This window comes from Alligator mississippiensis, chromosome 9, assembly GCF_030867095.1.
Source record: "Alligator mississippiensis isolate rAllMis1 chromosome 9, rAllMis1, whole genome shotgun sequence".
Taxonomy (NCBI): domain Eukaryota; kingdom Metazoa; phylum Chordata; order Crocodylia; family Alligatoridae; genus Alligator; species Alligator mississippiensis.
In genome coordinates, this window is record NC_081832.1 from 19,324 (window position 1) to 162,787 (window position 143,464).

At 54.2% G+C, this 143,464-nt stretch overlaps 7 long non-coding RNA genes across 50 annotated transcripts in view; 3 read left to right on the plus strand and 4 right to left on the minus strand.

The window, feature by feature from the left end:
• Positions 1–5,694: 5,694 nt before the first annotated feature.
• LOC132243405 (uncharacterized) lies at positions 5,695–64,190 on the minus strand. 43 transcript variants are annotated; one of them, XR_009454945.1, is made up of 21 exons: positions 63,246–64,190; positions 53,639–53,783; positions 48,813–53,244; positions 44,846–44,912; positions 42,304–42,450; positions 38,193–39,212; positions 32,320–33,166; positions 32,076–32,165; positions 31,823–31,894; positions 30,864–31,205; positions 29,678–30,617; positions 29,471–29,573; positions 29,179–29,310; positions 28,993–29,073; positions 19,565–25,079; positions 17,804–18,165; positions 16,869–17,169; positions 16,523–16,586; positions 15,703–16,394; positions 14,717–14,796; positions 5,695–14,511 (listed from the first exon to the last, which is right to left on the minus strand). It is a non-coding gene; the product is annotated as an uncharacterized LOC132243405 (long non-coding RNA). The 43 variants fall into 43 exon arrangements; XR_009454951.1 differs by lacking the exon at positions 38,193–39,212 and having other exon boundaries at positions 42,304–42,363; positions 52,589–53,244; XR_009454944.1 differs by lacking the exon at positions 38,193–39,212 and having other exon boundaries at positions 42,304–42,363.
• Positions 36,826–40,947, plus strand: LOC132243406 (uncharacterized). Its single transcript, XR_009454978.1, has 2 exons — positions 36,826–36,916; positions 37,515–40,947. It is a non-coding gene; the product is annotated as an uncharacterized LOC132243406 (long non-coding RNA).
• Positions 63,411–64,858, plus strand: LOC132243407 (uncharacterized). Its single transcript, XR_009454979.1, has 2 exons — positions 63,411–63,496; positions 64,289–64,858. It is a non-coding gene; the product is annotated as an uncharacterized LOC132243407 (long non-coding RNA).
• Positions 64,859–93,949: 29,091 nt separating this feature from the next.
• Positions 93,950–95,413, plus strand: LOC132243409 (uncharacterized). Its single transcript, XR_009454982.1, has 2 exons — positions 93,950–94,546; positions 95,324–95,413. It is a non-coding gene; the product is annotated as an uncharacterized LOC132243409 (long non-coding RNA).
• Positions 95,414–105,400: 9,987 nt separating this feature from the next.
• On the minus strand, positions 105,401–113,932 carry LOC132243408 (uncharacterized). 2 transcript variants are annotated; one of them, XR_009454981.1, is made up of 4 exons: positions 113,693–113,932; positions 108,997–112,801; positions 107,818–107,989; positions 105,401–107,068 (listed from the first exon to the last, which is right to left on the minus strand). It is a non-coding gene; the product is annotated as an uncharacterized LOC132243408 (long non-coding RNA). The 2 variants fall into 2 exon arrangements; XR_009454980.1 differs by having other exon boundaries at positions 107,818–108,077.
• A 3,295-nt stretch (positions 113,933–117,227) lies between these two features.
• Positions 117,228–126,972, minus strand: LOC132243410 (uncharacterized). Its single transcript, XR_009454983.1, has 3 exons — positions 126,651–126,972; positions 123,561–125,932; positions 117,228–117,711 (listed from the first exon to the last, which is right to left on the minus strand). It is a non-coding gene; the product is annotated as an uncharacterized LOC132243410 (long non-coding RNA).
• Positions 126,973–137,805: 10,833 nt separating this feature from the next.
• The window catches only part of LOC132243411 (uncharacterized), a 14,611-nt gene continuing 8,952 nt past the window's right edge, over positions 137,806–143,464 (minus strand). Inside the window, exon 4 of the long non-coding RNA XR_009454984.1 lies at positions 137,806–142,464. This is a non-coding gene — a long non-coding RNA (uncharacterized LOC132243411). The remainder of the gene's footprint in view (positions 142,465–143,464) is intronic.

A 143,464-nucleotide genomic window follows, 5' to 3' on the forward strand; every position in this document is an offset into this window, starting at 1 on the left:
GAGGAAAAGAAAGAAGAAAAAAAGAAAAAGAAAAGAGAAAAAGAAAGAAATAAAAGAAAAATACAAATAAAATAAAAGAGAAAAGAAATAAAACACAAGAAAAAAAGAAAAAAAGAAAGAAACAAAAGAAAAAAGGAAAGGAAAGAAAAGAAAAGAAAAACAAAGAAAATAAAAAAGATGACAAAGAAAGAAAAGAAAAAAAGAAAGAAAACAGAAAATAACAGATTAGAAAGAAAAGAAAACAAAAGAAAACAAAAGAAAGAAAAAGAAATAAAGGCAAGAAAAGAAAAACAAAAGAAAAAAGAAAAAGAAAAAAGGAAAGAAAAAAGAGAAAGAAAGAAAAAAGAAAGAAAAAAGAAAAAGAAAGTAAAGAAAAAAGAAAAAGAAAGAAAAAGAAAGAAAAGTAAAGAAAAAGAAAAAAAAGAACAGAAAAGAAAGAAAAGAAAGTAAAAAGAAATGAGTAAAAAAGGGAAAAAAAGAGGAAAAAGAAAAGAAAAGAGAACAAATAAAATACAAGAAAAAGGAAAAAAGAAAAAAAAGAAAAGAAAAAAGAAAAAAAAAAGAAAAAGAAAAGAAAAGAAAAAAGAAAACAAAAGAAAAGGTAAAGTAAAAGAAGAGAAAGAAAAAGAAAAGAAAAAAAGAAATAAAACAAAAAAGAAAAGAAAAAACGAAAACAAAGCAGAAAAGAATAAAAGAAAAATAAAACAGAAAAGAGAAAAAAAGAAAAGAGAAACAAAAGAAAAGAAAAAAGAAAAGAGAATAGAAACAAAAGAAAAGAAACAGAAAGAAAAAAGAAAGAAAAGAAAAGAAAAGAAAAGAAAAGAAAAGAAGAAATGCAGGGAGCTTGGAGAGAGAAACAGAAGAAGATGCAGGGACCTTGAGGGGGCCAGAGGCACGTTAAGGCACCACACTGCTTCAGGGGACATGCAGGAGGCTGAGGGAGCCAAGGGGGGAAGTGCACACTGGGCTTCACAGCACATGAGAGGAGATGCCAGCACCTTCAACGGGGAAGAGGGGGGATACAGGGACCTTCAGGGGGGAATAGCGCAGGTGCAGGGACCTTCAAGGGGTCACAGGGAACATCCAGGAGCCTTCAAGGGCAAGGACGGGGGATGCAGGGGGCTTCAGCACCAAAGACAATGAAAAGAAAAGAAAAGAAAAGAAAAAGAAAGAAAAGAAAAGAGAAAAAAATAAAGGAAAGAAAAGAAAAGAAAAACAAAACAAAGAAAAAAAAAGAAAAGATAAAACAAAATAAAAAAAGAGAAAAGAGAATAGAAAGAAAAGAAAAGAAAAAAGAAAAGAAAAAGAAATGCAGGGAGCTTGGAGAGAGAAACAGAAGAGCATGCAGGGACCCTGAGGGGGCCAGAGGCACGTTAAGGCACCACACTACTTCAGGGGACATGCAGGAGGCTGAGGGAGCAAAGTGGGGAAGTGCACAGGGGGCTTAACAGGACATGGGAGGAGATGCCGGCACCTTCAGGGGGAAACAGGGAACATGCAGGAGCCTTCAAGAGCAAGGACGGGGGATGCAGGGGGCTTCACCACCAAAGACAATGAGATACACGGAGCTTGAGGAGACCAGAGAGGGGTTAACACACCAGGACACTTGAGGGGTGATGAAGGAGGAATACAAGCAGGTTGAGAGGGAAAGGTAAAGAGGGGGGGGGGGGGGGGATGCAGGCAACTTCAGGCAGAAACACAGGGGAATGCTTCAGGGGACCTTGAGAGGCCCGGAGAGGAGGACATTAAGGCAGTGGGGGTTGAGTGAACATGCAGGGGCCTAAACAGGAAAGAGGGACAGATGCAGGGGGCTTGAGGGGCAAACAGCAGGATTTAGGAACCTTGAGAGGGCCAGAGGGTGTTAAACCAGCAGGGGGCTTCAGGGGACATGCAAGCAGCTTGAAGGGCAAAGAGCGGAGATCCACAGGCCTTCAGGGGGAAACGGGAGGATGCAGGAACCCTAAGAGGACCGGAAGCTTGTTAAGACAGCACAGGGCTTGGCGAGACATGCACAGGGCTGGAGGAGCAAAGAGGAACAACGCACAGGGCAGTTAAGGCAGCACGACGCTTCAGGGGACATGCAGGGGGCTGGGGGAGCAAAAAGGGAATGCACAAACCTTGAGGGCGCACAAATGTGGATGCATGGTGCTTCACAAACCCAGAGGGGGAATCCAGGGCACTTGCCAGAGCCAGAGGGGAATTAAGGCAGAAGGACGCGTGAGGGGACAAACAGCACACTTGACAAGCAAACAGGGGGGATGCAGGGAGCTTGAGGGGACGCAAGGGGCGATGCACAGAGTGTAATGCAGAAACAGGGAATGTGCAGGGAGTTTGACAGGCCTACAGGGGGATCAAGCCAGCAGCGAGCTTGAGGGGACATGCAAGAGGATGGAAGAGCAAAGAGGAGAGGTGAAGCAAGGTTAACAGGACACAAGGAGGGATGCAGGGAGCTTCAGGCAGAAACCGGGGGGGGGGGGGAATCCAGGGACCCTGAGGGGGCCAGACAGGGGTTAAGGCAGCACAGTGCTTGACACGGCATGCACGAGGCTTGACGGGAAAACACAGGCAATCCAGGGAGCTTGAGGGGGCCAGAGGGCACTTAAGCCTCGGGGGGGCTCGAGGGCACATGCAGGAGGCTGGAGGAGCAAAGGCAACGCTCCAGGCAGCTTGAGGGGCCACAAGGGGGAATGCAAGGAGCTTGAGGCAGAAAACCTGGGAGATGCAGGGACCTTGAGAGGGGCCACACACACGTTAAGGCACCAGGGCCTTGACAGGGGATGCAGGGGCCTGCCGGAGGCTTCAGGAACACAGAGCAGGGATACATGTCGCTTGAGGGGGCCAGACAGAGCTTAAGGCAGCAGGAAGCTTCAGGGGCAAAAAGACAGGATACATGGAGCTTGAGCCAGAAACACTGGGAGATGCAGAGGGCTGGAAGAGCAAAGACAAGGGATGTAGGGAGCTCAAGGGGTAAATACAGGGGATGCATAGAGCTTCACAAGGAAACAGGGGGGACACAAGGACCTTGAGGGCACAAGAGGAGGGTTGCAGCAGCAGGGGTCTTGACAGCACATGTAGGGCACTTCAGAGGCAAAAAGAGGGGATGCAGCGGGCTTGAGGGGGAAAGGCAGAGAAATGTAGGAACCTTGAGGGACCCAGAGCACAATTTAACAGAACAGGGGGCTTGACAGGGCATGCACAAGGCTTCAAGAGGAAAGACAGGGGATGCAGCGGACGTGACAGGCAAACAGGAGGAATGCAGGGAGCTTGAGGGGGCCAGAGCAGAGTTAAGGCAGCAGCAAACTTGAGGGGACTTCAGGAGGCTGGAAGAGCAAAGAGGGGGGGTGCAGGGGGCTAGAGGGTACACAAGGGGGGATGCAGCAACCTTGAGGCAAAAAAAGTGAGGGATGCAGGGACGTTCAGGGGGCCCAGACACAGCTTAAGGCAGCAGGGGCTTGAGAGGAGATGCAGGAGCCTGCAGCAGGCTTGAGGGACAAAGATGGGGGCTTGCGGGGGCAAGAGGCAGGTTAAGGCAGCAGGGGGCTTGACAACAGATACAGGTAGCTTGAGGCAGAACAAGTGCGGGCTGCAGGGACCTTGCAGTTAAACAGCAGGGAAGCTAAAGGCCTTGGTGGTTAAACAGCTCTTCCACTTTATAGAGCCAAGGGACACTGCCAGTAAGGAACAAGGAGTGAAAGGGACAAGGGGCAGGGTGTTAAAGGGCATTGCAGAGGGTTACAGGGATAAAATAAACGGGCCTTAAAAGGCACACATGTTATGGACGGGCCACACGCTGGCTGGCTTAGTGCAAAAAATGAAGCAGCCAAAACCGGCCAAGTTCACAGGTCAAGGCAAGCAGCAGAACAAAGGGGGCAACTGGTGGGGGGCAGCAGCGACAGGTTGGGTAACAGAACAGAAGCGGGGCAAGCAAGTGCAAATAGATGACCTTCGCCGTCGGTCTCTGTGGTGTCCGGTGCTCAGTCCAGTGTCAAACGAGCCAAAGAAATCAGACCTGTCTTTTATTAAACTGCAATATGCCAGGACCCAGGTTTTCAGCTCCCTGCACGTTCCTTCCTTTTCCAACAGGAAGGCAATTAGGCAGTGGGCAGCCCTGAGGAGCACCCCTCAACTTTCACTATGCATTTTCTACTTCGGGAACAGCTTTGTATCTTTTGAAAAAGTATCCTATCTAACCAAGGGCATAGAGTAGGTTGTTTAGGCAGGGGGAGATCGCTTGTTGCTTAGTTGCTAATTGCTGGCCTCGCTAGTAGGAAAAGCTGTATCAACAAAGTCCGGGGAAAGTTGGAAGGGGGGTTGCTTGCTAGGCTGGCTGAATACCAGGTGCTACATGAGCAAATTACCTATTAGGAAGCCCAGTTCAGCTGGCTAGGGGTAGTCTGTACCTAGGGGGCGAAGTGCACGTGGACCGAAAGAGGCAACCTCTAGTGACTGTACAGTGTGTAAGGCTAGAAGAGGCTATATAAGACTGATACCCACTTGGGTGGGTGTGCTTGCTTTGCAAACGATTGCCAAGCACTGCTTTCTGTGCAGAAATAAAGATTAAGTTCGATCCTTCACCCCTCTGTCTTTACTGGCACAAGCGCACCAGGCATGAACTCACTGTCCTTTGGGGACAACAGCCCATGCATGTGCATACACGCACACAAGCACGCACACGCGCGCACACACAGGGCACACCAGCATTCAGGCCCCACCAGAGGGAGTGTCACACAAGGCTGCAGGCAGGCATGCATGGGATCCGAAGCAAAAATGTGCAGCCAAAGGGCGGGGACAGGGAGCAGAACAGAGCCCCAGGCAGCTAGATGGGCGGGGGGGGGAGTCCCAAGCACAGCACGGGGCACAAGACCCCCGCATGTATATGCCAGGCAGGCACAGATGCAGGCTGGCAGCTGCAAGTGCACTGCTCCCCACCCTGCACCACACCCGGGACAGGAGATCCGAAACAGCCCGGGGGCGCCAGTCAGCTCGGGGCTCCGCGGCCCGCTGCACGCCCCCCACCCACGGCCGGGACCCGCCGAGAGAGCGAAGCAAGTGGAGCCGGATGCTCCGGCCGCCGGGAGCGCCCCCACCAGCCTGCAGGACCGGCACCTGGGCAGCACGGCAGACGCGCGGGGCCACCGGCGACCCCGGGTCTCCACCCACTGCACAGCGAGTGGCCACGAGCCGGGGCGGGACACGCGCGGAGCCGCGATCTGCTCCCGCCCCGGCCCCGGGGCTCTCCCCACGCGCCCCGCGCAGCTTCCGGCCCCGCCGCCGCACCCACCACGGGGGGGGGCCTCACTTCCCCCCCACCCAAACTTACCGCACGGAGCCGCTCCCCACCGCCGCCCGCTTGCACGTGGCCGAGTCATGTGACCCCCCCCCCCCCCCAGCCCCATGCAGCCATGCGCAGGAATCCGCGCTCTTCTCGCAGCGCCCGGAAAACCCGGACCGGGGGGGGGAGCAGCCGGGATGGACCGGGGCGAGCACCGGGAACACAGCCTCCGCCCTCGGCCACAGGGCCCGCTTCGGCCCACGACCCCTCCCCACCTCGGGGACCCAGGGCCCAGCCACGGGGAGCGCCCCTGCCCCGACCCGTGCGACCCCCCCTGGCAGCGCACAGGACAGGCGCACCCAGCCCTGCCCCCCACGAGAAAAGTAATAAATACAACAAGTAAATAAACTCAATGCAGCAGGTGCCAAAACCATTTCTCCTTTTATTTTATTTTTCCAGGTTGGCCCACAAGTTCCTCTACATGTTACATACAAAAAACTCAGCAGACAGGAGGTGAGCAAACAGCCATGTACAAAACAAACCACCAGGAAGAAAATATTGCCAGCCTCACAACAAACAGGCAAAACACAAACAACACAAGGACACACACAAACATCACCAAACAAAGCAAACAAGCAAGGGAGCACAGCACCATCCCACCACACCCAGGCAGCTTCGCACCTCTCTCACCCCACCAAGCACACACCAGGGCACAAGCCACACCCCACACATCCTCCTGGCACCTCTTCCACCTCACACTCAAAGTGATGGCTTTCTCTTTATTGTTAACAGTATACTACAGAAAACTATTTTATTTCAGGGTAATTTAGATTATTAAATAGTATTAGCTTCGTAGCTAAACATAAGGCATGACCTGTGGCCTAGCAATCTTACTGACCACAAGACAGAATGATCTCTAAGCCAGTCATTTTCTTATGTCAAGTGCCTTAATTTCTGCTTTTTTCTAACAAAATGGTTAAGTCTGTGTACCGGGTACCAGCTGCAGCTAGGAGTCGGATTAGATAAGGCGGGGGGGGGGGGGGGGGGGGCCAGAGGGAAGAAGATGGTACAGCAGAGCACAGGAAAACAGATTGGAATGTGTAAGATAACACTAACTTTTTTCCTCTGCAAAAGTACTGAGATTTGTAATGCACCATGTAAGGAGATGATTACCATAAGTATTGCACATTCAATAACCTTGTAGTTTCTTTGTTAGAAAATGTATATAAGACAGCCTCACCCTTAAGTCAAGGCCATTTTACCTTTTTGCTGTTTTATGGTCTTTACTCGAGTAAATAAACTGCAGTTACCCCTTCACCCCTGTTGTCTGGTCTCTAAGCCAGCTAGACAATGAACACCAGGGAGTTTTCTCCCACGACATCAGCCCAGCACCCAGACTCTTCGTAACTACTTCTGCTTCTACTCCCCTTCTCCACAGGAGCCATCACCTTGGCTGCACACCCCTCACACCCCCCCCCCAAAAAACACAACGACCAGCAACACCACACAGGCCCAAGAGACACTACAAGGCAGGGGCCTTGGACGGACGAGACGGTGGTTAAGCTGACAGGGGCAGGGGGGTGCTTCCCAGTTGTGCCTCTGTTGCACAACCAGCTAGATTCGTGTTTCTGGAGGCTTTTTCCATATACCTCAAGAGAGAGTTATACACACTTAGGCTGGATCCATTTCAAGTATGTTTGTTTGCAAACAGATCGACAACGGAGCTCAAAGCTCAAAGTCATGTTGACCCCTAGCCATGCCCGAAGATACATTTTTATACCTCTCCTGAACAAGATTCCATTGTGGCAATCTGTGATTTGCTACAGTTTTCTGCAAAGTTTATGTGCAAAGCAGGCAGTAACTAATCTCTGTTCCCACAGGAGTCAGCCTTATCATGAAGCAGCATTGTTCTCTCCCCCTAACACGACCCCCCCCGCGCTCCTGGCCCCGCAGTGATGGGGGAGAGAGAAGAAGAAACAATTTGCAGTTTACAGTTTTCAGCTGAGAAGCCTTTTGTGTAGTGAGATGATACATTTTTGCAATACCTCCACTAGGGACAACAACAAAACAAAGCTGAGTAACAGACGGCTCTGCTTTCCCCATGAGAGAAATTGTCTGGCCAGGCTCCCAATCTGGTAAGGGAACACCTGCAGACTCTCTTAACCCTAACGGGGCTCATATCCCAGCTGAGACTCCAATAAGCAGGAGACGAGGGTGTGGTCTTTTCAGTTTATTTGGCTGAAGGTCCCCTGTCCTCATAAGGGCAGAGAGACCCCAACTGCAACTCAACGCATATTTATGAATTTTGGTTACATAAGCCTTTCCCATAACACATGCGCAAAACCCAGCAGAAAATTGCTAAAATGGCATGACTTTGCTCACCCCGCATGGTTGGGCCCAATCACCTTGCTTGTCTGCCAAGATTGACATATCAGCAGCAATCTTAGTGCAAGGTTGCATCAGCCAGCATTGATCCAAGGTCATACAGAGGTCACATTAATTTTCTAACAATATTTTCTAACACCCCTTCCAAAAAGAGGGCTCGAGCTTATGGCTCAGAAACCTTCAACATCCTCCTTCCTGCTGTGGTGGGAGAAAACTCCCAGAAGTTTGTTCTCTAGCTGCAATAGAAACCAAGCAACGCAGGTAAAGATTTACTGCCGTTTATTTCCCCGCTTACAGCCACAGGCCTAAGGCCTGCTGGCCATTTCCCAGGTTTGCATAATATTGAGATTAATTACTTTTTGCTTAACTCAAACTACACAGGCTATAATTACAGCAATTATTACAATAATAACCAAGAAGATTCCTAATCCCCATAAAATGTATTCTAAGATATACCTTCCCCACATTCCTAAAGTTGAGGCAATCCGTTCTATTACTGACCAACTTCGCAAAGAGTTTACCTGTCGTGCTATGTCTCGAATTGTTTTTACTGCAGCAGTTATGTTGTCAGAGTGGTCAGGAATATAGGTGCAGCAGGGTCCTCCTGTGATTAAAGCACATACCCCTCCTTCTCTAGCTAACAAATAGTCTAAAGCGAAGCGATTTTAGCATGGTTGCAAGAAGCCTGGTCTTGCACTAATTCAATGCCCTCTGCTGTGCTATTGGCAATAAGTTCTAATGCATGTGCTAGTTGATTGATGCGGTAGTATGAGGATCTCTGGGGCAAGGTACTGAACCGTCTCTGTAAATGGTATAGTTAACATACGAACAACTTGGCTTTGCAAAGGAGCTGTATATGCAAGACGTGAAACAGCCGTGACTCCAAGCCCAAGTTTTATTAGGGGCGGAGCATCGGATGGAACCTTCCATACATTGCCATACATAAGGACGCTGCAAGGAACTGCAGGGAGCAGACACATTCCAGGGGATGTAACCTTTCTTTTCAGCTTCTTTAGCCCCCACTGCAGTATTGTTAGGCCAAATTAAGTGTGTGGCATTAATGGTTAGTTTACAACCTGGTTGCCATCCTAAAAATCTCTTTTCCTGTTCCACGAGGATTTTCCCAACACCTGGGCAGATAACATGATGTCTGAAAGTACTCTCTCTTTAAAATAAGGATTGTCCTGCCAGGTACTTATTCCAGCTCTATCCGTATCAACCCACTCTGGATTAGAAAAAATCCCTTCCCAAGAGATTAAAGGATAGGGTGGAAAGTTAGTAGAAGGAGGCTGTGTACCACATATCCAACCATTAGACAAATTTTAGGGCCTGTGCTATAGCTATAGTGGAAATCAGGTAAGTATTATCTTTCCACTGGTCTTCCTGTTCTGTATTGCTTTCCCATACATAGCCGTGGTGTTTTATGCATCAAGAGCAATAATCCTGTTAGGATAGCCCGGTGAAATGCCATTATTAACTTATAACCTTCCCTGCGTCCACAGTGAAATACAAACACAAAGTATAACAAGAAAGATAATACAAAGCAAGCTTAATACACGTATCATTTCTATTAAGGAGTCTGAACGGTCCACGATTCTCCGATTCTTTCTAGCCATAAAGGCGGAACAGCAGCTGACCGGTCATTACTTGCCGATACCAGGTTTGAGGCGACTGCGATGAAACCGGCCCTCTTTCTCGGCGATTTTCACAGCAGTGTGTATAGTAAGAAGAACTTGGTACGGACCTGCCCAGACTTGGGCCGAGGCGGTTTTTCGTCGATGTTGTTTTACCCAAACTCAGCGTCCTGATTGATAGGGGTGAAGGTTACAGTCCAGGGGTACCGGCTGAACCAAAGCAGCTGACCTGTGTAAACACTAGAGAGACTCCCGTAAGGATAAAACATAACTAATTAAAGCTTCATCTCCGCCGAGTAAGCTAACATGCAGATTTTCCCATCTCTTATATAACAGGAGTGTGACCAAACAACAACTCGTAGGGGGACAAGGTTGAGAGGCCATTTCGGTTTTGTTCTTATAGCGAACAGCACCCTTGGTAAAGCATCTGACCATTTCAATTTGGTTTAGGAGCAGATCTTTCCTAAAAGGGATTTTATACTCCGATTCATACTCTCTACCTGACCCGAGGACTGAGGGCGATAGGGTGCGTGGAAGTATGTTATTATTCCAAAAACTCTGTAAACTTCTTTTAAAACAGTTTCTGTAAAGTGAGTTCCTCGGTCAGAGTTTATTCCTCCTGCAATGCCGAAATGTGGGATGATTTCTTTTAATACGGGTTTGGCTACTGCTACTGAATCCGCTTCTCGAGTGGGGAAAGCTTCTGGCCATCCTGTTACTTGATCTACCACTACTAGGCAGTGCTTGAAATTTCCAGCTTTGAGCAAATCCATGTCGTTTTTCAAAGGGTAAATAGGCCCACGGTCGGACCCCTTGTAATTTTGTGTCTCCTCTGTATTTGTTGAAGGCTCTGCACTCTGAACATTGCAGAGTTATTCGGGCAGCTTCTAGATGTATACCTGGAGCAAACCAGGTGGAGAGGACCTGTTCTGCTATTTCTCCTTTTCCCCACTGGCTGCATCTGTGGACATCCTGAGCCAGACTTCGGAGCAAGGTGCGAGGAGCAATTGGTCTACCGTCTGGCACACGTCACACTGCATCCTTTCCTTGCGCAGCTTCCCACTTCTGGACCCATATAGATACTTCATCCACTGCGACTTTGTCATAAATCACAGACAAGGGTGGAAGAACAACTTGAGATGCAAGGAGACTTCCTTTAGTTTGTAGTGCAGCGGCTCTAGCTGCAGCATCTGCAAGATGCTTTCCTTTAGCAATGTCAGTATCTTCTCTGGAATGTCTGGGACAATGCATTACCGCTATTTCAGCTGGTAACACGACAGCCTCTAGCAGTTCTTGGACTTCGGTGGCATTGCTGATTACAGGATCAGAGGACGTGATAAAACCTCTTTGTCGCCAGAACTGTCCTAGCGCATGACAGATACCAAAAGCATATTTAGAGTCAGTATAGATAGTAACCCTGGAGGCTGTGGCCAATTTGCGTGCTCGTCGGAACGCCGCTAGCTCAGCGGCCTGGGCGTTGGTCCCTGCTGGCAGAGGTTGTGCTGTAGTAGGAGAGCTTCCACTGAATGAGATATTTCAACCACAAGAGAGTGTCCTAACACTAAATCTTGAGCCTTTTGAACTAGCACAGCGGCAGCAGCGACTGCTCTAAGACAAAGAATTGCTGCCCTTGCTACAGGATCTAACTGAGCAGAATAGTATGCTATGGGACGATTAGAAACTCCCCATGGCTGAGTTAAGACACCTGAAGCAACGCCTTGATTCTCATGAGTAAGTAGGGTGAAGGGTTTCTGGTCTGTAGTTTATAGAGTAGATTTCTTCCAAGGAGGTGCACTGCAGTTCCTTCAGCTAATAGGAAAGCATGAATAGTGGTCAAGGGTCCTATCTGCACTTGTGTTTCAGTGCCACGGGGCACTTGCATAGATTTTCCAATGACTCTCATAATCTTTTCAGATCCTGAGACTGCAATTCCCGCCCTTTCTGGAGATTCTCCCAGTGAGGACAGATCTGCTCCTCTATCTATAAGACATTTATAAAATTTTCCTGCTATTTGAAGTGGTACATAAGGGGGATGAAGGGGCGCAGATATACTCAAAAGAGGAAGATTCCCCTAAATACATCGTGTGGAAGAGCCGCCCCCTTATTTCACTGGGAGTCATCTATATCTTGTTGCAAACTCTGGACCCAGAGATCTGTAGCATCGGTGCTGGCAGCCCGGTTCTTTCCCTGGGTTCCCCCCTTTCTTCCTCCATAAGGGGGAAGTCCCTTAGGGCAGTTTGGGCATTCTCGTCTCCAATGCCCCAATTGTTTACAATAATTGCACACATCATTGGGGGCAGGTTGATTCATATCTACCCATGTGGGGTTGTGTGTGTGTGAATGTGAATATGTCAGGGTACTTGCCTGTGTGCCACAGACACTTGGGTTCTGTACATGTGTGCTAGACTGTGTCTGCGAGAGCACATATGCATGTGTGTCAGACACCTGAGTTCCATGTGAGTGAGCATGCACATGTGTCACAGGCACCTGGGCTCTGGGTGCGTGTGTGAGACTGTGCACATGCGTGTGTGCGAGGATGCACATTTGTGTGCAAGTGTGTCACGGACACCTGTTGGGGCACATGTATGTCGCAGCGTGTTTTGGGGTTCTGTGCAGGCGCATGTCTGTAAGGGACTCTGAGCAGGCGTGACTGCATGTGTGATGGGGGTGTGCAGATGTCATTACATGTGTACAACAGCAGGTGTATGACCTGATTCAAACGCTACCTAGTATGTCCTGCTACGGGACTGAAAGTAGGCTCCGAGGAGGCAGGTACAGACCCTGACACTCCTGTTACGGGAGGAGAGGAGCCTGATGGAGGGGTAAAAGGTGCCGGAAGGGCCACGGCCTAAGCGGCCAGGTTTATTATGGCTGGTCCCCTAGTCACCAGTGGTGGCATAGTGGGAGAATAAGGGGGAGAAGACACCACAGACGTTGTTGAGCGGCCAGAAGTAATCAGTTTTTTTTTTCCTCTGCAGAATTAAATCCATCAAATCACACCAGAGATACCAATAATCCATTAGTCGGGGATGGGGTTCCTCTAGAAACCCCCTGAGGTACCTTAATTTATCTACACTGAGGGATCCCAAAACTGGCCACTGAAGTTCAGGGTTTTTATAAGCGTAGCCGGGCCAGACACTAGTACATAAGGCTATAGCGCACTTCTTACTCAATTGGCCATGTCCAGATAACTTATTCCAGTTGCTTAACAATTCTCCAAGAGGACTACTAGCCAGAATTGACTATTTCTGTCCCATCATCACTCTTGGCGGACATCCCTTTCCCAGATGACCTGATATACTATAAAGCTCCCCAAAAACCCTGCTTTCTTCGCTGCCCTAGACCTAACCAACCTGGAAAGGCAGGCTTCTAGGATCCCTCAAACAGGTTGGAGGACTTATCCAGTTAAAAGGTCAGAAACAGAGACGGTTCCTCAGTGCGCGAATGGAGACATAAAATGCGCCACACAGATTTATCGGCTCAAAAGAGTCGAACGGGCAATTAACTAAAATTGCCTGTGTGCCCAGGTTTGAGGATCCGGAGAACAGACTGGCCTATAACACGTTAGACAAGACATACACAACATATAAAAGACCACACCATGCCAGTAAAATTGAAGGAGTCACCTTATCGTCCCGCCGTGTCTGCAGCCTTAACCCAAGACTCCCGTGGTGAACTCACCTCTGTTACGGCCGGCCGGAGGTTGGGTTTAGGCGGCAGCGGCGACGCGACGAGCTGGGTGCTCCTGGCTGGCTCGCCAAATTGTGAGAGAAATTGTCTGACCAGGCTCCCAATCTGGTAAGGGAATACCTGCAGACTCTCTTAACCCGAACAGGGCTCGTTTCCCACCTGAGACTCCAATAAGCAGGAGACGAGGGTGTGGTCTTTTCAGTTTATTCGACCAAAGGTCCCCTGTCCTCGTAAGGGCAGAGAGACCCCCGACTGCAACTCAACACATAGATTTATAAACTCTGGTTACATAAGCTCCTTCATAACGCATGCACAAAACTCAGAGGAAATCACCAAGATGGCTTGGCTTTGCTCACCCCGCACGGTTGGGCCCAATCACCTTGTTTGCCCGCCTATATTGACAGATCATGGCAATCTTACTGCAAGGTTGCATCAGCCAGCATTGACCAAAGGTCATACAAAGGTCACATTGATTTTCCAACAATATTTTCTAACATAAATAACAGTAACATGATGATATGTTAGCAAAAACTTGCACAATACTAGATACTTCTTAAGGACACGATCACTGTACTTAGAACAATGCCTTCTTCCTCTTACCTTGTTCCTTGCTGTATCTGGTTTACAGCACACAGACACAGATTCACTTGCTGCATTTTACTCAGAAAATAGTCAACACAGTTAAAATGATTACTTAACATAAGCAAAGGCTTAGCTATCATTCTGCCTTGTGGTCAGCGGCATTGCTAGGCCACAGGTCATGCCTTGTATTCAGCTGCAAAGCTAATACTTCTTAATAATCTAAATTATTGTTAGCCTAACAGTAGGCTATCAGAAAACTATTTTATTTCAGGGTAATAACAAACATGCTCACCACACTGCTCAGGGACCAAACCAGACAACCACCCCGCCCCAGCCAAACACACGCTGCTACGACAGGCTCCCAGCCCTGCAGGACACTGTAAACATGGCAGCCAGGCAGAATAAAACCCATTGCTCTGACCCGGCAGAACCAGCACCCCAACACCAAGAAGAACCCTGCACAAGCAGGTCCAAAACCTCCAACCCCCCAGCACTGCAATTCTCAACCTCACTAGCACAGAAGCCACAGAGGCAGCCCGGGCCCCGCGCCCGGCCGGCCCTTCTGCTTCCATGCTAGCTGGCTCCAGCATTGCCGTGCTCAACAGTTGAAAGCTCTGGGCCTGCTTGGCCAGCGGTTCCTGCAAGTGTCTGGGTGCTGGTCCAACTACAGGGTCACAGGAATGGATTTCACCTCTGGTCACCCTAGGTCCACCCACAGCACAGACAAACTGACCCAAACATACTACTTGCAAACCCCTGGCTCCAGGATCATAAAGCTGAGGACACTCCCAAACCCACCCCACACCCCCACGCAGAATCCCAATACAGAAGGGACATTCCAACGTAGCGGGCAACATCCAGCCGGTCCGCGTCTGTCATCCAACACTGTCCCACGGCTCTTCCACGATGCAGTCCTCTCACCTACTTCCCTCCGTGCAGGCCAGGACCCTGGCAAGAACACAGAACACACTTTCAGCACAAGGGAAGCAAGGCAAGCACTACACACACCGCGCATCCCAACACCACCAGCCACTGGGCTCTGGCAATTTGTTCCACTTGCACCCAGGAAGCCGCCTCGACAAGGCAACTGCAGGCTCCGCCACGCAGCCGCTACCGAGAGGCTCCAGCCCCAAGAGTCAAATGCACGCCGTACCTGGCCACACGGCTCCTTTTCCAGGCCTCCAGTCATTGCAGCCCATCCTTCTCACCACACAGGGAGCAGCAATCCAACATCTACAGACACAGAGGGGAAAAAAAAGAAAACCCCTCAAATACAAATGCAAAGCTAGACGCATCAAAACAGAAGAAAACCCCGCCCCCCAACACCAACAAAAATGCCCATGGAAAAAGCTCCCCGCCAAACAGGAACAATGCCCCACACGGCTCACACCACAAGTCTCCCAGCTCTGACTGGCACAGCCACAGGACTGCATGCAAGGCGACTCCAAGTAACCTCCCGATTCCTCCAACATGGCCATGGCACCAGGTCTGGGGCTCTTCACCGTGAACCCAACACCTCATCCCATACCACAGGAGCCAGCAAGGCAACACACAGCTCCACCCTCCCATCCCCAAAACAATAATACAGCTATTAACACTTGCAGAGCACTGAGACTACAGCACCCCCCCACCCCCTACGTAGGGCGCACACAGCAACCCACATGCCCACCAAGGAGACACGAAGCATTAAGACCCCTCTGAACTTCCCCCCCAATTAAGAGGGCAGAACTTCAGCACTACAGAAAAGTCCCCTCCTTTCAGTCCGGCAAAGAGCAAAGACAGGCAGCAGTGAATTCAGGCACAGTGAACAAAGATGAGACAGGCAGAAACCAGACAAACCATTCCCAGCACTGCGAAGGCCCTCTCGCAACAGCAACAGGCACGCCAACACAAACCCAATCGTCTGGCCCAAAACAACCTAGAAGTGCAAGACCAACACCCAAGTCCCACAGGCAAGCACAGTCTGACAACCCTAAATACACCCTGTGACCAACAGCAGGAGCCCACAACCCTTCCCTCTTCAGGACTGTCAACAGCACCACCGAGGGAGGCCAAGAGATGCTCCCCCCAAGCCCGCTCAAATCCACCTCCCAACTTCCACGGACCAAATGTCTCACACCGCTCCGATTCAGATCTCACCTATCGCAGGCTCCACGCAGCAAGGCTTCCAGCCCAGGGCCACCACACGGGCAGAAGTCTCACACCGGGCAACCGCAAAGCGAATGCACCGACATCCATTTCTTTCACCAGCTTCCTCAGGTCACAGGTGCTGGGGTCTCCACCTCTTCTTCCCGATGCCCACTTAGGAGCCTCGAGCCTCAGCCAGATGACTCCCATACATGTCACCAAAACAAAAATAAATTAGGAAAAGTCACGCGGCGCACGGGACTCACAGCCCTGAGGACAAAAGCAACCCCTGAGAATCCAAAGGCAATACCCAGAACACAGCCTTCCCTCCAGTCCTGACAAGAGCAGAAAAAGAACAAGTGCTGCAGACATTTTACAAAGAGGTAGAAAGAGAGAGACACCAGTGACACCCCCCAGGCACACAGGACATAGCGCTGTTCCCAAGACTGAAGGGAGGCCTGTAGCAACAGCAAGTCAGGGGCATGAATGCAAACCCAGAGCTCACCCTCAACACACCCCAGAGAGGGGCCAGGCCTGCACCCCAAGTGCCAGGGATGAGCCCAGATCAAACGCCCCACAAGCTCCTTAGACATCCGTCGTTTCTCCTATACGTGGAGTCCGACAGACTTGGACCGGCCGGCCCAGCCCTACACCAGATTTCACAGCAGCCCTGGCCAAAAAAGCCCCCCGCTCGACTTGTTGCCCTGGAAGCAAAAAGCTCAGGAGACTGTTGCAAACCAGGGCCGTCCTACCCCACCCACACCGTCCCCAAACAAAATACAGCCACCACCCAACCCCCTCCCCACAAACCACTCCCCCATCCCTTTTCTACCTCCATCCTGCGTGTGTGCTGTACGACTCTCCTGGCTCACATACTTCACGCCTGACCAAGGCCTCTGGGACAGGGGAAAAACCACACGTGCCTTGTCAGCCCAAAACACGGATGACAAATAGGTGCAAAGCAAAACGTAGGCGGAAGGTCCTCCCCAAGCCCCAGGCAGATGCAGCCAACCCACCTCACCCGCAGACTCAGAGTTCACAAAGGCTTCCCTTGGGCCTGCCTGGGCAGGGTGTTCAACATCCAACCCGAGGAAACATCGACTTCACAGCAACCAGACCGTTTGCAGGACACGGCCACCACAGAGAACACCTCATCATCACCAACATCTACTCCTCACCACAGCCATCTTTGTGGTGCTCCTTCTCCAGCCCTCAGCATGTCACTGCCCAAGCCCCGCTCCTCACGACAGAGCTACAGCACAAGCACCTGGGAACATGCACAAGTAAAACCTCGCCAAAATGTGCCAAGGCAAAACCAGGCAGCAACAGCTTCCCCCAAAGCAAGCTCTCACACATCACATGCTCCACGCACCAATGACAGGCAGCTCCATGGTTCATGACTTCAAGATGTCTTCTCTTCTTCTGCCCAATCTCCACTTCTCCTCCCTGCCCCAAAAGTCTTGGTAAAAAGACCCCCCGCTGCAGATAAAGCAGCAATTACCACAAAACAGCACAACTCACAGGCCTCACAGCACTGACGGCAGGGGCCCCTTCCACCCAAAACCACCCTACTTAGCTCCCACAAAGCTGACAGGATGCAGCAAGACCTGTCTCACAGCTCTCCCCTCCCAACTAAGGGAGGCCATTTACATGTGCTCACACACGCCTCCCCCTTCACTTCTGGGAAGAGCAAAGAAAAGGACAAAAGAGACAGAGACAGAAACAGTGCGGTGATGTTGACTCCAAGCCATCAGTGACACCCCCAGACAATTCCCAGAACTGAAGCAGGAAGCTGTGGTAATGGCATCAGCAAGGCAGACACCCAATCCTCTGCCCTGCTAGAGCCTAGACAGTCAAGATCTGCACCCATGCCAGAAGCAAACCCTGCTCAAAGGACCAGAAATCCCCCACAATGGAGGGGAACGATTCCCATTCTTTACACCGAGGCAATTGCGAGACTCCCAGGGACAACAGCACAGCCTTGCACCGGTACAGAGAGGGGCCACCCCTGGTGCTACAACCTCCTGCCGGAGCATCGCTGGCCCAGGAGCGTAAAGCTCAGTACACCAGGGACTCTTCACCCCACCCCACCCCCCTTCCAAAACAAATACACCTTGCACCATCCTCTCTGCCTCCATCTTCCACCCTTCTCTGCTCAAACTTCTCTGCAAGGACCAGGACCCTGCAAACAGAAATACATTCAACAGCCAGGGACTCCAACAACGGAAGCAAAGGCACAAAGCCACACAATGCAATCCCATCCCCTGGTCCACACCTCTGAGCTCTCCAAGGCTTGCCTCTGTTGGGACCACAGCACAGCAGCCACAGCATATGCTGGAGACACCACCACAAGAAGGACCTTTTCTCTGACATCCAGTACTCACCACAGTCAGAAACATCCTGATCCATCTCCAGTCGTCTACCCTACCTAGTCAATGCCCAACACCCAGGACTGGGCTGGAGAAAAACAGAAACCTGCAAGATACAGAAAATCTTCACCAAAACACAAGAACAAAAACATGGAGGCAACTGGCAGATTAGAGAGAAGTCCCATGCTGCTCCAAGTAAGCACTCGCCCACCTACCACAGGGACCACAGATGCATAGGGATCCAGCCAAGAGACACCACAAAGCCAGAGGCCTCAAACCAGGCAACCAGGGACTGACCGCACCTCCTGCAGCACCTCTGGGACGCTTCACCCTCTTCCCACAGTCTGGTGCACATCATCGACCTCAGAAACCTCAGGACAAACACCAAACAAACCTTCCGCCCGCAACAGAGAAGCCGTTACTGCCATCGGCGCAACGCACGCACCTCACTACTAGCACCCGCGGCCCTCCCGCCCAGGGCTCCGACACCAGCCTGCTTTGCCCCGCAGCACAGACGGGGCGCAGACAGACCCTTCTCCGGGATTCCCCCTTCCTAGCAGGGGATTCTGTTTGCACCTGCCAACGCAGCCCTCCCGCCTTCGCTTCTGGGAAGGACCAAACAAAACACCCCGGTGATTTCAGTAACAAACGTAACAGGACAGACACACACATGCAGACACGCAAGCAGCAAACATTGTTCCCAGCACCGAAGGGGAGCCTGTGGCAATAGCAACGTCCAGGCAGAGACGGACCCGATCCTCTACCTTAGCACAATCTAGGTAGGGGCAAAAAAATGGACAGCCCCATGTCAAAAGTAAATCCACTACAAGTCCAAAAACTCCCTACACAAAGACAGAGGCTTTCCTCAAGCACAGCAAGACAACACCCCAGCTGGACCCACCAGCACCAGAATCACAAATCAGACCCCCAAGGTGCCCGCCCCGCATACTAGACAAACTGACCGGCAAGCACGAAGCTTCAGACACCATCCCACACAGGGGCCTCACACACAACTCACCAGCACAGGCCTCCCACACAAACTGCCAACACACCTCTGCCTGCTTCAACCTCCACGGGCATAGCTTGGCTCCACTCCCTGAACCAGCATTCGCTTGCATCCACGCAAGCCGCAACCCTACAAGGCACAGAACGGACCGTAACCCCAAGAGACGCAACCAAACACAAGACAGGACCCATTGGAGAGCTTTGAGGTGGGGGCTGGGTGCGTGCAGTGGGGATTCTCCCAAGGCAAGGCCTGGCCAGGGTGCTCCCCATCCAACCGTAGCAAAGGGCTCAGCCCCAACAGCCACACCGGCACTCACCACACCTGGCATCACACTAGTCCTTCTCCACCCCTCCCTCATCCTGCTCACCATCCTCTGCACACAGGGGACACGGGCACCGCCTGAAGGCACACAGGAAACTTCACTACCAAACAGAAGGGCAGACCGCAACCGACTGCCTGACCGGAAGACAATCCCACGCCGCTACGAGTAACGTCTTACCTGCTGCGGGCTCTGTCCACGCACACAGCTCCACCCGACAGGCAAAGGCCTTGCTCAAGGAGAACCAGAAGTGACAACAGGGACACAGCCACCAACTTCTTCCTCCTCCTTCTGCATGGTCGTGGCACTAGGTCACTTCACCTCTACCTGATCTCTTCCCCGCTCAGCATCCAGATATTTGCATCACCCCCCAAACAACAAGCAAGTACTACACGAAACAGTATTCACATCTCAGTACTAAGGAGAGAGATGCACCGGCCCCGGTCTCCAAAAGCAGCACACAGCCGCCACCCCCACACAAGGCACAGAGCGTACAAGCAAACCCCTCCCAAAGGAGGGGACCAATTTACATGCAAACACTCCCATCCTTCCAGCTCTGGGAAGAGCAAAGAAAGAACAAAAAGCGCTGCTGTGATTTTCAACATCAAAGCAGAAAGAAACACCAGTGACACACCCAGAGAGACAACACAGAGTACAGCTCCCAGAACTGAAGGGAGGCCAGTGGCAGCAGCAACACACAGGCAGAGACTGGCACCCCCCCACCCCCGAGCCAAACATCACCAGAGCAAACCAGCCACTCCACCCCGCTACTCTAAACCAAACCAATTTTCAGCACCCTGTTCCCCCATCTTCCATCACTACAGCACAACATGCCCTCACATCCTTCTCCCCCACAAGATCAAAGCCACTAGAAATCAAACAAAACCCTCATCACCCCAAACAGGGGATACAAGGCAACCTAGTCAGAACCAAGGTAAGCTCCTCTCCAAACCTCCAGCACCACAACCCACTACCTGAGGTCTCAAACGCTTGCTTCTGGCCAGCCTGAGCTGGATATTCACAGGCAATCAAAAACCCACCTAGCTTACACAGGGCACACCCACCACAGAAGAGCCCTCATCTCCAACAGGCACTGCTCACCACAGCCACAACCACGCTGCTCCTTATCCAGGCATCCTCACAGCCAGAAGACAGAGTGGGGACACACCACCTGCACAGGTACACGCACAAAACCTCCTGGAAACATGAAAGAACAAGCGTGGAAAACGTGACAAAGCAGGAAGACAAATACATCGCGCTGCTCCAAGGGAGCTCAGACCCACCACACACTCCAGCCAGGTGACACCGTAGAGGTAGAGGCCTCGCACCGTGCCAAATCGGGAAATCATAACAGGGCTGCCCACTGTGGGTCTCTTCACCGGGTGAGCGTGATCCCCTGCCCTCCATTGATGCTGACTTCATGAAGGAACATCTTGAGAAGCTGGATACCTTCAAGTCAGCCGGCCCTGACAATCTTCACCCCGGGGTACTCGAGGAGCTGGCGAGCATCATAGCCCAGCCTCTAGCATGGATCTTTGACAACTCTTGGCGCTCTGGTGTCATGCCCGAAGACTGGAAGAAGGTCAATGTGGTGCCTATCTTCAAGAAAGGGAGGAAAGTGGATCCGGCTAACTATAGGCCCATCAGCCTGACTTCTATCCCGGGGAAGATCTTAGAAAAGTTAATTAAAGAGGCCATCCTTAACGGACTGGCCGACGCCAACGTCTTAAGGGATAGCCAGCACGGGTTTGTTGCGGGTAGGTCTTGCTTGACCAATCTCATTTCCTTCTACGACCGGGTGACCTATCACCTGGACAAGGGAGAAGAGATTGACGTCATATATCTTGACTTCAAAAAAGCCTTTGATCTGGTTTCCCATGATCGCCTCTGGCCAATTGTCACCTTGGGTCCTCCAGGATCCACTGGATGGAAAATTGGCTCCGTGGTCGGACCCAGAGGGTAGTAATTGATGGAAGTCACTCATCGTGGTGTCCTGTGACCAGTGGGGTCCCTCAAGGCTCTGTCCTTGGATCCATACTGTTCAACATCTTCATTAACGGTGCGGACACTGGAGTCAGAAGCGGGCCGGCCAAGTTCGCCGACGACACCAAACTTTGGGGCAAAGCATCCACACCAGAAGACAGGCGGGCGATCCAGGCTGACCTGGACAGGCTCAGCAAGCGGGCGGACGATAATCTGATGGTGTTCAACGCCGATAAATGCAAGGTTCTCCACCTTGGGAAGAAAAACCTGCAGCATCCTTATAGGCTCAACAGTGCTACGTTGGCTAGCACTATGGAAGAAAGAGACTTGGGGGTCATCATTGACCACAAGATGAACATGAGCCTGCAGTGCGATGCTGCAGCTGGTAAAGCGACCAAAACGCTGGCTTGCATCCACAGATGCTTCTCAAGCAAATCCCGGGACGTCATTCTCCCCTTATACTTGGCCCTGGCGAGGCCACAGCTGGAGTACTGCGTCCAGTTTTGGGCTCCACAATTCAAAAAGGATTTGGAGAAGCTTGAGAGAGTCCAGAGAAGAGCCACGCGCATGATCAGAGCTCAGGGAAGCAGACCCTACGACGACAGGCTGAGAGCCCTGGGGCTCTTTAGCCTGGAAAAGCACAGGCTCAGGGGTGATCTGGTGGCCACCTATAAGTTTATCGGGGGTGACCACCAGTATCTGGGGGAACGTTTGTTCACCAGAGCGCCCCAAGGGATGACGACTAGGTCGAATGGTCATAAACTACGACAAGACCGTTTCGGGCTGCACATAAGGAAGAATTTCTCTACTGTCCGAGCCCCCAAGGTCTGGAATAGCCTGCCGCCGGAGGCGGTTCAAGTGCCTACACTGAACACCTTTAAGAGCAAACTGGATGCTCATCTTGCTGGGATCCTATGACCCCAGCTGACTTCCTGCCCTTTGGGCAGGGGCTGGACTCGATCATCTTCCGAGGTCCCTTCCAGCCCGAATGTCTATGAAATCTATGAAATCTTCCCAGTGGCTGCTTCATAGGCCTGCAACCTTCACAAGATGGCTCCTCCACACACGTAAGGAAAAGGCAATTGGCACTATCGACAACTCCAAGGCTTCGCAGCACTAGGGACAACGGCCGCTCCCTGCCGAGACGCCGCACACGACTTATCCCCTACGCCCCAACCCCCAGCCGACAGCTGTCACAGGACAGCCAGACCCCTCAGGCCTTTCCCTTCAATAGCAAGGGAAGCAATTTAGGTGTGCAAACACAGGTCTCCTACCAGATCTGGGAACAACAGAAAAAGGCTGCAACAACTTTCAAGACAACAAGACAAACAAAGGCACATGGACAGAGGACAAGCCAGTCCCAGCACCGGTGGGAGAGCCTGTACCAAGACAGCCAGGTAGGCAAAGACGCACCAAACTTCTGCCCCACCAAAATCTGGAGAGGGCCAGACACCGGCACCCAAGTGTTGTAGCAAACCCAGCTCAAGGAGCCAAAAAACCTGCTGGCAGGGACAGGTACGCATTTTCAAGCCTCGTGAAGAGCCGCACGAGGGGCCCCTGGACACAGCAGGCCACCGCAAGAGATGAGAGGAAGCTCAAATGCCGCAACACCCTGCTCCAGCATCTCTAACTGGGATCACCTAACACAGACACCATGCCAGACCAGGGCCTTCCCACCACACCCAGACACCGCCCGCCCCAACCCACCCCACCTCCCAGCATCCTGCTTCTCTTCCTCCATTACCACTGTTCTGCTCCGCTCCTTAGCCCTCTTCCTTTTCCTCCACACATACCAGGACCGTACAGAGAACAGACAACAAGTGATCAGCCCAACAAGCAGAACTCAACACAGGATGAGCAAACCACTGAGCAAGTCCCACAACACACAGCAAGCCAAGAGAGCACCTCATCACACTGCAAAGGGCACACAGAGGGCACGCAGACACCAGGGCGAAGGCCTCAGCCCAGAGAACCGGCACGCGCCACACGTGGCATCGCAGTGCTCCGTCACCCCTTGCACAGCCTCGCTTGCCATCCCTTCCCCACAGGAGGCAAGCGCCTGCTGAGGACGCAAAGGAAAACCTCGGCGCAACGAGCACAGAAAACAACAAAGGGCAAAGCACAAAAACCTGCCAGACCTGGGCAACCCCACACTGCTTCAAGCAATCATTTACCAACTGCAGGATGTGCCTATTCAATGCCAACACACCATGCAACAGCCAACTCCTACTGCTTCATCCCCCATGGGCACTAGTCCACTCCACCCCCTGAGCCATCATACATTTCCCTGCACACGGGCCAGGACCCTAGAAGGAAGAGAACAGGTAGTCACTCCAGGACCACAACCAAGGAGAAGGAACCCACAGTACAACTCCCACACCGCACACCCGCTCCCCGGCTCAAAGGTCTCCGAGGGGTGCCCGGCTACGACGCCTCCCATTCAGCCGCAGAAAAGGCTTTAGCCTCGGGACAGCCCTCACCCTGCCTGGCATTATGCCGCTCCTTCTGCAGCCCTCACTTGTCCCTGCTTCGCTTCGTCTCCTCTCACAGGATGCAGGAACCTCCTGACAGCACATGGGGAAACTTCACTACCAAACAAAAGGACAAAGCACAAGCAACTGCCCCAAACAAGCAACATAGGGTGCATTCAGACCCCTCCCAAAGGAGGGGACCAATTTAATTGCCAACACAGCCCTCCTTCCAGCTCTGGGAATAGGAAAGCAAGAACAACAAGTGCTGCACTGATGTTCAAAATCCAAGTACACAGAAACACCAGTGACAAACCCAGACAGACAGAACGAAGTGCCCTTCCCAGAACGGAAGGGAGGCCAGCAGCAGCAACAGGCAGGCAGAGGCAGAGACAGGCACCCGCTCCTCTGCCCCACCACACCCAGGGACAAGATCTGCATCCAGATGCCAGGGGCAAACACTGAAACCACCTATATACTCAAAGGTTATTGTCAGCCTGTACAAAGAGAGCCAGGACACACACACAGGCTAAACCCAACCCAGGCTTACACCACCCAGCTCTGGGGCACCCCAGGAGGCCAGAACCCTGCTGGAAACAAGAAGCGCCAGACACTATCAGACACTAGGCATTTGCTCCCTCACCCAAAAAACTACAGGGAAGAAACCACTCACCACCACCCCTCCCTAACCAAGCCCACTTTTAAGTATTCTATTCCTTCATCTTCCAACACTGTGGCACAGTACTCCCTGTATCCTTCACCCCATCAAGATAGACTATGCTGGAAAAAGAACAGAAACCTAGCCAGCCCAGAGAGCAGAAGAAACGGCACAAAGCTAGAGACAGGGAAAGCTCCTCTGCAAACACCCAGCAGACACATCCAGACCCACTACTTGCTAGCTGAGCTCTTAAAGGGTTGCCTGTGGCCGCCCAGAGCCAGATAGTCACAGGGCTTCAAAAAGCAATGCACCACAGCAACCACCATACACACAGTACATCCTGCAAACATGATAGAACAACTGTGAAAGAAACGGTCAGACAGGGAAACGAAGACATCACACCGCTCCGAGGAAGCTCAGAGGAAGCAGGTTCCAACCGCATGATGCCGCAGGGCCAGGGGCCTGACACCACACAAATTGGGAAGTCAGGAGACAGCTGTGCGTTTTCTCCTCCGCCATCTCTGGGGCTCTTCACCTCTTCTTCCAGTCTCTGCTTCACAGTCCTGAAGCCTTGGCAAGAGGACTCCTCCACAGACAGACAAAAGAGACACACTTGCCACTGTTAACAACTCAGAGGCCTCACGGCACTGGAGGTAGCAGCCCCTCCTGCCAGGATTCCATGGGCAACTTTTGTTATTTTTTTGTTTTTTTAAACCACCTCATCCCGTAGCTGTGAGGGTGCAGGCAGAGCCCTCTCAGGGCTTTCCCATAGCAAGCAAGGGAAGCACTCGAGACGTCCAAACACAGGTCTCCTGCCAGTTCTGGGAAGAGCAGAGAAAGACTGCACTGACTTGGAAGACAACACGACAAACAGAAAGGCACACGGACACAGGACAAGCCATGCCTGGCACTGCTGGGACAGCCTGTGGCAAGACAACCAGCTAGGCAGAGACGCACACCAAACTTCTGCCCCCGCAAAATCTAGAGAGGGTCAGACACCAGCACCCAAATGTTGGACCAAACCCAGCTCAGGCACCCACAACACTTAATGCCAGCGGCAGGCAGGGATACTCAAGCCTCATGGACAGCCAGATGAGGGACTCCTGGCCAGAGCAAGCCACTACTAGAGATGAGGCAAACCTCAAACCCGACAACACTCTGCCTGAGCCTTCCCACCACACCCAGACAGCCCCGCTATCCCAAACGCAAAACATCTTTTAGCATCCTGATCCTCAGGGGCCCTTACCCTTTCCCCTCACCATTCCCTCCATGTACACCAGGAACCTAGAGAATAGAGAGAACAGGTATTCACCCCAAGTGGAAGAACAAAACACAGGAGAAGGGAACCACCGGGGGAATTCACACCCCACACATGCAGCCAAGGGAACACCTCAACACACTGCACAGAGTAGGCAGACAGCAGGGGGAAGGCCTCAGCCCTGAGAGCCAGCAGCTACCACAGCCGGCATCACACTGCCACACCAGCCATCGTGCATCCTAACCCTAACTCTCCCCATCCCAGAGGCACGCACCTGCTGTGGGCACAAAGGAAAAACCTCACCACAAAGACCCATAAAGGGCAAAGCAGAAATACCTGCCAGACTTCACAACCCCAGACTACTCCAAGCAAGCTCCTTACCTACTACTGGATCTACCCATCTAATGCCAACACACCTCACAGCACCCAGTTCCTCCCCAACTGCTCAGCTCCACTCCCTGAACCAGCATTCACTTCCCTCCACACTAGACAAGATCCTACAAAGGGACAGAACAGGCAGTCACCCCTAGGGGCACAAGTGAACAGACAGAGGGACCAACAGGTACAATTCCCACCCCACGCACCCAGCCCTGAGCTCAAAGCTCCCCAAGGCATGCCTGGCCAGGGTGCACCCATCCAGCCAGGACAAAAGGCTCACCCCCAGACGCAGCACTCGCCCAACCTGGCATAACGCTGCTCCTTCTCCAGCCCAGTCTCATCCCTGCTTGCCTTCCTCTCCACACAGGGGTACACAGGCACCTCCTGAAGCCACACACAAGTGCAAAGCACAAGCAACTGGCCTACTGGAACACAATCCCATGCCGCTCAAAGTAACATCTTACTCGCTACAGGCTCTGCCCCCAAGTCCACCCGGAAGTCACCACGGGTGCGCAGCCGCCCGCTTCCTCCACTTCCTAAATGGTCGCGGCTCTACGTCGCTTCTCCTCTAGCTCAAGCTCTCTTTTGCTCACGGTCCAAACATTGGCATTACCCCAAAACAACAAGCAATTACTACATGGGACAGTATTCATATCTCATAGTACTGAGGGAAGACACCTTCCCCTCCAAACCACTCCCAAAACAAAGTAGGCAGGGTGCAGTCAAGCCACTCCCCAAAGGGGGAACCAATTTAGGTGCCAACATGGCCTTCTTTCCAGGTCTAGGAAGAGCAAAGGAAGAACAAAGGAAGTGCTAGAGTGATTAAAACAAAAAACCAAAACGAAGAAAAGCCACAAACAAACAAGGAAGGAACACCAGTGACAAACCCAGAGAGACAGAACAAAGTGCAGTTCCCAGAACGGAAGGGAGGCCAGTGGCAGCGGCAACAGGCAGGCAGAGGCAGTGACGCACACATGCGCTCCTCTACCCCCGCACATCCAAGGGCAAGATCTGCACCCAGATGCCAGGGATAAACCCTATATAGCCAAGGGCAATTCTGAGACTTCACACAAACACAACAACTCACAACCAGGGTAAAATCTAATCCAGGGTTATACCACCCAGCTCTAGAGCACACTTGGTGCCCACAATCCCCTCCGTCACCATCACTGCCCAGGAAGCATGGAGCTCCAGACACTATCCCACACTAGGTATTACCTCCCCCACCTGAAAATCACCAGGGCAAATCCCACCCCTGCAACTCTAACCCAGCCCACCTTTCACCATCCTGTTCCTCCACCTTCCATCATCACGCCACAACATGCCCTTGTATCCTCCTCCCCCGAGATCAACGCAGCTGAAAAAACAACAACAACCTCATCAGCTCTAAGAGGGGACACAAGGGCACAAACTCAGAGGAAGAAAGCTCCTCTCCAAACCCCCACCACACACATTCAGCCCCACTACCCACCAACTGAGCTCTCAAAGGCTTGCCTGTGGTCACCCGGAGCCACATATTCACAGCAATCAAGGAGTCACCAATCACAGCAACCACCACACATACGGCGCAACCACCACAGGAGACCCCTCGTCTCCTGCAGGCACTACTCGCCACAGCCACAACCGTGCGGCTCATGCTCCACTCAACCTCACAGCTGGAACGGGGAGGGGGCACACCACCTGCAAAAGGTACACGCACAAAACCACCTGGAAACATGAAAGAGCAAGTGCAAAGAAGCGGTCCGACAAGAAGACAAATACGTCGCGGTGGTCCGAGGAAGCTCCAACCCGCCGCGGGTTCCAAACAGGTGATGCCACAGAGGCAGAGGCCTCACACGAGACAAAATGGGAAGGCGTGAAAGGGCTGCCCATTTCCTCCGCTGCCACCTGTGGGTCTCTTCACCTATTCTGCCAAGTGTCCGCTTCACAAGCCTGAAGCCCTGGCAAGATGGCTCCTCCACACGCACAAAAAGAGGCAATGGCCACTATCAACAACTCAGAGGCCTCACAGCGCTGGGGACAGTGCACCCTCCCTGCCAACACTCCCAAGCAAATTTATTTTACCACCGCCCCCCATAGCTGTGAATATCCAGCCAGAGACCGCTCAGGAGTTTCCCTCAGCAAGAAAAGGAAGCAATTTTAATGTGCAAACGCAGGTCTCCTGCCAGTTCTGGGAAGAGGAGAGAAATGCTGCAACAACTCTCAACGCAACAAGACAAACAAAAAAGCACACAGACACAGGACAAGCCATTCCCGGCACTAGTAGGAGAGCCTGTGGGAAGACAAACAGCTAGACAGAGACGCACGCCCAACTCCTGCCCCAACAAAACCTGGGAAAGCCAGACACCGGCACCCAGATGTTGGACCAAACCCAGCCCAGGGAGCCAAAAAAGCTAGCGGCAGGGGCAGGCGGGGATGCTCAAGCCTCACGCAGAGCCAGATGAGGGACCCCTGGCCACAGCGAGCCACCGCAAGAAACGAGGGAAACCTCAGTTTCCGCGAAACCCTGGCTGACCGTAACTGCTTGCACTAATTGAACTCATGACAACGTCCCACACCAGGGCCTTCCCACCACACACAGACACCCCCACCATCCCACAGCACCTTCTAGCATCCTGCTCGTCTTGCTCCCTTACCACTGCTCTGCTCCAGTCCCTAGCCCTCTCCCTTCTCCTCAGTGGCTTCCTTCTCCTGTGTTTACTTCTGCTCCTTGGGCTGAACTCCAGTCCAGGGTCCTGATCTTTGCGGAGGCATTCCCACCCTACACGTCCAGCCAAGGGACCACCTCTCCCCACCACTAAGGGCACACACAGGGTACACAGGCACAAGGGGAAAGGCCTCACCCCTGACCGCCAGCACTTACCACACCTGGCATCACTCTTCTCCTGCAGCCCTCAAGCATCCTTGCTTGCCATCCCCTCCCCATACGGGAGACAGGCACCTGCTGAGGCAGCCAAGGAAAAACCTCAGCACAACTAGCAACAAAGAGCAAAACAAAAACTAACTGCCAGACTCCAAAAACCCTAGACCGCCCCACGCCGTTTCATACCAATTGCCAGACCTGCCCATCCGGCACCGGCACGCCGTGTGGCATCGAGTTCCTCCTGCTTCACCCTCCGTGGGCGCTGCTCAGCTTCACTCCTTCAACCGGCAGTCATTTCCCTCTGCACAGGTCAGGACCCTGCAAGGGACAGAACACGCAGTCACCCCAAAGGGGACAAGTGAACAGAAGAAGAAACCCACAGGTACAATTCACACCACACACACCCAGGCCCCAGCTCACAGCTCTCCAAGACGTGCCTGCCCAGGGTGCACCCATCCATCTGTGAGAAGGGCCTCACCCCAAGAGACAGCACTCATGGGACCTGGCATCGCGCTCCTCTTCCTCTGGCGCACTCTCCTCCCTCCTTGCCATCCTCTCCACACAGGGGAGGCAGGGACCTCCTGAGGGCACACAAGAAACGTCACTGCAAAACAAAACGGCCAAGCACAAGCAACCGCCCCGTGGGAAGACCACGCCACACCGCTCCAAGTAACATCTTACTCACTGCAGGCTCTGCTCGTGCACACAGGTCCACCGAACAGGCAAAGGCCTCCCTCCAGGTGACCCAGAAGCGAGCATGGCTGCACGACCACCTGCTTCCTCCACCCGCTTCTACCTAGCGCTGGCTCTAGGTCTCTTCGCCTCAGCTCTTCTCCACTCACGCTCGACATATTAACATCACACCCAAAACAACAAGCAATTACTACACGCAACAGTATTCACGTCTCATAGTACTGACAGCAGAGACAACGCCCCCCACCCCCAGCAGCCTAGGACACCCAAAGCATAACACCCCCACTCGCACGCGAGACACACAGGGTGCAGTCAAAGCCCACCCAAATGAGGGGATCAATTCAGTTGCAAACACACCTATCCTTCCAGCTCTGGGAAGAGCAAAGAAAGAAAGAAGAAGTGCTGCTGTGATTTTAGATATCAAAGTAGAAAGAAACACCAGTGACACACCCAGAGACATAGGACAGAGTGCAATTCCCAGAACTGAAGGGAGACCAGTGGCAGCAGCAACAGCCAGGCAGAGGCGGACACTCACGCACCCGCTCCTCTGTCCCAGCACATCCAATGCTGTCACCTGCACCCAGAAGCCAGGGGCAAACACTGAAACCCCTAATATACTCAAGGACAATTTCCAGCCTTTACAAGGAGTCAGGTCTCACCACCAAACTAAACCCAATACAGGCTTACACCCCCTGCTCTGCAGCATCCCTAAGGGCCACAAGTCCCTGCTTCAGCATCACTTCCCAGACAGCACGGAGCTCCAGACCCCATCACGCACAAGGCGTTTCCTTCCCCACCCAAACACGACCAGGGAAAACGCAACCCAGCCTCCCACTTTAACCCAGCCCACCTTTCGGGATCCAGTTCCTCCATCTTCTACCACCACCGCAGAAGCCTCGCTTCTATTCCTCTCCCCCACAACATTGAGGCCACTGGAAAAAAAACAAAAACCTCATCAGCCCACCGAGGGAATGCAAGGGCACCGACTCAGAGATAAGGGACGTTCCCCTCTCCAAACCCCCAGCATACATCCAGCCCCCCTATCCACTAACTCCGCTCACAAAGGCATGCCTGTGGCCAGCCTGAGGTGCATATTTACAAGCAATCAAGGACTCAGCTAACCGACACAGGGGACAGCCACCGCAGGAGAGCCCTCACCTCCAACAGGCACTACTCACCCCAGCCACAATCATGCTGCTGCTTATCCAGGCATCCTCACAGCAAGAAGTGGGAGCGGAGACGCACCGCCTGCAAAGCTACACACACAAAACCTCCTAGAAACATGAAATAAGTGTGGAAGAAGTGGTCAGGCAGGAAGACAAACGCATCACACTGTTGCAAGACAGTTCAGACCCACCGCAGACTCCAGCCAGGTGATGCCACAGGGGAAGAGGCCTCACACCACGCAAATCAGGAAGTCACAACAGGGCTGCCCGTTTCCTCCTGCACCATTTCTGGGACTCTTCACTTCATCTTCACAGAGTCTGCTCCACAGCCCTCAAGCCTTCAGAAGATGGCTCCTCCACACACATACAGAGACAAAGAAAAGGAAATTGCCACTATCAGCAACTCAGGGCTGGGGACAGTGGCCCCACCCTGCCAAGACCCCATGGGCACCCTTTCTTTTCCTTTTTTTTTTTAAACCCGCCCCCCCCATAGCTGCAAGGGTGCAGGCAGAGTCCTCCTAGGGCTTTCCTACAGCAAGCACAGGAAGCAATTTAGACATGCAATCACAGGTCTCCTGCTAGTTCTGGGAAAAGCAGAGAAACGCTGCAGCGACTTGGAAGACAATACAAATAGAAAGGCACATGGACACAAAACAAGCCATTCCCGGCACCAGTGGGAGAGCCTGTGGCAAGACAAACAGCTAGGCAGAGACGTGCACCATCTTCTACAGCAGCAAACCCTGGGCAAGGCCAGACACCAGCACCCAAATGTCAGACCAAACCCAGCTCCTGGAGCCAAAACAGCTAGTAGCAGGAACAGGCACAGGTGCTCAAGCCTCATGTAGAGCCAGATGAGGGACCCCTGGCCAGAGCATGCCACCACAAGACAGGAGGGGGACTTCAATCCCCACAACACCCTGCCTGAGCCTTCCCACCAGACCCAGATACCCGCCATCCCAAACACAAAACACCTTCTAGCATCCTGATCCTCTGGCTCCGGTCCCCATGCCCCCTCACCCTTTCCTTCCACGCACACCAGGACCCTGGAATACAGAGAACAGGTATTCACCCCAAGTGGAAGAACAAAACACAGTCAAAGGGAACCACTGGGGGAACTCCCACCCCACACATCCAGCCAAGGGAGCACCTCAACACACTGCTATGGGCACGCACAGGGTAGGCAGACAGCAGGGGAAAGCCTCAGCCCCGAGAGCCAGCACTCACCACACCTGGCATCACGCTGCGCCTTCAGTCCTTGTGCGCCATCAGTCCTCATGCTTGCTATCCCTTTCCCAGATACGATGCAGGCACCTGCTGAGGACGCAAAAGAAAAGCCTCAGCATGAAAAACATCAAAGGGCAAAGCACGAATGTCTGAGTCTAGCAGTTAGCCCCACACTGCTCCAAGCAACCCCTTACCAACTGCAGTATCTCTCCATCCAGAGCTGCAACCCACAAGAAGCAAATACCTCGCTCCAGGTGATCACGTGAGCATGGCTTCAGGCCGTCTCCAACTCCTTCCACGCCATACCAGCTCCAGGGCTCTTCACCTCTTCCTCAGCTCTTCTCCACTCAGGACCAGACTTTGGTCATCTTGCCAAACATGTCCACACCACCAAAAATGAACAATAGCAATTAACACTTGCAGCGCTATGCGCAGGTCTCACAGCACCAACGGGACAGCACCCCCTCCCTCCCAACCAGGGGTACAACAGCAGCTTGGACTAGCCCCACTAACAAACCGCAGGGGGCTGCAGCTACACCCCTCCCAAGTGAGAGGATCAATTTACATGCAAACACAACCCTCCTTTCAGTCCTGGGAAGAACAAAGTAACAAGTGCTGCAGTGATTTTTCAAAACAGAAGTACAAAGACAGAGACCAGTGACACACCCAGAGAGATGAGACATAAATGCAATTCCCAGCACTGAAAGGAGGCATGTGGCAACAGGTACAGCCAGGCAGAGACCCAATCCTCTGTCCCACCGCAACCTGGAGACTCCCCATCTTTGCACAGACTCAGAGCAACTCTGGGCCAAGCCAGCCCAGCCCGTACACCACTCATCTCAGAGGCACTCCTGGGTGCCATGGCCCTCCGCTTGAGTAGCCCTGCCCTGGGAGCGTGCAGCTCAGGACACCAACCCAGAGCAGGGACTTCCCAGCCCACCCAGACACCCCCACTCAAAACACCACCCCCGCTTGAGGTAAGTCCACCTTCCATCACACTACTCCTCCTGCTCTATCCTCCATCACCATGGCACGCCTCCACTTCTTTGCATCCATCTCCAACCCAAAGTCTCTCCACAACAGCCAGGATCCTGAAAGACAAAACAAGCCACAGAGCCCACAGGGTCAATCAAGAGCAGACTGAAAGGCAGGGGAAATCCCTCCCAAGCAGCATACACACGCATCCAGGCCCCACCACCCAGTGTCTCCAAGCTCCCAGAAGCCATCCCTGTGCCTTGCAACAAACTGACAAATCAAAGACAACCCCACACCGATCCAAGGAAGCTTGCACCTCCCCCAGGCTGTGACCATGTCCCACTCCAAGGCAGCTAAGGGCACAGGCCTCACCACAGGGAATCCAGAAGCGCAAACCCAGCCTCTTGCTCCCTCCTCTACCCTCCACGACTCATCAGCTCTAGGTCTCTTCATTACACTTGCTTCTCAGACCCTAGAAACTTTGGCAGAAAGGCCAACCAACCCCACCACAACCAAAAAAACCTTACAAGCAACTCCACTTACAGTCCTCACAGCACCAAGGGCAGAACAACTCCCACCCAAAGAGTTACAGAAGCAGCTCTATTCCACCCCGCACCCTCTCCATAGGAACCAGTCATCCCCTCTATAAGCTTTCCCCTTTCAGAGGCTTATTCTCTCTCTCCAGAGCGCTCCGATGGGTTATCTCGGCAGCTAATCCCAATGCTTAACGAAACAACCAGAGGGCTCTGGAGCCTGCACTCAGGATGGGGGAGGGGGAAGAAGAGAGATCAGGCCCCTCACTGCCCCCCCACCCCTCAGCAGAGCCTGCCAATACGAGCTGCTGGGCATTGCACAGCCCCCGAGTTGCAGGGGGCGGGTGCTTCCCTCCGCAGCAGCTGTTTCCCTCAAGGCTGCCCAGGCAGGGTGCTAGCTGCACGGCTGCAGCCCCAGCTCACAGGCTGCACCTGCTGGATCCAATGGTGCACCGGTTTCTGGAAGCCTGGCTGTGCTCAGAGAAGCTCAGGCTGGATGGGTTTCCAGCGCCCCGGGGAGCACAAGAGTGACTCTTGAAATCAGATTACTGCTTTTTTTTTTTTTAATAAAATTAGTCGTCGTTGCAGATGTTCTCTTTTTAGAATATAACTCGGTATTTTTCTGCTTCTGAGATGACAAAACCCTTTCCTGAAAGGAGTGTTTCCAGGGAGCAAAGAGAGGGACTTCCAGTGGCAAAGGTCAGGGTTACGGGATAGGACTCGCAGCCACAGGAGAGCAACCAAGGGGCAGGGCACCGAGCCAGGGGCAGGACTGCAACACGTGCCACCACTTGGTGAGTGGCCCTGCACCTGAAATAAGTGCTGACGCTGTGTTAAAGTACGCACTCAAAGGGTACCTAAAAATCCTGGACTTCAATAAATACTTTTGGAATAAAAATGTAATTCCTAGCGTTTTGGGGGCTGCAGCTAGTAAACTAGCATTAAACACAGCAGTTAACCCAGCACAGCACAAAGGAGTTTAGGAGCGGCTGACACACAAGGGCAGACGCTCTCGGGGGCCACAGGCAGAAGCAGCCCCGGGCACCGCAGGCCCCTGCTGCAAAACGGCGGCCTGCGAGCGCAGAGCTCAGGACGCCGCCCCACAGCGGGACTGCTCACCCCCACCCCGCGCGAGACGCATTTCTGCCAGGCCCCGACACCAGCCGGCCGCAGCTGGCTCCCGGCACCCGCAGTGTCAAGCCTCCCGCGCCCGACCCCCGGGGCCCCAGGCAGGACAGGCCAGGTGCGCCTGGGGCACCTCGGGCCACGGCCCAGGACACGCAGGGGCCGGGGCCCAGGGGAAGGCCCAGCCGGCACAGGGGACACTCCTCGCACCCAGACCCCGCGGCCCCCTTCTCCTCGGAGACCAGGCACCGCGGCGGAAAGACCCGCCCCGACTCGAGGCAATTAACGCGGGCAATTAACAGCACTCCCAGGCCAGGACTCGGACCGAGGGCAGGTCTCAGCCAACGGCTCCCAAAACACCCCCGGCCCCAGCAAAGCAGGGCCCCAAGCCCCCGAGGGAGAGCACCCCGCCAAGCAGCGCGCCCGCCGGCTGGGAGCAGAGCAGAGAAAGCGGCGGTTTAACAACACGAAAACGGGGACGAACAAAGCGCGGGGACACGGGGCAGCGCCGCCCCGGCGCGGGGGACCGGGCACGCCCAGCCCGCACAGGCGGCCCCGCGCCAGGAGCCCGGCGCTCCCCGCAGCGCGGCTCCTTCCCCGGCCCCGGCGCAGCGCAGCCCACACTACTCCCGCCTCCAGAGCCCCTTCCGGTCACGTGCCGCGCCGGCCCGCGCTCGGCTTTTCACGGGACGAGAGCCCCGGGCGCGCAGGGAGGCGGCCCCGCATGGGCCGCCGGGCCCCGCCGCACAAACCGGGCCCAGTGGCCGCGACCGCCCAGCGCTGCCCCGGCGGCATCAGCCGCACCTCGGCTTCCCGCTGCCGCGCCGGGACCCGAGGGCGGCCCGGTGGATCCCGCCCAGGCCCCCAGGGAGAGCCCCCCCGGCCCGGCCCGGCCGCAGGGCAGTGCGCGCTGGGTCTGGCTCAGCTCCCGGGGCGGGCGGAGAGACCGGGACTACAGACTCTGCCAGCGCCGTCCTCAGCGCCAGGCAGGGGCCGCTGCGGCTCTCGGCGCACCCCAGCCGCAGGCAGGTACGCGGTCCCGCAGCTGACGGCTGCGCAGGCCCCAGGCAGGTCCTACCTGTGAGGAAGCGCTAGCGGGCATCAGGCATCACCGCAGCAGGTGCCACCTTGTCACGCAGAGCTGCGCACAGTCTTGTTCCGTGGCCGTGTGCGACAAGCACTCGTTTCCAGCACCCGTCCTGACCCCAGCTTGGCGCTAATGCCATAGCCCCCAAAACCTCTGCGGGTGAGGCACCTAACCCACTCAACCAAGAAGGAGCACCTGGCCCAGGCCCCACTACCCGGCACACAGCTTTAAACCCAACCCCCAGGTGTTGCCACCTGGCTCCTACCACAAACCTTTGCTTCGGGTGTCTGCAAGACGGGGCGAGCTGGAAGGCAAAGGCAAGAGAAACTGCACCAATTCCAGACCTGCTGCCAGTCAGACCCACCACCTCCCACCCCGCGGGGGAGAACGTGTGTGGTGCTGCACTACTGCTTGGGGGACCTTTGAGGTATGATAGGCAAGCTCAGGCTGCAGCTTGGTCTCCTGCCTCTTAGCTGCCTGGGTGGCCACTGTAGTGGGACCTGCCTTTTGCATTTCAAGGGTAATCATCAAGGGAGCCGTAGCTGCGTCATTTCTGTGCCCGTGTCAGCCTGCGAGGTTCTGAGCGCAGACTGGCCGCAGTCTCCTCGGCCGAGGCCCGGCGGCAGCGAGCTGTTTGTAAGAACACGAAATGGGGGAACTCAGAAACCAAAACGGTACTGTGACACTAAGGAACCAAGCAGCAGTATGGGGAGCCCTTGCTGAGCCTCAACTTTGCCAAAGTGCTTTCAGCAGTGCCATGCCGGAGGAGCCTGTCCTCGACCCAACTGCCTGCAGGACAACCCACCCGCTCCGCCCACAGAAAAAGCGTGGAGAACAGGCCGAGGTGTCCACCGGACCCTTCACAGCAGGCACGACCTTCCCCATTTGCCCAGTCAACAAGAACTGTGCTCAGCTCAATCCTCGTCCTCAGGTCCAGTGCTGAAGCAGCCTCCGCTTGCTGTACAGGGCCCACGTCCATCTTTATACCCTAGCTCTGCTCACTGTGCCTCCAAGACAGGGGAGGACAGGAAGAGGCTCCCCACTTTCCTCCCTGTTGTCTACACCACCAGCCAAAGGGAGCAGAGAGGTTCCTCTGCAAGAGTTTAAAGGGTCACAGCAAGGTAGAGAGAAACGCTGCAAGGCTGCCTGGGGGCAGGGTAAAGGAACAGGAAGGAGGGAGAGAGGGACTCTCTGAGTCAGCGACCAGGATGGTGGGGGTTCTAGAGTGAAAAAGGGCAAGAACCACTGCTTTAAAAGTTGGCCAGGTAGCAGTGAGAGGGGCTTAAGAAAGGCTGTACCTGTGCTCGTGGAGGGAGGGAGGGAGGGAGGGAGAGGGCAGCAGGAGCCAAGGTAAGCAACATATAGGACTCGGGCACAGCATTCACCTGGCAAAGCTGTGCAACTCCTGCCACTCCTGGTTTAGGAAAGAGCCCCACGTTCCCCAGCCTGGTTGCGTGGCCTTGTGCTATCGCTGCCCACAAACTTTCTCCTGCCGTCCGCTTCTGAAAATGATGGGGAGCATGCATGAACCCAAGTGTGCTTAGTGCTCCCCTCTCATCTTAGAGCGATCTAGGGAAAAAGCTAAGAAATTATTCCAGCGCCTCCCTACTTGGGCACTCCTAGCAACGGCAAGGCCAGACTACCCTACAGATGAGCATCTCACTCTGTGTCGATGCTCTGCTCTGCTCACTTGGAGTTAAGTGCAATCTTTCCTTGCAGGGAAGGGCCGTTCTTTTGCCATTGTGCACCGTTGCTGACGTGACAGGTTGCTCCCCAGCAATCTCCACAGGCTGTGAAAGGACTCAAAAGAAAAAGGCAGGGGCCGAGACCCTGGGGAGGCTGCTTCTGCTGCAGCACAAAGAACAAACAACGCAGTGGCAACAGGCCGCTGGGGATGTCCCTGCTGCTGTCACGATTGGAGTGTGCTGCTCCTTGGTTGAACTGCTACAGGTTAGAACCAGTTTTCTTCACAGGCTGGATCCAGACCACAGGCCATAGGTTTTTTGACCCCTGTTTTACCAGACCAACTGTAAGATGGGCATAGACACAGGCAACCTTTGGGGTATGACAGTACCTTTCCTCAGGATGCTGGGAAGGAACCAGGACTGAAAAAGGGGACTAGGATGCCTAAAACCTTGCTTCTGTCCGTCCAAACCATGCTGTTAGTGCCACACAAGACATCACAAAAAATCTTGCCTCCCCCATGGTTCCTGGACCTTCACAACAACAACATCACCTGCGTACTTAAATCATTTGGTTTCTTTCTTCTGTCACCTGTTTGGAAACTTCCTTTCCTTACTGGGACCTGCCAGATTCTTTGTTGGCAAAGTACATGGGAAAACAAATAATAGTAAGTATCAGAACAGGCATAATGTTAGTAGTACTAACATTACTTACTGAAATTTGCTGAATGAAAGATGCAGGTCTCATCCATGCCTCTTCCTTCCATTCCCTCCCCCCTCCCTCAAACTATCCTGCATGGACATACAAGAAATAAGCTCCTGGGGGGGGGGGGGGGGTTGTCTCAAAAACAGGGTGCAGTCCCACAATTGAAGCCTGTACTACAAGGCTGTTTGCTTTCTTACCACAGTCCAAAAAACCAAGGTGTCACAGCCCACATTTCCCAAGCAGTGCAGGCTGCTTACAAGGGCCTGCCAACTGCTCCAGGCAGGGTCACTGCCAGCAGCGGCTAGCCCAGCCCTGGGGGAGGCAGGGGGAGACCTGGGCAGTCTGGGGTTGCTGAACCCTCACCCAACTTTGACCTCTGACCCCCTGAACCTTCCTTCCCCCAGGCACTTGGCCAAGAAGCCAAGAATGCCCCTGCCCCCAACCCTGGCCCTTTAACAATGACAGTCAACAGACAAGCAGTGAAGGAAGGACATGTAGCCTCCTCACCCCCAATCACTGACCAATGCAGTAAGACTCTACCATGGGCCCTGCTTTTCTTTTTCGTGTCCTTGTGATAAGCTACATGCGATTCTTGACAGATTTTGTTGGAATCTGACAGGCCACACTCTGAGCGCTTCCATTGCAGCCTTCAACTCGCACTCTGGGCTGTCACCCAGGTATCTTGGCCCCTCTGCCATGCCACTTCCCCTGCTCAGATGGCTCAGGTTTGGACAGGGGATGTGATGTCTCACAGGTATCACCCTGTAAAGCTCAGTGGGGGGAGCAGAACAATTTTGCTTCCCTTCATGAGCGACATTCCTCCAAAGCATTCCTCTGACAGCTGCAGCTCACACATGGCACACCCCAGCAACACACAGCTGCAAGTCTTCATTGTAAACCCATGACCACACAGGACTTCTGTGGGCGCCTCTGTGCATCTCCTTAAACCAGTCCTCCAGCACATATAGGAGACAGGGTGGGTACCCAGGGGAAGCACCAGGGAACAGAAGCACTGGGACACAACAGCTCCTGAAATGAGGAACAAGTAAAGAGGCAGGGAGGTTAAGAAGGTGGTGATGGGAAAGGGGAAGGAAGGCTGCAGACAGATTCCCCCCTGTGTAGGCTGAGGATATGGTCAGGGCCTGACAGACCACACTGACTATTGCAGACGACGGACCTACCAGAAGCCTAACTTACAAATGACACGTACTTAAGCTGGCATACAATGAATAAGCCATGAGCCTACACTTACATCCCAAGGAATGGCCAAAGAGAGTGGAATAAGAATCTGTTTCTCAAGACTTTAATACCAGACAAGACCAAGAGCGAGTAGCTGCTTTCTGGAACGGTGGGAAACAGCGGCTATGAGCAGCAACTGGCGTTTGGTTTTGTGACCCTGTTACAAGTTAAAATAGGTCTAAATGGCAGAGTTTAACAAACACAAGGCAAGGAGCATTCCCAGGCAGGCAAGGAAAGAGAGGAGCAGTGTTCCTCCCTTCCAGAGTTGGAATTTTCCCAGGGACACAGGCCCCAGCCATCGACATGTCCCAAGTGCACAGAAAAATGGGTTCAGTCTCATTCCCAAAGTTTCAGCAAAACAAGTCTGCGTGACACCCATCGGACTATCGGTTTGAAAAGCCCACGTAAAAATTAGGTTTAAACAAAGGGAAACTACAAAGACCTTTGCAAAGTGGAGACAACCTGCTGTTAGCCTCTTCCTCCCTCCTGCATCTCCCCAGCTGGTAGACTTGACAATCTGTATTGTGGTGTGACAAGTCACTAGGTGGGCATAGCACAAAGGGTTTATTCTTATGCCTCGAGGTGTGATCTATAAAAGTGCATATTATAGCCCTGTCTCCAGCCGCTTTATCCAGTTTGGAGGGTTGTAATCCTTTACCGGCTCAGAGGGACTGGAGCGTCACTGGGAAATGTCATTGTGTCTTCACTTTACATACAAAAAGGGTAATTGGCAGGGACCCAGGGTTTCCATTTGCCAAGGAAAAATGCAGTAAAACCCAGTTTGTCACCTTAAGGACCCCCCCCAAATGACTCTGAAAACCATGCTAAGCTTGGCCCTACTCACAAAAGTTAAAATACAGAATAATAATGCTAACTGCATAATGCAAGACGATGCGATTTCATGGCTAGGCCATCTAAGAAGGAATTATGAAGCATTTCTTCCACCTTATCTGGCTATATTCAGGATGATTTCACGCAGACTCTTAGTTGTCTGGTGTGTAACCGTATGAAATGTCTATCCTTGATTAATTAGTATGATAAATATTTCTTTTGCAACTAACTCATGTTTATGTGCCGAAAGACGTTCTCCATATGTAATAGATGTCTCCTCCTGATTTAGTACGTTTTTCCTAGCGGTTAATCAGTTTTTCAGTATGTTCCAAACTGAATAACCTCTTGTTACTGAAGAAGGTAACTCGTTCAAATTAGAAATTTCTGATCACCAGTAATCAGCAGGTTTTTCCTGTCAATTACTGTTTGGGACTCTGTCTTGATTTACACATGCTAAACTAAGGGTATAAAAAAAAGCAGTAAAGCAGCACACGCGCGTTTCAGGAGTGAAAAACCTCTCTGACACGGCTTGCTGATGCGCCCAACTTACTCAAGAAGTTGAAGAGAAACAGACCGCCTGTTTGGCAAGAAATCATCACCTTATAGCTAATTACTGGACTTTGATTTGGTTTGGAATCACTTGACTTGATCTTAAATACTTGTAGTAAATAAAGCCTTTCTGTCACTCATCGAACGAGGTGTCGTGTCAATCCCTGGGCTAGTCCGGAATCCTAGGTTTTTATTTGCCGACACCCAGCCCCCCCAGATTTTCTCTTTTAGATGAGAGAAATCCAGATTTTCTCCTTTAAAGGGGAACAGTATGACCACCGGTGGGTTTCTCCTTGCAGGCTGCCAGAGTTTCATCCTGCAAGGCTCTCGGGGGAATAGAAGGAGGGGTCACAAAGGGTTGCTATGCGCGTGTGAGCATGTACACACCTGCCCACAGCCTGGAGATTGGGTCCCCACAGGGAAGTCAGGTGCAGCGGGAGGTAGTGAATTGAGGCCCCCATAAATAGGGAGTGAGGGACTTGGGCAGGGCTGGGGCTGCTGCCCAGCTGTGCCCGTGCATGGGGCCTGGGGCTGCAAGACACAGCTACAGGGCTTAGGTGAGGAGTGGGCAGAGGGCTTGACTGCCTGCCACTGCACACACTCCTGGGGGGATGGGGTGCACATGCCTCCGATTTGTGCACACTGGGGGCAGGCTGCCCATTGCAGGCTTGGTCTTCCAACCCTGCAAAGCCTCTGTGGCCCAGCGGGTGAGAGCTGGCACAGGAGGGCAATATAGGGCACAGAAGCTCAGTGCCACCACCGTGACCCCTACACTACCACAGCAAGTTGCCCCCTGCCCGCCAGACAGCACCGGGGGTGGCAGCACAGAGTTCTTCCCCTTGCTGCTGCTGGGTAGGCACAGGGTGCCTCATCATGATAGCGTGGGACTTGCAGGGGCAGCACCAATCTTCCCTGCCCATCCCTGCTCTCTACTTCCACGCTGGGTCCTGCCCACTGGGCTCCAGAAACCCCAGGGGAAGGGCAACAGAGTGAAGTGCCCAAGCCCATAGCAGATAGCACGCACGCACCCCCCACAGGCTCTACTCAGGCTGTGCCATCAATGAAAGCGGGAGCTGTGCTCCGCTCCCCCCTCAGGCCACAGCAGCGGCCGCCTGACACATCCAGGACCCCGATCCAGTAACCTTGGCGACTGGGGTGCAGCATGTGGCTGTGGGTGCGAACTCAGGGGCACTGCCAGGGCCCAAGGGACCGTGCTTGGCAACTGAGGGGCGCTGGCAGGCTAAGGGGCCATGGGTGGGGAGTGACGAGTACAGGAATGGCCACGAGGTTGTGCACTGGTAAGATTCCAAGTGGCTTTAACATTGGAAACATATCAATAAAACAGTGTTCAACCAATCCCTATATATATATATATATAGTGGCATTTCCTTTTGATCATGAAAAAAGGTGGATTTGGGGGGCTAATCAGAGATTTTGTGATTTGTTTTTTCTTCTGAGAAAAGCAGGATCCCTGGTAATAAGTAAAGGAATGGCTACTTACCTAGAATGTTGTCTCTTAACCTTCAAAACTGTCCTCACCATAACAGAACTGTAGGCTTGTCTGTCAAAAGATTAAACAGTACCTGGTTCTCCATAACGTACACGACTGATTACAAACACTCTCTACGTCCATCACACACAGCTGAAACTGTATAAAGAAAAGTCATCTCAAACTCCAAGCGATTTCAGGGCTGAGCAACAAGAGCCACAAATGGGACACTGGATATGCTGAGATCAGCCAAGGAAATCCAGGCTGAAATGCTACTGGCTAAAAGGTAAAAAAACAAAACAAAACAAAAAAAACTATTCCACCCCAACTCATACTCTCAGAAAAACTATCTGGCAATTTTTATCTGGAATGATTATACTTAGTGGACAAACGAGGCCCCTCGATGCAGAACCATATTCCGTCATTGCTAAAGTACCGAGTGTCTGCTCGAGTCTAAGGTGAGGATTCTTAGGGAGTCCTGAACACTCCTCACCCTTCTTCTGCTACGTTACATTACTCCTCCCTCCCAATACTCTGATCCCAGAAGCTGTTCAGTCTGAAACACCATGAGTAGTATGTGAGAGAAGTCTTGAGGGAGTTGAGATGTATAGGTCAGTAATCACGTGCAATGCTAATGAGGTGACCTCCGGAAAGACGAACAGTCCCAGGCCTCGCCTCAGTTTCCCTGCTCTCCGCTCTATTGGCCAAGCGCTCCTTACCTCAGACAAACAGGGTGGAATACAGAAATTTCAACCTGAACTCTATAAAACCCCCACACAAAGGTAGAGATGCGGGATTCTGGAACTGCCCTCAAACCTGGAGGATGGACTGCAAGGGGCTGTGGCACCTTCCCACCCGGTACCGTGTATGCCTATGTATTCTTTGCTTTACGTAGCTGCTGTCAGCAAAAGTGCCTGACTACTAATATCCCAATAGACTGGTGTACATTTTTTGAAGGAACTTGCTCCAGCTTATCTTCTACTTCTCCAGAGCCATCCTGGGTGTAACATGTGCATCTGCACGCACAAAATACTGCCCACAGGCCAGATCCAGCATGGGGAGAGACATTGTCTGTTCCTCGGTCCCGCCTGGCTCGGGCACCGTCCAGCCCGTGGCACATCGTGCCATCCCTGCGAATGCGGCAGGGCTGTGGCTAGACTGCCCTTCTAGGCAGCCTGGACAGCAGTGGCTCCTTCCAGCTGTCACTGCCACTGGTCCCAGCACCGTGCTACTGGCAGTTCCCCCACGCACAGCCCCGATCCCGCCCCACCCCGCCCCAGCTCTGGACTTAGCCCAGTGGAGGAGACCAGCCAGACCCGCATGCACAGCCCCGACCCTGCTCTGGACTCACCCACCCACGCTGACCAATGGCACCAGCAGCAGCAGTCGAGCAGAAGCTGCTGCTCGATGAAAAAGAAAAACTGTTCCTCCCCTGCTGCTGGGTCCTTTTTTGCTGCAGCCGCTCATAGCTTGCACCCGTGCTGCCCTGCATCTCCTCTGCACTGCTGCTGCTGCCCCAGCAGTGATGGTGGCAGAGGCTCAGCAGGGCAACCTGGGTGCAGGCTCCAGGTAGCTGTAGCAAGAACAGCCTAGTCACTGTAAGAGGGAGGGGCCATTTTTCTCTCATGCCAAGCAGCAGCTTCTGCCCGACCGCTGCCAGTACTCAATGTGGGTGGGCGGTCTGGAGCAGGAGCAATGTGGGCGAGGGTTGGAGGTGTGCACGCAGGTTGTGACTGGTCTACTATGGCTGAGGTGAGTCCAGAGCAGGCGTGGGGCAGGCTGGGATTGGAACTGGGATTGTCCACTGTTGGTAGTGGCAGGGATGAGCCGTAGAGCCCACAAGCTTGGCACATTTGGGGCTCGGGTGGAGGGGGGTGTTGACTGCCCTGCTGCAATTCCCCAAAACTGCCTGTGTGGGCCACAAGTCCAAATACTTGCCTGCCCCTGGCTGACACCAATGTCCACCATATACAGGAGACAATGCTACCACTGCACAGCCAGAGAAGGAGGGACAAGGAAACAAACAGAAAAACACCTTAAAGCTGAGAGAAGCAAAGAGCGGGGGGCAAAGGAGTATTCTCCCCACTTCCCCTACAACGCTCGAAAGGAAGTTGAAAAATGTGGTGCAGGCCTGCTGCAGACTGGGACAGGACAAGGGATTTCATGGGAAGCCTTCCAAGGAAGGATGAGACTAGGAGAGGCTGACAGAGGCTGTCAGGTAGGACAAGGTCACAGGGCCTGGATATTGGGCACATAAGGTTCAGTGGCTAACAAGTGCTGAAGCCTGCAGACATCAAAGTGCTCAACACCTCATCCTGGCACAGGAAGGGAGAATACAAAGGCTGTGGGGTCTGGGCCACTGGGATCCTGTGAGCCAAGGGGCAGGTCATTGCTTTTGAAGGGTGCTACCAGCAGTTAGAGGCAAGAGCTGCAGTCACTGGAGGTGTTATCGTAGGAGCACGACACACAGATGATGTGCCTCCAGGCAGAAGCCTAAGCAGCTGCGGGTGCATTTTGCCCCATGAGAGTGTTTAAGGCAGAAACTCGTACTCACCTGTTACCCGTGGTGCCTTGGATATTTCCAAGTCCCACTTCTTTCACGCTGCAGCTCCTCGCTGACACTGCTTCCATGAACAGGTGCACAAGGAGCAGTTGCAAAGAAAGGAAAGACCCACGTTAGACCGTTTCATTAGAGTGAGAAGACACACACCATTAAACGCACCGCAGTAGATGAAATGACCCCCATGGGCCAGCCCGGCACATTCCCATTCAGACTTATCAAATGACCACACACACACACACACACACACAAAATCACACTTTTCTACACACACTACTACAAAAAAGGTTTCCAAATCACCATGCATTTTCCCTCATACAACATAACCATATTTCCATATGCTTACCCCATTGCCACACAATTTTCCACAGGTTGCACAAAACAGTTCCCAAATCACCCTAAAGTTACCACTCCATTTTCTAAAAATTAAATTACCATATTTCCATGCAAAACCCCTATAGTTCCAAATGTCCTATATACCACAAGGTCCTAAATGCCACAACAAAAATCGCATGTCCAAACATTTCCAGGAAAAAGTTCACAAAGCACCACTGAACTCTCCCAATACCACCATATTTCCCCAAAACGTTTCTACAAAAAAACTTCCATATCACCACACAAAATGACCAACCTCCCACCTAAAAAAACCCACAAAAAAACCACCACACTGCCAGAAAAAAAGGTTTTCAAATCAGCACCAGTTTTCAACATGGAAACCACCACGTGTCCAAACACAGGCGCACACATGCCCACAAAAATTTTTCCAGCCCTTGCCCACCATTTCCCTCACACAACACAAGCATATTTCCACACTTACCCAGTCACCACAAACTATTCCACAAGTCCCACAACACACAAGTTCCACAAAAACAGTTCCTAAATCACCCTAATATTACCAGACCATTTTCCACACACAAAAAATCACCAGATATATCCACTCACATTTTCACATACACCTGCCAAATCACCAGTTTTCCACGCAAAAAAATCACACTTCCAAAACAAATCCTTTCACCAGACACCATCACATCTTCCACAAAAAAGCACATTTCCACAGACACGCTCCCCAGTCCCCACAGAATTCTCCCAATACCACGTTTCCCCACACCTTTCCACCAACGCATCACCAAATTACCACAAAATGACTAACCTTCCACCAAACAAATCAGCACTTCCAGATAAAAAGGGGGTTCTCAAATCACCACACAGAACAAACTGTTTTCCACACAAAAGTCGCCACATGCCCTCAAAAAAGGTTTCCAAATCCCCACACCATTTCCCCCACACAACACAACCATATTCCCATGCACACAAATTTCCAGTTCCCACAAACACCAGTTGCACAAACAGCTCCCAAATTACCCTAAAACTACCACACCATTTTCCACTGGCATAATCACCACATTTCCACAGAGTTGCTAAATCACCAGTTTTCCACACAAAAATCACATTTTCTAACAAACAAGGTCCTTTCGTACCACACATCACCAGTTTTTCACAAAATTTTAACATTTCCACACACTCCCAAATAAACGTCCCAAATCCCCACAGACTTCTCCCAACGTCACAAAATATCTCCAAATATTTCCACAAAAACGCCTCCAACTCACCACAAAAGATGGCTGGTTTTCCACACGCAAACCACCACAAGCCCACACACGAGCCCACAAAAAAGGTTTCCAAATCCCCAGACCATTTCCCTCACACAACACAGCCGTATTTCCACACAGTGAACCAATCCCCATACAATTGTCCACAGGTCCCACAACACACCAGTCACACAAACAGTTCCCAAATCACCCTAAAATTACCACACCACTTCCACACAAAATCAACAGATTTCCACACACATTTCTACAAGGTTCCCAAACCATCACGTTTCCACACAAAATAGCAGTATTTCCAAAAAAGGCACTATATCACCGCACACAATGACCAAATTCCCCCCAAACAATCACATTTCCACAATTTCCAAATACAGGTCCCAACTCCTCACACAATTCTGCGAATACCACCATATTTCACACATTTCCACAAAACACCTCCAAATCGCCACACTACATGACCAACTTCCCACCAAAAAGATCATCACACTGCCACAAAAAATGTTTCCCAAGTCCCCACACAAAACGGGCAGCATGAAAACCCCCCGGCGCTCACACAGCTCCACGCCACTGCTCACGGGCACATTTCCACCCCCGCCCGCCCAACACGACCGAGACACCCCGTCCCCCGGGTCCGTCCGGCGCCGGGGCCTGCCCGCCCGCCCCGCGCTGCCCCGCCGCGCAACGAGGCCGCACCAGGAGCCCCAGGAGAGCGGCGGCTCCGACCCCGTGCGGGGGGCGCGGGGCGAGCAGCGCGCCCAGGGCCAGGCGGAGCGGAGCGGAGCAGCGTCCCGCCAGCACCAGCTCGAGAAGGAAGGGGCCGAGCTGCGGCACCGCGCACAAAACACCCGCCCGCCCCCCCGTGCCCTGCCCCGCCCCGCCCCGCACGTGGCCATGGGGGATCCCGCCTGCAGCGCTGATGCCTCCGCTGGGCAAGCGGCTGCCTGACAGCCCCGAGGGCCGCGCACAGCACCCCGGTCTGCTCTGCCCCGAGCCAGCCTTGCAGACGGCCCCACACGTGCCGGCTCAGAGCTGCCCCTCGTGTCCAGAGCGCACGGCAGCGCCGGAGCCCGGGTGCTGCTGCGGAGCGTGCCCGCCGCCCACCGGGCTCTGACTGACACCGGGAACCGCGTGTCCACCCCACGCCTGATAACGCTGCAGGCCCTGGTTCCCACGTGCTGCTCTAATGACGAGGCATCCTGCTTTTCCCAGATTTAAAAAAAAAAAAAAAAGCAAAATCTCTGATAAATAACCCCACTAATTCTCAAATAAAAACACCAAAATGCCTGATTAAAATGAAAGGCCCCTCAACTCCCCACTCCGCCCAACCTCCTGGCCCCCAGCTCTACCAGAGGGGGCCCCCAGCTGCCAGCACTATGGGGCCAGGGACCCGTGTCCACGGCGCCCTGCCCGGCAGGAGACAGCGGCTGCTGCAGCAGACCAAAGGCCAGCTCCCCCCACCCACTGCCTGCCTGCTGCGGGCTCAGGCTGGGTGGGGGGTTCCTCACAGCTGTGCGCATTCCCGAGGGGCAGCGGGAACCCGTGCCCACAATCCTGTGTGCAGGGCAGGGGCAGGCTGCCCACTGCAGACTCAGGCTCCCTCCCTGCTGCCCTCGCCCCGGGGCCTCTGCAGCCCAGCAGGTGCAACCCATTGCTTTCGGGAACAGTGGGACCACAGCCCCAGCCCACACAGCACCAGTGAGGGACACAACCCCATGCCACCGTGCACTTAGGGGATGCATTGCCCCCGCTCCCCCACCAAACCCAGCCCTGGAGCACCTGTTCACCCACCTGAGTCGCATTTGGGACTGATCTTTTCCGTGGGGACAAGGCTGCGGGTCAGGAGTGAGGGCAACACAAGACAAGCAGAAGCTGTGGGCTGGGAGTCAGGGGCACCAAAGCATCCCACAAGCACGGGCTGGTGGGCAGCAGCGCAGAGCACCCCCAGCACCAGGCTCCTCCCCCACTAGCCAGAAGCACAGGGACCCCCCCCCCCCAGTGCCCTGCCCTGCCCTAGGACACTGCCACAGACATGCATGCACCCCTCACCTAGTCTGGAACACATCTCTGACACCCGTGCATCCTGGTCCCTGCTCCTTTGTAGTTCAAACCCAACAATACCATAAAGTCCCCCCCTGGCTCTACGCTCAGGTGACTGGGCCTGCACAGGCAGTGTCATGTCACCCAGGGGGAAACCTGCACAGGACCCCTCGGCACGAGAGGTATGCTGCCTCCCTGGAGCAAAGATTCGGGATGTGACGGAGGTAATCCAGGCCAGGATCAAGCCCACCGATTACTACCCCATGGTCCTAGTCCATGTGGGTACTAATGACGCGGCCAGGAGAACCCCCGATCACCTGATGGCAGACTACAGTGCTCTGGGTGGCGTGCTGAAGGAGTTCGGTGCACAGGTGGTTTTCTCTTCCATCCTACCAGTGACCGGACGAGGAAGACGGCAGGAGAACTGCATCCGAGAAACCAACTGGCGGCTTCGGCAGTGGTGTCTCGAGGCAGGCTTCGGCTTCCTGGACAATGACCCGCACATCACGACGAGGGACATGCTCAGCTGGGAAGGGCTTCACCTGTCCCCCAAAGGTAAGCGTGTGTTTTCTACTAGGTTGGCGGATCTCCTCCGGCGGGCTTTAAACTAGGCTCATCGGGGGGAGGGGACTACGAGGGCAGGGGAAGCTGTGGACCACCAAACCATGTGGCACCCACAAGGACAGCCCAGCCTGAAGAAGGTGAACATTGGAGACCTGAAAGCCATGGGGAGACCAGCACTACAGAACAGGTAAGAAACAAGAAGGTCAGAAACAATGGGCCCCTTGGGACTCGGAGTGGGGCGGCAGCAAAGGCGCCAGTCGCAGGGCTCAAGTGCCTATATACTAATGCTAGGAGCATGGGGAACAAGCAGGATGAACTAGCGCTCCTGCTTGCACTAAACACCTATGACTTAGTGGGGCTAACAGAGACCTGGTGGGATTCATCCCATGACTGGGCGGTACATATTGAGGGCTATAGATTGTACAGAAAGGAAAGGTTGGGGAAGAAAGGGGGGGGGGGGGTTGCACTTTATGTCAGTGAGCAATATACATCAACCCTCATCAAGACAGAATCCAAGGTTGAGGAAGTAGAAGGATTGTGGGTTAGGCTACATGGGGGGCAAGGAGAAAGGGATTTGGTGGTAGGGGTCTGCTACAGACCCCCACACCAAGGGGAAGAAATAGATGCGGGGCTCCTGAGGCAACTCTCGGAGACCATAAAAGCTAAAGAGGCGGTAGTCATGGGGGACCTAAACTACCCGGACATCTGCTGGGAGACGCAGACAGCAAGGTCCCATCGCTCACGCAGGTTTCTAACCTGTGTACAGGACCTCCACCTGACACAGGAGGTGCATGGTCCCACTAGGGGGAATGCCATACTGGATCTGGTATTGGCAACGGGAGATGACATGATAGGGGACCTCCAGATCGGTGGCCATTTGGGAGACAGCGATTACCTTATAATAGAATTCAACATAAGACGTCGAGTGGGTAAGGTAACTAGTAGGGTGAAAGTGCTAGACTTTAGGAAAGCTGATCTCAATGCACTCAGGCGATTAGTCAAGGACGCACTGCACAGTAGGAGTTTTGAAGGGATGGGAGCCCAAGAAGGGTGGCTGTGCCTTAAGGAAACGATCCTTTGGGCACAAAGCAAGACGATCCCCGAGCGAGGCAAAAGAGGGAAAGGGGCCAGGAGGCTTCCATGGCTGACCAGAGAAGTCCAGGGCAGCCTAAGGGCCAAAAGGGGAGCACATAAAAAGTGGAAACAGGGTGAGATCACTAAAGATGAATATACCTCCTCTGCTCGTGCTTGTAGGGAGGCAGTTAGGCGGGCCAAAGCTACCATGGAGCTGAGGATGGCAACCCAAGTAAAAGACAACAAGAAATTGTTTTTTAGATATATTGGGAGTAAAAGGAAGGCCCAGGGAGGAATAGGACCCCTGCTAAATGGGCAGAAACAATTGGTGACGGACAGGGGGGACAAGGCTGAACTCCTCAACGAGTTCTTTGCCTCAGTGTTCCTAAGCGAGGGGCACAAGTCTCTCACTGGGGTTGTAGAGAGGCAGCAGCAAGGCGCCAGACTGCCATGTGTAGATCCTGAGGTGGTGCAGAGTCACTTGGAAGAACTGGATGCCTTTAAGTCGGCAGGCCCGGATGAGCTCCATCCGAGGGTGCTGAAGGCACTGGCCGACATCATTGCAGAGCCACTGGCGGGAATATTCGAACGCTCGTGGCGCACGGGCCAAGTCCCGGAGGACTGGAAAAAGGCTAACGTGGTCCCCATTTTCAAAAAGGGGAGGAAGGAGGACCCGGGCAACTAGAGGCCAGTCAGTCTCACCTCCATCCTTGGTAAAGTCTTTGAAAAAATTATCAAGGCTCACATTTGTGAGAGCCCGGCAGGGCAGATTATGCTGAGAGGAAACCAGCACGGGTTTGTGGCGGGCAGATCGTGCCTGACCAATCTAGTCTCTTTCTATGACCAGGTTACGAAATGCCTGGACACAGGAGGAGGGGTGGATGTCGTATACTTAGACTTCAGGAAGGCCTTCGATACGGTATCCCACCCCATACTGGTGAACAAGTTAAGAGGCTGTGACGTGGATGACGACACAGTCCGGTGGGTGGCGAATTGGCTAGAGGGCCGCACCCAAAGAGTCGTGGTGGATGGGTCGGTCTCGACCTGGAAGGGTGTGGGCAGTGGGGTCCCACAGGGCTTGGTCCTTGGACCGATACTCTTTAATGTCTTCATCGGCGACTTGGACGAGGGAGTGAAATGTACTCTGTCCAAGTTTGCAGATGACACAAAGCTATGGGGAGAAGTGGACACGCCGGAGGGCAGGGAACAGCTGCAGGCAGACCTGGATAGATTGGACAAGTGGTCAGAAAACAACAGGATGCAGTTCAACAAGGAGAAATGCAAAGTGCTGCACCTAGGGAGGAAAAATGTCCAGCACACCTACTGCCTAGGGAATGACCTGCTGGGTGGCACAGAGGTGGAAAGGGATCTTGGAGTCCTAGTGGACTCCAAGATGAACATGAGCCGGCAGCGTGACGAAGCCATCAGAAAAGCCAATGGCACTTTATCGTGCATCAGCAGATGCATGACGAATAGGTCCAGGGAGGTGATACTTCCCCTCTATCGGGCGCTGGTCAGACCGCAGTTGGAGTACTGCGTGCAATTCTGGGCGCCACACTTCAAGAAGGATGTGGATAACCTGGAGAGGGTCCAGAGAAGGGCAACTCGTATGCTCAAGGGCCTGCAGACAAAGCCCTACGAGGAGAGACTAGAGAAACTGGATCTTTTCAGCCTCCGCAAGAGAAGGTTGACAGGCGACCTTGTGGCTGCCTTTAAGTTCATCACGGGAGCACAGAAGGGAATTGGTGAGTATTTATTCACCAAGGCGCCCCCGGGGGTTACAAGAAACAATGGCCACAAGCTAGCAGAGAGCAGATTTAGATTGGACATTAGGAAGAACTTCTTCACAGTTTGAGTGGCCAAGGTCTGGAACGGGCTCCCAAGGGAGGTGGTGCTCTCCCCTACCCTGGGGGTCTTCAAGAGGAGGTTAGATGAGTATCTAGCTGGGGTCATCTAGACCCAGCACTCTTTCCTGCTTATGCAGGGGGTCGGACTCGATGATCTACTGAGGTCCCTTCCGACCCTAACATCTATGAATCTATGCACCCACACCCCATGAGCATGGAAGAAAAATGGTTGCACTGCCCAGCCACACCTACATGAACTGCACTCCCCCCCCCCCCCCCAAAGTGTTTCCCGGGAAGCTCACAGAGGGCAACACAGTGCGATTCCCTCATCTCTGTGCCTTACCCCATACACCTTCTACTGCTGCAGACCTGGAGGCATTTTGCAAGGTGCTCTGTACAGCAGTTTCAGCTTAACTCCATAGAAAAATTGCTCCTTCTTAAGGGCAACTGTGCACTCCCTTACATCACCTTCCCACATACACAGGAGGCAGTGGCTACACAGCAGAAGCACAGACAGAGGAGGAGAGAGGGGAAAAAAAGGCCCTGAGACAAACAGCTTCAGGCTGAAACAAGCAAAGAGTATGCAGGCATAAAACTCTCTTCCCCACCTCCCTTGCAACTCTCCACGTGCAGCTGGGAAATACTGGTGGAGCCAACCTGCAGACTGGGATGGGACAAGGGATTTCATGGGAGGCCTTCAGGGGAAGGGTGAGACAGAGGCTGACAGAAACATTAGGGTAATGGGCTCTGTGGTGTTGGCCACAGGAGGACAAGAGGTTAATATGTGCTGAAGCTGCCAGAGTTCCAAGTGCTCGACACCTAATCCAGACACCGGGAGGTACAACAGCAAGTCTCTGGGTCTGAGCCACTGGTATCAGCCTGGCCCAGGGGCAGGCCATTGCTTTTGCAAGGCTCTCCTAGTACTTGGGAAGCAACAGCTGCAGCCGCTGGAGGTGCTAGCTTTGGATGCTTGCAAGCAAACGACGTGCGTGCGGTCAGAAGCCGAGGCAACTGCTGGCGCGTTGCGTTCCCTGACCGTGTCCGAGGCAGGAACGCACAGGCACCTGCTGCCAGGCTTGGCTTGGATGTTTCTGAGAGACCGGTGCGGGCCCCAAACGCTCGTTTCTCAGTAGCTCACGCAGGGACCCGTTGCAGATGCGACAGATGTTGGGGGCCCTTCTACTCCGGGCCTTTTGGTGTCGAATGTCACGCTGCGCCTCCTCACCGATAAGCTGGTTCCAAGGACAGGAGCGCAAGGACTAGCCTGTGAGAAAGGGCAGACACACATCAGACACTTTCACACAAGGTAAAATGCTCACACTGTTAACCCCAGCACAGATAGCGATAAGATGACCCTGATGCCAGACTCGGCCATTCTCAAGGTGCCTAGGCTGAGCCGCACTTATGCTGTTAAGCACAAGGGCCAAGGCTTTGTTCTGAGTAACCGCAGCGTGAACCTTTGCAGTTGTGACAACTAACTTAGGCAGCAAGTAAAGGAAACCATCAAACACAATTAAACAAAGCACAAGGCCTAAAAGGAGCTAACGGACCATACATAAATGATCCCTATATGGTATATCATAGGTTTATCTTTAGCTAGCAGTGTGGCAATTGATGTAACTAAATATACTGCATGTTATTTTCTATAATAGATATACTTTTGCCCTCCTCTGAACCCTCACAAGGTTGTCCACATCCCTCTTGAAGTGTGGCATCCAAAACCGGGCAGAGTACTCCGACTGCAGCTTGACCAATGTCGCATAGAGGGTAAGTATCACCTCCCTGGACCTGTTTGTCCTGCACCTGCAAACACACAATAAAGCGCGGTTAGCTTTACCAATCGCTTTGTCACGTTGACAACTCACGCTCATCTCGGTGTCGATGCTGGCTCCGAGATCCCTTTCCGCTGCTCTGATGCTGAGAAAGCCCTCCCGCAGCCTGTAAGCGTGCCGGTGATTCCTTCTCCCTAGGTGCAGCACTTTGCACTTGTCTTTGTTCAACTGCATCCTATTCTGGTCTGCCCATTTTCCAACCTGTCCAGGTCCCCACAGATTTGGTCCCAACCCTCTAGTGCACTGGCTCTCAAACTTGGTTTTGCGTGGACCGCTTGAAAATTGCCGAGGGTCTCAGCGGACCGCTTAACCTCCGTCACCAGAAAAAAAAGTAATCAACTGCAGGGCCAAATGCAGAGATTCTCAATTGTTCTGCAACCTTTCTGAGGACCACCTACATGGAGCTTGTGGACCAGTGCTGGTCCAGAGACCACAGTTTGAGGACCTCTGCTTTAGCATGTTAACGTTACCCATAAATTTGGTATCATCTGCATATTTGGACAGAGTGCTTTCCACGCCCTCATCCAAGTGACTGATGAAGACATTAAACAGCACAGGTCCAAGGACCGAGCCTTGTCAGACTCCACTGCCCACATCTTTTCAGGTTGATACCAACCCATCCACCGCCATTCTCTGGGTATGACACTGAGCCATTTTGCCACCCACCTGATCGTGTAATCATCTATGTGACAGCGGCTCAGTTTATTAATGACATTAGAATGAGATACCATATTGAAGGCCTTCTTAAAATGCAAGTAGATGACATCTACCTCAATTCCTGTGTCTAAGCATTTTGTGATCTGGTCATAAAAAAGAAACAAGGAGTCAGGCAGGATCTACCTGTTATGAACATGGGCTCACTGCCCTTCAGCAACCCCCCACCTTCCAGGACTCCCACAAATGTGATCCTTAATGTTTTCAAAGGTTTTCCTCAGAATAGAAGTGAGACTAACTGGTGTCTAGTTACCCAGATCCTCCTTTCCCTTCTTAAAGGTAGGGACCGCACTGGCCCTTTTCCAGCCCTCTGGGACCTGACCCGAGTGCCACGAGTGCTCAAACAGCTGTGCCGGGGCTCTCCTATAATGCTGCCAAATCCTTCAGCACCTTTGGATGAAGATCACATGGGTCTGCTGACTTAAACACATCCAGTCTTTCCAAGTGCCTCTTCACCAAGTTGGCACAAACACTTGGTGGGCTGGTGTCCCGTTTATGCCTGTTTAGCATCCAACTGGGAGATCTGTCCTGATCCATGTTCAGGAATACAGAAGCAAAAAACTCACTGAAGAGCTCAACCTTGCCCTGCCCACCCCACCTATCACTATTTGCACTGGTTTGTCTTGTAGGGTTCCTATGCTACCATGGCACCTTCTTTTTACTCCTTATACACCTAAAGAAAGACTTTTTACTTGTTTTTAATTTTTGTTGCCAGCCCAAGTTCCATTTCTACTTCTCCCTTTCTAACTGCCTCCCTGCAAATGCGGGCCAAGTAGGTATACTCCACCTTGATAGATCTCACGTGCTTCCACTATCTATATGCCTCTTTTTTGCCCCTAGGTTTTCCTGCATTTTGCTGTTCAGCCAAGAGGGTTTCTTGGCCCCTTTTTCCCCTCTCCTGTGCAACGGGATCATCTTCTTCTACACCTGTAGGATTGCTCCCTTTAGGAACAACTGCCCTTCCTGGACTCCCATCTCACCAGTGCTCTTGTCCTTCAGCACCTCACTAACTAATCTCCTGACCACACTGAATTCTAGCACTCCTACCCTACTGGTTATCTTTCCCGCCCTGTGCCAGATAGTGAATCCAATCAATGGATGGTCACTGTCCCCTAGGTTACCTTGTGTAAGTCGACCCCCTACCAGGTCATCCCCTGTAGCCAGCACCAAGTCCAGTAAGAGGTCCCTAGTGGGACCATATACCTCTTGTGTTAGATGAACATGCTGTTTGAAACAGTTAACAAGTAATAAGCCTGCATTTACATCACAAGCAATGGCCTGAGAAAGTACAATAAGAATCTGTTTCTCCAGCCTTCAATACCAGGTGAGACCAAAGATGAGTAACTACTTCCTGAAAAGGTGGGAAAAAGCAGCTTAAAACACCAACTAATTTTTGGTTTTGTGAACCTTTGTAAATTAAAATAGGTCTAGACAGCAGAGTAAAAGAAACAAAACAGGGCAAGGAGCATTCCCAGGTGGGCACGGAAAGACATGAGCAATGCTCTTCCCTTCCAGAGTTGTATTTTTTCCAGGGACACAGGCCCCAGCTCATTGGCATCTCCCAAGTCCACGGGAAAACGGATTCACTCCCGTTCCCAAACTTCCAGTGACACCAATCTGCTTGACACGTATCGGAATATCCATTTAAAAAACAAAGCAAAAACCACATGTAAACATTAGATGTGAACAGAGGAAAGCTTTAAAAGACCTTTGCAAAGTGGAGGCAACCTGTTGTTAGCCTCCTCCTCCCTCCTGCACAGGTGAGAATCTGTATTCCAAACATCTCAAACTCCCCTGAAGTTGAATTGATGTCCTGCGGTGCTTCCTGAACAACAACAGGTTTTTTCATCTTTTTCTGCTTAAAAAATGAAAATTTGGTGCTTTGCAAGCTGCTCTCTAGACAGGTTTCAGCATCAGCATAGAAAAGGGGAGTGAGGGGCACTGGCCTTGAGGGGGGTATAGCTTGGGAGGGAGGGAACATGCCACGGGCAGGGCACGAGCGTATTATGGCTGCTCAGCACCACAAATCCATGTGGGGAGACAGCTGCAGGGAGACAGTTTTTCAACAGTAGTCCTCCTTCCAGATACTCTGCTCCTAAAACCTGTTCCATATGAAACACCATGAGTAGCATGGGCAGATGTGGCCCATGGAGGGACTCAGTCTGCCCCTTGGCAGGTACATCAATCGTGTCTTGCCCAATCACTGTCTAGCCTCTAGTGCATCCCACTGCCTCCGGGCATGCAGCGGGGTGCGCCTGGACTGCCTTTCCAGGCTGTACAGGAAAAGACAGCTGCTTCTAGTTTCTCCCGGCACTGCCCCAAAACCAAGCTACTGGCAGGGACCCACACGCACAGCTCCAACTCCATCCAGCCAGTGCCCACTCAGGACTAGGCCCAGAGTGGACGAGCACCAGCCCAGCCAGAACCCGTGCACACAGCCCAAAACCCAAACTGCACTGCGCCTCCTCTACACATGCCCACCCACGCTGAGCAGCGGCCATAGCTGCTGGAGGCGAACGCAAGCTCATGCTCGGCACAAGGGACAAGTGGCCCCACACCCTTCACAGCTACCATGCTCTTCTGGCTGCAACCACTACGAGCCTGAGGCTGGACTGCCCTACGGTTCCTTTGCACAGCCGCCATGGCCCTGCTGCACGGCCCGGAAGCAGCAGCGATGGCAGTGGAGACAAGCCCCAGGGCAGCCCACATGTAGACTCTGCACAGCTGCAGGAAGAAGGGACTGGCCACCGTGACGAGGAGAAGTCATGTTTCCACCGTGTCAAGGAACAGCTACTGCTGCTGCTCAGTGTGCATGGGTTGTCTGGAGCAGGGGCACAGCGGGCCAGGGTTATGCACACAGGTTCCATCTGGTCAACTTTGTCCAGGGAGAGTCCAGAGAAGGTGCAGGGTGAGCTGGGGGTCGGGGCTTAAGCTGGGCACTGTTGGCAGTACGGGGAGGAGCCGTAGGGCACGCGGGATCTGGGCTATTCAGGATCGGCACCGCTGACCGGCCCGCTTCACCTCCCCAGTACCGCCTCTGTGGCCCACAGGCCCAAAGGGCTGCCGGCCCCTGCCTTACACCAACGTCCTCCATATGCGCAAGACACAGGCAGCACAGAGGAGGGGAGAAAAGGAAAACTGAAAGACATAAACATCTTAAAGCTGACAGAAGCAAACAGCACGGGGCAAGGAAGCACCACCCCCACCCTACAACTCTCTAAAGCAAGCTGGAAAACATTGGTGCAGGCCTGCTGCACGCTGGGACAGAAGACAGGATTTCATGGGAAGCCTTCCAAGGAAGGATGAGACTAGGAGAGGCGGACAGAGGCTGTCAGGTAGGACAAGGTCACAGGGGTTGGGTGTTGCACACATAAGGAGGAGTGGCTAACGAGTGCTGAAGACTGCAGAGATCAAAGGGCTCAACACCTCCCCCAGGCACAGGGGAAGAGAATACAAAGTCTGTGGGGTCTGGGCCCCCAGTATTCTGCAAGTCAAGAGGCAAGCCATTGCTTTTTGAGGGTGCTACCAGCAGTTAGAGGCAAGAGCTGCAGTCAGTGGAGATGTTCCCGTTGGAGCAGGGCACGTGAATGACGTGCCTCCAGGCAGAAGCCTAGGCAACTGCTGGTGCGTTCTGTCCGCTTGGCGTGTCAAAGCAGAAACACGTACTCGCCTGTGGTGCTTTGGCTATTTCCAAGGGACCGCCACACCCATCTCAGTACCCAGAATGACCCTTGCAGACTCGACAGCTCCTGGGGGCCCTTCTGCCCCAAGTAACACTTCTGTCACACTGCAGCTCACCACTGATATGCTGGTGCCAAGGACAGGTACATGAGGAGAGCCTCAGAGAAAGGGCACGCCCATGTTAGACCGTTTCACACGAGTGAAAACGCACACGCTGTTAACCGCACCGCAGTGGATAAGACGACCGCCGTGGGCCGACCCAGCACATTTCCATTAAGGGTACCCAAATCACTACACAAATATCATCACTTATCTACACATTCCTACAAAAAGGTTTCCAAATCCCCAGAAAATTTCCCTGACACAACCTGACCATATTTCCATATGCTTGCCCAATTACCACACAATTTTCCACACATCCCACAACAAATCAGTCCCCTAAAAACCCTCCCAACTCACCCTAAAATTACCACACCATATCTCTAAACACATTTCTACAAACTACTCCTGGAGTAACCAGTTTTAAATACAGAGCCACTGTGTTTTCAGGGAAAGGAGCTATCATCACACACAATTCCCAGTTTCCCACAGCAAAAAACACATTTCCACATACATCCAGAAAAAAGGTCCCAAATCCCCAGATTTCCCCAAACATTTCCACAGAAACGCCCCAAATCACCACACTAAATGACCAACTTCCCACCCACAAAATCACCGCACTGTCAGAAAAAGGTTCCCAACTCACGTTTCCACACAGGACACAGCCCCCACAGACACCCCCGGGTCCTGCCCCCGCCGCTGCGGAACGACGCCGGGCCGGGCGGCCCAGGACAGCGGCGACGAGCAGCGGGGCCAGAGGCAGGCGGCGCGGGGCAGCGTCCCGCCAGCACCAGCTCTGAAGCTCCCGGGCTGCGGCACCGCGCACCCCGCACGTGCCCCGCTCCCACGTGGGTCACAAAACCAAGGTCCCCCCGGCGCCGCACCACGGTTCGAAGGAGAGCGCGCTCCGTGCTGCCCCCGGCGGCTCGCGCCGCGCACTGCAGCGGGGAGGGGGGGGGAGAGTGGGAGGGGGGCACGGACGACTCCTGAGGATGGCTCAGTGCTGCTCTCCTGTGGTCACGCCGGGCATTACAGCCAGCGGACAAGGACAGGGACAGAAGCGACTCCACGTGTCCTCCTGTCCCTGCAGCCGGGCGCGGAGCCGGGACGCAACGGCGGGGAGGGAGGAACCGCTCAGTGCTGCCGCGGGGCTCCCGCATATAGTCTACACGCAGCACACGCACTGTATACACATCTGCACACGCATCCCACCTCCACGCATTTCTGTCATGACAAGGACGTAGAATACGAATAATACGGGCAATTCTTCGCTCCCCCGCACCGGGCTCAACATGGTACTTATGTTAAAACAAGGACCCCCGGCCCCGCACAGCCCACGCCGCGCCCCGCCAGCGCAAACCGAGCTGCTGAAGATCAGTCGGACCAACCAGCACGCAGTTGGGCCTACTCCTCCTACCAAACCCAACAGCCAATCAGACTGCGGAGAACGAGACTTCCTCCTGGACCCGCCTCCACCGGCAAAGGCCAATCAAAGCGAGGAAGGGCGGAGTCTCCGAGACCCCGCCCATACAGCTCTTCCACCCAATCGCGGCTCGCCTCAAGGCGGCCAACGGGAACACGCGCCTCTGATGCCGGCCCTGCCGCGCGCTCCAGGACACGCCCCCAGCCCCGACTCCTGTGGTGATCGCTGGCGGGAGCCGCACGCGGGACTGACCTTTTCCGTGGGGACATGAACGGGGAGCGGGGGCTGCGGGTCAGCATCATAAGACAAGCGGAGACGAAGAGCTGGGAGTCAAGGGCGTTAAAGCATCTAACTAGCATGGGCTGCGGGGGCAGCAGCAAGGGGCACCCCCAGCACCAGGCTCCTCCCCCACAAGCCAGAAGCACAGGGACCCCCAGTGCCCTGCCCCAGACATGTATGAAACCCCTCACTGGTTTGTAACCCAACTCGGACCAGTGCATCCTGGTCCCTGCTCCTTTGCATTTCAAACCCAACCATACCATACAGTTCCCCCTGGCTCTGTGCTCAGGTGACTGCGCCTGTACAGGCAGTGTCATGTCACCCAGGGGGAAACCTGCACCCAAACCTCATGGGCTGAAGCTCAGGCATGGAAGAATGGTTGTACTGTGACCCACTCGACTGCCCGCAAGAAAGTGTTTCCCTGGGATCTCACGGAGGGCAACACAGAGCCATCCCATCACCTCTAACCCTTACCCCATTCGCCTTCCACTGCTGCAGATGTGTAGGCACTTCGCATGATGCTCTGTAGAGGGGTTTCAGCTTAACTCCGTAAGTAAATAGTTCTGACTGGAGGCCTATGTACACCCTCACACACCACCTCCCAGCATATACAGGAGACAGGAGGGCTACGCAGGTGCAGCATATACAGAGGAGAACAGAAAAGGAGCACTGGCACAGACAAGCAGCTCTAAGCTGAAAAAATGAAGGAGCGTGGAGGCAAGGGAGGCTCTTTCCCACCCACCTCACAATTCTTGTTGCAGCTAGGAAATACTGTTGCAGCCCCACTGCACATTGTGATGGGACAAGGGTTTTCATGGGAGCCATCATAGGAAGGCTGAGACAGAGGCTGACAGAGACAGCATGGTCATATGCCCTCTGGTGTTGGCCACAGGAGAATGAGAGGCTAATACGTGCTGATGCTGGAAGAGGTCCAAGTGCTCAACACCTAATCCAGGCACAGCAGGAAACAACAGGAAGTCTCTGGGTCTGGGCCACTAATATCAGCCTAGCCCAGGGGCAGGCCATTGCTTTTGCAAGGTGCCCTAGTAGTTCAGAGGCCAGAGCTGCAGTCACTGCAGGTGGTACCTTTGGACATGTGCAAGCAAACAACGTGCATCCAGTGAGAAACCAAGGCAACTAGTGGCACGTTGTGTTCCACGAGGGTGTCCAAGGCAGGAACACGCACTCACTTGCTGCCAGGGTTGGCTCGGATCTTTTCAAGAGATTAGCGCAGGCCCCATAACCCTGTTTCTCTACAGCCAGCACAGAGACCCTTTGCAGACGTGTCAACTGTCGGGGGCCCTTCCACCCCAGGCATTTTGGAGCCCATTGTCACACTGAACCTCTTCACCAATAACCTGGTGCCAAGGACAGTTGCACAAGGACTAGCCTGTGAGAAAGGGCGGATCCACATCAGACACTTTCACACGATGTAAAACGCTCACACTGTTAACCACAACACGGATGACAGTAACAGGATCCTTCTCCCAGCCTCGGCCATTTTCAAGGCACCTAGACTAAGCTGCAGAAGTGCTGCTAAGCAGAAAGCTCAAAGCCTTCTTCTCACTGAACGCAGCATGAACCCTTGCAGATATGACAACTAACTTGGCCAGCAAATAAAGGAAGGGCGCGAGAGAGGAGTGGGAGTGGGCGGGGGCCTGACTCCTCGCCACTGCACACACTACCAGGGAGAAACGGGGGCACATGCCCTCCAGATTTGCACGTAGGGTGGTGGCAGGCCGCCCGCAGCATGCTGTATCTTCCCAGACTGCTGGCTTCTCCTGGGGCCCTCTCTGGCCCAACAGGGCACACCCAGCATGGCAGGGCAGTCCAGGGTGGGGAACATCATTAGCATTGCTGCGAGCCCTGCACCGCAGTGGCAAGGAACCCCCTGCCCACCAGCTAGCAAGGGTGGCAGCGTGGAGTTGCGGTCCTTAGTCCCGGTGAGCAGGCATGGGGTGCCTCACCACGGTGGAGGAGGGTTCGCAACAGTGGCAACAAGCTTTGCTCTGCCCTGCCGTGATGGGTCCTACCCACTGGGACAGGAGGGCAGGGTGCCCAAGCCCACAGCAGGCAACCCCCATTCAGCACCCCCACCTCCCACAGGGACCAATCCAGCTGTGCAACCCATGAGAGAGGGGAAGCTGGGCTCTACACTCTCCGCTCCACTCAGGCCGCAGCAGTACTCGGGGGAGAAGCAGAGATGTCTCCGTCTCGTCGCTATCGGGCCGCGGCCGCAGCCGCAGCCATCCCGGGGCGCACGGAGGAGACTCAGTTCGCATGCGCACTACAGGGCGACCAAAAGCACTCATGACGCTTGCTCAATGGGCAATGACAGTATGCATGCGCCCGGAGAACTCTTGACGCCGGATGCGTACGTGTCCTAGGAAATGACCGTTTCCTCCTGCCGAAATAATTGATGGTTTCCCTGGTTACACATGCAATGAAGACAGCAGTCACACGGGTCGCGACCGCCCTGTGCACAAAACCGCCAGCGACGTTAAGCAAGCACAGGTGAAGACCTAGTGCGCATGCGCGGTACAGCTGAGCCTCCCAGTTGCGCGACGAAAATATCGATAATCTGCCATGGGCACGCACGCGCACATGGCAAGAGGCGGGCCATCGCGTTCCCCTTCAATCAGCAAAGCAAATAGGCATGCGCCGGGCAGTAAGTGGGCTGATGACCCGAATACCGAATTTATCTATAGAGGAACTTGTGCGTGCGCAGAGAACGCAGTCAAAAAACATCCAATACCGATGTTCAGGATTGGCACTTGTATCGTGAGCATCAGCGGCCGCTACCAGAAGAGTCATGGTTCAGTTTCCACGGTTACGGAGGAAGTGACGACATGTCAACCGCCGAAACTATGAGGGCACGTGTCAATACGCATGCGCATTAAGAATTAACACGACCGTTCCCTCCAGGGTCCAATACTCGGGGTAGAGATGATTGCCCACCCCCGCCGCCACGTCTCTCCAAGCCTACAGGCGCAGCCACAGGTGCCGCAGCGTTGAAAAAGAGGGCTGGGGGAGGCTCAGTATGCGTCTGGTATGCAAGGCAGGCTCCCAGTCGCATGACGAACACATCGATGAAAAGCCCTGACTACACTTGCACATTTGGGAAGTCGCCACATCGTTTTCCAAATCCGCAAGTACGCATGCTTTGGACCGTAAGATGCGGATCCCGGACACATGACAAAAGTTCGAGCGAGACTACGAAGATGCATGTGTACTTACGACGGTGTCGCACACGGCTTGCCCATCAAAGGGCAGTGGATGTACGCGTTTGCCTCTGAGCCTGATCAGCTGATCGCCGAGTCAATCGATGGCATCTCATTGCGCATGCGCATTGGTTAGTCTAATTGCGTCGAGCACCAATATAATCGATTGGCGCATGCTTCCTGCGAATCTGTGGACGCTGCCAGAGCGGCGATGATCGATGAGCGGCCGTGGTTACGGCGACAGGGACGACACGACGAAAACCGAAAGTACACATGCGTATTGGGAGTTAGCACTAGCGGGCACCCTGCGTCCAACCCTGGGTGAGGGGGCAAGCATAGACGGTCCCCCGCTTTCTCCTAGCACCCAGCCACAGCAAGTCACGGCTCGGCGCTGCTGTGCGGGAGAGCGGTTGCAGCGTAAAACCAGGGAGGGAGACCCAGCGTGCAGGCGCCATACAGTGCAGGCTCCCACTTGCGCCATGAAACCATCTATGAACAGCCATGAATACGCATGCGCACTGGGGAACAGGTGGTGCGTCGGAGAGCCCCAGCAGTGGGCAAAGCAAGTACGCGTGCGCGGGCCTTGTCAAGCTGATCAGCTGTCACTGCACCTGCTTCTGCGCACAGCAGCACGGGGTCGCTCCGCACAAGCACAGGTTTCCTGCACCCGCACACGGCGCAGATTTCCTCCTCCCTCCCGGCGTATTGTAGTCCGTGCTCCTGGAAAGCCGCCACGATCCCCTGTGCCGCATCATCTGCCAGGCTGCTCTCCGCATCCTGCCTCGCGCAACGATCTGTTTTCCATTTCCCCCCCGTGCACCTGCTGCTCTACTTTCCGCTCCCACCCCGGCGCACCAATCCGAGCTGACCGGATGCGTCTGGGGGATCCTTGGCAGCAACCAGGCCGCGTACTTCCGGTTGGCCCCTAACCCGTGCCCCGCCCCCGCCATCCCGCGTGTTCCACCCTCGCCTTGTGGCCCCAACCCTCCCCTGGGGCGGCCCCTCACGCCCCACCCCCCCCCCCGCAGCCAGGTCCAAGTGTGTTTGTTCCCTTCACAGCTCTTCACCGGGAGGCGGAACTCACGCCCATGGGACTCCAGACCCTAGGCCGGGAGGAAGCCCATTTTTCCTTGCGTGCCTAGAACCTGGCAGCCTTGCGGGGCCGAGGAGATCCCGACAGATCCTGCCTCCCGGATAAGGTCTTGTGTGGGCCATTGCTTGTGCTGCAGCAGCAGTCGGGAGAGGCAGGTCCAGGCCTGGGCCCTCGCCCCCCACTGCTAGTTGTATTGCATTGTGGCAAACCACCTGCTAGGCCGCGGTAGCAGCATTTCTGCTCAGGCAATGCTGGAGCCCCGAGTATGACAGTTCAGCCCATCGCCCGGACCCCTCTGACCACTCCTGCTGCCGTTGCAAGGGGCCCGCTCTTCTTCTCAGTCTTGGTGCTCTGGAGCTGGCCTGTGTGCACAGGTTGGCAGCCTGTCCCGCGCCTAGACCTCCTGTTTTACAGCCTGTGCATGGCTTTCAACTCCTTCCACTAACACTGTCTTGGTTTTTGCTTCAAGCTTATCCTAAATGATACAGCCCTACCCACCCCTGCAACATGTTAATAAAGCTTCCAGTGTATATTTACCTGGAGCAAAATGTGGGTTCTTTTCAATGAGATGCTGCACCTCACAGTCTGTGCCCCCGTTTCTAATGCACAGAGAGGTACAACAGCAAGTCTGTGTCGGGCCCGCTGGTATAGGCCTAGCCCAGGGGCACGCCGTGGCTTTTGGAAGACGCTCCCAGTAGCTTGGAGGTGAGAGCCATAGCCACTGGAGGCGGTACCTATGGACCTGCCCAAGTGAATGATGTACATCCAGTCAGAAGCCAAGGCAACTGCTGGAGCGTTGTGTTCCCCAGGTGTGTCAAGGCAGAAACGTGCACTTACCTGCTGCAAGGGCTGGATCAGCTGTTTCCAAGAGACTGGTGCAGGCCCCAAATGCCCATTTCTGAACAGTCTGCACAGAGACCTGGTTGCAGACGTGTCAGGTGTCAAAGGCCCTTCTACCCCCTGACTTTAGGTGCCGATTGTCACGTTGCACCTCCTCGACGATAAGCTGGTTCCAAGAACAGGTGCACAAGGACAAGCCTTGGAGGCCCACATCAGACAGTGTCACGCAAGATAAAATATTCACAGCGTTAACCCCAACACACTGATGATGGTAAGATGACACCTGTGTGCTCACCAGTCTCAGGACTTGGTTTCACAGCTCCCAGCTGACTTAAGCACGAGAAATGTCTCTCAGGGAAATAGGAAAAGCTATAAAGAAGTTTTAGCCAGTATAGGGTGGGGGTAACTGGGGACAGTATAGCTGGGTAACTAGGACCAGTAAAGGGGGGAGAATTTGAACCAGTATAGCTGAGTAACTGGGACCAGTAATGGGGGTGTAAACGGGACCGGTAAAGGTGGAGATAACTGGGACCAGTCTAGTAGTGTAACTGGGATGAGTAAAATTGCGGGTAACTGGGACGAGCATAGCTGGGTAATTGGGACCAGTGAAGTGGGGGTGTAACTGGGACCAGTAGAGCTGGGTAATTGGGATCACTAAAGGTGGGGGTAGCTGGGACCAGTATAGCTTTTTAATTAGAACCAGAAAAGGGGGTAGGGGGATAGCTGGGACAGGAAAACAGGGTAACTGGGACCAGTAATGGTCAGGGGGTAACTGGGACCAGTGTAGCTGCATATCCCCGGAACCGCCTGTGTGGCCCACAGACCTGGCTTACACCAACATCCAGCACATTGAGGAGACAGTGGCAGCAGAGGGAGAGGAGGAGGGAAAAGGGGAACGGAAACAGATAAGCAGCTTCAAGCTGAGAGAAACCAAGAGCCGGTGGGGCAAGGAGACATTCTCTCTGCTCTCCGGCAACCAGAGATGACCTGAGCAGGGTGTGGGGCCCAAGGCAAATCAGCCCATCAAATCAAACCCCTGAACACAAGGAAGCTGGTGGCAGATTTGGCAGCAGGGGAGACTAGGAAAGGCTGTCAGGTAGGACAGGTTTACAGGGGCTGGGTTTTGGGAACATGAGGAAGAGTGGCTAACAAAACCTGAAGCCTGCACAGATCAAAGTGCTCAACACCTCACCCAAGGACGGGGAAGGAGAATATGAAGTCTATGGGCAGGGCCATCCCTAGCGGGGGCCAAATTAGTTACCACCCCAAGCCCCACACTCTGGGGGGCCCTGCAGATTTGCGTGGAGTGGCACACTGAGTGGGGTGGCACTGCCACTGCAACAGAGTAAGCCTTTTATAGAAGGTGAGGTTGCAGCATTATTTCTGTGGAGTGGAGTGGAGTGGAGTGGAGTGTCACTGCCGCTGGCTTCACATCCAGCCACTAAGCACCACACCCACCCCACCACCAAATTTTGTGTCCAGCCACTCACCACTCCCTCCTGCCGCCAAATCTGCTGCTAGCTTCCTTGCATCTCGGGACATGGCCCTGCACAGGCTGATTTCCTCCGGGCCCCCACCCTGCTCGGGTCGTCTCCATCTGTGGAGTCTGGCGCCCAGGATCCTGCGAGCCAAGGGGCAGGTCAGTACTTATGGAGAGTAATGCAGCAGTTAGAGGCAACAATGGCAGTCAATGGAGGTGTTACCATAGGAGCAGAACACGTGGATAATGTGCATCCAGGCAGAAGCCTAGGCAACCGCTGGTATGTTCTGCCTGCTGAGCGTGTCAAAGGCAGAAACACGAGTATAGCTGAGTAAGTGGGACCACCAGAGGGGGTGGGGTAAGTGGGAGCAGTAAAGGTGGGAGTAACTGGGACCAGTAAACGGGAATAACTGGGACCAGTTTAGCACGGTATCTGGGACGAGTAAAGGTGGGGATAACTGGGACCAGTATAGCTAAGTAATTGGGACCAGTGAAGTAGGGGGGGTAACTAGGGCCAGTATGGCTACGTATTTGGACAAATAAAGTAGGGGGTAACTGGGAACAGCATAGCTGGGTAACTGGGACGCGTTAAGGGGGGATAACTGGGGCCAGTAGAGCTGGGTAACTGGGACCAGTAAAGGTACTCGCCTTCACGCATGGAGCGTTGGATGTTTCCAAGTCCTGCTCCTGTCACTGCCGGCTCCAGGACGGGGCACGAGGAGGCGCCTGCGAGAGCGGCAGACCCGCGTTAGACACTTCCACGCGAGCGAAATCGCGCGCACCGTCGACCGCAGAGCCGTGGACGAGACGACCCGTACGGGCCGGCCCAGCGCGTCCCCGTGGAGAGGTCTCCCGTCACCACACAAAATGACCCGTTTTCCACACAAAAACCATCATGTGCCCTCAAAACAGGTTTCCAAATCCCCACACCATTCACCTCACACACAATAACCATATTTCCTGACATTTATTTACCCCATCACCACACAATTTTCCACAGGTTGCACAACACACAAGTCACATAAAAAAGCTCCCATTTCACGCTAAAATTACCACACCATTTTCCACACACAAAATTAGCATATTTCCACACGCAGTTCCACAAACGGTAACCAATTCACCAGTTTTCCACACAAGGTCACCGTGTTTTCCAAATAAGTCCTTTATCACCACACAGAATGACCCATTTTCAAACGAGCAAACGAACAAAATAACACGTAATTCCACACATTTCCACAAAAAAGTTCCCAAATCCCCGCAGAGGTCTCCCCCTGTCCCCAGATTTGCCCAAACGTTTCCATACAAACGCCTCCAAATCCCCACACATAATGTCGGGTTTTCCCACCACAACCGCCGCGAACCCACCCACGTGCCGCCCCGCCCCGCCCCGCTCACCGGTCCCGCATCGCCCCGGTGCAGACGACGCCCCCAACACCCCTCCGCCCCAACCCCCGTCACCCCGGATGCGGCACCCCTGCCGTGACCCGGGGCCGGGCCGGGGTGGGGACGGGAGCGGCGACACGGCGCAGGCGCGGGACGAGCGGCGGAGGGAGAGGCCGAGCGGCGGAATCGCACACAAGGCCTCCCACAGCGCTGCTGCCTCCGCGGGGCAACAGCCGGCCGGGCAGCCACGAGGGCCACGCCCGACGCCTCGGCCTGCTTCGCCCCGGGCCCCTCGGGGACGGCCCCGTGCCGGCGGGAGCCCCGCAGCAGCACTGAGCGGTTCCCCGCTCCCCGCCGTTGTGTCCCGGCTGCAGGGACAGGAGGACACGTGCAGCCTCCTCCGTCATGCCCCTGTCTGCAGTGCCCGCCGTGACCACAGCAGAGCAGCACTGAGCCGGCCTCAGGAGCCGCCAGCACCGAGCGCGCTCTCCTCCTCTCCGCCTTCAAGCCCTGGCTGCGGCACCGGGGGAAGCGCAGGACGGCGGCACCGACAAGAGCGTTTTATTTTTTCCTAATACTCTACAGGGGTGCACACCATACCTACGGTATATGTTTGAATTACACACATGAATATGTAGTTATATACAAACATAATGATATGTGCATACCTCTATTTCCCTTTTAGATAGACACCCCCACAATGAAACAGTAATAGGATTACTATGTTCATTACGGCATGTATTCTGCGCACGCGCGCACACACACTGTATACACATACGCACACACCTCTGTTACATACATTGCTGTAGTTACAAGTCAGTAGTCAACGAATAATACCGACGCTTGAAACCCCTGTTCCCAACGTGGTACTTATTTGACAGCAAGGATCTCCAACTCTCCACGTCAATAGATTTCTTATAATAGGGGGTTTCAAAATGTCTTTTTACCTTTCAAAAACGGAATTTCCGTGCAAACCGTGACAGCAACGACACACCTCAGATCAGAGCCTGATAGGCGGCATCAGGCGGCTTCTGGCACAGAGTGAAGAGCAGGTCACACCAGCCCCCTGCTGACACCACGATACTATTTTACAGCAAGAGGTTCAGTGTCACCTCTAGGATTTCAGGGTTTCCTGGCAGTGTTTAGTGAACAACTGCGGGTTTTCCTTTTTTCATCCCTACAAAGGGAAATCCAATATTGCTTGTGTTGCTAATGCCAACCTCAGAAGACAGCCTGACAGGCCCCGTGCCGTGGTTGCCAGAACAGCTGCCGCAGCGCTCCAGGCCCGCCCGCGTGTCTGGGCCCGCAGCGGGACGTGGGCTCCGCGCACTGGGCAGTGGGTAGACAAACAGATGACCGGTGCCGCTGTGGATCGGAGTCGGACCAATCGGCACACGGAAGAGTGCTGACCCCTCTCAAGATTCCCCGGCAGCCAATTTACTGCAGACTGTCACAACCAAATTAAGTAGTGCCCATGTCACAAACAAGTAAAACCATTCAAAACAGTTTTTTTCTGCACTAGGTTAACTAAGGGTTAACAATAATGATAGTAACCGTTTTTTTTTTTTGCTGCGCGTGTCAAAAAGAAATTTATAACTGTGACACTAACATGAAATAGAACTTAGCCTTCTGTGCTGTACATAAATCATTATAACTGGTCAGAAAAAACAGGGAGTAACCCTGTGAGATAACACCCTAGCAAAGACCGCTAGATAACTGGGGATTCTAATTAGATTTATGACGTGGCGAAAAACAATTGGCTATCATACAAACAAAACCCGCTTACATTTTTCGCAAAGTCGAAGACAACTCTGCCCACACCTTGGAGTAAATCTGACAATATGATCAGTTGTCAGCGTCTTCCTGCCGCCACCTCCCTGGCGTACCCTTGCCCCGCATGCCCGATAAGCCGACCGCCAGCCCGTATATATATATCTGCAGAACGACTGAACGACAATCTCTAAGCACTAACTATCTCTGACCTCTGTCTTACAACACCTTGACGTGAGTAAACAATCTTGCTTTGCAACCGATTAAGCGTCTGCCTAATTAATTCCACTCCACGCATCACAAGTACCCGCCTGACGGCCTTCTAAGGCCCCGGACCCTTATCTGCCCGGGTGGGAGTCAGGGAGAGCTGCTGGCCGGCTGCCCTGGGTCCTGACATGGCATCACGAACAGGATCAAGGGGAAATGTGATGAAGGTGGAATTAATTAAGAACTGCCCCTGGTGTAGTGGGGGGCGCCGCGTAGATAACGCGGATGAATTATGGGCCCACATCGCTTATCACCAAGCGAGCGGAGCGGAGACAGGGTGCGTCAGCGGTTACTTCTCGCTGAGAGGAGAGGAGGGAGTCGGAAAGGAGTGGGCAAGCTCCGAGTGGGACAAAAGAAAGATGATTAACGTAGTGTCACTCCTACTGCGTGAAAATGCAAACTTAAAAACCCAGTTAGCTACAGTCAGCAAAGCTGCTGTGGAGATGGCAGCGTGCCAAAACCCTCCGTTGCCACCAGAAAATGGCACCGAGAAAAATATGAGCTGCCGAGGACCTGAAAAAGAAGGGCGGAGCCACAGAAGAACAGGTGGGACTCCACCCAGCAAGCCCGCCCCATGAGATGACGTCACTCCCAACGGCCCCACCTCCGTACCACAGGGAGGGGGCAACGAGCAAGAATCCGATCCCCCCACCAGACACAGTAACAACTACAGCTGCCGCTCATCCTATAACAATAACCAAGCAAATAACCAACCCAGAGGGTGCAACCACCACCACCACCCTTAATGTCATCGAAGCATGCATGGAGATTTATGGAGAAGAGGATACCATCAACCTTCGCCTTCTCCTCAACCTGCTCGTTACTCAGCCAGCAGAAAATCTTTTAAGTCAACTTCCACGACTGTAAGCCCTTATAAAATCAGCAACCGCAAACTCAGCCGTCGCCCCAAGCTATCTTACTGCATATCCAGTCGAATACCAAGGGCCAAGACATTCCCAATTCAACTTACGAAAGGAATCAAGACTGCCACCCCAGAGGACACCAGAGGAAAGAGCCATGTTTGGGTTCCTCCTAAACCACTTCACGCTTACCAAACAACGGCTACACGTCCTAGGAGATGCGGGACAACAACAACTGGCACATATACTAGGCTACCAATCTCGGCCGATCCTGCCAACCGGTCCGGGCCCCGGAGGCACCCGCGCCTAACAGTGCACTCCGGATAACACTGCAGCCTGCCCCAACAAACAACTACTTGAAGGGGGCATCTATGAACTAGCGCTTCAAAAGCCCCAACCATGAAAGCCGAAGCTCACCCCTAGACACCACACCATCGTCAACCACATCCGCGAGTGCACAAGGAAGTCATCTGCGAACCCGAGCAGTATCCTGGCTCCTACTCTGTGCTCCTAGAAGGCGATCAAACCTGGTCGCTCATCATAGCTCATCACAACTGGCTAACTCACCGCCATGCTGTTCACCGAGTATGGCCACCCTTTTCTTTGTTTGTCTGTTCATCTGTTTTGTCCCCTTACAGGCACCTTACAGGTGCTCGTACATCCCCCGAGTGTGGCGGTGCATCCCCTGCAAAAAGGGGTCCACGATTGCCCCTGGCCGCTGCCGCTGCTCCTGCAGGTAGGTGGTGGGGAGCTGGGGGGGGAAGTGAGGCCCCCATCAGGAGGGAGGGAGTTGGGCAGGGCTGGGCTGCTGCCCAGCTTGGCGGTGCATGGGACCAGGGGCTGCAGTCTGTGGCTGCAAGGCCCTGGTGGGGAGCAGGAAGGATGGGTGGGGCCGGCTGGCTCCCCACAGCTGCGCACATTCCTGGAGGGCAGTGGGGACCCATGCCCCCAAACCTGTCTGTGGGGCAGGAGTGGCACCAGTGAGAAGCGCAACCCTGCACCGCTACCCCCACGCATGCACTGGACATGCCAAAGCAGGGCGGAGGTCATAGTGGCAAGCAGCTTCCCTGTGTGGCTCTGCTGTTCCCTGCCATGCCAGGTTGCACCCACCAGGCTGCAGAGGCCCTGGGGGGAGGATACCAGGGCCGGAGCACACGCCCACCCTGAGCACAGATCTAATGGGCAGGAGTCCCCGCTGCACCCCAGGAGTGCACACAGGAGTGGGGAGCTGGCCTCACCACCTGCCCAGTCCCACAGCAGACAGAGAGCAGGTGGGAACCAGGCTCCATGCTCTGCTCCACTGCAGCAGCCGCAGCCTCCTCCCAGGTGCAAGAGGCATAGCCCTGGCAGCTGGGGCCTTCCTCCGGCATGGCTGGCAGGACTAAGGGCACCAGCAGGGCTGGCAAGCATGGGGGTGCAGGGGAATGAGGGGCACAAGCAAGCATTTAATTGTAATAACAGGAAAAGGCAGGTTATAATTCTGAGGGTTTTAATCAGAGAATTGGCAATTTTTTTTAAAAGAGAAAAGCAGGAACCCCAGTAATAAGTAAAATAATTGCTACTTTCCAAGAATTCAGGCTCTAAGCTTGCAGAACTGTCCCGACCGTAAAGGGGCCATAGTCTGGTCTCTCAAAAGACTGAACATTACCAGGTTCTTTCTTATGTGCCTCAATGATTAAAAACCCCTCTATTTAAGGAGTCCCATCGCAACTGTATAAAGGAGGGTTATCTTCTCAACTCCAAGTGATGCCAGTGCCCAGCAGCAATGTGCACAAATGTGGCACTGGATATGCTCAGATCAGCTAAGGACATCCTCAGTTAAAAATGTACTGCTAATAGCTAAAAGCAGAAAAAATGAATACATTCCTCCCCCATTCATACTCTCAGAAGCAATATCTGGGAATTATTATCTTGAATGATTATCCAACCTTTGGTGTCAAACAAGGCCCCTCAATGCAGAATCATGTTCTATGACTGCTAAAGTGCCAAGGGTCTGTCGCAGCCCATGGCAAGTACCTCTTTTTTGCTATGCTACATTCCACAACATTGCTCCTCCCTCCAGATACTCTGATCCCAGAAGCAGCTCAGTCTAAAAACACCAAGAGGAGCTTGGCAGAAAAGTTTCAAGGGAGTAGGGATGTACAGTCCAATAATGACACCCACTGCTCATGAGGCAACTTCAGGAAAGAACAATGGTCCCAGGCCACGACTCAGTTTCCCTGCTGTCTACTCAAAGGGCCAAGAGATCCCTACCTCAGAGAAATGGGCTGGAATACAGAATTTCAACCTGAACTTTATAAAACCCCCACAAAAAGGCAAAGATGTGGGATTGTGGAACTGGCCTCAAACCTGAAGGATGTATTGCGAGAGGCCCTGGCACCTGGCCGCCCCAGGTCTGAGTACATCTGTGGATTCTCTGCTGTAAGTAGCTGCTCTTGGCAACAGTGGCTGATTAGTAATGTCCCAATAATCTGGTGTACATTTTATGGAGGTACTTGCTTTGTTTCTCTTGTACTTCTCCAGAGACATTGTGGGTGTAACACATGCATCCCATTATACCAGACGTAGGCAAAATACAGCTCAGGGGCCAGGGACTCTGTTTGGCCTGTGATGGGTCCCTCAGTCCTACCTAAGCCAGATGCCATCAAGGCCATGGTGCATCCCGCCACCCCCTGGCCACGCAGCAGGGCTGCAGCTGAACTGCCTCTAGCTCCGACACAGCTCCAAGCCCACCTAAGCCGCTCGTACTCTGGGCTCAGTGAACAGGACCATCCATGGACAAGCCAGAAACAGCACATACAGCCCCGTCCCTGCTCCAGACTTGTCCACCCACAGTGAGCAGCAGCACTAGCGGCGACGGCAAAGCAGAGGATGCTGCTCAGCTTGAGGGAACAGTGGCCACACAAACTTCTCAGCTGCCAGATCCTTCTTGCTGCCGCGGCTCAAAGCCTATGACCAGACTGCCCTGTGGTTCCACTGCACTGCCACCGCAGCCCAGAGGCGGCAGCTGAGGACACAGGTTGGGACTCCAGGCAGCTGCAACAAGGGCTTGGCCAGGGCGAGTGGCGGCCACGTTTCTCCCACATTGGAGCAGCATCTTCCATCGTGCTGCTACCACTCCTCAGCATGGGCAGGTGCAAGGAGGGCTCTGGTCAGGGGCGTGCACGCAGGTTCGGGCTGGTCCCCCCTGGAAAGGGTGAGTCTGGAGTGGGCATGGGGCAGGCCAGGGTCAGGGCTGGGAATGTGGAGTATTGGCGGTGGCAGGGAAAATAAATAGTGGGCATGGATTCCTACCTATTCAGAGTGTGGGGGTGCTGACCAGCCCGCTGCAGCTCCCCAGAACTGCTTATGTGGCCCGCAGGCCCAAATACCTATCCAGCCCTGGGTTAAACCAAAGCCCTGCACAGACATGAGACAATGCCAGCACAGGCAGCGGAGAAGGGAAAAGGGGAACTGAAACAGATAAATAGCTTAAAGCTGACAGAAGCAAAGAGCAGGGGGTCAAGGAAGCATTCTTCCCCCCTCCACTATAACTCACTAAAGGAAGCTGGAAAACAGTGGTGCAGCCCTGCTGCAGTCTGGAACGTGACAAGGAATTTCATGGGAAGCCTTCAGAGGAAGGATGAAACTAGGAGAGGCTGTCAGGTAGGACAGTCATAGGGGATGGCTGTTGAGTGCATAAGGATGGGTGGCTAACAAGGCCTGAAGCTTGCAGAGATCAAAGAGCTCCACACCTCACCCGCGCGCAGGAAAAGAGAATACAAAGTCTGTGGGGTCTGGGCCCCCAGTATCCAGCAAGCCATGGGGAAGGTAGTTGCTTTTGCAGGGTGCTATGAGCAGTTAGAGCAGGGGACGGAAACCCCCATCACACGTGCTGAGCATGGCACGCAAGGCTGTTTTGCTTGGCACACCACAGCCAGCCCAGGCTCTGGGTAACTGCTGGAGCCTGGGTTGCTCCCACCAGGGCTTGCAGCATCCCAGCTGCCCGCTGGGAGCAGCCTGGGCTCTGTGGCTGGCAGCAATTACCCAGAGCCAAGGCCAGCTGCAGTGGAAAGGTTCCAAACAGCTGTGCCGGGCTCCGGAGACCAGGCATGAGTTCTATACCAGCGCTTTCACCTGTGCATCAGGGGGGGCGGTGGGGGAGGGGCCTGAGGCAGCGCAACCCCACTGTTTCCCTCGCTCCCGGCAAAGAGCTGGTGACTGGGCTCCAGAGCTCAGCATAGCTGGTTGTAGCCAGCCTGAGCTCTGGGCAGCTGCAGCAGGCAGACTGCAAACAGCTGCACCGGGCTCCACGGCTTCGGCATCAGCTCCATGCTGGTGGCGACTGCGCGCGCACCTCAGGGCAGACAGCAGGGCAGCGCAGCCTACCCCTGAGTTACAGGAAAGAGCTGCAGTCACTGCAGGCATTACGGTTGGAGCAGGGCATGGGAATGATGTGCGTCCAGGCAGAAGCCTAGGCAGCTGCTGGTGCGTTCTGTCCGCTGAGCGTACCTGTTGCTCGTGGTGCCTTACCCGTTTCCAAGGGACCGGCGCATGCCCTGCACCTGCCTGAGTGCCCAGTGCCCCTTGCAAACACGACAGCTCCTGGGGGGGTGCTTCTGCCCCAAGTCCCACTTCTGTCACGCTGCGGCTCCTCGCTGACATGCCGGCTCCAAGGACGGGTGCACGAGGAGGAGCCTGAAAGAAAGTGGAAACCCACGTTAGATAGTTTCACGCTAACCACATTGCAGCGGACAAGACGACCCCCGTGGGCCAACCCAGCAAGTTTCCATTAAGCGTTCTCAAATCACCACACAAAATGGCCAGTTTTCCACACACACCGCCAGGTGCCCTTGAAAAAGGTTTCCAAATCCCCACACCATTTCCATGACACAGCAAAGCCATATTTTAATACACTTACCCAACTGCCACACAGTTTGCACAGGCCCCACAGCAGTCACACAAAAAAGTTCCCAAATGACCCGAAAATTACCACACAATTTTCTACACACAGTGACAATATATCCAACCACATTTCCACAAAGAGTTCCACGAACCCAGATCACCAGTTTTCCATGCAAAACCACCATATTTCCGAAAAACAAGGCACCACACACAATTACTCCCCCCCAACATCACATTCTCAGACATTAGCAGAGACATGCTCCCAGACCCCACCGCACTCCCCCAGCACCACCACGGTCCCCCGGCCATTTCCACCCCGCACTGCCCGGAAAGGGTCCAAGCTCTCCGCCGGGATTGCCGCACCACGCCCGCCCCGGGGCCGCCCGCGCAGTCACTGGCTGCATCCGGGGCAGGCTGCAACCCCCGCCCCAGGGGGCAGGGCAATAGCTGGGAGGGCGGCAGGGATACCCCTCCCCCGTCAGCGAAGCGCGGCTCTGCGGGGACACGTGTTCGCCGCGCCAACATCGCTGGGGGAGAGCCAGTGCGCATGCATAGCACGGAGACGTCATAACTACGCATGCGCAATTTGGGACGTGGTGCATCACGCCTGCCCATCAATGGGCAACGCAAGCACGCATGCCTTGATAGGAGTCGTGAAACCGTTTGTGCATGCGTTGTGGGAATGAGGGACCGTTGCCTCGCATCGAAATTAATGGATTTCCATGGTTATACAGGCACTGACAACAGGACGATCGCCGAAACTAATCGAGGCACTAGTTTCTCAAGGCTCACTGGAAATGAGTACTACTGTTCCCGCCGCTCCTCCCAGCCAAGCCAATACTCAGGGGAAGCGAGAGGCAGGGACACCCCCTCCCCTCTCACTCCGGGCCCGCAGCTGCACCCACCCAGGGCACAGCACCACCGTATGCTAAACCGGCAGTGGCGTTGACGAATCACCGGGGTAGGCCCAGCACGCATGCGCAGCACGACAAAAATATCGATGAACAGCCATGAACACGCAGGCGCACTTTGAAAAAGGTGGACCCTCGTTTCCCGTCAGTGGGCAAAGCAAGTACGCGTGCGCAAGACTGGCAGACGCGGATCAGCTGAATACCGAATTTATCGATGTCAATGAAACTGGCGCATGCTCAATGGGAGCAGGCAAAGAGCTATCGATGGCCGATGTTCCGAATTGGCGCGTGCGTCCTGAGAATCAGGAGGCTGTGCCAGACCAGGAGTTATGGACGGCTACTCGTAGTTACAGGGACAGTGATGGCATGACTAGTGCCGAAACCGTCAGGGCCCGACTCTAAGTATGCATGCAGACTGCAAATGAGCCCTACAATTCCTACTAGGATCAATACTCCTGGCGCTGTACCCCACCCTCCGTCTCTCCCAGCTGGGAACCACAGCCACGCGGGCCATGAAACCAGTGTTGGGGAAAGCGGCTATGACGTGAAGAACAGAGAGAAGTAACCCAGTGCGCATAAGCTTTACTAGCCAGGCTCCCAGTCGTGCGACGAAAACATCGATAAGCGGCTATAAATACGCATGCGCACTCCGGAAGAGGCGGTGCATAGGGTTTTGCTGTTCATGGGGGAAAGCAAGTACGCAAGCGGTTGGAATTACAGCTTGATCCGCTGAACTCCGAGTTCATCGATGGAACTGCAAGGAGCGCATGCGCCTCGGTCACAAGCAAAAGATGTCGATGGCCGATATCCTAGATTGGCACATGCGTCGTGAGACTTATGCGTTCCCATGGTTACAGAGGCAGTGACGGCATGACGTCAAGCTCAATGTGCTTGCGGACTGGGAATGAGCACTACAGTTCTGTCTGGGGGAAAGACTGGTAGGAAAGGACAGGGACACTCCCTCCTATCTTTTTCCGGGGCCGCAGTCGCAGCTACCGAGATCGCAGCGGCGGTACCCGGGAAAGCGGCCACGACATTAAACTAGCGCTTGAGACCCAGTGCGCACGCGCTGTAAAAGGCACACTCCCGCTTGGGCGAAGAGCTATCGAGCAGTCACGAACACGCATGCCCATTTGAAAAGGTGCACTGCAGCGCCTTTGTCCTTGAATGGGCAAAGCAAATACGCATGCGCGCGGTCATTAGTGGATAAACACTGAATTTAATAAGTGGGATGACTCGCGCATGTGCGCTGGCCACAGGCAAAATACATCGAACGCTGATCTTGTAGATTGGGGGCATATGCTGCGCATGTGTCGTGTGAATAACGGCTACAATCGGCTCTGGTTGGGGAGCAATAGTTCGGGGAAGGGGCAGGGCATTTCCCTGGTACTCCGGACCCGCAACCTCAGCCAGTCCGAGGCACGAAGCTGCCGAACGTGAACACATGTGGCTTTAACTCATCGCTGGGGGACACCCATTGCACACCCGCAGTAAAGGATTGGCACCCCATGGAAAAAGTGTCAGCATCGAGGCGTGGCCATGAGTACGCATGTGCACTTGGGAAGAGGTGGTGCACAGTATTTACCCTTCAGTGGGTAAGTGAAGCACGCATGCGCTGGGAGGGGAGAGCCCCCCCCAGCCAGTTAGGTACCTAATTCATCCATTCTACTGCTTAAGCGCGCCTATGCTGTACTTGCAGTAAACGCATTGACCCCTTATTATATAGTTTGGGGAAGCTGTACGCCCATTCGTTCTGGGAATCAGGGACCGCTACCAAGTGCCAATACTCGGAGAAAGAGGCAGGGACGTCCCCTACCCTGTCCCTCTGGGCACACGGCGCAGCCCCGCTGTGCTAAAAAGCGGCCCCAGCGCACATGCAGAGTAGAACACTAGGTCCCAGTCCAATGACCAAAAGCAGCCATAAGCACACATACGCACTTGTGTACGGGTGACCACCGCGTTGTCCCATCAATTGGCAAAAGAATTCCGCACATGCCGGCTTGACAGACTGATTAGCTGAAAACCGAATTTATCGATAGTGCTGGTTAATACACATGCGCACAGTGGTGGCAGTGAAAATACGTAGATTGCCGATATTGTCAATTCGCATGTGTCTTGGGAATCACAGGGCGGTGCCAAGAAAGGGAGTCATTGATGGGTTTCCATAGTTACAGCGGTAATGACAACAGGACGAGCATTGAAACGATCACGGCGCCAGTCTCGATGTGCGTGCGGAGTAAGCCTGATCGATGGCGTCCAATTCTCGCGGGAAGACTAAGGGGCAGAAATGCCCCCCCTTACCCCTCTCTGTCAATTGGGGCCGGAGCTGCAGCTGCATGGGTCGCGAAGTCCGTGTACGGGAATGCGACCTGAGTGTTGAAGCCACTTCTCCGGGGGCCCCAGCGCAAACACCAGTCCAAAGCTGGTTCCCAATTGTGGGATGAAAACATGGATGACCGACCATGAATACACATGTGCAGACAGCACATGTCCTTTGCCCACGAGTGGGCGAATCAAGTACGCACGCGCACGAAGGTTATGGGCTGATTAGCAGAACACTGCATTCATCGAAAATGGTCAGTTCGCATGCGCAGTGCTCGCCGTGCAAAGACATCGATCGCCAATATTGCGATATTGCCGATATTGCCCCTCTCCCCCCCACCATTCTTGAAGGGCAAGTGGCTAGTACTGATTATACAAACCCACATATAAATATTACGTGTAAATAAAGGGAAGCTGTACAAAGACCTTTGCAAAGTGGAGACAACCTGCTGTTAGCCCCCTCCTCCCTCCTGCATCTCCCCCAGATGGTAGAGGTGAGAAGCAGTATCTGTCCTTTGGCAGGTCGCTAGGCAGGTATAGAAAAAAATGTGCCCGTTCTTATGCTTTGAGGTATAATCAATGTAAGGGCAGGTTATCACCCCATCTCTTGCCTCTTTATCTGATTTGGGGTGCTGTAATCTTTTACCTGCTAAGAGGGACTGGAGCATCAATAGGAAATGTCATTATGACTTCACTTCATATACAAAAGGGGTAATCAGCCGGAATCCAGGTTTTCCATTCACCAGAACTGAAAGAAATCCAGGGGTTATGATCAACCACAAAATGAACACGAGCCACCAGTACAATCCTGTATTGGTACAATCCTGACACTCTGGCATGCATCAACCGATGTATCACAAGCAAGACTGAGGATGTCACCCTCCCGCTCTACTCAGCATTGGTGAGGCTGTACCTGGAGGACTGAGTTCAGTTTTGGGCGACACACTTCCAGGAGAGATGTCGAGAAGCTGGAAAGAGTCCAGAGGCGGGCCACACAAATGATCAGAGGTCTGGAGAACAGACAATACAAAGAGAGGCTGAAGAACATGAGACTGTTCAGCCTGGAGGAGAAGACTTACGGGGGACTTGGTGGCAGCCTTTAAGTACAAAAGGGGTAAACTTCAGGGCCTAGGAGAACATCTTCAAGGGAAGACTAGAAATAATGGTCATAAACTGATAGAGGATTGCTTCAGCTTAGACACAAGGAAAAACTTTACTGTTCGTAAAGTCCACTCAGACTGGACGCGCAGCTCACTGCACGCAGACCTCAGCAGTCTTTCCTGCCTCAGAGCAGCAGGGCTGGACCCAAAGACATCCAAGGTTCCTTCCAGCCCCTAACTTATGTGAATCTATGAAGCACCCCAGCAGTGCCAAGGGGGTGTGGCTGGCAAGGGAGAGGCAAAGGGATGGCCAGGGCAAGCACATATCAGGACTGCTCAGTGCCACAAAGCCATGTGAGGGGGGACACCAGTTCTTGGACCCACATCCTGGTGAACAAAGGAAACAGAAGCAGCTCTGATATTCCATGCTAAAAAACCACAAATCACACGCCAAAATGTATAGGTATTCACATTTTTTTTATTCTACAGATTAAGGCACTAGTAGGATTCAAAATGCTTTAAAATTATAAAGACATCAATAAAACATAGCGTTCAACTCATACCTATATACATACTGGCATTTAATTTTAAATCACAGAAAAATATGGATGCTGGGGTTTTTCATCAGAGATTTTGCGTTTTATTTTTGTTATCTGAGAAAACCAGGATCCCTTGCAGTCAGTAAAGGAATTCCAACTTCCCCAAAATTCTGTCTCTAACCTTGTAAAAAACTCCCAACTATAAAAAAGGGCTGTAGTCTTGACTCTCAAAAGACTCAACAGTACCTGGTTCTTCATAATGTGCATCACTTAGTCAAAACGCCTCTATGTGAAGGCTTCCATCGCGCACAGCTGAAACTGTGTAAAGGATGGTCACCTTCTGAACTGCAAGCGATTCCAGTGCCAAGCAGCAAGGGCCAGAAATGCAGCACTGGATATACTGACATCAGCCAAGGAAATCTTGGCTTAAACTTACTGCTAGTAGCTAAAAGATGAAAAAAAATGGACACATTCCTCCCCCTTTCATACTCTCGGAAGCAATATCTGGGAAATTTTCTCCTTAATGATCATACTTAAAACAACAACCCAAAATGCAAAGTCATATTCTCTGACCACTAGCCCCAACCCAAACCCCAAGCCTATCCCTGGGTGTTGGGCAATAAGGATCAGTGGCCAACAAGGGCCTAAGTTTGCAGAGAGCGAAGTGCTCAAAACCTGATCGGGGCACAGGGAGGGAGAATACAAAGCCTGGGGCGTCCGCGCCCCATTATTCTGTGAGCCAACAGGCAGGTGATCACTTTTGGAGGGTGCTACCAGCCACAGGCGACTGGTAGGCGGGGCAGAGAGGGGCCCGTTCCCTGCCTGGGATTGGGCCCCGACCCAGCACTGCTCAGGACGAGGCAGTTTTGTTGCTGTGTATTCCGGCAGCGCGATTGGGAGGGGGCAATAAACCACAGCACACAGGTATAGGAGTAGATATGAAGCTCTCGGCCTGCCCTATGGCCCGGCAACAAATAATGCCCGTCCTAGACTCAGGAGGCACCAGTCACCCCTGCTACCAGCAGTTAAAGGCAAGAGCTGCAGGCGCTGGAGGCGTTACCATTGGAGCAGGACATGGGAATGACGTGCCTCCAAGTAGAAGCCTAGGTAACTGCTGGTGCGTTCAGTCCGCTGAGACTGTCAAAGGCATAAACACGTACTCACCTGTCACCCGTGGGGCCTCGGCTGTTCCAAGGGACCGCTGCAGGCCCTGCACACCCGTCTGAGTGCCCAGTGCCCCTTGCAAACACGACAGCTCCTGGGGGTGCTTCTGCCCCAAGTCCCACTTCTGCCACGCTGCGGCTCCTCGCTGACACGTGGGCTCCAAGGACGGGGGCATGAGGAGGAGCCTGCGAGAAAGGGCAGACCCGCGTTAGACACTTTCACGTGAGTGAAAACACACATATCCTTAACTGCACCACAGGGGATAAGGGGACCCCACGGGCCAAACAAAGCGCATTTCAATTTAAAGTTCCCAAATCACCACACAAGCATCACCAGTTGTATACACATATTGCTACGAAAAAGATTTCTCAACCTCCCACAACAACACGATCGTATTTCCCTACTTACCCGATCGCCGCACCCTTCTCCACCAGCCCCACAAAACAGTTGTGCAAAGAAGTTCCCAAATCACGCTAAGACAACCACACCATTTTCCACACAAAAAACCTATGCATTTCCACTAACAGTTCCCAAACCACCAGTTTCCCACACAAGATTAACATATTCCCAAAAACGGCACTATATCACCATCCACAATGACCAGCTTTCCTCAGAAAAAAATCGCATTCCCCAAAAAACAAAAGAACCCCAACAACAACAAAAATCCCCAGGCACCCCAGCACATCCCCACACAAACGCCTACAAATCACCCTACAGAGCGACCCACTTCCCCGCACAAAAGGCCCCGCGCTGCCAGAAAAGGGCCTCACCTCCCCGCGCGCCCGGCGGGATTCCCACGCGCGCGCGCCCGGCCCCGGCCCCGGCCCCGGCACTTACCGCATTCGGAGCAGGCAACGAGGCCGAGCACCGGGCACATCGATGGGCGGGGAACACGCAACTGCCGAAAGGCAGAGCAGAGCGCCAGTGCCAAAAGGATCGATGCGTGCATGCGTGGCACAGCATCAACGAGTTTGGCACGTAGTGCGCACGAGTGTCGGAAATAAGGGCTATAAGTCCCCCGCTCTACGTGGGGACAATACTCAGGGGAGAGGTAGGGATGTGCCCTCTATCGTCACTGGCGGGCCGCGGCCGAAGCCAAAGCCACCCCGGGGCGTACTGATGAGACTCAGTGCGCATGCGCACTACAGGGCGACCAAAACCACGCACGTTTGCTCAACGGACGAGGCAAGTACGCATGCGCCCGGAGGACTCTTGAAGCCGGATGCGCACGTGTCTTCGGAAGGAACTGTTTGCTCCTGTCGAAATCATTGATGGTTTTCCGGGTTACACAGGCACTGAGGACAGGACGAGCAGCGAAGCAAATCGAGGCGCGGTTCTCAGTGTGCACTGCAATAAGCATTACATTACCGTCCCCCACCCGCCAAGTCAATACTCGGGGGAAGGGCATGGACGCCTCCCCCCCTCTCATCCCGGGCCCGAAGCCGCAGCCACCGTGGGCGCGGTACCCCTGTGCACGACAGCGGCCGCCACGTTAAGCAATCACGGGCAAAGACCCAGTGCACATGCGCTGTAGAGCTAAGGCTCTCAGTTGCGCGATGAAAATATCGATGAGCTGCCATGCATATCCATGCGCACTTCGGAACAAGCGGGCCAAAGCATTTCCCTTCAATGGGCAAAGCAAATACGCATGCGCCAGCCAATGGGCTGCTCACCTGAACACCAAACTCATCGATATAAATGGAATTTGCGCGAGCGCGTAGGATGCAGTCGAAAAAAAATCGATCACCGATGTCCAGGATTGGCGCATGCGTCTTCAGAATTAGCGGAACGGACACTGCCAGAGGAGTCATGGATCAGTTTCCACGGTTACAGAGGCAGTGACATGTCAACCGCCGAAACTATCAGGGCGCAAATGTCTATACGTATGTGCATTGAGAAGGAGCATACGTATTGACACTGGGGGAGGCCCAGTACGCGTGCGCTATACAGCGCAGGCTCCCAGTCGCGTGACGAACACATCGATGAAACGTCCTGACCACACTTGCGTATTTGGGAACAGGCGACACATCGTTTCCGAAATCCGCAAGTACACATGCGTAGGACCCTGAGCAACTGATCGCAGTCACGAGACAAAACATCGAAAGAGACAACGAAGACGCATTGCTACTTCGGGAGAGGTCTCGCATTGGGTTTGCCCATCAAAGGGAAACGGATGTACGCATGCGTCTGGCGCTCAGAGCCTGATCAGCTGACCGCCGAGCCAATCGATGTCCCTTAGTGCGCATGTACGGCAGTCAGACCTTTCGAACGTCGATATAATCGATTTGCGCGTGCGTCCGGCGAATCAGCGGACGTTGCCACAGCGCCGATCATCGATGAGAGAGCGTGGTTACGGCGACTGACACGAAGAATGCCGAAAGCACGCATGCGCACTTGGAATAAGCACTACAGGCCAATGTGCGGCTAACACTCGGGGAAGGAGCAAGGATCGACGCTCCGCCGCTTTCTCCCAGCTCAGCGCTGCTGTGCAAGAGAGCGGTCGCAGTGTAAAAGCATGATTGATAGAGACCCAGGGTGCATGCGCCATATAGTGCAGGCTCCCACTTGAGCCATGAAAACAGCTATGAATGGCCATGAACACGCATGCACACTTAGGAAGAGCCGGTGCATCAGCTTTGCCCTTCAGCGGGCAAAGCAAGTACGCATCCGGGGCCGCTGACAGGGTGATCAGCTATCACTGCGCCTGCTCCTGGGCAGAGCACCACAGGGGCACTCCGGGTAATCACAGGTCTCCTGCACCCGCACACGGGGCAGATTCCCTCCTCCCTCCCGGAGCACTGTAGTCTGTGCTCCCGGAAAGCAGCCACGATCCCTCGTGCCGCATCCTGCCTCGCGCGACAATGTTTTCCATTTCCACCTCCTTCCCCGTCCCACCTGCTGCTCTGCTTTCTGTTCCCACTCCGGCGCACCAATCCGAGCTGACCACGTACGCCTGGGGGATCCTTGGCAGGGCCCAGTCCACGTACTTCCAGCCCGCCCCCAAGCCGCGCCCGTCCCTCGCCATCCTGCGTGTTCCACCCTCACCTCGTGCCCCAGCCCACCCCCGGGGCGGTCCCCCACGCCCCAGCCAGGTCCGAGACTCTTCCTTTCACAGCTCTTTCTCGCGGAGCCGGAGCTCGCGCCCGCGGGACTCCAGACCCACCCGCCCAGAGGGAGCCCGGCAGTCTCGGAGATCCCGCCTCCCCTGACCCGGATAAGGGCTTGTGTGGGCCATCGCTTGTGCTGCAGCAGCAGTGGGGAGAGGCAGGTCCAGACCTGGGCCCTTGGCCCCCACTGCTAGTCGTGTTGCACTGTGTTAAACCACCTGCCCGGCTGGGGTAGCTGCATTTCTGCTCGGGCAATGCTGCAGCCCCTGGTGTCATGGTTCAGCCCATTGCCCGGACCCCTGACTGTTCCTGCTGCCGCTGCAAGGGGCCCGCTCTTCTTCTCACGGTCTTGGTGCTCTGGGGCTGGCCTGTGTGCGGGTCTGCGGCCTGTGCTGCGCCTGGGCCTGGACATCCTGCTTCATAGCCTGTGCATGGCTTTCAACTCCTTCCACTGACACTTAGTTGTTGCTTCAAGCTTATCCTAAATGATACAGCCCTCCCCCTCCCCCCCCACATGTTAATAAAGCTTCCAGTGTATTTTTCCTGGATAAAATGTGGGTTGTTTTCAATGGGATGCTGCACCTCACAGTCTGTGCCCCCATTTCTAAATGAATTCCTAAATCCACCACTGGCAGTGGAGCTGGGAAAGAGAAAGGCATGCTTCGGGGGATAATGTCGCCATCCCTAGGTCCCTCAGAAACAGCAGACAGCGGGAGCTTAGAGCACAGCACGAGGGCCCGTATTGAACTCCACTATGAAGATACATAGCATAGGAGAGACGTTATTAGGGAGCTGGCAGGTGAAATGCGGAAGAAAGATAAGTGGAAGAGCAAGCCCATTCAAGAGAGCTGGTATCACCAGCACAGTATAGAGACTGGGGGACATCACCTACATAACAATGGACCAAAGTCAAGGTCTGTGTTCAGCCTGTGGTTCTTTAGTAAGCTAATTCAGTTTTTTCCCCAGGCCAGGCCTCTGAAACCACTTTGTAAACTTTCCTTAAGCATAAGGACTTGAAACTCAGAAAGGAAGTGGTTTTTCTGTCTCAAAAAAAATGCTTTATCTGTGCTCTAATATTACAGTCCCTCACCTGCTTTCTGACGGTTTGCTCTTGGAAGTAGGTTGTGTCTAGTTTCAACCAGTTTCCAGGAGAGCAGCTGGCATGCTGGGTTAGGTTACACAACAGTCTGCTGGCAGGAGGAAATAGCCACCTAAGTTATTTCCTTTCCAATCTCTTCTATAGCTCATTAAAGCCCCACGGCAGCATGCAGTCATTCTAAACACAGCCAGACTTCAGTCCAGTGGTCCCGAGGCTATGCGTATGTGCTTGAAAAGGAGTTGTAGTGGTGACAGCCTTCTACCAGAACACAGGTGTTTGCCAATACCCGTCAGCTGCAGGTTACCTTTTAGCCTCCTGAATCATACCTTTAAATATGTATATGCCTGAATCTGGAATCATGGCCCTACTGCAACAGAGTAAGACTTTTATAGAAGGTCAGGTTGCAGCATCATTTCTGCATTGTCTCCACCCCCAATGCAACTCTTCAACTGCAATGGGAAAATAGTGGTGCAGCCCCACTGCAGACTGCAATGAGATGAGGGGTTTGGGCAATGGCCTTCAGGGGCTGACAGGTTCATTAGGGTCACAGGCCTGTGCTGCTGACCACATGAGGGCAACAAGGTACAGAGTGCTGAAGCTGGCAAAGGTCCAAGTGCTCAACACTAGTCCAAGCACAGACAGGTACAACAGCAAGTCTATGCATCTGGCGAACTGGTACAGGCCTAGCCCAGGGGCATGCTGTGGCTTTTGGAAGACACTGCCAGTAGTTTGGAGGCAAGAGCCATAGCCACTGGAGGCAATACCTGTGGATCTGCCCAAGCGAATGATGTACATCCAGTCAGAAACCAAGGCAAACGCTGGAGCGTTGTGTTCCCCAAGTGTGTCGAAGGTAGGAACCCGCAGTTACCTGCTGCAAGGGCTGGATCAGCTGTTTCCAGGAGACTGGTGCAGGCCCCAAATGCCCATTTCTGAACAGTCCGCACAGAGACCTGGTTGCAGATGTGCCACGTATCAAAGACCCTTCTACCCCATGACTTCTGGTGCCGATTGTCACGTTGCACCTCCTCGACGATAAGGTGGTTCCAAGGACAGGTGCACAAGGACAAGCGTCGGAGGCCCACATCAGACAGTGTCACGCAAGATAAAATATTCACGTTAACCCCAACACCGATGATGGTAAGATGACACCTGCGTGCCCACCACGGTCTCAGGACTTGGTTTCACAGCTCCCAGCTGACTTAAGCATGAGAAATGTCTCTTAGGGAAACAGGAAAAGCTACAAACAAGTTTTAACCAGTATAGGGTGGAGATAACTGGGGCCGGTATAGCTGGGTAACTGGGACCAGGAGATTGGGGGTGAGTTGGACCAGCCTAGCAGGGTACATGGGACCAGTAAAGGTGAAGGTAACTGGGACTAGTCTTGCAGGGTAACTAAGACGAGGAAAGGTAGGGGTAATTGGGACCAGTGAAGCGGGGGGTGTAACTGGGACCAATACAGCTGGGTAATTGGGACAAGTTAACGGGGGATATAACTGGGGCCAGTAGAGCTAGGTAATTGCGATCACTAAAGGTGGGGGTAACTGGGACCAGTAGAGCTTAGTAATTAGGACCAGTAAAGGGGAGGATAGCTGGGACAGGAAAACAGGGTAACTGGGACCAGTAACGGTTGGGGGAACTGGGACCAGAGTGGCTGCAGATCCCCAGAACTGCCTGTGTGGCCCACAGATCTGGTTTACACCCACATCCAGCACATCGAGGAGACAGTGGCAGCAGAGGGAGAGGAGGAGGGAAACAGGGAACGGAAACAGATAAGCAGCTTCAAGCTGAGAAAAGCCAAAAGCCGGGGGGGCAAGGAGGCATTCTCCCCACTCTTCGGCAACCAGAGACGACCAGAGCACGGTGCGGGGCAAATCAGCCTGTGCGGGGCCTCACCCCTAGACACAAGGAAGCTAGTGGCAGATTTGGCAGTGGGGGAGACTAGGAGAGGCTGCCAGGTAGGACAGGTTCACAGGGGCTGGGTATTGGAAACAAGGAAGAGTGCCTAACAAAACCTGCAGCTTGCAGAGATCAAAGTGCTCAACACCTCACCCAAGCACAGGGAGGGAGAACACTAAGTCTTTGTGCAGGGCCAGACCTAGTGGGGGCCAAATTGGAGTTACCACCCCAGGCCCCACGCTCTGGGGGGCCCTGCGGAGCCAGGTGGAGTGGCACACTGAGTGGGGCGGCACTGCCGCTGCAACAGAGTACGACTTTTATAGAAAGCGAGGTTGCAGCATTATTTCTGTGGAGTGGCAATGCCGCTGGCTTCACATCCAGCCATTAAGCACCACACCCGCCCCGCCACCGAATCTGCTGCTAGCTTCCTCGCATCTTTGGGCACGGCCCTGCACAGGCTGATTTCCTCCGGGCCCCCACCCTGCTCGGGTGGTCTCTGTCTGTGGAGTCTGGCGCCCAGGATCCTGCGAGCCAAGGGGCAGGTCAGTACTTCTGGAGGGAGCTCCCAGCAGTTAGAGGCAACAACGGCAGTCACCAGAGGTGTTACCGTAGGAGCAGGGCACGTGGATGATGTGCATCCAGGCAGAAGCATAGGCAACCGCTGGTGCGTTCTGCCCGCTGAGTGTGTCACACACAGAAACGCAAGTATAGCTGAGTAAGTGGGACCGTGGGGGGGCGGGCGGGCAAGGTAAGTGGGAGCGGTAAATGTGAGAGTAACAGGGACCAGTCTAGTACAGTATCTGGGATGAGTAAAGGTGGGGGTAAATGAGACCAGCATAGCTAAGTAATTGGGACCAGTGAAGTGGGGGGTGTAACTGGGACCAGTATGGCTGCATATTTGGACCAGTAAAGTAGGGGGTAACTGGGAACAGCATAACTGGGTAACTGGGACGCGTTAAGGGGGGATAACTGGTGCCAGTAGAGCTGGGTAACTGGGACCAGTAAAGGTACTCGCCTTCACCCATGGAGCGTTGGATGTTTCCAAGTCCTGCTCCTGTCACTGCCGGCTCCAGGACGGGGCACGAGGAGGCGCCTGCGAGAGCGGCAGACCCGCGTTAGACACTTTCACGTGAGCGAAATCGCGCGCACCGTCGACCGCAGAGCCGTGGACGAGACGACCCGTACGGGCCGGCCCAGCGCGTCCCCGTGGAGAGGTCTCCCGTCACCACACAAAATGACCCGTTTTCCACACAAAAACCATCACGTGCCCTCAAAACAGGTTTCCAAATCCCCACACCATTCACCTCACACACAATAACCATATTTCCTGACATTTATTTACCCCATCACCACACAATTTTCCACAGGTTGCACAACACACACGTCACATAAAAAAGCTCCCATTTCACGCTAAAATTACCACACCATTTTCCACACACAAAATTAGCATATTTCCACACGCAGTTCCACAAACAGTAACCAATTCACCAGTTTTCCACACAAGGTCACCATGTTTTCCAAAGAAGTCCTTTAACACCACACAGAATGTTTCAAACAAGCAAACGAACAAAATAACACATAATTTCACACATTTCCACAAAAAAGTTCCCAAATCCCCGCAGAGGTCTCCCCGTCCCCACATTTGCCCAAACGTTTCCATACAAACGCCCCCGAATCACACTACACAAGATGGCGGGATTTCCCGCCGCACAACCGCCGCGAGCCGCCCCCGTGCCCGCCCCGCCCCGCCCCGGTGCAGCCGACGTCCCCAACACCCCTCTTGCCGCCCCCAGCACCCCGGACCGGGGTCCCCTCGCACCCCCCGCCGTGGCACGAGGCCGGGCTGGGCCGGGCGCCCCTGGGGGGGCCGCGGGAGCGGCGACCGGGCGTAGGCGCGGGACGAGCGGCGGACGGAGCGGCCGCGCGGTGGCACCGCGCACAAACCCGCCCGCAACCCTGCTGCCTCCGCGGGGCAAGTGCCGGCCGGGCAGCCACGAGGGCCACGCCCGGCGCCTCGGCCTGCTTCGCCCGGGGCTCGTCGGGGACGGCCCCGTGCCCGCGGCAGCACTGAGCGGTTCCCCGCTCCCCTCCATTGTGTCCCGGCTGCAAGGACAGGAGGACACGTGCAGCCTCCTCCGTCATGCCCCTGGCTGCAGCGCCCGCCGTGACCACAGCAGAGCAGCACTGAGCCGGCCTCATTTGCCGCCCGCGCCTCCCCGCTGCAGTGCCCGGCCTGAGCCACCGCGGGGCAGCACCGAGTGCGCTCTCCTGTTCTCCGCCTTGAAGCCCCGGCTGCGGCGCCGGGGGAAGCGCAGGGCGGCGGCACCGACAGCAGCGTGTTCTTGTGTCCTCCCCCTATACTGTACAGGGGTGCACACCATAGCTAGGGGATGTGTTTGAACTACTCCCATGACTATGAAGTTACATAGAAACATTATGATATGTGAATACCTCTATTTCCCTTTTAGATGGAGACACCCACAATGAAACGAATAATACCGGCACTTGAAACCCCTGTTCTCAAAATGTTACTTATTTGACAGCAAGGATTTCCAACTCTCCACTTCAATAGATTTCTTACAATAGGGTTTTTTGAATTTCTTTTTACCTTTAAAAAAGTGAATTTCCGTGCAAATCGTGACAGCGACGACACACCTCAGAGCAGAGCCCGATAGGCGGCATCAGGCGGCTTCTGGCACAGAAGGAAGAGCAGGTCACACCAGTCCCCTGCTGACACCTGATACTATTTTACAGCAAGGGGCGCAGTGTCACCTCTAGGATTTCAAGGTTTCCTGGCAGTGTTTCTGAACGACAGCGTGTTTTCCTTTTCTCATCTCTACGAAGGGAAATCCAGCGCGGCATGTGTTGCTAACGCCAACCTCAGGAGAGCCTGACAGGCCCCGTGCCGTGGGGAACGGAGTCTCCTGCACGACCCGCCGTGGTTGCCAGAACAGCTGCCGCAGCGCTCCGGGCCCGCCTGCGTGTCCGGGCTCGCAGCGGGACGTGGGCTCCGCGCAGTGGGTAGACAAACAGCTGACCGGTGCCGCTGTGGATCGGAGTCGGACCAATCGGCACACGGAAGAGTGCTGATGACCCAGCTCAATAGTCCCCGGCAGCCAATGAACTGCAGACAAGGAGGGCTAGCTTCTTGGCCCGCCTCCAACGGCAGAGGCCAATCAGAGCGAAGATGAGCAGCGGAGCCCTGACCCCGCCCATGAGGCAACTCCACCCAATCGCCACTTCCTTCCAGATGGCCAATGAAATCCCGAGCCTCCGATCCCGGCCCTTCTGCGCTCCCCCGTCCGGGGATCCATGTCCCCTAAATCGTGTGTCTGCCCCGAGGAGCGCGAACCCCGCCTGCGGTCATTGCTCTAGTTACACCCCGAGCGAGACCCTTTTTCTTCTCTCTCTGCCTTTATTTCCCGCCTGCCTGAGCTACAGGTGCGCGGCGGGAGCCGCTTTCTCTCTCTCTCCCCTCTTCTCTTCATTGCAAAGACCAGATTGAAGCGCAGGGGAGTAGCACAGAGCAGGCTTATATTTTCTCTGTATTTTGATCCTGGCTACTACGCAGAAACTGAGACGTAGGGAGGGCGGCACGGAGCCGGCTCTGTTCCGGTTCCTTATCTCCAGGCCCCACTCCAGCCCCTACGCGGGGAGCGCGGAACCGGCTTGGGTTCCTGCCGGGGTCTGCAGGCGGCAATGCCCGGCGCGGCCACAGGAGGGCGGCTCTGAGCAGGGATTTTTGTCCGCCTGCACGTGCTGCGTCCAGGCCCGGATGGGACCACGGGAGGGCCTGGAAGGCACCGCGTAGTGGGGAACGCCGTCTCCCGCACGACCCGCCGCGGTTGCCAGAACAGCCTGCCGCAGCGCTGCCGGACCGGCCAGGTGTCCGGGCCTACAGTGGACCGGGCACCGGACAGACAAGTGTCACAACCCAAGGGTGTGATTTTGTTTGTGTGTGCTTCGGCACTGCTAAATTATTTCCCGCCACTCGGAGCTTTCTTTGCAGGGTGCATTTCTCAGTTGCAAAGAGAAATGCACAGTGCAAAAGAGTTCCCCCGCATGCAAATTTGTGTCCCACTATTCTCCAGTTCTAAATTATTCGCATGTGGTGGCTAGCGATTGGCTTGCTAGCCGTATAAGAGGCTTGAGCGGTTTCCACCCAAGTTGGAGGACTCCGAGGAGAACCCCGCAAGGGAGGACTCTACAACCATCTGGAGGAGGAGGGCTTCACGTCTCCTGAAGAACTCTAAGCGCTGAGGAGCCTATCGAGCCCAGCGCGTGCCTTAAGAAGGCTATAGGGGTGTGATCAACCTCTGGCCTCTCCCCGTCGCCGAACGATCCCTCGACGAACCCCTTCCCTGCGCGCAAGTTCCACGGAGCCTAGCAAACTTTGTGTGAGTGTATCCAGAGCTCTTCTCCGAGTTGTTTTTTTCGGTTGACATGACGGGCTCGCGTTTTTAGAGCCTTCAACCGGATTGGGCTAGAGTTCGCGTGGAAGGAACTCTTGTCCACTTTTCTTCTTTCCTGTCTGTAACTGCAACTCAAGCAAGTTTTCCTGCCTGCACCGCGACCATCTACGGTGTAAGTAAAATAATCTTGAATCAACCGCTAAGCGTCCGTGCCTAATTCTAGTCCACCGGCCTGCATTCCCCGACCCGCGTGCCAGGGCTGCTGGCCACAGCCCGCCGCGCACCCCCGAGGGCCTCGGACCGCTCCCGGCCCGCACAACAAGCAGCTGAACGGGGCCGCTGAGAATCGGAGTCGGACCAATCGGCACGTAGAAACGTGCGCACCACCCACAGTTCCCGAGCAGCCAATCAGAATGCGTAACGGTGGGGGGTGAGGGCCTCTGGGCTCGCCCCCTCCTGCAAAAACCAATCGGAAGAAGGGCGGAGCGGCCGTGAACCCGCCCATTCGGCCACTCCACCCAATCGCGTCACTCCGTAAAGTGGCCAATGAAAACTCGAGCCTCCGATCCGGCCCTGCCGCGCTCCCGGCCCTGAAATCAATGCCTCGTTAATCGTGTGTCCGCCCCGGCCGCGGTCACGGCTGCCGTGCCCAGTGCGAAGCTCCGGCCCGCGGCACTGGGCCCGCTTTGTGACGCGCCAGGATCCCCGGGCCGCGAAGCCCCGGTGGAAGCACGCGCGGGCGGCACCGACGCTTTCTCTTCCTATCCGCCCTTGTCTCCTGGCTGCAACGCGGAGCGCGAGCCACAGGAGGGCAGCACTGAGGGTATTCTTTTAATACTCTAGGGATGGATGCCTTACGTATCTAGTACCTGTCCACATTCATCTATATTGAGATGCAACCGTCCTGTTATTTGAATACATAAAGCGAGTTCCCTTATTTCAGAGAGAGAGAGAGAGACACAAGGCAGTTGGATCACTATGTATCTTATGGCACGGATTCTGCACCCACATTATATGCACATCTGTGTACACACACACAATTATTAGACGCATCTCTGTACAGTTTCAAGTTCACGAAAGTAACGACACAATGAAGACCACTGCCACTTCCATCCCTCCTTCTCCATATTTTATTATTTTACACCAAGAATACCAGACTCCGCACTAGAACGGAAGTGAAGTCTTGCGGTGAACAACCACGGGCTTTTCTTCCCTTTTCTCTTAAAAAAAATGCGAAAGTCCGTGCAAATATAGCTAGCAACGACATACCTCAAACGAGGGCCACACGGGCCCGGAACCTGGGCACGGGGGTTCGGGCAAAGGGGAATGCACCCTGGGCCGGGCCGGGCCGGGCCGGGCCGGGTAAACCTCCCCTTGCCCCTCGGCACACCGCTGCGACGGCCGGCTGAAAATCTCCCCTAGGCATCGCAGTCGGACCAATCGGCACGCAGAGCAGGGAGCCCCCCCTCAGTAATGCCTGACAGCCAATCAGAGAGCTCCTACACCCTCCTCTTTCAGCAGAGGCCAATCAGAACGAAGCAAAGCGGACTAGCACCGACTTTGCCCACACAACCCTCCCACCCAATCGCTGCACGGCCCAAGCGCCCGGAGGGAACGCAAGGCTCTGGTCGCTGCTCTAGCGACTGCCCGAGCCAGCGGGGCCTTTTCTCTTCTCTCTCTGCTTTCATCTCCCGCCTGCCTGCGCTACAGCTGCGGAGCCGAAGCCGCGCTCTCTTGCTCTGCCCTCATCTCGCGCTCTAAAGCCCGGTTTGAACCCTAGGGAGTAGCACCTGGCAGGTTTTTCTTTTCTCTGGCTTTAAAGCCCGGCTGCTCCGCGCAAGTCGAAGGCCCGGGAGGGCGGGACGGAGCCAGCTTTGTTCCTGGCCCTTGTCTTCGGGCTCCAAACCCCGCGCCAGTCCCACGCTGCCGCGGGGAGCCGGCTTGAGTTCCCGCCCGGGTCTCCCCAACGCGGCCACAGGAGGGCGCCTTCACGTGCTGGATCAAGGCCCCGACGGGACCACCGCAGGGCAGCACTGAGCAGCAGGTTGGTCTCACCTCCTCGACACCGATGGCAGGGCAGGAGCTGAATGCAGCACAGAGGCAACGTGTACAGGGTGCACACGGGTGCTCGTGCATCCCCTGAGCGTGGCAGTGCACCATGACCGCCCCTGGACGCCACGGCTCCTGCAGGTAAGTGGTGGGGAGCTGGTGGGGAAAGTGAGGCCCTCATCAGGAGGGAGGGAGTTGGGTGGGGGTGGGGCTGCTGCCCAGCTTGGCAGTGCATGGGGCTGGGGGCTGCAGTCTCTGCCTGCAGGACCCTAGTGGGGAGCAGGAAGGATGGGTGAGGCTGGCTCCCCATGGCTGCGTGCACTCCTGGAGGGCAGTGGGGACCCGTGCCCCCAGACCTGTCTCTGGGGCAAGAGCAGCACCAGTGAGGAGCGCAACCCTGCCCCCATGCATGCAGGGTACAGGTTGCCAGAGCAGGGCGGAGGTCATAGTGTCAAGCAGCTTCCCTGTGTGACTCTGCTGTTCCCTGCCATGCCAGGTTGCACCCGCCAGGCTGCAGAGGCCCCAGGGGAGGGTAGCAGGGCAGGAGCCCACATCCACCCAAGCACAGATCTGATGGGCAGGAATCCCCTCTGTACCACAAGAGTGCACACGAGAGTGGGGAGCTGGCCTCACCACCTGCCCAGTCCCACAGCAGACAGGGAGCAGGCGGGAACCAGGCTCGATGCTCTGCTCCACTGCAGCAGCAGCAGCCTCCTTCCAGGGGTGGGGGGCATAGGCCTGGCAGCTGGGGCCTCCCTCCGTCCGGCATGGCTGGCAGGACTAAGGGCACCAGCAGGGCTGGCAAGCATGGGGGTGGGGGGGGACTGAGGGGCACAAGCAGCGTTTCATGGTAATAACAGGCAAAGGCAGGTTATAATATGAGGGTTTTAATCAGAGAATTGGCAATTTTTTTAACAGAGAAAACCAGGAACCCCAGGAACAAGTAAAGTAATTGCTACTTTCCAAGAATTCTGGCTCTAAGCTTGCAAAACGGTCCCGACCATAAAGGGGCCATAGTCTTGTTTCTCAAAAGAATGAACATTACCAGGTTCTTTCTAACGTGCCTCAATGATTAAAAACTCCTCTATTGAAGGAGTCCCACTGCACACAGCTGAAGCTGTATGAAGGAACGTTACTGTCTTCTAAACTCCAAGTGATGCCAGTGCTGAGCGGCAACGGGCACAAATGTGGCACTGCATATGCTCGGATCAGCCAAGGACAGCTCAGTTAAAAACATACTGCTAGTAGCTAAAAGCAGAAAGAGTGAATACATTCCTCCCCCATTCATACTCTCAGAAGCAATATCTGGGAATTATTATCTCAAACAACTATCCTTAGGTGTCAAACAAGGCCCCTCAATGCAGAACCATGTTCTGTGACTAGTAAAGTGCCAAGGGTCTGTCGCAGCCCATGGCAAGAACCTCTTTTTTTGCTATGCTACTTTCCACAAGGTTACTCCTCCCTCCAGATACTCTGATCCCAGAAGCAGCTCCGTCTAAAAACACCAATCGGAGCTTGGCAGAAAAGTTTCAAGGGAGTAGGGATGTATAGTCCAATAATGACACCCACTGCTTAGGAGGCAAGTTCAGGAAAGAACAATGGTCCCAGACCATGACTCAGTTTCCCTGCTCTCTACTCAAAGGCAAGAGATCCTTACCTCAGAGAAATGGGCTGGAATACAGAATTTCAACCTGAACTTTATAAAACCCCCACAAAAAGGCAAACGTGGGATTGTGGAACTGGCCTCAAACCTGAAGGATGTATTGTGAGAGGCCCGGGCACCTGGCCGCCCCAGTTCTGACTACGTTTGTGTATTCTCTGCTGTAAGTAGCTGCTCTTGGCAACAGTGCCTGATTAGTAATGTCCCAATAATCTGGTGTTGGTGTACATTTTATGAAGGTACTTGCTTTGGTTCTCTTGTACTTCTCCAGAGACATTCTTGGTGTAACACATCCATCCCATGATAGCAGTGGTAGGCAAAATACAGCTCAGAGGCCAGATATGGCTCATGAAGGGACTCGGTTTGGCCTGCGGCGGGTCCCTCGGCCCTACCTGACCCAGACGGCATCCAGGCCATGGTGCATCCCTCCACCCCGTGGCTGCACAGCAGGGCTGCAGCTGAACTGCCTCTTTAGCTCCAACACAGCTCCAAGCACGTCTAACCCACTCGTACTCTGGGCTCAGTGAACAGGACCATCCACGGACAAGCCAGAAACAGCACGTACTGCTTCAGACTTGTCTGCCCATGGTGAGCAGCAGCACTAGCGGCGATGGCAAAGCAGAAGCTGCTGCTCAGCACAAGGGAACAGTGGCCCCACAAACTTCTCAGCTGCCAGGACCTTCTTGCTGCAGCTGCTCAAAGCCCACACCCAGACTGCCCTGAGGTTCCCTGCACTGCCATGGCCGCCCTGCTGGGCAGCCCAGAGGCAGCAGTGAGGAGCTGCAGGTCAACCCAGGTGGGGACTCCAGGCAGCTGCAGCAAAAAGGGCTTGGCCAGGGTGAGCAGTGTCCACGTTTCTCCCACGTTGGAGCAGCAGCTTCTGTCCTGCTGCTACCACTCCTCAGCATGGGCAGGTGGTTCAAAACGGGTGCAAGGAGGGCTGTGGTCAGGGGTGTGCACGCAGGTTCGGGCTGGTCCACCCTGGCCAGGGTGAGTCTGGAGTGGGCATGGGGCTAGCCAGGGTCCGGGCTGGGAATGTGGAGTATTGGCGGTGGCAGGGAGAAGAAATAGGGGGACGGACTTCTACCTATTCAGAGTGTGGGGGTGCTGACCAGCCCGCTGCAGCTCCCCAGAACTGCTTATGTGTCCTGCAGGCCCAAATACCTGTCCACCCCTGGGTTAAACCAAAGCCCAGCACAGACAGGAGACAATGGCAGCACAGGCAGCGGAGAAGGGAAAAGGGGAAATAAAACAGATAAATAGCTTAAAGCTGACACAAGCAAAGAGCAGGGGGTCAAGGAAGCATTCTCCCCCAGCTTCCCTACAGCTCTCAAAAAGAAGCTGGGAAATAGTGATGCAGCCCTGCTGCAGACTGGAAAGTGACAAGGAATTTCATGGGAAGCCTTGAGAGGAAGGATGAAACTAGGAGAGGCTAACAGAGGCTGTCAGGTAGGACAGTCACAGGGGCTGGTTGTTGAGCACATAAGGGTGGGTGGCTAACAAGGCCTGAAGCTTGCAAAGATCAGACCTCCACACCTCACCCGCACGCAGGAAAAGAGAATACAAAGTCTGTGGGGTCTGGGCCCTCAGGATCCAGCGAGCCAAGGGGCAGGTAATTGCTTTTGCAGGGTGCTACGAGCAGTTAGAGTGGAAACCCCCAGCCCGTGTGCTCAGCATGGCACGCGAGGCCATTTTGCTCGGCACGCCATGGCCAGCCCGGGCTCTGGGTGGCTGCTGGAGCCTCGGCTACTCCCAGCAGGGCTTGCAGCGTCCCAATTGCCCGCTGGAAGCAGTCCGAGCTCTGTGGCTGGCAGCAGTTACCCAGAGCCAGGGCCGGCTGCGGCCAAAAGGCTCCAAACAGCTGTGCCGGGCTCCAGAGCCCAGGCATGAGCTCTATACCGGCGCTTTCACCTGTGCATCAGAGCGGGCGGTGGGGGAGAGGCCTGAAACAGCACAACCCCAGTGTCTCCCCCGCTCCCAGCACAAAGCTGGTGACCGGGCTCTGGAGCTCAGCACAGCTGTTTGAAGCCAGCCCAGGCTTTGGGCAGCTGCATCAATCAGCAGGCAGGCTGCAAACAGTTGCGCCGGGCTCCAAAGCTTTGGCAATAGCTCCATCCTGGTGGCAACTACGTGTGTACCTCGGGGCAGACAGCGGGGCAGCGCAGCCTACCTCTGAGTTAGAGGAAAGAGCTGCAGTCACTGGAGGCATTACAGTTGGAGCAGGGCATGGGAAAGATGTGCGTCCAGGCAGAAGCCTAGGCAATCACTGGTGCGTTCTGTCCGCTGAGCATACCTGTCACTCGTTGTGCCTTACCTGTTTCCAAGGGACCGCTGCAGGCCCCGCACACCCGCCTGAGTGCCTGGAATGACCCTAACAAACACGACAGCTCCTGGGGGTGCTTCTGCCCCAAATCCCGCTTCTGTCACCCTGTGGCTTCTCGCCGACACGCCGGTTCCAAGGACGGGTGCACGAGGAGGAGCCTGTGATAAAGGGCAGACTCACGTTAGACAGTTTCACGCTAACCACATCGCAGCGGATAAGACGACCCCTGTGGACCGACCCAGCACATTTCCAGTAAGCGTTCTCAAATAACCACACAAAATGGCCAGTTTTCCACACAGAGACCGCCACGTGCCCTTAAAAAAGGTTTCCAAATCCCCACACCGTTTCCATAACATAACAAAGCCATATTTTCATTCAGTTACCCAATTGTCACACAGTTTCCACAGGTCCCACAACACAGTCCCACAAAAAAGTTCCCAAACGACTCGAAAATTACCACACAATTTTCTACACACGTAGTGACAATATGTCCACCCACATTTCCTCAACCCAAATCACCAGTTTTTCCATACAAAACCACCATATTTCCAAAAAACAAGGCACCACACACAATTACCAGTTTTCTTCCCCCAAAAAAGTCACATGCCCACACATTAGCAGAAACACGTCCCCAGGCCCCACCGCACTCCCCCAGCACCACCACGGTCTCCCGACCTTTCCCACCCCGCACTGCCCGGAAAGGGTCCAAGCTCCTCACGCGACCTGCCGGGATTGCCGCACCACGCACAGCCCGGGCCTGCCCGCGCAGTCACTGGCCGCATCCGGTACAGGGTACAACCCCGCCAGGGGGTAGGGCAGTAGCTGGGAGGACGGCGGGGATGCCCCTTCCCTGTTAGCGTGTCGCAGCTCTGCGGGGACACGTGCTCGCTGTTCAACCATTGCTGGGGGAGAGCCAGTGCGCGTGCGTAGCACGGAGAGGTCATGGCCACGCATGCCCAGTTCAGGACGTGGTGCATCACGCCTGTCTATCATTGGGCAACGCAAGTACGCATGCGCTTGTAGGAGTCTTGTAACCCATTACTACATAAAGGGAAAGGGAGAAAAGGGCGAAGGGAGTAGGGCATGGCAAGGCGTTCGGTGGCAGGAATTATTCCGGCCGGCCGGGATAGGGTAAGGGTAGGGAAAGAAAAAGGGAGAGAGAGGAGGGAAAGAAAAAGCATCGGGAATCAGGGAAAGGAAATGCGTCGGGAATCAGGGAAAGGGAAAGGTGAAAATGAAAAGTGGGGAAAACAGTAATACTGAAACAAGAGTGAATTGTGTATGCTATAAATAAAGAGGTGTGGAAAATGTGTTAAAGGCAAATAAAAAGAAGGAAAATACGAGACCACAGGGAAAGATGGTGTAAAATATGAGGATATATTATAAATGTTGAAAGTGTCCCAAGAACCTGTATGAGGAAAGAGCAAAATGTATTGTCATGGATTGAATTGATGATTATGTATAAGGAGGATCTGGTGATCCACTTGTGAAGAAATTGTGATGGAGAAAGAAGACGGGAAGTTCCCAAGATTGTGTCATGCATTATTGATTCATGTATGATATTGTTTATTGTGAGATATTGACATAAGGAGGCGGTGTGGAGAGAGAAAGAAATATTTTATATTTTCTTAATAAAAAAAACAAAGTCTTGAAACCCATTGCGCATGCGTTCTGGCAATGAGGGACCGTTCCCTCTCACCGAAATTACTAACCGGTTTCCATGGTTACACGGGTACTAACAATAGGACGATCGCCAAAACTAATTAAGGCTCGCTACAAATGAGCACTACAAATCCCGGCGCTCCTCCCAGCTCAGCCAATACACACAGGAAGTGAGGGGCAGGGACACCCCCTCCCCTCTCACTCCGGGACCGCAGCTCATCAACCCGGGATGTAGCGCCACTGTACGCTTCACCGGCAGTGGCGTTAAGGAATCATTGGACTAGCCCAGCGCGCATGCGCAGCACGGGGCGGGCTCTCAGTCGCGCGACGAGAATATCGATGACCAGCCATATATACGCATGCGGACTTGGGAAAAGCTGGGCCTTGGTGTTTCCCATAAACGGGCAAAACAAGTACGCATGCGCCGGGCTGTGATCAGCTGAATACCGAGTTTATCGATGTCACTGAAACTGGCGCATGCTCAATGGGAGCAGGCGAGAGGTATGGATGGCCGATGTTCCGAATTGGGGCTTGCATCCTGACGCTCAGTAGGCTGTGCCAGACCAGGAGTTATGCACGCGTTCCCATAGTTACAGGGACAGTGATGGCGTGAGTAATGCCGAAACCGTCAGGGCCCAACGTCTAAGTATGTGTGCGGCCTGCAAATGAGCCCAACAATTCCTACTATGATAAATACTCCTGGCGGTGTACCCCACTCTGCGTCTCTCCCAGCTGGGAATCACAGCCACGCAGGCCGTGAAGCCAGTGTTGGGGAAAGCGGCCCTGACGATAACAACAGCTAGAGATAACGCAGTGCGCCTGAACTTCACCAGCCAGGCTTTCAGTCGTGCGGCGAAAACATCGATGAGCGGCCAGGAATACGCATGCGCACTCTGGAAGACCTGGTGCATAGGGTTTGCCCCTCGCGGGGGAAGGCAACTACGCATGCGGATGAACTAACACCTGAATCCGCTGAACTCCTAATTAATTGATGGTACTGCAAGTAGCGCATGCGTCCTGGGCGGAAGGAAGATGATGTCAATCGCCGATATCCTAGATTGGCACATGCGTCGTGAGACTCGGGGGACGGTATCAAAGCGGGAGTCACGCACGCGTTCCCATGGCTACAGAGGGAGTGCCGGCATGACGAGCGCCGAAACTCTCAAGGCGCCAATCTCAACGTGCATGCGGGCTGGGAATGAGCCCTACAGTTCTGTCCGGGGGACATACTCGTAGAAAAGGACAGGGGCACTCGCTCCCATCTTATTCCGGGCCCGCAGCTGCAGCTACCGAGGTCGCAGCGGCGGTACCTGGGAAAGGGGCCGCGGCATTAAACTAGCGCTTGTTGAGACCCAGTGCGCACGCGCTGTACAAGGCACACTCCCGCTCAGGCCCCGATCTGCCGAGCGGTCACGAAAGCGGATGCGTATTTCAAAAGATGCGGTGCAGTGCGTTTGCCCTTGAATGGGCAAAGCAAATACGCATGCGCGCGGTCTTGAGCGGCTAAACGGAATTTAATGAAACGGGTGAATCGCGCGTGCACGCTGGCCACAGGCAAAATACATCAAACGCTGATCTTGTAGATTGGGGGCATAGCTGCTCACGTGTAGTGTGAATAAGGGCCACAATCCGGAATGGGTGGGAAGCAATACTTCGGGGAGGGGGCACGGCGTTCCCCCGGTACTCCAGTTCCGCAACCTCAGCCAGGCTGAGGCGCGAAGATGCCGAGTGGGGAAACATGTGGCTTTAACCCATCGCTGGGGGACAACCATTGCACACCCGCAGTAAAGGATTGGCGCCCAATGGAAATACTGTCATCCTCAAGGCGTACCCATTGCTACGCATGCGCACTTGGGAAGAGACGGTGCACAGTATTTGCCCTTCAACGGGCAATGGAAGCACGCATGCGCTAGGTCGGGTCAGCTCCCTCCACCAGTTAGGTACCTAATTCATCCATTATACCGCTTAAGTGATCACGCGCTGTACTTCCGGTAAATGCATCGACCCCTTATTATATAGATTGGGGAAGCCGTACGCCCATTCGTTCTGGGAATCAAGGGCCGCTAGCAAGTGCCAATACACGGAGAAAGAAGCAGGGACATCCCCTCCCCTGTCCCTCCGGGCACGCACCCGGAGGCACGTTGTTAAACTCTGGGGAGACGCAGTGCGCATGCCGAGCAGAACACTACCGCCCAGTCCAATGACCAAAAGCAGCCAAAAGCACGCATGCGCACTTGTGTACGGGCGACTACCACGTTGTCCCATCTATTGGCAAAAGAATTCGGCACGTCCCGGCCTGACAGGCTGATCAGCTGAAAACCGAATTTATCGATAATGCCGGTTAATACGCATGCGCGGTGGTGGCAGTGAAAGCACCTCGATCACCGGTATTGTCGATCGCACATGTGTTTTGGGAATCAGAGGGCGGTGCCCAGAAAGGGAGTCATTGATGGGTTTCCATGGTTACAGCGGTGATGACATGACAAGAACCGAAACGATCAAGGTGCCAATCCCGCTGCGCATGCGCAGTAAGACTGATCGATGGCATCCAATACTCGCAGAAAGAGGAAGGGGCAGAAATGCGCCCCCTCACCCCTCTCTGTCAATTGGGCCCGGAGTCGCAGCCACACGGATCGTAAAGTCTATGTGCAGGAATTCGACCGGCGTGTTGAAGCCATTTTTCCGGGAGCCCCAGCGCAAACGCCACTCCAAAGGTTGTTCGCAATCGTAGGACGAAAACATAGAAGACCCAGCATGCATGTGTGCGTAGGCAGACCGCCCTCTCACCCCGGGCTCGCACCCGCAGCCACCGGAGCGCGCTGCGCGGTCAAACAGCCGCGTCGTTAAACCGTCACTGGGGAGACACAGTGTGCATGCGCGGCGCGCAGCTGCCTCCCGGTCCGGCCTACGCATGCGCACTTGGTAATAGGCGGCTCACCCTTGCCAATCAACGGGCAAAGCAAGTGCGCATGTGCCTGGCTGTTAGAGGCTGAGCAAGAAGAAGTGCGCACGCGTGTCGCTTGGAGGCCAAACACATCAATTACCGGTGTTGTGGATTGACGCATGCGTACTGGAAACCGGAGGAGCGCTGACTAGTGTCGACCTCATTGACCGGTGCCCACGGCTACTGAGCCATCTAGGGATGGCCTCCGAAATTATCGAGGTCCGAGTCCCAACGCGCATGCGTACTGGGAGCAAACGCAATAGGTTCGCCCCGTCCGGCCATTAATCGAGGGAGGAGACAAGGACGCTCCCTTCCTTAACACTCTGGGCGCGTAACAGTCGCTGCGCGGAGCCGGTGTCCAGGACAGTGGCTGGGTCACTCAAGCAAAGCGGGGGGGGGGTATGAAACCACTGCGCTTGCGGAGTAGAGGTGTCGGATGAGGAAAACGTGGATGAGCTACCATTTCCCCGCATGCGCACTTGGGTACGTGTGGGCACCGCATTTGCCCATCAATTGGCAAGGCAAGTTCGCATCCTCATCATTGACAGGCAGATCAGCTGAAGGCCGAATTTATCGATACTAGGTTAGCGCGCTTGCGCAGGGCCCGCAGTGGCCCCTCAAAAGTCGCCGGCCCTGTGGCCTGGACCCTGCGCCTTGCGGAGCAGGCGCCTCCGCTCCCGCGGACGGACGTCGCGGCTCCGCGGCTTTAAAAGCGCCTTGAACAGGAGACGTTGGTCGTGGCAGGCCCCCGGGTGTCCCGCTCCGGCCGTTCCCAACCCCGTGCTCGACTGCTGCTCCCGCCCCCCATCCACGGTTTGGCGGGCGGAAGTCTAGCCCGGGGGCGGGGCTCTCGCGGCGCGCGGGGGCACTGGCGTTTCCGGAGCTGCCCCTTCGTCCTCCTGCGGGTCTCCGTCGTGGAAAACTTTGGCTGCAGATTGGACAGTTGCTCGTTTCCACTTCTCTGAGCCCCTCGCGCGTCAGACGCGTGTCCAACCGATTCTCAGACTTCGTATCCATCAAGGGAAATTGTCCTCAGTGGCCACTGGAAGGCTTCACACGTCTCATGTTATCAAACCTCTGTTGGAATCAGTGCGCAGACCATGACAGATGTTTGATCCAAAACTACCTGTGAAAGGTCTTGCTCTGGGGACGGGGGGGGGGGGGAGGGAAGAAGGGTGGAAGGAGGGTGAGTTTCCTTTCTGTTACAAAAAATCCTTTTCCAATCGCTCAGCTGAAGTTCTCTTTTTCAGTTTCATCCCATTGCTCTTCTGCCTGTCATGATACTCCCAAGCAAGTTATGACCTCGGGACGACTCAGGGCAGGGGTTGTCAACCTGTACTTAGGAAGCCCCCAGGAGGCACGTGGCAGTGCAATGGAGAAGCTGAGCGTGCTTCCAGGTTCGCCAGCAACACTTCAGATTTTGCCACCGCAGCATCTTGTTTTGCTGTGGTGGACCCCCATTCCTCCTCCATCTGCCAGTGAGGAACCCCTAATTTCCCCCCCCCCCCCCACACACACACACACATGTCCACCGGCTGGGGGACTCGCTGCTTCTGGGCTGGCCTCTGGGGGTACCCCAACCACAAAAGGTTGAAAGCCCCGGCCTTAGGGTCTATTGCTCAATACTTAGCAACCCCAGAACACAGGACATCCCTTTGCCAACAGGCAGCCCCCACTGCCAATCAGCAATGAGGAGTGCCAACCTTAGCCAACCAGCAGCTAGGGGTGGAGTCACCATAGCTGGCTAGGGGCTAGGACCCTGCTCCTACTGGCTGTGCACTGCCCTAACCCCTGGGCACAGCCCACAGAATTGTGAGGGCAAATCATTAACATGTAAAATTGCCACCAGCTAACTGAAAAACAGGACTTTTGCCATCCATTCCTCATTCAGAAGCCAAGAGAAGACAAAGGGTTTAAAACAGGATAGTCCAGAATAAAACAGGACCAATGCCCACCCTAAATACACTACTCTATAAATACCCCACTCCCAACTAGGTCTGGAACTGGAAGCACTACCACTTACAGTTTTGAAACCAGCACAGTTTTCCTAGTTGCTCTGGATAACTGCTTTTCTGGCACAGGGTAGTACCTGCGGAGGTAACATGTAATTAACCTCCTATGTTCATTTCCCCTGCGAACATCTTGGCTTTATGCCCACTTTATCAAGATGGGAGACTCCTCTCTAGCTTGCTCCTGTGGCCATACGGCAGAAGGCAAGCGAAACTTGGAGGCATCTGAACCCCAAGCCTCTGAGCTTGGTGCTGCACGTAGGATGCCTGCCAAATGATTTGAAAACATCTGAAACCCTAGGTGGGGGTGGAGGATGTTTGCTGGTACTAGGGTCACATATGGTTTTTGAATGACTCACAGATTTGGAACTGATTTGGCCTGGGGGACAAAAAAAAAAAATCAATAAATATATATATTTTTTTAAAATCTGCACTTGCATTTCCAGGCAGCACGAGGCTGACTTCATTGCGACTCTAGAGCTCAAAAACAAAAAAACCCAACATGCCATTTGTAGACTATTGCCTCTCCCCATCAGTAAGTATTTCACCTACACAGACATGTTTTGTTTGGTTAGGCAAACTACATTACTATCTTGCATCACACAATTAGTAGTTTCACCAGTTCCCAAAAGCTGTGTAGCAAGGTCTCCCTCAACTGACCCATTGCTTTTAGCAGTTATGATACTGGACACTTGGTAAAATAAGTCTTAAAACTGACTTCATATTTGCCTTGTATTTGACACTGCACCTTGCTTGCTCCTTTTATTTGCGCACCTACTTGGAGAACATGCCAGTCCAAGTCCCATTCCTGCAATTTGTGCTGCTAACACAGGTTGGCTGTTTGTGCGCTAAAAAGTGACTGCTTTGACATATCTTCCAGAAGTAATCACAACCATCTTGCCTAAAGCACATCACCTTGTAGATTAGCAAAACAGATAAGGAATGAAGTTACCATCACCCACTGCACAAGCGGACACTTACTCAGCCACAAGACATGACCATCACGCTATACTCAGGTCTGTAAGGCTGACTGGCTCATGTTCCAAGCAACACTGGTCCTCACCTTTGTGGTCCTTTAAGCCCCTGGTCTCAAGGGCTCCAGTAGAGCCAGTTTCAGACTCAACATCTTCCAGAGATGTCCGATCTTTCAGAGATGTCCGATTGTGTTGTTTCATCTAGCTCCTGATTGGACCTCTGTCCTGAGAAGGATGCTTCCAGCAACTGGGATGCCTCAGCTGAGTTCTGCATCTGCTCGTAAGTGCTAGAAACCACAGAGTCCCCATGCACTGTTGCCTCCATAGATGCAGCATAGCCGAGAGAAAGTGCCATTTCATCCTGAGCAATTGGCACATGAAGCTTCAGGTGCATATGGAATTCAGTTTCAATTCTGGCCCTGAACTCCCAACTAATTGCCGTCGTGCCCTGCTTAACAGAATATGTTCTAGCCAAGGGCTGAGAAGCAACTCACGAATACAGAATTTGTAAAGCCCTCTTATGGATATGCAAGATCGGCGACAACTAACTTAGAGTTGACAACAAGGTTAACTACTCCATCCTCACCATCTTCCTCCCCACCCCGTACCTCCCCTCCCCCGGTATTTTTAAGTATTGTTTGAAGCAAAGGATGGTAAGCAGAGAGACACTTAGCCATGTTAGGTTCAAATCAAGTAATTTAGCACCCTATAGACTAACCAGACAGAGACAACATATACGTGCACACACAGAATTAGATAAAGTGAGTTTCAGCCCATGAAAGCCTTGTGCTCTGTGTGCGTGTATTTACACACACGTACAGTTTGGTTTGTCTATAAGGTGCAAATCTACCCTGCCTTCTACAAAGGACCATGTTAATCAAGTGAGCTTCTCCAACAGTGGATACAAAACAGCCAAGAGAATGAGTTATATTTTGCCACCAGAGATGGACCTTCTTGCTACTAAGGAAGGTCTCAGGTATCAAAGGACATGCACATGCTGCTGGGTGAGGTGTTGCTGGGACAGCTGCTCTCTGAAAGCACCTCTGTCTTCTCCATCACCACAACTTTGGACAGAGATCTTGAAGGTGAATCTAGACCCAAGAAAGAAAGGCACAAAGTCAGCAGTAGGAGGGACAGGACCTGCCTAAGGTTGCCTGCCTCTGAGGCACAAACTTTGCCCATTACAGGGAAGACTATGGCACTGGGTCCATCAAAGCCTTTCTACCCAGCAGTGCGTAAAAATGGGAAACCTTCTAGGTCTCCTTCAAACATGGAGCAAGTCATGTAGCATCCCAGACACTGGTCACAGTGCACACTGGTCTCCTACCCAGTCCTGTGCAACACCTGGAACTGAAGCTAGGGAATGCTACCAAGCCAAGTTGGAAAGCATTTGGTTCTACTCAGCACATGACAGTACTTAGTGCACAATGCTGACATGAGGAACACCACAGTTCAGCATCAGACTTACTTTAGAGATGAGGCAATGGAAGCAGAGAGACAAACTGATTTCCCCAGAGTCATACAGGAAGCCAGTAGCAGCGCAAAAATTGTCAGAAGCAGAGGCCCTGGGTGCCAAGTGTACTTTCCCAGTCACAGCATGATGCCAACAACAGAACAGCAGCATCGCCCAGTGCCAATAATCCCATTCTCACACCACAGGCTCCAGGCACCACTCTCATTATCTACATGAGGAGCACATTTGCAGGGACTGCTGCATTTGACAGCTACAGAAGCTAACCACATGCTATAGGACTAAGCCTGGTGAAATTAAGAGCTGCTTTATTCTCTCACTACAGATACCAGCAACATGTCTAAGAGTCACATACTAATCAGACCTTACCCAGCTTGCAGTCCACTTTGGGCCTGGACTGAATGATGGTGATAGTGGTCACAACAGTACCATCAGGCATGATGGTACAGTCTATCTCAATCTTCTTGGTGGAAGTGATGCTGGTGCAGAGCGATGCAGTATGCTGGGTACTCAAGGATGCAGGGGACTGTTGGTAGAAAAACTTCGAGAAGAGGATACAAAGGAGTCATGCTGAGCCACCGTCTGACCACCACCCAGGTACAAAGGCATTGGCTGGGATGCACAGGCCCCTCATAAGTCACAACAAAAGAAAATCCTACTGAGGTCTTCAGAGGTTTGGGCTAGACATGGTGCAGTAATGAAGATGCATACTACATGACGTTTTATTGCCCATCCCCAGGAGTGGCATGATTTTCTTCCTCAGCCTTAGTCACAGAAGGAGCTTCTGCTAAGTCTGAACTTTCTACATCTACCCAGAGTGAGCAGACGGGTCCTAGACCCAAGTGCTGTATGCGACACCTACCCAGTGAGTCCATCAGGCCAGGAAGACAGAGGTCTCCAGTCACAAAGACCAGGCAGCCAGCACAGATCATTGTTCCTCCTTTAGTTACCATACTTACCCAAATCCAAGGTAACTTTGATTTTAACCCACCCCCAACTAATTAGATTCAACACATGGAAAATTTATAATGTTGTTATAATTTACCATGTATAGAATCTAATTATTGGAGGGTTGTCTCCCCATACCTGCCCCCTGCCTCCCACCCTTCCCCATTCCCATGGTGTGCCTGTGCCCCTACCACCTGCCCTCCCCACCTCATACTGCCTGAGCCCCTCATCCCCCCTGCTGTCTGCCCCACATTGTTTAGCCTCAATTTAGGACTCTAGACCACAACGCGGTGGGAAACAGTGGAGGGCAGCAGCTGCAGTAGCAGCTGCAGCCCAGGCCTTGACCCTGACATAGATTTGGAGCTAGGGTTGCCAATGCCTCCACTGTCAGGCCAGAGCAGGGCCAGAGCTGCATCTAAGCATACACAGCAGTGGCAGCAGCTGTGACACAACACGCGGGTGATCAATAGCAGAAAAGCTTTAATAACAATACCACAAGCAAGCTTATAAAACCAAATGACAAAAAGACTCCTTCCCAAAATAAAATGAGCTACTCCACAAAGTCCTAGTACATATTTAGCAGCAATAGTGTTCTCTCACCAATGCCGGTGAAGGATGCTGGTCCCATCTTGCAACTTTGACCAAGCAGGATCCATTGATGGTTAAGCTGGGTGCGATGTAGCACTGCTCTCTCTCTCTTGGCTTCTCCTGGAGCGCACACTTTCCTTGCAAATTCTGTTCTTATACTATTGAATTGTACAACTTCAAAGCATTTTTCCATGATAGTTGGCCAATTAGAGTCCAAACAAACAGGGAGGAAAAGGTGTTTATCATCACACCATAACCATTAATTGCCCGACTCCTGTTCTTGCATTGTCTACGTGTAAACCTTGTGCATCTCTACAGACCCTGTAATTGTAGGTCAATTTACAGCTGATGGGCCTGAGCAGTCAGACTGGATACTTAGAGGTGTCACTAAACCTGTCTTGGGGTATTTCAATATCAATCGGGCACATTTGCAGTAGCTTGTACAAGTGATGGTTTGTTTTTCAAACCCCAGACAATCAATGAATGGTTCCGACTTTTTAACACCCTATACCTTAGGATGTTTGGTGAGGGAAGTGTTTGTCATGTACAGGACATCTGTTCTGTATTTTTTTTACAAGTTTCTCTTACGATGTATATTTAGCCTTCTATTCCCTTGAGGGCTATGCACACATGTTCCAGCTCATCCGCTCTGGCCAGGGAAAGTCCAGAGCAGGTGCAGAGTGGGCTGGGGTTGGGGCTCAGGCTGCGCACTGCTGGCAGTAGGGGGAGGAACCACAGGGCACACGGGATCTGGGCTATTCAGGGTGGGCAGCACTGACCAGCCAACTGCACCTCCCCAGAACCACCACAGTGGCCCACAGGCCCAAATAGTTGCCAGCCCCTGGCTTACATCAACGTCCAGCATATATAGAAGACACAGGGAGCACAGACAGAGGAGGGAAAGGTGGAACTGAAACAGATAGACACCTTAAAACTCATATAAGCAAAGAGCAGAGGACAAGGAAGCATTCTCTACGCTCCCTTGCAACTCCCTAAAGGAAGCTGGGAAACAGTGGTGCAGGCCTGCTGCAGACTGGGACAGGACATGGGATTTCATGTAATTATGTAAAATGTCTATCTTTGATTACTTAGTATGGTAAATATTTCTTTTGCAATTAACTCGTGTTTATCTGCAAGAAGAGACATTCTCTGTTTGGGACAGGTGTCTCCCCCCGATTTAGTTTTGTCTCTGTTGTTTTTTCGTGATTTACCTCATTTTCCAAGGACACGTGGGTTTTTCCTGGTGGTTAATCAGTTTCTAGCTACGTTCCAAACTTCATAGAAATGAATAACCTCTTGTCCCTGAGGAAGGTCATTTGGTCCAATTGGAACTTTCTGGTACCAACAACGAGCAGGCTGATTAACAGGATGTTCCTGGCAATCACTGCTGGGGACTCTCTTGATTTCTACAACTAAAAGAGTGCTTTGAAGATGCGGGACTAAGGGTATAACACAGCCAGTGAAACAGCTAACAGCGCACTTCAATAGTGAGAAATCTGTGACACCAACTGCTGCCGTGCCCAGCTTATGTGAGAAGCTGAAGAGAAACAGACCGCCTCATAGACGCCTGTCTGGTGAGAAATCATCACCTTATAACTAATTCCTGGACTCTGCTTTGGTTCGGGCTCACTTGACCTGGAATACTTGTAGTAAATAAAGCCTTTCTATCACTCATTCAGTGAGGTGTCATGCCAATCCCTAGGCTAGTCCAGAATCCTAGGTTTCTATTTGCTAAAATACCCCCCACAACACTACCGAAACACCCGCTCCCTGCAGGTCCATTCAGCGCCGGGTCCTTCCCACCCATACCGCCACCGTGCTGGCCACAGCTGCACTATGCAGCCTCGCTACACTGGCCACCCCAGGAGAGCGGTGACTGTTCATTCATGGGGTGAGTAGAAGGGCCGGGGGCAGGTGGCACGGAGAAGCACCAGCTCCAAGGCTCGAGGAGGGAGTGGCCAGGTTATGGCACCGCGCACAGAACCCCCACCTGCCCTGCACGCCACTCCATGCCCCGCCCCGCATGTGCCCATGGGAGATCCCACCCGCAGCACCGCTGCCTCTGCTGGGCAAGCGCCGGCCTGGCAACCACGAGGGCCATGCACAGTGCCCTCATTTTGCTCCACCCCGGCCCCCTCAGGGACCACCCAAACACACAGACTCAGAGCTGCTGCGCATGCCCAGATTGAAAAACAGTGCTGGAGCCAGGCTGCTGTTGGAGCGCTCCCACTGTCCACAGCAGGCAGAGGGCTGACACCGGGACCCTGCCTCACAGCAGTGCCCAGGGAGCGTGTGTGCAGCCCACACCACGTAACGCTGTGGGCACCCACCTCACACACGCTGCTCTAATGACCAGAGATCCTGGTTTTCCCTGATAAAAAATTGCTTATTCTCCAATAAATAAACCTCCCTGCTAATTCTCTCATAAACCCCCCAAAATCCATGATTAAAGTGAAAGGCCCCTCACTCCCCCGCACACCCTCCTCACCTCCCCAGCTCTGCCAGAGGGAGCACCCCATTGCCAGGGCTACACGGCCCAGGCCCACAGCTCCCTGCCCCCGGCAGGAGGCAGCAGCTCCTTCAGTGGAGCAAAGCCCAGCACCCGCCACCCACTGCCTGCCTGCTGTGGGCTCAGCTTGTGGGGCGCCAGCTCCCTGCTGCTGTGCGTCCTTCCAAGGGACGGAGGTACCCATGCCCCCAGATCTGTGCATAGAGGGCAGCAGGCTGCCTGCTGCGGGCTCCCAATCTGCTGCCCTTCCCCAGGGCCTCTGCAGCCCAGCAGATGTCCCTGGCATTCCCTGCAGAAATGGGTCATGTACAGGTGGTCTCACTTTTCGGTGGGAAGAGGAAAACCCAGTTCCCTGCTGCCCTTTGTCTCTTGGCTGCAATGCTCAGCGTTAGTCACAGGTTGGCAGCACTGAAAGGCCTTTCCCTCCCTTCCCTGCCTTTACCTCCAGGCTCCATGCCCCGCTGGAAGGGCCTGAAGCCGGGAGGACACAGGGCCAGTTTTGGTACTTGCCCTCGTCTCCTGGCCCGGGGGAAGAAGTGATGCATCAGAGAGGAGTCCTAGGGCAACCCAGGTGCGGACTCAAGGCAGCTGCAGCAAGAATGGTGCAGCCACAGGGGAAGCAGAGGGGCCGGGCAGTTGCAGCATAGACAAGAAGAGGGAAAAGGGAAACGAAAACAGATAAACAGCTTATAGCTGACAGAAGCAAAGAGCAGGGAGCAAAGAAGCATTCTCCCCCCTCCCCTACAACTCTCTAAAGGGACCTGGGGAACAGTGGTGCAGGCCTGCTGCAGACTGGGACAGGACAAGGGATCTCATGGAAGCCTTCTGAGGAAGCATGAGACTAGGAGAGGCTGACAAAGGCTAACAAGTGCCAAAGTTTGCACAGACCAAAGTGCTCAACACCTGGTCCAGGCACAGACAGGGAGAATACAAAATCTGTGGGGTCTGGGCCCCCAGCATCCTGCGAACCAACGTGCAGGTCATTGTTTTTGGAAGGTGCTACCAGCAGTTAGAGGCAAGAGCTGCCGTCACTGGAGGTGTTACTGTAGGAGTAGGACACATGGATGATGTGCATCCAGGCAGAAGCTGAGTGTCCAGTGAGCGTGTCAAAGCAGAATCACACTCACCCGTCACCCGTGGCGCCTTGGCTTTTTGCAAGGGAGCGCTGCAGGCCCCGCACACCCGTCTGATTGCCTGAAGTGACCCTTGCAGAAATGACAGCTCCTGGGAGCCCTTCTGCCCCAATTCTTTCTGGCTGCAGCTCCTCGCTGAGGCACCAGCTCCAAGGGCGGGGGCACGAGGAGCAGCCTGCAAGAAAGGGCAGACCTGTGTTAGACACTTTCACGCAAGTGAAAACGCACACACCGTTTATCGCACCGCAGCGGATAAGATGTGCTGCGCTGGGTCCGTGAAGGTCACTTCCATTCAGAGTTCTCACGTCACAACACAAAAGGGCTGGTTTACCACACAAAAACCACCACGTGCCCTCAAAACAGGTTTCCAAATCCCCACACCGTTTCCCTCACACAACATAACCGTGTTTCAATACTTATTACCTAACCACCACACAATTTTCCATCGGCCCCACAACACACCAATCACACACAAAAATTCCCAAGTGACCCTAAAATACCCACCCCGTTTTCTTTATACAAAATCACCATATTTCCATACACATTTTCACAAACAGTTCTCAAATCATGAGCTTTCTACACACAGTCAATATTTTTCAAAGAGTCCTTTATCACCACACAGAATAATCCGTTTTCAAACAAACAAAGGAACAACCCCCCTAATCCCGCACATTTCCACAGTAAAGTTCCCAATCCCCAAGGAACTGTCCTGCTGTCCCACATTTCCACAAACGTTTCCGTACAAACGCCCCCACATCACCACACAAAATAGCGGGTTTCCCACGAGCCCACGCACGTGCCCGCCCGGCCCCACGCCCGGCTCGCCGGCCCGGCCCGGCCCGGCCCGGCCCGGCCCCGCCCCGGTGCAGACGACGCCCCACAACACCCCACCCCCGGCACCCCACACCCGGACCGCCCGCGCCCTTCGCCGTGGGCCGAGGCCGGGCTGGGCCGGGCGCCCCGGGGGGCGGGGCGGGGCGGGGCGGGGCGGGAGCGGCGACACGGCGCAGGCGCGGGGCGAGCGGTGGCGGGAGCGGCCGGGCGGCGGCACCGCGCACAAACCCACCCGCAGCGCTGCTGCCTCCGCCGTCTCAGACACGAGGGTCACGCCAGGCGCCTCGGCCTGCTCCGCCCCGGGCCCCGCCCGCGCGCCTCGCTCACACGTGGCCGTAACCAGCGCCGCGCCGGGCGCTCCCGCCGTGGGGAGCGCGATTTCCCGCACGTGATCGCCACAACAGCCGGTCGCAGCTCTCGCGGACCGTCCATTGTCCGGGCAGCGCGGACCCGTCAGGCGCACGCGGACAGCTGAGCGGGGCAGCGGAGTCGGACCAATCGGCGCACAGAAGCCCTCACACCACCAATTCCCGGTAGCCAATCAGAATGCGAATAAAGAGGTCAGGCTCCTGGTCCCGCCTCCCCGGAACAGGCCAATCAGAGCGGAGATGGGCGGAGTAGTCGTGACCCCGCCCAAGAGGCGACTCCACCCAATCGCCTCACGCCTCATGTTGGCCAATAGGAACACGAACCTCCAATCCCGGCTTTGCTGCGCTCCCCGGCCCTGAATCCACGTCCATGAATCGTGCGTCCGCCGCGGGCACTGCCCGACTTACGTCCCGCACGAGGGGGGCCTTTGTTCTTCTCTCCACCTTAATCTCCCCCCCTGCCTGAGCAACAGGTGCGCGGCCGGAGCCGGGTTTTTTTTTCTCTCTGCCCTTATGTCTTGGCTGCAAAGCCCCGGTTCAAAAGCAAGCGAGCAGCATAGAGCAGGTTTTTCTTTTTTCTGGCTTGAAATCCCGGCTGCTCCGGGAGAATACATGCATATCTATATCACCATCCCCATCTATAGAGACAGAGTGAGAGATAGTAACAGGATCACATACGAACGTATCCTGATTGGACACATCTCTGTACAGTTTCAGGTTTTTCAAAGTACGCACGCAATAAATGACACCGTCAGGTGAATCCCTTGTTACACCAAAGATCCCAAACTCTGTCATAGAATTGAACTGATGTCTTGTGGTGCTTCCTGAACAACAAGAGGCTTTTCATATCCATTTCTCTTTAAAAAATAGAAAAGTGGTGCTTTGCCAAGTGCTCTCTACGGTGGTTTCAGCATCAGCCTAGAAGCAAACAGTCTTTCTTGGGGGCCTACGTGCACCCCCTTAGACCACCTCTCAGCCAATCAAGAAGACAGGGAGGCTACGCAGGCAGGAGTAGGAGAGAAACGGGGCACTGGGACAGACACAGCTTCAAGCTTCAACTCCAGCCTCAGAAGACAGCCTGACACACCCCGCAAGGTGGGGAAAGCAGTTTCCCGCACGACCCGCCGTGATCGTCAGGACAGCCTGCCGCAGCGCTCCAGGACCTTCCGGCTGCCCGGGCCGGCTGCGGGACGTAAGCTCCGAGCACAGCTGAGGCGTGAGCTGAAAGACGAACAGGAAAATAGGGCCGCTAAGCATCCAAGTCAGACCAATCAGCACTCAGAAGAGTGCAGCCCCACCCACCATGCCCCGGTAGCCAATCAGAATGCGAAAAAGGAGGGTGTTCTTCTGGACCCACCTCCGCCAGCAGAGGCCAATCAGAGCAAAGAGAGGCGGAGCGACCCTGATCCCGCCCAAGTGACTGCTCCACCCAATCGCCTCATGTCTTAATATGACCAATGGAAACGCGAGAGTCCGATCCCGGGCCTGCCGCGCTCCTCGGGCTGGGATCAATGTCCCGGGAATCGTGTGTCCGCCCGAGCAGGGCGAGCCCCGCCTGGCCCCGGCTGCGGGCACTGCTCCGGGAACGCCCCGAGCGAGCGACGCCTTTTTTCTTCTCTCCCTGCCTTTATCTCTCGCCCGCCTGAGCTACAGGTGCGCGGCCGGGGCCGCTTTTCGTGCTCGCGCTGCTCTCCTCTCGCGGCTGCAAAGCCCACATGGAAGCACAGGGAAGTAGCGCAGGGGAAGATTTTCTTTTCTTTGGCTTGAAAACCCAGCTGCAGCGCGCAGGTTGGAGCGCAGGGAGGGCGGCACGGCGCCGGCTTTGTTCCGGGCCCTCATCTCCGGGCTCCAAGCGCCGCTCCAGCCCCAGGAGGGCAGCGCGGAGCCGCCTTTATTTCCTCTGCCTTGAAGCCGGGCTGCAGGGCCGCGGGTGAGCCACAGCACGGCAGCACTGAGCTGGCTTGTTCCCGGCGATACCTCCGCGCTGCGATGCCCGGCGTGGCCACAGGAGGGCAGCACTCAGCAGGGATTTCCCCTCGGTGCCTTGATCTGGCGGGTGCTGCGCCCAGCTCGGAGCACGGGACGCCGCGCCCACAAGTGTATTTCTGACGCGCGCTATGGGTGCACAATGCCCCTGTTATAGATGTCTGAGCTGCACTTATCATTGTAGGTCTGGACGCAAACTATCTCGATTTCCCCTTCTGTAGACAGTAGTGGGATCACTGCTAATTATGGCACCTATCCCACACATACACACGCACACCCTTATTACATACATCGCTGTACGAATTCAGTTTCCCGAAGAAAGCACACAACGATTAACACTGTCACTTCAATCCCCTCGGCTCAATATTTTACTTCATTTACAGCGATGTTCCCCAACTCTCCATTGGACTTGAACTGACCCTTTGCACTTCTTCCTGAACAACGGGTTTTTCTTTTCTCCTTCAAAAAGGGGAAACTCCGTGCAAATCTTGCTGGCAACGACACGCCTCGGAACGGAGCCCGCCAGGCAGCACCGGTCCGGAAGCGGGGCGCGCGGCTTGGGGCAAAGGGGGACGCCCCCCCACTTCCCCGCGGCACACGCCCGCGCCCGGCCAGCTGAATGGCTCCGCTGGGGACAGGACTCGGACCAATCGCCACCCCTCTCACTAATCCATTACAGCCAATCAGACTGCGGAGAAGGCGGGCGAGTCTTGGACCCGCCTCCTGCGGCAGCGGCTAATCGGAGTGAACAAAGACAAGGCCCGCCTAGGCCTGACCCCGCCCACACAGCCCTGTCAGCCAATCGTCGCACTCCTGAAAGCGACGAACGGAAACGCGAGACGCCGAACTCGGCCCCGCCGCGCTGGGATCCCTGTCCCGGGATCGTGTGTCCGCCCCGAGCGGCGCGAACCCGGGTTTGTTCCCGGCCCTCATCTCCGGGCTTCAAGCCCGGCTCCGGCCCCAGGCGGGCAGCGCGGAGCGGCCATTATTTCCGCCGCCTGAAATCCGATCTACAGGGCCGCGCGCGCACGGGTGCTCGGAGCCGGTCACTTATCTGCAGCACCTCCACGCTGCAAAGCCCGGTTGTCACCACAGGAGCGCGGCACTGAGCTCGGTTTTATTTTCTCTGGCTTTCTCCAGAGGGAAGGATAGTAACAGGATCACTGTATTAATTATGGTGTGTGTTATACATACACACCCTTATTGGATACATCTCTGCACAGGTTCAAGTTTTTCAGAATAAGCACACAATAACACCATCACTTCAACCCCATTCTCACTGTTATACTTGTCTCTAGCGGGTTATGGAATAGAGAAGATCCCACACAGCGTACTGATTCGTTTGATGCACTGGCTGGGGGAGTATTTAGTTGACTGCACGATTTCACAATGATTATGCACTTAATTCATACAACACAATTTTATTTTAAAATTCTTTGCTGCACATATAACACTGCTTAGCTTTAAGAAATACCACAAACATTAAGAACACAATAACTACATATGTCAGAAACAATGCTCCAAATGCACTTCCTTCCCAAACAATGTTATAAGAATCAGTATTACAAAAACAACAATTACAACTCAAAGTTCAATTTGAATCAATACTATTATTTTCATAATATACTTACAATCCTAGCATTCCGAGAAGCCAAACACCTAAATACAGTTTCATTCCTCAGTAGTACAATTTAATGGGTTGGCCTCAGCAGTACATTTCAATGGGCTGGCCTCAATACTGATAGGACTAAGTCCCCTTCCTTCGGTCCCTTTCGGGTGCTCCGCGGCTTCAGCGTGAACTAAGAGATTCGTGTTCACGGAGAGGGTGGTTCAGGTGATCAGTCTGATCCGGCCTACACTTGCGATTCTTCCTTTGTTGTTCTAAAAGTGAGGTTACCTTCAAATTGGGACAGTAGGTTACAGTTTTTATTGAGTGAGTTGCCGTCTTGGGCCCCTCCTACCCAAACCTGTCACTACTCCCAAATTTGGGCTGGGATCTTACTTAACAGATTCTTTTGCTTGGTAATCAGTTTCTTTTGCTTGACCATTTTAATTACTTTGGGGAATTTCCAGATCACTGAATTGACTTTTATTTCCAATCTTGTCAAAGGCCCTAGGGTTTGATCTCTCGGAACGTGGGATGTTTGCTTAAGGGTCATTTTTATGTTAACTTTGTTAAAGGCCTCTAAAGATAAACTTCAAGAATTAAGACTTTGAGCAAAGTCAGGACCTTCCGCACGTAGACCAAAACAATGGCCTAGATAAGAAGATGAATCTTGTCTTCTTCCTAAACTGGCTAATGGGCAACTATTACAAACATTCAAACTATTACATTCAATATGACAATACTATTTTACACCAAAAATCCCAAACTCTCCCCTGGAATTGAACTGATGTCCTGTGGTGCTTCCTGAACAACAAGTTTTTCATTTCTTTTTCTCTTTAAAAAATGAAAATTTGGCATTTTGCAAGGTGGTCTCTAGAGAGGTTGGAGTATCAGCCCGGAACCAAACAGTCCTTAGGGGTCCATATGCACCACCTCCCAGCATATCGAGGAGACAGGGTGGCTATGCGAGCGGGAGGACAAAAATGGAGCACAGGGACAAACAGCTTTAAGCTGAGAGAAATAAACAGCGTGGGAGCGATGAAAGCTCTTCCCCACCGGCCTTGCAACTCTCCACTTGCAGCTGGGAAATAGTGGTGGAGCCATGCTGCAAGCTGTGACGGGACAAGGGGTTTCATGGGAGGCCTCCACGAGAAGTGGGAGTCAGAGGCTGACAGAAACATTAGGGTCACAGGCCCTGTGGTGTTGGGCACAGGAAAATGAGGCCTGTTTCTCAGCAGCCCATGCAGGGACCTGTTGCAGACGTGACAGCTGTCAGGGGCCCTTCTACCCCAGGCCTTTAGGTGCTATTGTCACGCTGAACCTCCTCACCCATAAGCTGGTTCCAAGAACAAGTGCACAAGGACTAGCCTGTGAGAAAGGGCAGATCCACATCAGACACTTTCACACGAGGAAAAACGCTCATGCTGTTAACCATCAATCCGTTAACCATGGATGAGGGTAAAATGACCCTGCTGCCAGCCTGAGCCATTTTCAAGGCATCTAGGCTAAGCTGGAGAAGTGCTGCAAACAGAAGGCCCAAAGCCTTGTTCTGAATGACTGCAGCATGAACCTTTGCAGATGTGACAACTAAGTTGGTCACCAAGTAAAGGAAACCACCAAATAATTAAACAAAGCACCAGGCCTAAAAGGAGCTAAGGAAAGTCTATACATTAAATAATCGACACATGCAACAGCATAGCTTTATCCTTAAGTAGTAGTAGTGGTAGCGACTGATGTAACCCAAATGTGTATCTATAAATATTGGCATAGGCTGAAGGGAAATTTGGAGAACTCAGCAAATTCAAGAAAACTTGCTGCCAATCTGTGCTCCCCTCCTCCTCCATCCTAAGTCTCCTCAGCCAATGTAAGTGAGCACCTATGTTGTGTGGTTCTGGATAGACAGACAGACTTTGGAATAAAGGTTTGTTCTCCTGTTTCAAGGTGCAAACAATGAAAAGGTGGGGCTATAGACTTACTTCTGCCTCTCTTATCAGCAGCCTACCCACAAGGTTACCTGTAATGTAGATAACGGGAGGCAGGGGTGGCAAGAGGGAGGGCATTGCAGGGTGATTCCTCCCATAGGCTGTAGATACAGTCAGTGGCTGACAGGCCACATGGACTCTTGCAAACTACACACCTAGCAGAAGCCTGACTTATGCATGACATGTATAAGTCATGGGTCCGGGGAGCGGGGCGGCAGCAGCACCCTAGCCCTCCCGTGGCCAATCGCCAAGCCAGGGGAGCACATGGTCCAGACAACCCAGAAGTACTTCCGGTCTATTTCCAGGTTCGCCATCGAGCATGTGGAGGGCCACCCCCTCCTCCTGTGGGAAGCTCCATGCACCCTAGCATTGCAGTGTTCACAAGCTGCGCTGGTACCTTGAGATATATAGACACAGCTTTAAAAGTTTTTCCTATGTCCGAATCAGCATCAAATCTTCAGATCTGGCCAAATTGAATCAGGGACAGTGATCTGAATCAACGAATTGAGTCACTGTCCCTGATTTGGGCCGAATCTGAATCGGATCAGGCTCACTTTGCACGCCCCTAATGAGCAGTGCTCCTCCATCTCAGAGTTGTATTTTTCCCCAGGGACAGAGGCCCCAGCTACATGGCATCTCCAAAGTCCACAGGGAAACTGGTTCACTCCCATTCCCAAGCTTTCACTGAGATACATCTACATGACACCTATCAGAATTCTAATATTATAATAACCTACGTCTGTCTGTCCATAACACTTTATTCACACCCCAACTTGCTGACAGAAAGAGAGCGCTCCAAGCGTGGGGGAGCACCATCATGATTCTGAAGCCGCGCAGAGGACTGGACAGAGGGTGGGGGACCCGAGACCCCCACCTGACTCCCTGCTTGAGGTGAAACAATGGCAGCATGGGGTGTTAGGTGGCAGCACTGCATCCGAGCCCCCTCTCCCTTCCGCCATTCTTGACAGGCAAGTGGCTAGTACTGATTATATAAACCCACATATAAATATTACATGTAAATAAAGAGAAGCTGTACAACAGGAGGGTGCTACTAGCCACAGGCAACTGGTAGGAGAGACAGAGAGGGGCCCATTCCCCGCCTGGGATTGGGCCCCGACTCAGCACCACTCAGGACAAGGCAGTTTTCTTGTGCATGCCAGCAGCGTGATGGGGGGGAGGGGGCACTAAGCCACAGCACACAAGTATAGGAGTAGATATGAGCAGACAAGGTTCCTTGGATGAATTTTATATCTTTTATTAGATCAACCCAAATAGTTGGAGAATAGTTATTAAGCAAACTTTTGGGTTCAAAAACCCTTTGTCAGGCTAAGGAGGTTTCTGCAGTTGGTGTGTGCTCTTCCTGGATGGAATGGAAAGTAAAGAAGCCAGGGGCTGGGCTGGGGAGTCAGTTGCCAGGCAGATTATAATGTGTCAAAAATCCAATGTCTATGTTTAGTCCATGATCTCTAGTATCCAAGAGGTTGATGAAATGGAGCTCACAGGCTCGTCTCTGGGAAGTGTGTAAGTTTCCCTTGAGGATCAGGACTGAGAGTAGATATGAAGCTTTTGGCCTGCCAACAAACTGTGCCCGTCCCAGACTCAGGAGGTACCAGTCACCCCTGCTACCAGCAGTCAGAGGCAAGAGCTGCAGGGGTTACCGTTGGAGCACGACACAGGAATGATGTGCCTCCAGGTAGAAGCCTAGGCAACTGCTGGTGTGTTCTGTCCGCTCAGACCATCCCCCACTGGCTAAGCCAGCATTCGGGGAAGAGCATGGACGCGTCCTGCCGTTTCATCCCGGGCCCGGAGCCGCAGGCACCGGGGGCACGGCCCCCTGTGCACGAAAACGACCGCGACATCAAGCGATCACGAGCAAAGACCCAGTGCGCATGCGCGGTAGAGTTAAGGCTCCCAGTTGCACGACGAAAATATCGATGAGCTGCCACGGACACGCATGCGCACTTGGGAAGAGGTAGACTATCGCATTTCCAGCCAATGGACATAGCAAATATGCATGCGCTGAGCAGTAAGCAAGCTGATCACCTGAACACCGAATTTATCAATACGTGTGGAACTTGTGCCTGCGCACAAGACGCAGTCGAAAAATATCGATCACCGATATTCAGGATTAGCACATGCGTCCTAAGAATCAACCGACGCTGCCAGAGGCATGGATCAGTTTCCACGGTTAAAGAGGAAGTGACGACATACCGAGTGCCGAAACGTTTAGTGCACGTGTCAATGCGCATGTGCACTGAAAACGAACACTACTGTTCCCTCCAGGTCCCATACTCGCGTAGAGATGGTTGCCCGCCCCCGCCGCCACGTCTCTCCCAGCTTACAGCCACAGCCACAGGTGCTGCCGCTTTAAAAAAAGCGCTGGGGGAGGCTCAGTAAGCGTGTGCTATACGGGGCAGGCTCCCAGTCGCATGACGAACACATCACTGAGAGGCCCTGACCACACTTGTGTATTTGGGAACAGACAGCACATCGTTTCCGAAATCCGCCAGTACGTAGGAGATGCTGATCCCACTCACGTGACAAAACATCAAGAGAAACCACGATGACGCACGCGCACTTCGGAAGAGGGGGTGCATAGGGTTTGCCCAAAGGATCATGGATGTACGCATGCGTTTACCTCAGAGCCTGTTCAGCTGATCACCGAGCCAATCGATATTGTCCCTCTGCGCATGCACATTAACCAGACAAAATATATCGAGCAGCCATATAATCGATTCGTACATGCGTCCTGCGGACTACTGGACGCTGCCACAGCGGCGAGCGTGGACAATGGTTACGGCGACAGTGACCACACGACGAATACAGAGAGTACGTATACGCATTAGGAAAAAGCACTAGCTGGCTCTCTGCGGCCAACACTCGGGGAAGGATAGACTATTCTCTCCCCCACCTTCTCCCAGTGCCCAGCCACAGCAAGTCAGGGCTCAGCGCTGCTGTGCGAGAGAGCGGTCGCAGCGTAAAAGCATGACTGAAAGAGAACCAGTGTGCATGGCCATACAGTGCAGGCTCCCATTTGCGCCATGAAAACAGCTATGAACGACTATGAACACGCATGCGCACTTGGGAGGGGGCGGTGCATCGGCTTTGCCCTTCAATGGGCAAAACAAGTACGCACGCGCGGACGCTGAGCTGTTGATCAGCTATCATTGCGCCTGCTCCTGGGCAGAGCTGCACGGGGGAGCTCCGGGCAATCACAGGTGTCCTGCACCCGCACACGGGGCAGATTCCCTTCCGGAGTACGGTAGTCCGTGCTCCCGGAAAGCCGCCACGATCTCTTGTGCCGTCTGATCTGCCAGTCCGCTGTCCGCATCCTGACCCGCGCACCGCTGTTTTGCATTTCCACCCCGTGCCCAGTCCCACCTGCTGCTCTACTTTCCGCTCCCACCCTGGCGCACCGATAGCAGACCGGATGCGCCCTGGGGACCCTTGAAAGCGCAGCACCCGCCCGGCAACAGCGCGCAGGCCGCATACTTCCGGTCCACCCCCAAAGCGGCTCCCGGGGCAACCGCCCCCCCGCGTTCCACCCTCGCCTCGTGCCCCAGCCCACCCCCGGGGCGGCCCCTCACGTCTCGCCCCGCCGCAACCGGGTCCGAGTCTGTTCCTTTGTTTTCCCCCGCGGAGCCGGAGCTCGCGCCCGCGGGACTCCAGACCCACCCGCCTGCAGGAAGCCCGTCTTTCCTTTCATGCCTGGAGCCCGGCAGCCTCGTCGGGCCCAGAGATCCCGGCAGATCCCGCCTCCTGCGACCCAGATAAGGGCTTGTGTGGGCCATCGCTTACACTGCAGCAGCGGTGGAAGAGGTAGGTCCAGGCCTGGGCCCTCATCCCCCTGCTGCTATTTCTGCTGGGCCGCAGCGGCAGCATTTCTGGGTGTCATGGTTCACATTGCCCGGACCCCTCTGACCGCTCCTGCTGCAAAGGGCCTGCTCTTCTCACGGTCTTGGTGCTCTGGAGCTGGCCTGCGTGTGTGGGTCTGCGGCCTGTGCTGCGCCTGGGCCTAGAGCTCCTGTTTCCACGGCCTGCACATGGCTTTCAACTCCTTCCACTGACACGTCTTGGTTTTTGCTTCTCGCTTATCCTAAATGATACAGCCCGAGCCCTCCCCCCAACATCTTAATAAAGCTTCTGGTGGATATTTACCTGGAGGAAAATGTGGGTTGTTTTCAATGAGATGCTGCACCTCACGGTCTGTGCCCCCATTTTTAAATGAATTTCTAAATCCACTGCTGGCGGTGGAGCTGGGAAAGAGAAAGGCATGCTTCGGGGGATGTTGCCATTCCTAGGTCCCTCAGAAACAGCAGACAGGCTCCAAATGCTCATTTCTGAACAGTCCGCACAGATCTGGTTGCACACGTGTCAGGTGTCAAAGGCCCTTCTACCCCATGACTTTTGGTGCCGATTGTCACGTTGCACCTCCTCAACGATAAGCTGGTTCCAAGGACAGGTGCACAAGGACAAGCCTCGAAGGCCCACATCAGACAATGTCATGCAAGATAAAATATTCACAGCGTTAACCCCGACACTGATGATGGTAAGACGACACCTGCATGCTCACCACGGTCTCAGGACTTGGTTTCACAGCTCCCAGCTGACTTAGGCATGAGAAATGTCTCTCAGGGAAACAGGAAAAGCTACAAAGAAGGTTTAACCAGTATAGGGTGGGGGTAATTGGGGCCAGTATAGCTGGGTAACTGGGACCAGTACTGGAGGGGTAAGTGGAACCAGTAAAGGTAGAGCTAACTGGGACCAGTCTAGCAGGGTACATGGGACCAGTAAAGGTGGAGGTAACTGGGACCAGTCTAGTACTGTAACAGGGATGAGTAAAATTGAGGGTAACTGGGGACAGCGTAGCTGGCTAATTGGGACCAGTGAAGTGGGGGTGTAACTGGGACCAATACAGCTGGGTAATTGGAACAAGTTAAGGGAGGGATAACTGGGGCCAGTACAGCTCGGTAATTGGGATCACTAAAGGTGGGGGTAACTGGGACCAGTATAGCTTAGTAATAAGGACCAGTAAAGGGGGGTGGTGGGAAGAGCTGGGACAGGAAAACAGGGTAACTGGGACCAGTGTAGCTGCAGATCCCCAGAACTGCCTGTGTGGCCCACAGACCTGGCTTACACCAACATCCAGCACATTGAGGAGACAGTGGCAGCAGAGGGAGAGGAAGAGGGAAAAGGGGAACGGAAACAGATAAACAGCTTCAAGCTGAGAGAAGCCAAGAGCCGGGGGGGCAAGGAGGCATTCTCCCCACTCTCCGGCAACCAGGGATGACCTGAGCAGGGTGCAGGGCCCGGGGCAAATCAGCCTGTGCGGGGCCTCACCCCTGCACGCAAGGAAGTTGGTGGCAGATTTGGCAGCGGGGAAGACTAGGAGAGGCTGCCAGATAGGACAGGTTCACAGGGGCTGGGTTTTGGGAACATAATGATGAGTGGCTAACAACACCTGAAGCCTGTACAGATCAAGGTGCTCAACACCTCACCCAGGCACAGGGAGGGAGAATACTAAGGCTGTGGGCAGGGCCATCCCTAACAGGGGCCAAATTGGTATGACCACCCCAGGCCCTGCACTCTGGGGGGCGGGGGTGGGGCTGCCTGCAGAGCCGGGTGGAGTGGCACACTGAGTGGGGTGGCACTGCTGCTGCAACAGAGTAAGTCTTTTATAGAAGGTGCGGTTGCAGCATTATTTCTGTGGAGTGGAGTGGAGTGGCACTGCCGCTGGCTTCACGTCCAGCCACAAAGTGCCACACCTGCCCCGCCACCAAATCTGGTGTCCAGCAGCTTGCCTCACGATCCCACTGCTGCATCTGCTGCTAGCTTCCTCACATCTGTGGGCACGGCCCTGCACAGGCTGATTTCCTCCAGGCCCACCCTGCTCAGGTCGTCTCTGTCTGTGGAGTCTGGCGCCCAGGATCCTGCGAGCCAAGGGGCAGGTCAGTACTTCTGGAGGGAGCTCCCAGCAGTTAGAGGCAACAACAGCAGTCACTGGAGGTGTTACCGTAGGAGCAGGGCACGTGGATGATGTGCATCCAGGCAGAAGCATAGGCAACCGCTGGTGCGTTCTGCCCGCTGAGTGTGTCACACACAGAAACGCAAGTATAGCTGAGTAAGTGGGACTATGAGGGGGGGGGCCCCCCCGCGGGCAGGGTAAGTGGGAGCAGAAAATGTGAGAGTAACTGGGACCAGTAAACAGGAATAACTGGGACCAGTCTAGCACAGTATCTGGGATGAGTAAAGGTGGGGGTAACTGAGACCAGTATAGTTAAGTAATTGGGACCAGTGAAGTGGGGGGTGTAACTGGGGCCAGTATGGCTGCATATCTGGACATGTAAAGTAGGGGATAACTGGGAACAGCATAGCTGGGTAACTGGGACGCGTTAAGGGGGGATAACTGGTGCCAGTAGAGCTGGGTAACTGGGACCAGTAAAGGTACTCGCCTTCACGCATGGAGCGTTGGATGTTTCCAAGTCCTGCTCCTGTCACTGCCGGCTCCAGGACGGGGCACGACGAGGCGCCTGCGAGAGCGGCAGACCCGCGTTAGACACTTTCACGCGAGCGAAATCGCGCGCACCGTCGACCGCAGAGCCGTGGACGAGACGACCCGTACGGGCCGGCCCAGCGCGTCCCCGTGGAGAGGTCTCCCGTCACCACACAAAATGACCCATTTTCCACACAAAAACCATCACGTGCCCTGAAAAAAGGTTTCCAAATCCCCATGCCATTCACCTCACACACAATAACCATATTTCCCAACATTTTCCAAAACACCACACCATTTTCCACAGGTTGCACAACACACACGTCACATAAACAAGCTCCCATTTCACGCTAAAATTACCACGCCATTTTCCACACACAAAATTAGCATATTTCCACACGCAGTTCCACAAACGGTAACCAATTCACCAGTTTTCCACACAAGGTCACCATGTTTTCCAAAGAAGTCCTTTATCACCACACAGAATGACCCGTTTTCAAACAAGCAAACAAACAACACGTAATTCCACACATTCCCACAAAAAAGTTCCCAAATCCCCGCAGAATTCTCCCCCTGTCCCCAGATTTGCCCAAACGCTTCCATACAAAGGGCTCCAAATCCCCACACAAAATGGCGGGTTTTCCCACCACAACCGCCGCGAGCCCACCCCCGTGCCCGCGCAGCCTCGCTCGCCGGCCCCGCATCGCCCCGGTGCAGACGACGCCCCCAACACCGCTCCCCACAACCCCCGTCACCCCAGACGCGGCACCCCCGCCGTGGCCCGAGGCCGGGCTGGGCCGGGCGCCCTGGGGTGGGGGCGGGAGCGAGAGCGACGACACGGCGCAGGCGCGGGGCGAACGGCGGAGGGAGCGGCCGGGCGGCGGTACCGCGCACAACGCCTCCCACAGCTCTGCTGCCTCCGCTAGGCGAGCGCCTGCCGGCTAGCCACAAGGGCCACGCCCGCCGCCTCGGCCAGCTCCGCCCTGGGCCCCTCGGGGACGGCCCCGTGCCGGCGGGAGCCCGGCGGCAGTACTGAGCGGTTCCCCGCTCCCCGCCCGGCTGCAGGGACGGGAGATCACGTGCAGCTGCTTCTGTCCCTGCCCTTGTCCGCTGCCTGCAGTGCGCGGCGTGCCCACAGGAGAGCAGCACTGAGCCGTCCTCAGGAGCCGTTCCCCCCCTCCCGCAGTGCCCGGCCTGAGCCACCGCGGGGCAGCACCGAGCGCGCTCTCCTCCTCTCCGCCTTCAAGGCCCGGCTGCGGCGCCGGGGGAAGCGCAGGACGGCGGCCCCGACGAGAGCGTTTTCTTGTTCACGCCCCCCCGATACTGTACAGGGGTGCACACCATAGCTAGGGGGTATGTTTGAACTACACCCATGGCTATGAAGTTACATAGAAACATTATGATATGTGAATACCTCCATTTCCCTTTTAGATAGAGACACCCACAAAGAAACAGTAGTAGGAGTACTATGTTCATTATGGCATGTATTCTGCACACACACATACACACTATACGCACACACATCTCTGTTGCATACATTGCTGTAGTTACAAGTCAGTAGTCAACGAATAATACCGGCACTTGAAACCCCTGTTCTCAACATGTTACTTATTTGACAGCAAGGATCTCCAACTCTCCACTTCAATAGATTTCTTACAATAGGGTTTTTTTTTAATTTCTTTTTACCTTTAAAAAATGAATTTCCGTGCAAATCGTGACAGCAACGACACACCTCAGAGCAGAGCCCGATAGGCGGCATCAGGCGGCTTCTGGCACAGAGTGAAGAGCAGGTCACACCAGCCCCCTGCTGACACCTGATACTATTTTACAGCAAGGGGCTCAGTGACGCCTCTAGGATTTCAGCGTTTCCTGGCAGCGTTTCTGAACGACAGCGTGTTTTCCTTTTCTCATCTCTACGAAGGGAAATCCAGCGCGGCATGTGTTGCTAACGCCAACCTCAGGAGAGCCTGACAGGCCCCGTGCCGTGGGGAACGGAGTCTCCCGCACGACCCGCCGTGGTTGCCAGAACAGCTGCCGCAGCGCTCTGGGCCCGCCCGCGTGTCCGGGCCCGCAGCGGGACGTGGGCTCCGCGCACTGGGCAGTGGGTAGACAAACAGCTGACCGGTGCCGCTGTGCATCGGAGTCGGACCAATCGGCACACGGAAGAGTGCTGACCCATCTCAATAATCCCCTGCAGCCAATTAACTGCAGGCAAGGGGGGGGCGGGGGCCGGCTTCTTGGCCCGCCTCCAACGGCAGAGGCCAATCAGAGCGAAGACGAGCACAGGAGTCCTGACCCCGCCCATGAGGCAACTCCACCCAATCGCCTCTTCCTTCCAGATGGCCAATGAAAACCCGAGCCTCCGATCCCGGCCCTTGTGCGCTCTTCCGGTCCGGGGATCCATATACTTTAAACCGTGCGTCTGCCCCGAGGAGCGCGAACCCCGCCTGCGGTCACCGCTCTAGTTACGCCCCGAGCGAGGCCCTTTTTCTTCTCTCTCTGCCTGTATTTCCCGCCTGCCTGAGCTACAGCTGCTTTCTCTCTCCGCCCTCATCTCCATTGCAAAGCTCAGATTGAAGCGCAGGGGAGCAGCACAGGGCAGGCTTTTATTTTCTCTGTATTTTAATCGTGGCTACTACGCAGAAGCTGAAGCGCAGGGAGGGCGGCACGGAGCCGGCTTTATTGTGGGTCTTTATCTCCAGGCTCCAGGCCCCGCTCCTGCCCCCACGCGGGGAGCGCGGAACCGGCTTGGGTTCCTGCCTGGGTCTGCAGGCGGCAATGCCCAGCGCGGCCACAGGAGGGCGCCTCTGAGCAGGGATTTTTCTCCGCCTTCAAGTGCTGGGTCCAGGCCCGGATGGGACCGCGGGAAAGTCTGGAAGGCCCCGTGCCGTGGGGAACGCCGTCTCCCGCACGGCCCGCCGCGGTTGCCAGAACAGCCTGCCGCAGCGCTGCCGGACCGGTCCGGTGTCCGGGCCAAATCGTGTGTCCTCCCCGGCCGCGGTCCCTGCTCTATTTACGCCCCGAGCAAGCGCGGCCTTTTTTCCTCTTCTCGCTCTGCCTTTATCTGCCGCCTGCAACGTGCTGCAAGACCCACAGCCCGGCGGCACCGAGCCGCTCGCTCTTTCTCTGTCTCGGCCCTTGTTACCCAGCAGCAATGCCCGCTGTGCAGCACGGGACGGCAGCACCGAGTCTGGTTTTTTTTCCGGTTGAATTTCCTGGCTGCCGTGCCCAGTGCGAAGCTCCGGACCGCGGCACTGGGCCGGTTTTGTGCCGTGCCAGTATCCCCGGGCCGTGAAGCCCCGGTAGAAACACGCGCGGGCGGTACCGACCCTTTCTCTTATCCGCCCTTGTGTCCTGGCTGCAATGCGCAGGGCGAGGCACAGGAGGGCAGCACTGAGCGGATTCTTTTAATACTCTAGGGATGGATGCCGGACACGCCCCTTACGTATCTAGTACCTGTCCATATACAGATATACTGAGATGCAACCGTCGTGGTATTTGGCTACCTAAAACGATTTCCCTTCTTTCAAATATATATATAAATATATATATATAGAGAGAGAGAGAGAGAGAGAGAGAGAGCGCGAGAGAGAGAGAGAGAGACAAGGCAGTAGGATCACTATGTATCTTACGGCACGTATTCTGCGCACACATTATCTGCACATCTGCGTACACACACATAAATATTCGACGCATCGCTGTATAGTTTCAAGTTCATCAAAGTAACTACACAATGAAGACCACTGCCACTTCCATCCCTCCTTCTCCATATTTTATTATTTTACACCAAGAATACCATACTCCGCAATAGAACTGAAGTGAGGTCCTGCAGTGTTTACTAAACAACCACGGGCTTTTCTTTCCTTTTCTCTTAAAAAAAAAATGGGAAAGTCCGTGCAAATATAGCTAGCAACGATAGACCTCAGAACAGAGCCACATGGGAGCGGAAGCAGGGCACGGGGGTTCGGGCAAAGGGGCCGCACCCTGGGCCGGGCCGCGATAGCCCTCCCCCTGCCCTCGGCACACCCCCGCCCCGGCCCCCTGAAAATCTCCCCTAGGCATCGGAGTCGGACCAATCGGCACGCAGAGGAGGGACACCTCCCCCCGCGCTAGTCCCTTGCAGCTAATCAGAGAGCTCCTAGACCCGCCTTTCAGCAGAGGCCAATCAGGACGAAGCAAGGCGGGCTGGCACTGACTCCGCCCACACAACCCTCCCACCCAATCGCTGCACGGTCCAAGCGCCCGGCGGGAACGCAAGGCTCCGATCGCTGCTCTAGGGATTGCCCGAGCGAGCGAGGCGTTTTCTCTTCTCTCTCTGCCTTCATCTCCCGCCTGCCTGCGCTACAGCTGCGAGGCCGGAGCCGCTCTCTCTTGCTCTCTCTGCCCTCATCTCTCGGCTGCAAAGCCCGGTTTGAACCCTAGGGAGTAGAACACGCGGCAGGTTTTTCTTTTCTCTGGCTTTAAAGCCCGGCTGCTCGGCGCAGGTTGAAGGGCAAGGAGGGCGGCACGGAGCCGGCTTTGTTCCTGGCCCTTGTCTTCGGGCTCCAAGCCTCGCGCCAGCCCCAGGCGGGCAGCGCGGAGCCGGCTTGGGTGCCTGCCCGGGTCTCCCCGCCGCAATGCCCGGCGCGGCCACAGGAGGGCGGCTCTGAGCAGGGCTTTTTCTGTGCCTTCACGCGCTGGGTCAAGGCCCCGACGGGACCACCGCAGGGCAGCACCGAGCAGCGGGTTGGTCTCCCCTCCTCGACACCGATTGCGAGGCAGGAGCCGAACGCAGCACAGAGGCGACATGCGCGGGGTGCACGCAGGTCCTCGTGCATCCCTTGAGTGTGGTGGTGCACCCCCTGCAAAAAGGGGTCCACGATTGCCCCGGCCGCTGCCGCTGCTCCTGCAGGTAAGTGGTGGGGAGCTGGGGAGGAAGTGAGGCCCCCATCAGGAGGGAGGGAGTTGGGCAGGGCTGGGGCTGCTGCCAAGCTTGGCCGTGCATGGGGCTGGGGACTGCGGTCTGTGGCTGCAAGGCCCTGGTGGGGAGCAGGAAGGATGGGTGGGGCCGGCTGGCTCCCCACGGCTGCGCACATTCCTGGAGGGCAGTGGGGACCCGTACCCCCAGACCTGTCTGTGGGGCAGGAGTGGCACCAGTGAGGAGCGCAACCCTGCACTGCTACCCCCACGCATGCACTGGACATGTCGCCAGAACAGGGCGGAAGTCATAGTGGCAAGCAGCTTCCCTGTGTGGCTCTGCTGTTCCCTGCCATGCCAGGTTGCACTCACCAGGCTGCAGAGGCCCCGGGGGAAGGATACCAGGGCGGGAGCACACGCCCACCCTGAGCACAGATCTAATGGGCAGGAGTCCCCGCTGCACCCCAGGAGTGCACACAGGAGCGGGGAGCTGGCCTCACCACCTGCCCAGTCCCACAGCAGACAGAGAGCAGGCGGGAACCAGGCTCCATGCTCTGCTCCATCGCAGCAGCTGCAGCCTCCTCCCAGGGGCAAGAGGCATAGCCCTGGCAGCTGGGGCCTCCCTCCGGCACGGCTGGCAGGACTAAGGGCACCAGCAGGGCTGGCAAGCATGGAGGTGCAGGGGAATGAGGGGCACAAGCAAGCGTTTCATTGTAATAACAGGAAATGGCATGTTATAATTTGTGAGTTTAATCAGAGAATAGCCAATTTTTTTTAACAGAAAAAACCAGGAACCCCAGTAATAAGTATAATAATTGCTACTTTCCAAGAATTCTGGCTCTAAGCTTGCAAAACGGTCCTGACCATAAAGGGGCCATAGTCTTGTCTCTGAAAAGACTGAACATTACCAGGTTCTTTCTAACGTGCCTCACTGACTAAAAACCCCTCTATTTAAGGAGTCCCATCACACACAGCTGAAACTGTATAAAGGAGGGTTATCTTCCAAACTCCAAGTGATGCCAGTGCCGAGCAGCAATGTGCACAAATGTGGCACTGGATATGCTCAGATCAGCTAAGGACATCCTCAGTTAAAAATGTACTGCTAATAGCTAAAAGCAGAAAAAATGAATACATTCCTCCCCCATTCATACTCTCAGAAGCAATATCTGGGAATTATTATCTTGAATGATTATCCATACTTCTGTGTCAAACAAGGCCCCTCAATGCAGAACCATATTCTGCGACTACTAAAGTGCCAAGGACCTCTTTTTTGCTATGCTACATTCCACAACATTACTCCTCCCTCCAGATACTCTGATCCCAGAAGCAGCTCAGTCTAAAAACACCAAGAGGAGCTTGGCAGAAAAGTTTCAAGGGAGTAGGGAAGTATAGTCCAATAATGACACCCACTGCTCATGAGGCAACTTCAGGAAAGAACAATGGCCCCAGGCCATGACTCAGTTTCCCTGCTCTCTACTCAAAGGGCCAAGAGATTCCAACCTCAGAGAAATGGGCTGGAATACAGAATTTCAACCTGAATTTTATAAAACCCCCATAAAAAGGCAAAGATGTGCGATTATGGAACTGGCCTCAAACCTGAAGGATGTATTGCGAGAGGCCCTGGCACCTGGCCGCCCCAGCTCTGAATACGTCTCTGTATTCTCTGCTTTAAGTAGCTGCTCTTGGCAAAACTGCCTGATTAGTAATGTCCCAATAATCTGGTGTACATTTTATGGAGGTACTTGCTTTGTTTCTCTTGTACTTCTCCAGAGACATTGTGGCTGTAACACATGCATCCCATTATACCAGAGGTAAAATACAGCTCGGAGGCCAGATCTGGCCCATGGAGGGACTCTGTTTGGCCTGCGCCGGGTCCCTCGGCCCTACCTAACCCAGATGCCATCCAGGCCGTGGCGCATCCCGCCACCCCCTGGCCACGCAGCAGGGCAGCAGCTGAACTGCCTCTTTAGCTCCAACACAGCTCCAAACCCATCTAACCCGCTCGTACTCTGGGCTCAGTGAACAGGACCATCAATGGATAAGCCAGAAACAGCACGTACAGCCCTGCCCCTACTCCAGACTTTCCACCCACAGTGAGCAGCAGCACTAGTGGCGACAGCAAAGCAGAAGCTGCTGCTCAGCATGAGGGAACAGTGGCCACACAAACTTCTCAGCTGCCAGATCCTTCTTGCCTCCACTGCTCCACGCCCAGACTGCCCTGTGGTTCCACTGTACTGGCACCGCTGCCCTACTGGGCAGCCTAGAGGCGGCAGGTGGGGACTCAGGTGGGGACTCCAGGCAGCTGCAACAAGGGCTTGGCCAGGGTGAGGAGTGGCCACGTTTCTCCCACGTTGGAGCAACAGCTTCCATCCTGCTGCTACCACTCCTCAGCATGGGCAGGTGCAAGGAGGGCTCTGGTCAGGGGTGTGCATGCAGGTTCAGGCTGGTCTACCCTGGCCAGGGTGAGTCTGGAGTGGGCATGGGGCAGGCCAGGGTCAGGGCTGGGAATGTGGAGTATTGGCAGTGGCAGGGAAAATAAATAGCGGGCACGGATTCCTAACTATTCAGAGTGTGGGGGTGCTGAGCAGCCCGCTGCAGCTCCCCAGAACTGCTTATGTGGCCCGCAGGCACAAATACCTGCCCAGCCCTGGGTTAAACCAAAGCCCTGCAAAGACAGGAACAGGAGACAATGCCAGCACAGGCAGCAGAGAAGGGAAAGGGGAACTGAAACAGATAAATAGCTTAAAGCTGACAGAAGCAAAGAGTAGGGGGTCAAGGAAGCATTCTCCCCCCCTCCCCTACAACTCACTAAAGGAAGCTGGAAAACAGTGGTGCAGCCCTGCTGCAGACTGGAACGTGACAAGGAATTTCATGGGAAGCCTTCAGAGGAAGGATGAAACTAGGAGAGGCTAACAGAGGCTGTCAGGTAGGACAGTCATAGGGGCTGGTTGTTGAGTGCATAAGGATGGGTGGCTAACAAGGCCTGAAGCTTGCAGAGATCAAAGAGCTCCACACCTCACCCGTGCACAGGGAAAGAGAATACAAAGTCTGTGGGGTCTGGGCCCCCAGTATCCAGCAAGCCATGGGGCAGGTAGTTGCTTTTGCAGGGTGCTACGAGCAGTTAGAGCAGGGGGTGGAAACCCCCAGCACGCATGCCGAGCATGGCACGCGAGGCCATTTTGTTCGGCACACCACAGCCAGCCCTGGCTCTGGGTAGCTGCTGGAGCCTGGGCTGCTCTCAGCAGGGCGTGCAGCGTCCCAGCTGCCCGCTGGAAGCAGCCGAGGCTCTGTGGCTGGCAGCAGTTACCCAGAGCCAAGGCCAGCTGCAGCGGAAAGGTTCCAAAAAGCTGTGCCAGGCTCCGGAGCCCAGGCATGAGCTCTATACCGGCGCTTTCACCTGTGCATCAGGGCGGGTAGCCAGCCTGAGGTCTGGGCAGCTGCAGCAAGCAGGCTGCAAACAGCTTTGGCATCAGCTCCATGCTGGCGGTGACTGCACATGCACCTCAGGGCAGACTGCGGGGCAGCGCAGCCTACCCCTGAGTTACAGGAAAGAGCTGCAGTCACTGCAGGCATTACGGTTGGAGCAGGGCATGGGAATGATGTGCGTTCAGGCAAAAGCCTAGGCAACTGCTGGTGCGTTCTGTCTGCTGAGCGTACCTGTTGCTCGTGGTGCCTTACCCGTTTCCAAGGGACCGGCGCATGCCCTGCACACGTGCCTGAGTGCCCAGTGCCCCTTGCAAACACGACAGCTCCTGGGGGGGTGCTTCTGCCCCAATTCCTGCTTCCGTCATGCTGCGGCTCCTCGCTGACATGCCGGCTCCAAGGATGGGTGCACGAGGAGGAGCCTGAAAGAAAGGGGAAACCCACGTTAGACAGTTTCACGCTAACCACATCGCAGCAGGTAAGACGACCCCCGTGGGCCGACCCAGCAAGTTTCCATTAAGCGTTCTCAAATCACCACACAAAATGGCCAGTTTTCCACACACAGACCGCCACGTGCCCTTAAAAAAGGTTTCCAAATCCCCACACCATTTCCATGACACAAAGCCATATTTTCATACACTTACCCAACTGCCACAGTTTGCACAGGCCCCACAGCAGTCACACAAAAAAAGTTCCCAAACGACCCGAAAACTACCACACAATTTTCTACACACATAGTGACAATATATCCACCCACACTTCCACAAACCCAAATCACCAGTTTTCTATACAAAACCACCATATTTCCAAAAAACAAGGCACCGCACACAATTACTCCCACCCAAAAAATCACATTCTCACACATTAGCAGAGACATGCTCCCAGACCCCACCGCACTCCCCCAGCACCACCACGGTCCCCCGGCCATTCCCACCCTGCACTGCCCGGAAAGGGCCCAAGCTCCCCGCGACCCGCCGGGATTGCCGCACCACGCCCGCCCCGGGCCCGCCCGCGCAGTCACTGGCTGCATCCGGGGCAGGCTGCAACCCCCGCCCCAGGGGGCAGGGCAATAGCTGGGAGGGCGGCAGGGATACCCCTCCCCCGTCAGCGAAGCGCGGCTCTGCGGGGACACGTGTTCGCGGCGCCAACATCGCTGGGGGAGAGCCCGTGCGCATGCATAGCACGGAGACGTCATAACTACGCATGCGCAATTTGGGACGTGGTGCATCACGCCTGCCCATCAATGGGCAACGCAAGCACGCATGCCTTGATAGGAGTCGTGAAACCGTTTGCGCATGCGTTGTGGGAATGAGGGACCGTTGCCTCGCATCGAAATTAATGGATTTCCATGGTTATACAGGCACTGACAACAGGACGATCGCCGAAACTAATCGAGGCACTAGTTTCTCAAGGCTGACTGGAAATGAGTACTACTGTTCCCGCCGCTCCTCCCAGCCAAGCCAATACTCAGGGGAAGCGAGAGGCAGGGACACCCCCTCCCCTCTCACTCCGGGCCCGCAGCTGCACCCACGCGGGCGTGGCCCCAGTGTACGCTAAACCGGCAGTGGCGTTGAGGAATCACAGAGGTAGGCCCAGCGCGCATGCGCAGCACGTGGCGGGCTCCCAGTCGCACGACGAAAATATCGCTGAACATCTATGAATACGCAGGCGCACTTGGGAAAAGGTGGGCCCTCGCGTTTCCCGTCAGTGGGCAAAGCAAGTACGCATGCGCAAGACTGGCAGACGCGGATCAGCTGAATACCGAGTTTATCGATGTCAATGAAACTGGCGCATGCTCAATGGGAGCAGTCAAGAGCTGTCGATGGCCGATGTTCCGAATTGGCGCGTGCGTCCTGAGAATCAGGAGGCTGTGCCAGAAGAGGAGTTATGGACGCGTTCCCATAGTTACAGGGACAGTGATGGCATGACTAGCGCCGAATCCGTCAGGGCCCGACTCTGTATGCATGCGGACTGCAAATGAGCCCTGCAACTCCCACCAGGATCAATACCCCTGGCGGTGTACCCCACCCTACGTTTCTCCCAGCTGGGAACCACAGCCACGCCGGCCGTGAAACCAGTGTTCCGGAAAGTGGCCCTCCCTGACGTTAAGAACAGCGAGAAGTAACGCAGTGCGCATGAGCTTCACGGGCCAGGCTCCCAGTCGTGCGACGAAAACATGGATGAGTGGCCATGAGTACGCATGCGGACTCCGGAAGAGGCGGTGCATAGGGTTTGCTCTTCATGGGGGGGAAGCAAGTACGCATGCGCCTGGAATAAAAGCTTGATCCGCTGAATTCCGAGTTCATCGATGGAACTGCAAGGAGCGCATGCCGCCCGGTCGCAAGCAAAAGTTGTCGATCGCAGATATCCTGGACTGGCACATGCGTCGTGACGCTCATGCGTTCCCATGGTTACAGAGGCAGCGATGGCAAGACATGCACCGAAATTCAAGGCGCCAATCTCAATGTGCATGCGGACTGGGAATGAGCGCTACAGTTCTGTCTGGGGGAAAGACTCGTAGGAAAGGACAGGGACACTCCGTCCCATCTTTTTCCGGGGCCGCAGCTGCAGCTACTGAGTTCGCAGCGACGGTACCTGGGAAAGCGTCCAAGGCATGAAACTATCGCTTCTTGAGACCCAGTGCGCACGCGCTGTACAAGGCACACTCCCACTGAGGCGAAGAGCTATCGAGCAGCCACGACACGCATGCACATTTGAAAAGGTGCGCTGCAGCGCGTTTGCCCTTGAAAGGGCAAAGCAAATACGCATGCGCGCGTTTATCAGCGGCTAAACACGGAATTTAATAACAGTGGGATGACTCGCGAGTGTGCGCTGGCCACAGGCAAAATACATCGAACGCTGATGTTGTAGATTGGGGGTATATGCTGCGCATGCGTTGTGTGAATAAGGCCTACAATCGGCTCTGGTTGGGGAGCAATACTTGGGGGAAGGGGCAGGGCGTTCCCCCGGTACTCCGGACCCACAACCTCTGCCAGTCCGAGGCACGAAGCTGCCGTACGTGAACACATGTGGCTTTAACCCATCGCTGGGGGACACCCATTGCACACCCGCAGTAAAGGGTTGGCGCCGGATGCAAAAAGTGTCAGCATCGAGGCGTGGCCATGAGTACGCATGTGCACTTGGGAAGAGGTGGTGCACGGTATTTGCCCTTCAGTGGGCAAGTGAAGCACGCATGCGCTGGGCGGTGAGGGGGGGGGGGGGCCCCCGCCAGTTACGTACCTGATTCATCCATTCTACTGCTTAAGTGCGCCTACACTGTATTTGCAGTAAACGCATCGACCCCTTATTATATAGATTGGGGAAGCTGTACGCCCATTCGTTTTGGGAATCAGGGGCCGCTACCAAGTGCCAATATTTGGAAAAAGAGGCAGGGATGTCCCCTACCCTGTCCCTCCGGGCACGCACCGCAGCCACGCAGGCACGGCCCCAGTACGCATGCGAAGTAGAACACTAGCTCCCAATCCAATGCCCAAAAGCAGCCATAAGCATGCATGCGCACGTGTGTACGGGTGACCACCGCTTTGTCCCATGGCTTGCCAAAAGAATTGCGAACGTGCCAGGCTGACAGGCTGATCAGCTGAAAACCGAATTTATCGATAGAGCTGGTTAATACATATGCGCAGTGGCGGCAGTGAAAATACATCGATCGCCGATATTGTCGGTTCACACGTGTCTTCGGAATCAGGGCGGTGCCAAGAAAGGTAGTCATTGTTGGGTTTCCATGGTTACAGCGGTAATGATGACAGGACGAGCATCGAAACGATCACGGTGCCAGTCCCGATGCGCATGCGGAGTAAGCCTGATCGATGGTGTCCAATTCTCGCGGGAAGACGAAGGGTCAGAAATGCCCCGCTTTACCCCTCTCTGTCAATTGGGGCCAGAGCTGCAGCTGCACGGGTTGCGAAGCCCGTGTGCGGGAATGCGACCTGAGTGTTGAAGCCATTTCTCGGGGCGGGGCAGTGCGAGCACCAGTCCAAAGCTGGTTCGCAATCGTGGGACGAAAACATGGATGACCGACCATGATCACGCATGCGCAGACAGCACATGTCCTTTGCCCACGAGTGGGCGAATCAAGTACGCATGCGCACGGAGGTTATGGTCTGATTAGCAGAATACCGCATTCATCGATAATGGTGAGTTCGCATGCGCAGTGCTCGCCCTGCAAAGACATCGATCGCCCATTTTGCGGATTGCCGCATGCGTCTTGGAAATCAGGGCTCGGTGCTGAGTAGGAATTATTGGTGTTTTCGTCACCACGGCACTGACGACACAACCAGCGCCGAAACTATGAGGCGCGAGTCACAATGCGCATACGTAGTAGAAAATGAGCGCTACAGTTCCCTCTGGAACCAATACAAGGGGCAACGGGAAGGGGCCGCACGCTGACCTCGGCGCCGCTCGCTATGTGGGAAGTCGACTGCTGCGTTAAACCATCACTGGGGGACACCCAGCGCGCGTGTGTGCATAGCCGCCCCGCCCTCTCACTCCGGGCCCGCACCCGCAGCCAGCGGAGCGCGGGCAAACGGCCACGTCCTTAAACCATCACTGGGGAGACCAAGTGTGCATGCGCTGCAGCGCACAGCTGCCTTCCAGTTGGGACTGGCCATGAGCACGCATACGCACTTGGGAATTAGGCGGCACCACCTTTACTGTTCAACGGGCAAAGCAAGTGCGCATGTGCATGGCTGTTAGAGGCTGAACACTGAGAAGCGCGCATGCGTATCGCTTGGAGGCCAAACACATCAATTATCAGTATTGTGGATTAACGCATGCGTCCTGGTAATAGGGGGGCGCTGCCAAGTGCCGAACGTATTGAGGTTTTCATGGCTACCGAGGCAGGGACAACAGGGCTGACCTCTAAAATTATCGAGGCCCGAGTCCCAACGCGCATGCATACTGGGAACAAACGGAATAGGTTCCCCGCGTCCAGTCATTAATCGAGGGAGGACAGGGACGCTCCCTCCCGTCACTCCGGGCCTGCAACCGTCGCCGCGCGGAGCCGGTGTCCGGGAAAGCGGCCGGGTAATTAAAACAACGCTGGGGGGGGGGTCATTAAACCACTGCGCATGCGGAGTAGAGCTGTCGGATGACGAAAACGTCGATGAGCCGCCCTTTGCCCGCATGCGCACTTGGGTACGGGTGAGCACCGCGCTTGCCCATCAATTGGCAAGGCAAGTTCGCATGCGCATCACTGACAGGCGGATCAGCTGAACGCCGAATTTATGGATACTAGGTTAGCGCGCTTGCGCAGCGCCCGCAGTGGGACCTCGTCAGTCGCCGGCCCTGTGGCCTGGGCACTGCATCTTGCGGACCGCCTTGAACAGGAGACCGTGGCCGAGGCGGGAGGATGGCCCCGGCCACCCTGGGTGTCCCGCTTCGTCCGTTCCCAGCCCCGTGCTCGACCGCTGCTCCCGCCGGCCGCCCACGGTTTGGCGGGCGGAAGACCAGCCCGGGGGTGAGGTTCTTGCGGCGCCCGGAGGCACTGGCGTTTCCAGAGCTGGTCCCGTCGTCCGCCTGCAGGTCTCCGTCCAACCGCCCTCCCCCACGCGTTGGTTTCGTGGAAAACTCGGCTGCAAATTAGACAGTTGCTCGTTTCCACTTCTCTGAGCCCCTTGCACGTCAGACGCGCGTGTCCAACCGATTCTCAGACTTTGTAGTTCATCAAGGGAAATTGTCCTCAGTGGCCACTCACTGGGCTTCACATGTATCATGTTATCAAACCTCTCTTGGAATCGGTGCACAGGTCGTGATATATCTTTGATCCAAAACTACCTGGGAAAGGTCTTTTTGGGGAGACTGGGCGGGAGAAAGGTGGAAGGAGGGAGAGTTAAAAGTGAAATGTGATGTGCCAGGGATACAGGCACACCCTTACAACTTGGAGGCCGGAGAGGACAAGTTGTGGCAGTGAAATGTCCTGCAATGCAGGTAGCCAAGGAATGGCATGGGATGCAGGAGTGTTGGTGCAGAACTCAATAATTTAATATCCTATTTCCTTCCTAGCTTTTCACACTGTCTCAAACCCCCCCTCTTTGGCACGGACCACAGTGTCACCCTGCACCATAAATCTAAACCCACTGGGAATGGACAAGACTCCTTCCTTTCTGTTGCAAAAAATCCCTTTCCCAACGCTCGGCTGAAGTTCTCTTCTTTAGTTTCATCCCATTGCTCTTCTGCGTCATGATACTCCCGAGCAAGTTATGACCTCAGGACGACTTAGGGCAGGGGTTGTCAACCAGTACTTGGGAAGCCCCCAGGGGGCACGTGGCAGCAGAGCGGAGAAGCTGGGGGCACTTCCAGTTTCACCGGCAGCGCATCTGATTTTGCCACCAGAGCATCTTGTTTCGCAGAGGTGGACTCCCCCCTCCTCGATCTTGCGGGGGTACCTAAACCAAAAAAGGTTGAAAGCCCCTCCCTTAGGGTATATTGTGCAGTAATTAGCATCCCCAGACACAGGACATCCCTTTGGTGACAGGCAGGCCCCCCTGCCAATCAGCAGAGAGGGGTGGGCCTGACACCTTAGCCAACCAGCAGCAAGGGGTGGGGCCACTCCATTCCTCCTGGCTGTGCACTGCCCTACCCCCTGGGCACAGCCCACAGAATTGTGAGGGCAAATAATATTAACATGTAAATTTCCACCAACTAACTAAAAAACGGGACTTTTTGCCATCCACTCCTCATTCAGAAACCAAGAGGAGACACAGGGTTTAAAACAGGATAGTTCAGTAGAAAACAGGACCAATGGCCACCCTAAATACAGTGCCTATAAATATTCCACTCTCAACTAGCTCGAACTGGAAGAACTACCACTTACAGTTTTGAAGCTAGCACAGGGCATCTGCACTCGCATTTCCATACTTACCTGGCAGCGGAAATACCATGACCACTAAGGCGGTTTTCCTAGTTGCTCAGGATAACCGCTTTTCTGGCATGGGGTAGAACCTGCGGAGGTAAAATGTAGTTAATTTCCTATGTTCATTTCCTGAGGGAAGATCTTGGCTTTATGCCCACTTTTAGCAAAATGGGAGACTCCTCTCTAGCTTGCTCCTGCAGCCACAGGGTTGAGGATGAGCGAAACTTAGGGGCATCTGAACCCCAAGCCTCTGAGCTAGGTCCTGCACATAGTATGCCCGCCAAATGATTTGGAAGCATCTGAAGCCCCAGGTGGGGGTGGAGGATGTCTGCTGGTAGTAGGGTCACATGTGGTTCTTGAATGACTCATGGATTTGGAATTAATCTGGCTTGGGGGACAAAAAAATTACTAAAAATCAATCAATAAATATATATTTTTGTAAAAAAATCTTCACTTGCATTTCCGTGCAGCACGAGGCTGACTTCATTCCGACTCTAGAGCTCAAGAACAAAAAAACCCATGCCATTTATAGACTACTGCATCTCCCCATCAGTAAGTATTTCACCTACATAGACATGTTTTGTTTCATCATGCAAACTACATTAGTATCTTGCATCACACAATTAGTAGTTTCACCAACTCCCAATTCACAAAAGCTCTGTAGCAAGGTCTCCCTCAACTGACCCATTGCTTTTAGCAGTTATGATACTGGACACTTTGTAAAACAGGTCTTAAAACTGACTTCACGTTTGCCTTGTATTTGACAGTGCACCTTGCTTGCTCCTTTTATTTGCACACCTACTTGGAGAACATGCCAGTCCAAGTCCCATTCCTGCAATTTGTGCTGCTAGCACAGGTTTGTTCGCTAGAAAGTGACTGCTTTGACATTTCCTCTGGAAGTAATCACAGCCATCTTGCCTAAAGCACATCACTTTGTAGGATTAGCAATACATATAAGGAATGAAGTTACCATCACCCGCTGCAGAAGTGGACAGTTACTCAGCCAAGAGATGTGACCATCACCCTAGACTCAGGTCTGTAAGGCTGACTGGCTCATGTTCCAAGCAACACTTGTCCTCACCCTTGTGGTCCTTTAAGCTCCTGGTCTCAAGGACTGTTGACACAGCCATGTCATGTCATGCCAGTTTCAGACTCAACATCTTCCACGGACAGTCTTTCAGAGATGTCCAACTGTGTTGTTTCATCTAGCTCCTGACTGGACCTCTGTCCTGAGGATGATGCTTCCGGCAACTGGGATGGCTCAGTGGAGTTCTGCATCTGCTCAGAACTGCCAGACACCACAGAGCCCCATGCACTGTTGCCTCCATAGATGCAGCATAGCTAAGAGAAAGTGCCATTTCATCCTGAGCAATTGGTATCTGAAAGGGATTTAAAGGTCAAACAAGGAAGCCATTAGTTAAAGTCACATTTACAACTTCTCTCTCATAAGGTTACCTCTTCCCCTACCTGTTTTTAGACAGCAAAGATGTTTTTTCTTTTGTTTTGGGACAAGATGTAAGGTTGCGCCCCAAATGGTTAAACTGCCCCTTGAGAGCAAAATCAACTGCAACTCATGAGGCTTGGGATTTTTGGAGGGAGACTTCACAGACTCTTAAGGAGTTTCCTTTACATGTGTCCTAGACCTAAGAGTCTCTGCAGGATGGAACATGTCATTATACACAGTCCTCAGGCAGTTCTTTAGCAGAGCTCCCAAACTACTAGTTAACTTGGAAACTCCTGTTATAATCAATGTGCTGCGTTTAGTCGGGGCTTTCTTGACAGATTTGTTGTTTATTTTCGTCAACTGCCTGATCACTGTCTCTGCCACATGATCCAAGCCACTGGACATATGACTCTCCCCTATTCACAAAAAGGCACCCCTGAGCAGACAAGCCACTGGCAGACCACAACTCCTTTTAACATGGAGCCAGATAAGAGTGGGTGGGTGGGTGGTTGCAAGTATTAATAAATTTTCCAACATTTATAAATAAGGGATATAATGCTAACTCCCCGGCAACATTCCAATTCTGATCACTTTATCTGGACGCTATCTCCTCCTTTCAGGCAGCTTCAGGTGCATATGGAATTCAGTTTCAATTCTGGTCCTGAACTCCCAACTAATTTCCGTCATACCCTGCTTAACAGAATATGTTCTAGCCAAGGGTGGAGAAGCAACTCACAAATACATAATTTGTGAAGCCCTCCAGGTTGAGATACCTTATGGATATTGAAGATCAGCAACAAGGAACTTAGAGTTGACAACAAGTTTAAGTACTCCATCCTAACCTTCTTCCTCCCTGCCCCCACCCCCCATCATGGTATTTTTAAGTATTGTTTGAAGCAAAGGATGGTAAGCAGAGAGACAGTTAGCCATGTTAG